Source organism: Phalacrocorax carbo, chromosome 26 (assembly GCF_963921805.1).
Source record: "Phalacrocorax carbo chromosome 26, bPhaCar2.1, whole genome shotgun sequence".
Taxonomy (NCBI): Eukaryota; Metazoa; Chordata; class Aves; order Suliformes; family Phalacrocoracidae; genus Phalacrocorax; species Phalacrocorax carbo.
The window spans coordinates 3288175-3397892 of record NC_087538.1 but is presented as its reverse complement, the minus strand read 5'-3'; the positions used below and the strand labels follow the sequence as shown (position 1 = coordinate 3397892).

At 48.2% G+C, this 109718-nt stretch overlaps 3 protein-coding genes across 3 annotated transcripts; all 3 read left to right on the top strand.

Moving 5' to 3' along the window:
* The first annotated feature begins 5231 nt into the window (after positions 1-5231).
* Positions 5232-29327, top strand: LOC135317499 (protein ELYS-like). The gene is made up of 24 exons (XM_064473792.1): positions 5232-5352; positions 6558-6811; positions 9379-9559; positions 10347-10554; positions 11825-11941; positions 12902-12986; positions 14967-15117; positions 17557-17689; positions 17777-17958; positions 18433-18488; positions 20317-20401; positions 20489-20578; positions 20741-20885; positions 21386-21390; positions 21656-21751; positions 22520-22613; positions 24101-24224; positions 24354-24410; positions 25624-25770; positions 26521-26708; positions 26880-27024; positions 27119-27232; positions 28880-29027; positions 29114-29327. The coding sequence occupies exons 1-24, from the start codon at positions 5232-5234 to the stop codon at positions 29248-29250; spliced, it is 3063 nt and encodes a 1020-aa protein (XP_064329862.1). The 3' UTR covers positions 29251-29327.
* Positions 29328-41285: 11958 nt separating this feature from the next.
* LOC135317498 (protein ELYS-like) lies at positions 41286-65701 on the top strand. Its single transcript, XM_064473791.1, has 24 exons — positions 41286-41406; positions 42613-42866; positions 45435-45615; positions 46403-46610; positions 47881-47997; positions 48957-49041; positions 51022-51172; positions 53613-53745; positions 53833-54014; positions 54489-54550; positions 56700-56784; positions 56872-56961; positions 57124-57268; positions 57768-57772; positions 58038-58133; positions 58900-58993; positions 60474-60597; positions 60727-60783; positions 61997-62143; positions 62895-63082; positions 63254-63398; positions 63493-63606; positions 65254-65401; positions 65488-65701. Exons 1-24 carry the CDS (start codon positions 41286-41288, stop codon positions 65622-65624), a joined length of 3069 nt encoding a protein of 1022 aa, XP_064329861.1. The 3' UTR covers positions 65625-65701.
* Positions 65702-84805: 19104 nt separating this feature from the next.
* On the top strand, positions 84806-109114 carry LOC135317497 (protein ELYS-like; the record flags this gene model as incomplete). Its single annotated transcript, XM_064473790.1, has 23 exons — positions 84806-84926; positions 86133-86386; positions 88955-89135; positions 89923-90130; positions 91401-91517; positions 92478-92562; positions 94543-94693; positions 97133-97265; positions 97353-97534; positions 98009-98070; positions 100214-100304; positions 100392-100481; positions 100644-100788; positions 101538-101653; positions 102421-102514; positions 103995-104118; positions 104245-104301; positions 105515-105661; positions 106413-106600; positions 106772-106916; positions 107011-107124; positions 108760-108907; positions 108993-109114. Coding segments are annotated over exons 1-23 (3075 nt in total), but the record flags the coding sequence as incomplete, so codon positions are not given.
* Positions 109115-109718: the final 604 nt, after the last annotated feature.

The window sequence follows — 109718 nt, the reverse complement described above, 5'->3', positions numbered from 1 at the left end:
TTTCCTAGCGTAAGCTTACCTGGGGCTTGGGGCATGATATAATTCAATAGGCTGGAAAAGGAGAAAGAGGACAGTTACCCTTTTTCCTTGTGGTAAAGCTGCACTTGAGCCTGAGCTCTCAAGAAACACTGCTGAGTTTATTTCAGTAAAACTGAAATTGAGGGGTTCTAAGGCAGTGTTGCAAAGCCCTTCAGAATTCAAGGGACACCTGGAATTATAAACGTGAATCGTTCTTTTCTCCAGGTCATAGACGTTAAATAAGTCCATCAATCGCTCTCTGAGAGCTTGCTTGCATCTTTTTCTATATTTCAATATTGCTGGAAATGTTTTCAGTTTTCAAGTCCTTTAATGACGGTTCACGGTTTTTAGTATTTCGTATAAAACCAAGATGTTGCTGCTGACCCCACCTATTGAATAGCTGCGTGTTTTAATTGCCCAAGCCTCTGGCTGAGTATTCATGCCATTGAACGTTACTCACTGAAGGTGTGTGCGTGAGGCGTGAATCCAACCTTCGTACCCAGGTGGCGAATAGGAGTTTCCCCAGGGACGGATCCAGAGCAGGGAATTAAGCTCTCACTCTGCACTGCGCTTTGGAGGAGGAGCGGGTTTGTGCCCCTTCTCCGAGTGGATGGTGAGCTGAGGGGTATTTCGCCCTTAGGGAACCTGAAGTTAAGCCAAAGAATGTCGAGTGAGTTCAAAACCCTGCCCAAGCCTTTGGAACATCCCGGCTCTATTCACTGAGGCAAAGGAGTATTTTAGTTGAGCAACACTTATGCTGGGTAAAATGAGAGGATGAGAGGCTTTTGCTGCTTCAAATACTCATGGAAATGTCATTTTAAACGTGGTTCTTCAGACGAGATAAGTCTGCACCTCTTTTCTTAGCAGGACAAAAGTTCTGAGCCTGTTCCCAGAGATAGAAAGAGCAGAGGAATTCCGTGGAGTTCCATGGTGGAGGGGAAAGATCCCAACCCAAAGGGTGCCGTGCTGACAAGCAGTGGGAAATACACCATGCCAGCTCTTCCTGCGTAAGTATGGAATGAATTGGACTGACCGAGCAGTGAACAAGAGAAACCACGCGCAGAAGCGTGAGTGGCAATGCAACCGCACTGGCCAGCGCCTGTAGTGACGGGGGAGGAAGCACTGTCATTGCGTCTTAATCTTAAAATCTGTGATACTGTCTCATGTTGCAGTAGGGTGGTCCCCGTGTTCATGCCCCTGGAAGCTGGTTAAACCTGTGCTGTGCTAAGAACGTGTATTTCTGCAGAGCATTTTGGTGGTGTTTGTAGCGGAGTCGTTCTCTTGGAGAGGTCGTTTTGGTTCTGTTTGATGTTGCAAAGGCTCCTTGCAAAACGTAAGAAATTGCCGCTGGGCTGAGATGTCCCCCCCCCTGACTTCTATGAACTCCCGTGTGTGGAAGAGACGGAACTTTTCCTGTTGCTGTAAATTAAGAAAACACTCCTGTGTGCTGAGAGGAGCGGCTGTTTTAAACTGCGCTTGGTAGCACTTCTCTTTTGCTGCCATGGATCTCCTTCTGGAGAAGCTGTAACACAGGCTCCTTCCCTTTCTAAAATGTAATCACTCAGAGACGAACTTGGTCGGAGACTAACTTGGTGCTGCGCCTGCAAGTTACATTTGCCGTCTGGCAAAGGAGAGGTGGGATTCATTTCACCTGATTTCTAGCTGTCCAAAAGTTATTTTTCTGGTCTGAGCTAATTTCTTGCTTGGTCAAAGGAAAGGGAGAGTTCTGCAGCAGGAAAATTGTTCCCCCCTCCCTCTTCTGGTCTTGTGGCTCTAGAAGAGTAGTTTAATCTGAAGGCCTATGTTTTAGAAGGCGAATGTGGAGTGAGAAGAATTCCACCTGTTCTCTTCCTTTGATAAAATCCAAAGCTTGGAAAAGTTTTCTTTGAGCCATCTTTAAACTTTTCTCTCCCACCAGGCCCTCTCCCCCTCCAGGGAAGCTCCTGTGCGAGGAAAGAAGGAAAAGCCTCCCTTTTTGCCAGAGGAGCCATCGCCCTCTTCTTCCTCCTCATCCTGCTCTGGTGATCCTAGTCCAGATGAGTTGTTGTGTCTCATTTGTGAAGATGCAATGTCCGATGCCGCTGTTAGTGCCTGCTGTGGAAACAGTTCCTGTGACGGATGTAAGTGCAGCTCCCATGGTTGTTACTTCAAAACATCACACCTGATCTTCTGAAAGCAGAAAGAGGAGATCAGGGAATTACTTTGTCACCAGCTCTATTTAAGACTGAAGCAGAGCCTGAACAGGAAAGGACTCTTCTCACTTAAAGGGAAAAAAGGCAGGAAGCTTTTTTCCCTTTTTACTTATGTAGTTAAATCCTCTTGACAGGCGGAAGGAGGAGTTTGAGAAGAGAGCCTAACTGCGCAGGTGATTACAGTATTAGATATCGAACGCGTTTGGTTTGTCCGCAGCCCTTTCCCTCACACAAAATTATAGAGCCATCTCTGGTGCCTTCCTGTGGTCTGCAGCCAACGGGGAGCTGGGCATTTAATCCACACTCCTCTCCACGGGAGAGGTGGTTAAAAACTTCAGAGCTGTGCCGGTTGTAGCTGGGATAGAGTTAATGTCCTTCAGCGTCGCTGGCAGAGTGCTGAGGGCACACTGATGTTTCAGCTGCTGTTAAGTAGCGGCTCCGTGTCGCTAAGTAGCGCCTCTGCTAGTCAGGGGCCTCTCCAGCTTCCCGAGCTCTGCCCGACAGGTATGAGTGGCCGCGCCAGGGACCCCTCTGCCCGCCCAGCTCCATCAGGGGTGATGCCCAGGTGCGAGGGCAGAAGGAGGCCCCGAGCCGTGCGTCAGTCGGCCAGAGTGAGTCGGCCAGCGTCAGTCGGCCAGCATCGCCTGCCCGCACTCAGCTGGCTGGCGTCAGTCAGCGTCAGCGTCTGTTGTCGGGAGTCAGTCAGGACTTAATCCTGTCGGCACCGCTGACCCCCCGTCTGGGGTGTGGGGCTGAGCGCGGTGGTTCAAGTGCCGCCTTAGGCCCGTCAGTCAGGGTGGCTGTGTCAGCCTTGGCTGGCAGCTGTCACCTGCGTTTGGGCACACGGTGCCGTGTCCTGCTCTGCTGAGGGCGGCTCCTCATTCCCTGCCTGCTTCAGCTCGTTTTCCTGCTTCCACGTGCCTGGGCTTTGCTGGTTTAAGGCAGTGAAACGAACTTAATCAGGCTTCCCTTAACTTTGTGTCTTCTGCCTAGTGAGCCGTCGGACAGAGCTTTGGAGGAAGAATGGTGACAAGCCCCTGCTGGTGGGGTGGTGTTTTACTGGTGTGGAGGAGAGGATACTTCAGTTGGTGGGAGCGAGTCCCCAAACCCCTGGGCCTGTCGCGTGGGCTGCCAACGTTTCCGCAGCTCCCCTCGTCGGGCGGCTGTTTGCAAGGGGTGTGTTTGAGCACTGGGGGTTCAGCAGCCGCCGGGCCCTGGCCCTGGGCAGCCTGCTCTGGGGGACCCTGCCTGCGCAGGGGCTGGACCAGCTGCCCCCAGGGATTCCGGAAGGCCTTTCTCTCCCTTGTGACTCCGTGACTCTGGAACTGGTGCTGCGAGGGGCCGGCGCTGTGGGAGCGCTGGGAACGTTGTCTTCCCTGGGCTCTGCCTCTGTCGGGACGGCTGCGTGTGCGCTCTGCCCTGAGACACTCGGCGCCTGCGCCCGCCTGTCCAGGTACGCCAAGCAGTGTGCAACAGAGCACACTTTCAGGAGTGACCTGAGGAGCTTTTGCTAGCTTGGCCGCGTTGGAGAGGGACTGCAGCTCCTGCATGCAGGAATAGTCGTGTTGGAGAATAACCCTAGGAGGCAGCTGGGTAAAGGGGCTCTAGTGTCAAACGCTGATGTGTCTCGGGTTTGGGTTTGTTCATGTAAAGGGAAATGAAATCTGTGGTCTGCATCAGATACGGGATCGGGGCTGTTGGGGGCTGTATTTCTGGGGAAAATGTCACTGAGCCAGTCATTAATAGTAATTCAAAAAGCTCTATAATTGTGATCTTTCCCTGCTGTTCAACAAAGCAGATGCTGTTTTTCTCAACAGAGCATAGTTTTTCTTCCATTTCTTCTTCTTTGGCTTCTTCCCACTCTTTGTCCTCTTTCCTTAGACAATGTGACCCGAGCAGTGTCAGGCAATGCTGTCCCTTCTCTGACCACCAAGTAATGCTTCCCTGAGATCACTTTAGCTTCCACATCTGGCTGAGTGAAAGAGTGACGCCCGTCAGCCTCAGCCTCCCTCCGTGCGAGAGTGAGCCTCTACGTGCACGAGGGAGTCCAGAGCTGACTGAGAGTGCCTTGGGTGCTGCCCTTTCTAAAAGCGAAGGGGTTTCTTGCAGCTCTCCTTGCAAAGTGAGTGTGTGGTTTCACACGTGCATGAGCTAGCAGGACGGCTTACGGCCACAGAATGGAGATGGGCAAATCCCCTCTCCTTCTCCCCGGTGCAGTGTCCTGCCTCCTTCCTTGTGCCGGCTTTTATGCTTGCTGGCTCTCTCTGCAACCCCGTTTCACTCTCTAAGCTGGTGGAAAGCTCTCTGCTCTTGTGGGTGCGTTCCCTGTCTGCCTGGGCAGTTAATGTGGCTCCTAAGGAGCTCTAAAACGTGTGCAGGTCAGGGCAAGGGAAGGCACAGGGATACAGGAGCAGAAGGAAGGAGCAGATGGAGAGATGGGGGCAGCAGCAAGGCCTCTCTTTTGGTGGCACTGAAGTGAACCTGGTTTGTGACATCACGTCTGCAGCTGCGACTGACCGTATCTGTAGCTTTTCCTTCAGTAAGCCCGTAACATTGTTGGCCTTTGAATCTGACTTTCATGTACTACATGTCAGTCAACGGTGACATCCCAGAACACTGACTTGGCTGGATGTGATTCTGCTCAAACATGTAATTTCTCAACTTGTTCTTTCTTATTTATTTTCTGGAGCTTTTTAATGCAAAGCTCACTCTCTGACTCGTGCCACCTTGCTTGACTTGACTCCAGTGTCTTGGGCTTTTTCCCCGTGTTGTTTATCCTGTCAGTACCCCTGCGTGCCTTTTTGTTGGTGATCTCGTAGGCATCAGAAAAGCAAAGGATTCTGCTTTTGCTCTGCTGTGAGATCCAAACCTGTCCTGAGTGCCCTTTTGTTAAGGAAAAGAGCCGCAGGAGGTGGACGGGAGATTATTCACGGCAAAGGGATGAAAGTTCTGTCAATCTGAAAAATGTCGATGGCTGTCAGGAGCCTCTTTTTGCATTTTCTTCTCTATTCACAGTGAAGAATGCGAGACCTCGCGGCTCAGGTAACGAGCAGCCTGCTGCAGTTTCCCGAGGTGACCATTCAGGCTCTTGGGGAAGATGAGCTCACCCGAGGGTCTGTGCTGCGCGGGCGGTTTTCCAGAGGTGAGCCTTTTCCTCGAAATTGGGTCTTGCTGTGAAGTTGTTACTGCCTGGAGGTGACCTGAGGCACGGGGTCACAGCATCAGCTGTGTCAGGTTGGTGCTGCTCAGGTGCGTCAGGTTTTGAGAGAACAGAAAGGATGAACTATGACAAAATGATGAAAAATGTTAACATTAAAACATTAGTAGAGTTAAACTTTGAAAGGACAACAGCCTGCGCCAGTCTTGAGCTATTAAAATAACACGGGCAAGTCAGTGAGCCCTCCTCAACTTCTAATGGAATGAAAGGCAGTTTTCAAAAAAGTCCTGGTGTGGTTTTGGGCTGTATTTATTGGTACCATCATAACATCCCGTGCAGAACTAGTTCTCCCACAGTGTTAGAGAGGCAGCCTCCCCTGCTTTTTCTTTCCTAGCCTGACTAAAAACAGAAGGAAGAGGAAAGCCCTGTTAGGCGCTGCAGCCAGGTTTGCAGATATTTAATGGGATGCAGAGGAGTGTCCCGGGAGAGCTGCTGAGAGCGGCTGAGCAGATGAGGTAGCTGACTTTGTCGGTGATCTGAAGGTAGCGCCGGGGGCCTGCCTGGGTGTCCGGGCTTCTGCTGAGACCATGTAGAATCTCTCTGTGTGACTGTAAGTGCAGTAGTTGAGTTAATACTCCCTTTGTGTTGGAAGTAGTTCAGTGAAACTAAATGTGCTAACTTCTCTCTGTGATCAGCGCGTGTAAAAGTTGAAATTGGCTCCCGCAGTGCCCATTTTAAGGTAATTCCTTGTTGAAGTCCAAATCCCTGCCCAAAGTGGGCGTGTGTCGAGCAAAGTTAGTAAACTAGAAAAGAATTGGCTGAGATTTTGCCATATTTGAAGTATGCTTTAGGAGTTGTATTCTCATATGTATTTAGATGATTTCTAGCAAAACCAAGCTGAATATGGTATAAAGACTAGAGACCAATCTATTGTAATCTTTATCCCAAACAAGCAGAATTCTTCAGTGCAGGAATGACAAGTCCAAATGCAAAATAATAAGGTGGTTCATTTTACGATGCATTGGTTGAGGATTCAGTGGGTGATTTTCAATAATCGACCCGAATTCGGTAAGCCTCTCTTGCTCTGTGAGCTACTTCTGTTGAAGCAAAGGGGCAGTGATTGTGATTTTCCCGTTGTTTTCAACCCTCTCCTGGGAGTTTGCTTTAGCCAGCCTTTTCTCTTCTTCCAGGGAGAGATGGGCTGGCCTGGCTGGCGTGTGGCCCTCAGCTGGAGGTCGTGAGCGCTGTGACGGGAGAGCGGCTCTCTGCACACCGTTTCAGTGGAGCCCGTGAGCAGCCTCCCACCATCCGCGTGGTGAAGGAGGTTTCCTGGCAGACGGGAACGGGGCTGCTGGTTGGCTTGAGAGAAGCAGAGGGAAGTGTTCTCTGCCTGTACGACCTTGGAACATCGAGCGTGGTTACAGCAGTAGTTCTGCCAGGAAGGGTAGGTGCTTTTTAATGGGGGAAACGTTGTCAGGTGCTGCATAACGCTGTTTCAGGAGCAGCTTTGGAGCGTCTCTTTGCTAGGACGTCCATTTCCTCTATTGTGTCATCATCCTGTCACTGCAGAGAGTCCAGTCGAGAGCACCTTGATGTGAAATTATGGGGTTAACGGTACCGTTATCCTTTGAGTTTGCTGAGAGAGTCAAACAAGTTTTCTGGTTTTACAGTAGAGCACGTAGTTACCTCATTCTCCACTTTGACAAAAAGGCCTTGAAAACTACCTTTTTTTTTTAGCCAGAGTGACAAAGAACTCGTCCTCACCCTGCCTTTCAAGTGTTGGTAACATACATGTCCTGAATGGTTCATTATGTCAGAAATACTGTCTTTAAAACATCTCAGACTTCCATGGCTGTGCTGTAGCTGACTTCGGCACATTCCCAGGAGTCTCGGACTAGCAAGCAGGTGACTTTAGAGCAAAGCACATTTTTCTGTTGACTTAGGATGGGAAAAAACAGGCTTCACTGCGTTACCTGGCAGGTGGTTACAGACTGACTTTCAGCCTGAAGCCCTTGAACCTCTGCTTATTGCATATGGTGCTTGTGCCGGTGGGATACTCTGGTGTAATGTTGCTAATTTTCCCTGCCTTCTCTAACCCATAAACTCAAATGACGTCCTTTCCCCTCGGCTCCTTATCTGAGTGTAGACAAGAGTCACCTTAAGGTAATGGAACATCAAGGTTCCCTCTGTCTTTACCACCTTAGAATCTGCGACAGATAAATACTTCCGTATTACTCAGCTTTCCAGAGCGTGGTTTGGTTTGACTTGCTAGAATCCAGGCGGGGTTTGTTTGTCTGTAGCGCTACAGTGTGACTGCTGGCAGTGAGCGTTTGTGTGGTGGTGATTTCTAACGAGCTGAGCTGGGTTGGTGCTCCGCTGTGTGGGTTTGCCGATCGTCCTGATAAATCTCAGCGTTTAAGATGGAAAGGCAAGCTGTGCGCTGACATAGACGTGCAGTCATTCAGACTTGTAAAAGCAAATCTGAATTGAAAACATTAACGGTATTAAATTGGTTTATAAGGGTTGCATGTTTCAGAGCTCTGGAATGGTATTTTCCCCACTCTTCCTGGTTTGTGTGAGGCAGAAGGGCAGCATGCAGAGTCAGGGAGCTGAGACAGGATTTCTGCGTTCGTTCCCAGAAGGAGCTGGCAGCAGTGTAGGAGAGCGTGCAAAGCCCAGCAACAGCCTAAGCATCTGTGTGTTATCTCAACAGGTTTTTTTCCATGCTAATTTCAAAGCACAGCACTATACCAGCTAGAGTGAAGAACATTAACTCTATCCCAGCTGAAACCATGACAGAAACAATATAAATTTGTCTCAAATACTGCGGGCACTTCTAGGAGTAGAATTCTTGTGGCCCAGGGGAAAGGTAAATTCTGTAGCAGATTGCCAGGCAGCGCAGTCACAGCAAGTGCTTGACACGGGAGAGGAGAGAACTTTGGGGCTTCGAGGTTTGGTCAATTTTTCCCCACCTCTGGGGAGAAAACCCAATATATTAAAAAAAAGGACTCCTTGTGGTGCTCACTGCTCTGTTCCATTGTCGTGTAACAGGTTGCTGTTGATGTAAAGCTCCCTGGTGTCACTGTGTGACATTATGCAAGGAGGCTGAAGGGCAGCCCGTGTTCTTTTGTTGTGGAGCCTTAGTGCAGGAGCCCTCACGTGCTGGTGTCTCTGCTGGAGCAGTCAGGGCTGTCCCGGGAGGGGCTGCAGGTGCGGAAAGGTCTGTCTCCATCAGGGCCTTGTACTAAAGCTGCTGGCAGGCGGCTCCGCGTGTTACAGAGCAGCGTGCGCTTCTCCTCAGCCGGAGCTGGCTTTTGGCGAACCAGCTGCTGGGCTTTTTGCCGCTGTTTCGGCACTGAAAACTTTTCTGCTTTCCCTGGTTGCTCTGTTGATTCTAAATGAGGACTGGTGTAGCTTTCCCTAAGCTGGTATCTCCCTTCCGCTCTCTGTAACAATACTCCCTTGCCGTGGCAGCGGTGTGTCTCCCCTGCAACTTGGCCGCTGCCGCGTCTGACTGAGAGCCGAGATTTGCCCTAGTACCTGTTTGGCAAAGAAGGCGTGGGCTGTATCCCAGTGCTGACGGGCTGGGGGCCGTGGGAGAGCGAGAGTGAGTTTGGCCTTTCTTACTCCAGTCCCTTAAATACGGTCAAGTTTCTTGCATTTAACGGATTTTCTGTGTTGTCTTTGAGTTAATGGTTTCTAAGTAGAAAATGGAACTTGGTAAGCTGTGATAATAGACTGCACCATTGCAGTTGGAGTGAGCTCAGCGAAATCCCTGCAGGAAACCCCGTAAACGGAAGGCAGTAACGGATGTTTGTACAGGACATTTTTGGGGGTTGGTTGGTTTGTTTGTTTTGTCTGGATATAATTGGGATCAATGCTGTGTTTTTAAGTCTGAGAACCCTGTATTTACTTTCTTGCTTCTGATGGGCTGATTCTGGCTTCACTTTTGAGTGATTTCTATCAAAGCTCGTCAAAGAGCTTAAATACTAACTTGTAGTTTTCCTGTAGGTAACTGCTGTAGAGCCCATAACTAACCCCGGAGGAGCCAGCGCGAGGCCTTGGCACCTGCACCGGGCTCTGCAAGGGTTTTGTGGCGTGGCAGCGGTGGCGACAGATGTTGGTCATCTGCTTGTGGTGGACCTTGGTTTGGATGATCTCTCTTGCAGTCAGAGGGAGAATGAACCATCGGGTGAGCTTGCGGTTTCTAAACTTGAACGGAAAAGTAAGAAAACTTGTGTCTTTTAAATCAACAACACGCATCCCACTTTGAAGCTACTGCTGTGCAGACGTTTATGACTGCTGATGACAGGTGGTGGTTTGACATCGTCTGGCCCTGAAAGGATTAAAAATGGGAGTGGCTTCATACTCCTCCTAAGGTTACAAATACCCCCTCCCACCAGGGTCCCTCTGTCACGGTGATTCTCACCAGTGAGGGGTAGGAATCTGACCATCTGAGTCGGTGCAGCTGCCTGACAGGAAGGTGTGTCGGACGTGCCCTGTTTCCTGGGAATGTTCTTCTGCTTCTGTTCATTGACTTGGGGCAAAGTTGAGGCTTGTTTTTTAAAGTAAATATGCCTTACCAAAATCCCTGCATTTCACCAAACGGAACCTGTACTTGGTGTACTCGGATTGCATACGCTGTTTTTGCTCTTACAAGAGTGGCCTCGGGAGCTGGTGTCACTTCAAGTAGCTTCACCATGAGGCCCAAACTGCTGATGTGCAGAGCCCAGGAAGAATTTGTCTATGGAGGTTACGCTTTCACCTGGTTTTGAAATAGGAGCGAGGATACCTGTCCAGTCAGAGAGTTCCTATGTGCTCTGAGTGCGTACAAAATGGGAAGAGCAGACAAAGTATTGCATCAATGGGTATTTTGCCGGGGACGGTAGCATTAGTTTATACATGTTGTCACGTCAGTGTTTCAAATGCAACCTGAATGGCATAACGCATTCCTTTATTGTGTGGTTTTGTGCGTGTAGCTCTAGTAGTTGTCACCAGAATTGCTGCTGGAGTTCCACTAAGAAGAGAAATGGTGACCGGGGAAGGGAGACATCTCTGCCTTCAGTTACAGTGTCCTTCAGGAACAGCAATATCGACCCTGTGCTACATCAGCAGAAGCAACCAGCTCGCCGTGGGTTTTTCCGACGGCTCCCTGTCACTGTGGAATATGAAAACTCTGCAGTGGGAGTAAGTCGGCCTTTGCACTTGGTCACGCCTGGAGGTGCAGGGCTCTCAAGGCTCTGCTTGAGGAGGAAGTCTGTTAATTTAAAGAGCCCTTTTTCAGGGAGGGAAATGTGGAGTGTAATCTTGGCCTGTTTAGGAATCCCCTTCTGAAGTAACCATTGAGCCATACCTGGATTCAGTGGGCCGCCTTCTGCCCAGCGGGCTGGGATTGTTCTCCTTATTGTGCCCGTGGGCTGAGGAACTGCGGAAAGCTCCCTTCTCTGGGTTCTGTCAAGCAGTCAGGGTGTGAGAGAGCTGCTTTCCATAAGGCAGTTTGTTCCACCAGCAGTATTCAGTGACAGCAGGAGTTGTGTGTGTTTCAATGAAAGAGACTGTAGACATTATTTCTCAGAACCAGCTCCTGCAATGAGGGCACCCATTGAAAGGCTGAAGTATGTTAATGATGGGATTGTGGTGATCATATTCTTCAAAGCGTCCCGGTTGAAAGGAGTGAGACATGAAGGATCAAGAGCTGATCTGTGGCTGAAAAGACATTCTCTCCCACATTTCAGCCTCGACCAAAAGAGGGGACTGACCCATGCCAAGGCAGCGATGCATGGGAATGAAAGTCTGCTTGGAACACTTGGAGGGGGAATAAGGGTCATGTCAAGGGATAAGCAACAGAGAAATGAGGGAGATGATTTCAGCTCTGCCAAAGAGCAATCCCCCCTGGAATATCTGACCCAATTCAGATCGGGATTCACTTAAGCAAATCTGCAGTGACTCACCGGGAACTATTGGCGGCATGAATAGAGAGTGGAGGGACAGTGAGGTGGCAAGAATAGATTGTGAAGGTGCAAGGAAGGTTCAGAAGTCTGGAGGAGAAAGGCTTTAGATAGTCCAAGTAAAGAAACAAGACACTACTGGTGTTTGGCGCTGTTTTCAGCTTGTGCAGAAGAGAGGCTGCATTTTCAGTTCAATATTGAAGCAGGCGACAAGAGTAGGAAGAATCTTTTGCCTGGCAGCTGAAGGAATCTTTCATGTTCCTGCTCCGCAGGCAGAGGAGGAGATAAAGCCAGGTTATTGCCCGTGATGGACAGTAATTTCCTCACCTCGTGGCTGTTGCATCAAAAGCAGTCGCTCCCGTGACTCCCTTGTTTGAGACGGGAGTGTGACCTTCTGTGCCTTGAGGAGAAGCACGTCAGGGGCTCTTTGCTCAGAAGATGCTTCTCCCCTTCTACAAACAGGCAGGGCCACCAGGCTCACCTGCTTTCTGTTTTTGTTAACCCTGCAGGCACCACTGTCAGCTTGAAGGAGGAAGGATTCCTGTCTGCGCCGTTACTTTTCAAGAGCCTGAGCACGATCCTCGCAACTGCTGCTACTTGTGGGCTGTTCAGTCGACGCAAGAAAGGTGAATAAAAGCTTACTATCGGCCACTGATTTTTTTTTTTTTTTGAGTATTTGTTCACCTAGAGTTGACCCACGTGTATTTGTTTTGTTGAATTAGCCGTGCAGGAGATTCTCTCCGGTATGGAAGGGGCTGACGGTGCGATTTGTACAGGATGTAACAGGGATGGAGAGGGACCTACTAGTTCCTCCCTGCTGAAAGGCAGCAAAGCGACAGTGGCTCTATTTCTGTGCTGGCATTCTTCAATGGCTTCCTTTGTTTCCTGATGACTGCTTCATGATTTGCCTGATATTCACACCGTGGTATGAAAATACCATGGAGCGCAGTGGAGGCTGCAGCTCCAGAGCACTAACGGTGCGGATCCACCAGCCTGCTGCCCCTAAAGGAGGAGGTGACAGCATGGCCGGTTCCCTGGTGCCAGCCTGAGCCTTGGTGAGCCAGCTCAGCTCGGCTGGCAGGGAAGGTGCTCAGCAGCCAAGTCGGTGGTTTCCTGCTGGGCTAATGACTGAAAGGAGGGTGTGGAAGGTGCCGTGTGTGCAGGAGAGGGACTGGAGCTTTGGTGGGAAGGGAAGGGGAGAAAGATCTGCCCCTCTCGGCATCAGCAAGCTATTTACTCAGCTCGGCTGCTCATGGAGTGGCAATCTTTTTCAGTTTGACTGTAAAGCAGTTTTGATTGCGAGCTCTTCAATGCCAAGAACTGTTCCCAACCATTTTTATTCCATAGAACATCTTGAAGCTTTCAGACTGCGTGGTTAGCCTTTGCCCCAGAAGCTGTTAGTGTCCAAATTTCCTCCTTTGTGGTTTAGCGGCTAAATGTGACCAATTCTTAGGTTTTGGGAAGGGCTGTTTTTCTTTTCAGTGAGACAGTGCTATTCAGGAAACCTCAGCCTAGATCTAAGGAAAGGGTAACGAGGACTATAAAGCAGCTTTGTAACCAAATGTCATCATTTGTACCTTTTCCAGTGAAGGCGATGCCGTGAGTTTACATCTGTTGCAGTTAGCGTTCGCAGACAGGAGGCGCTCGGCTTCAGGACAAGCCATGTACGAGGTAAGACGTGCACGTCCGTGAAAGGATGGAAAGAGTCCTTTTCCCTAAGGGAGTATCAGTGAAGTTGGCAGGGGGAATATTGACCATGACAATTCAGAGATGACTTAAAAAGAAAGAATCTTTTGCTGAGTCTTCCCGGGCACGGCCTTTGTCCATACTTTTTGAAAAGAAGTCGTACAATTTCATACCGCCGTGTCGTGTGTTCCAGCCAGGGCCGTCTGCAAAGAGCCCGTATAAATTCAGTTCCTGAAGAGGCAGCAGCTTTTACAAAGAAAATGATTCTTCATTTAAACACCAAGTGAATGGCCTGTAGGAAGAGAAGACAGGGCTTTGAGTAGCTCTGTTTAACCAAACTGCAGAGTTGAATAAGGTTCTGTCTGTCTCCCTTCCTTAAAACACGGGCGTACAGCTTTATTCTGTTCCGGTCTTCAGGTTTAAATTCTTGTTTTCCCTTTGAGCTCTGTCAGCAGGACTTCACATGACGCTCACCTGCAGGGTCTCTTCGGTGCTGGTCCTGAAACTTCGTAGCTCTAAAGAGAACTCTTTCTACTTTTTGGCTGCGTTACCTACGAACTCTGCTCTTGAAGCCAGCAAAATACGCAAATACAGTAAAGAGTGGTCTGATTTGGTCAAAAAAGTATATGTAAATTTTGAGAAGTGGCTCCAAAGAGGTTGTGTTTAAAATAGAGGTGAACTAGCCTTACCTCTCTGTTATCTAACAGATAGAAGACGCGTTTTTAGAACGTATAGTTTTATTCAGTGTTACGCCTGAAACCCTTGCAAAATCTTTTTGATGGGAAAGTAATCTTAATTCAGAGCATGTCTTTCCTGTTGAGGTGCGGTAGGAGAGGATCTGTGCTCTACAGCCTTGATATTTATTAGTAGTATTTCCTAGAATGGTTAAGAGAAAGCTTGCCTGTTCTCAGAGTAGGTGAGTTAAATGTAACATATCAGGTCATACGAGAATGGATTGTCTCATGCCAGTTCCTTCTAGAGCTGTGAAACTTTAGGAAACTTGGGTAGAATGAGGTACAAGCAATTTTTTTATTTTCTGGTAGGTTTTTGGAGATTTTTAGCTGCTTAGCTTTTGGTTTTGTTTGGTTGGTTTTTAATTGTAGAGCTGCTCTTTGTCCACAATCCACACACCCATGTGTTGTAGGGTAGAGCATTTGACCAAGTGCTGTATTTGGAAAGACAGTATTTCAGTCAATGCTTGCTTAGCAAATGGTGGTCTCAGAGGTTCCACACAATCCTGCTGGAGTTTCTGTAGGTCTCAAAGTAGTTGGCTGACTCTGTAGGAATTCGTGCCCCTAAACGCCTTGCCCACGTGCATGCCATGTCCGCCGGGTTGTTTTGCTGTTGGCTGCACTTGGTGAAGGCAGGGAGGCATATTTCACCCTTTAGTCCCTGAGGAGGTGAGAGGAGGAGCTGGCAGGAGCTGACGTGGTTTGAGAGAAGAGTGTGACTCAGTAAGACGTTCTCATGGCTACTCCCGAGGGATGGGCTTTCACTCTAGCGGTGTGTGCCTATAGATAATGCCTCGCAAGAGAGCTTTGGCTGCTGGAAGGCCGTGACTCCTCTAACTTCATCAGTTCTGTGATCAAGTCATGGAGCAAAGCGCTTTGCATGCCTATGTATGGCATTATTTCAGATCTCTCTTTCTAGATAAATACGTAGGTTTGTGAAGAAACCGGGATGGTGCAAGGAATTCTGCAAAACACATTTAGAACCAGTAATGCGAGGGAAATGCTCAGTTCTGAAAATGTGCAAAGCTTTTACGACCAAACTTACCCGTTACGGTTTGACACTCAGTTCTCTTGCTTGTCAGCTGTAGTTTCTCTTTGCCATCAGATTAAGCGCCTGGGAGAGATACAGTACAATATGCAGGTTCTATTAGACATAGACATTCTTTCCTACTGAGGTATAATGTCTGCTTTTCTCTCAGAATGACCTTTCTCTCGCCTGTGATTTTTTCCGCAGGGTTTGGCATCCTGTGTTGAAAAGTACAGTTTGGATCTGACGGGTGGAGCCTTTCCCTTGAGAGGGCAGGGCAGCAAGGCCAAACTACTCAGCTGTCAGGCTGTAGAAATCTTTCCCAACTGCATTGACAGAGAAGGCAGCGTTGATGAAGGTTTGTTCCTGATGCCCGTGTTTGGTTGTTCTAAACTAAATGGCTTTGGCATCCAAGCAGTGAATGCTGTTCCATACCCACAGCCTGAAAGTCTTCAGTATCTGTATAGACTAACTTCTTGGGCTTATTTCAAAGGAAAAACTGGGTGCTTAGGTTCTGTGGGACTTGTTAAAATAAACCCTATTTTTCCCTTCAATGCTTGCTGACATGCTGTAGCGATGTATGGTGGGGTCACCTCTATAACACCTGTCAGTCATTTTATTCCTCCAGCTCTCGTCTTTGAACAGTAGGATCATCCCCTCCATTGCTTAGGAATGTTCCCTCAACTTTCTTTTTTCCCCTCTTCCAACCTATGCCTGCACCTGCATCCAGCTGGCGGCCGGTCACGAGTGCTGTTCCCCAGGGCTCGGTCCTGGGGCCAGGTCTGTTTGATACCTTCCCCAAGCACCTGGATGAGCCGGCAGCGTGCCCGCGTGGCCAGGAAGGCCACCAGCATCCTGGCTTGTATGAGAGATAGTGTGGCCAGCAGGAGTAGGGCAGTGATCGTCCCCCCCTACTGGGCGGTGGGGAGGCTGCACCTCGAATCCTGTGTTCAGTTTTGGGCCCCTCACTACGAGAAAGATACTGAGGTGCTGAGTGTGTCCAAAGAAGGGCAGCGAAGCTGGTGAAGGGTCTAGAGCACAAGGTTTAGTTGGGATCTTAGGGAAAATTTCTTCACAGAAAGGGTTGCGAAGCAGTGGAACAGGCTGCCCAGGGAAGTGGTGGCGTCACCATCCCTGGAGGGAGTTAAAAGACGTGCAGACGTGGCGCTGTGGGACAGGGTTTAGTGGTGGACTTGGCAGTATCAGGTTTACAGTTGGGCTCGATGATCTTAAGGGCCTTTTCCTACCTAAATGATTCTACGAGTCTATGATCTGCCTGTGCACTTTGCCCTCTCTGTGTCTAATAGGTTCCTACACCTACAAGCTCTTAAAGCAATAGCTTCTGGCTTCCCTTGTCCGGATCGACAGTTAAAACTCCTCTGGTGTCTTTCATTACCTTGCAATAATGAGATGTGCATCTCTGGGTTTGCACATCCAGTGATGCTCTGAGCACATCTCTGAGCCGGCTGCAGTGATAACTTTCACAGCCTTTTGTTTGGGTGTGTGAATGCCCTTCCCTCTCTTCTTACTGGCCTTAACTTATGTCTGCTGTTACAAAGACGACACTGGCGTGACTTTCTAGGCTATTTGTGTTTATTAGCTTTGTCTTAGTCCTGAAGAGGCAGCTTCCACCTCTTTTGGGGTGCCATCCTCTAACAACAGCGTGTCAAAATCTAATGAAAACCCCTTTGGATTTTCTCCACCTGTGGCATGATTCTGAGGAGAGGGCCTTCTAAAACCTTGTCAAAAACAACCAACAGGCGCACCCACCAAAAAAACCAAACCCAAACCAACAAAAAAGGCCCTTTCGGTCCCCTTTTCATGAAGTCTGAGGCATGGAAAAATGCTTGTCATTTTTCTGATGGCTCCTCATTAGCTTTTATCCAGAAACTATTCAAGTTGTAGGCCCACATGAGCTTCTGTTGGATGTGGGTTGAGGTTAGAAAGGAAGCTGGCTTCTGATTTATGAAACTACTTGACATCTTCAAAGGCAGTTTCAGCGGCTCACACAAGTGAAAGGGCACAGAAGTTCACGATGACACACAGTAAAGCGTGGGAGGCTCCCTGAGCAGCCCTGATGAACTCAGCAGAGAACAGAGACCCATTTTGCCAAACGACCTGTCTCCTGGTTCCCTGCTCTGTCAGGGTAAAGGATGCACCCCCCACTTTGCTCACATCTGGAGAATGCCTTCTCCCCAGAGACGACAGACCATGCCACTTCTTGAGAGAACCCGAGTGTAACATGGTCAATGTTTGATGTTAAACTCTTTGTTCCAACCTCCTGTTTGTTGGGGTTGGGTTTTGGTGTTTGTTTTGTGTGATAATTGTGTTCTTTCATTCTGACTGTGCTGGAAAGGAGCTATTCGTAACACCTGTAATCGAGTCGAATCTGGAAATTAATAATGCCAGCTGAGTGATCAAGTGTATACGACAAGAATTTGTATGCTTTCTAAAAGCAGCAATGTATGTTTTCCTAGGGTGGTGGGTTGTTTTTTGGTTTTTGTTTTTTTCTAACCATCTTGATGCACTCTTACTGTATGGGAGACTTGATTACCTGACAATTGTGTATTGGATTTGTCTTAGGACGGATACAGGTTGAACTCGCAAAGGGGGGCAGCATGACTGAAACCTATCACAGAGGTGATGCTATGGTGTACATTTTTAAAATTCTTCTTAGTCAAGTGTTGTGTTTCATGAGTGACGTAACAGAATGAAGCCAAAATAGAAAGTGATGTTTTGAAAATGTCAGATAGATTGTATTTTCTCCCAATAAGAAACAATGTCTTGTCTTTTACAGTCATATCTCCTGACACCAGTGTCTCCGTCTTCAGCTGGCAAGTGAACACACGCGGCCAGGGAAAACCATCTACTTATTTGGGTGTATTTGACTTTGACTGCTGGTATGAGGCTCAAAAGCCAGGCTCACTAAGGTAGGTTTTTATGAAGCTGGTTTCAGTATCCCTCCCCATAATTCACTGGAAAGTCGGCGTTTAGCTTCTGCACTTGTTTTCTTTCAGGCCAGAAGAATCCCTTCAGGACTGCCCCTATTTTGCACTGTGGTCACTGGACGCTGTGACAAGCACGACTGCTCCAAACCTCCTTCTGGATGTTGTGGTGCAGGAGCGCAGCCTAAGCTGGAGAGTTCCTCCTTCTTACCCACAACCTGAGCTGTGTTTTCATCCAAGCACCTATAATTTTGGTAGGTATTACACGGCTTTGAGTAGTGATAAGCTTAAACCGAGCTCAAATGCCATTTATTGGTTCTCCTGGTCACTGTTTGTCACGCAAAAACCCAACCAAACCGAAACACCCCAACCCCGCACCCACCCAACTGTGATGACGTTGTACTGACCAAGTGTGTGCTGTTGTGACACCTGCCTGACAGGCGGCTGGGTCTGGGGGTTGGGTGCTTCTGTAACGCAGCCCGTGAGGTGGTGCTGGTGATCAAATGAAAGGACTCTGGGCTGAAGCTCAAAGCGCAGCACCTCGATAGCCCCGGAGGTAAAATTTCTACACTCAGCCATTATTTTTCTAAAAAAGGCTGTAAGTGATGCCATGAGGAAAACGGGTACTCAGTTGTACCTTTCCAGAGGTTGCTGTGACAAAAATGCAAACTGGTGCTACCATCACGGTGAGAGTATGGAATGTTGTCCAACGTTCGTTGTCTCTGCAGATGGCACGTGCCTGCTGAGCTCTGGAGTTGTTCATGTGACGTGCAGCGGCTTCCAGAAGGAGGTGAGCTTTTACTGTGTCTTTACGGAGAATGTCAAGAGATGGAGCTTTCCTAAGCTTTCCATGGCGCTGCTTTCGGTGTCAGGGACCATTTAATGCTCCTCCTGCCCATCCACACGCGTAACTGCAATTGTACCCTGCCAGTTTTATCAAATGTAATGTTTGAGGTCCCCTCTTGGGAGTATAAACCCACCGTTGCCTCCCGTTGAAGCACGATCAGGGACTGAATGTCTAGAAAGGAAGAGAGCGCTGCTGTAGGAGCAGGAAGAGAAAGTCGGGGAAAGGTGTTCCTTCTCTCTCATCAATGAGTGCAACTGCCTGCGTGGTCCTGAGTTCGGGTTTTGATCCCTGATGAGCTGGGAAAAGAGGACAGAATGGAGAAAAGGAAGCATCGTTCCCTCAGAGCAACCTTCAGGCAGAGGAGCACTTGGTAGGAAGGGGAGAGCAGTCTTTCCCTGCCCTCATCTTCCTCTCTACTGGATTCCTCACCAGATCTGTGGGGGTGCGTTGGGGCAAAGAGCCCTTGTGCACAGTGTGGTAGCTAACATGAACGTCTTGGCAGGTTGGCCTGGCCCATAGGCTGTTTCTTTTGTTTATTTAGAAGGGAAAGATACTTGTGAATGAGCTTAAAAAGCCAAAGAAAGAAGCAAACAAAAAGCAAAAGCCCTAAAAAGGACAATTTGATGAGGGCTCAGTCTTGGGCCCCTCGGGACAAGAAGGACATAGAGTTGCCGGTGCGTGTCCAAAGAAGGGCAACAAAGCTGGGGAAGGGTCTGGAGAACAGGTCTCATGAGGAGAGGTTGAGGGACCTGGGGTTGTTTGGCCTGGAGGAGAGGAGGCTGAGGGGAGACCTTATCGCTCCCTGCAGCTGCCTGACAGGAGGCTGTTGTGAGGTGGGGGTTGGCCTCTTCTCCCAGGTCACTAGCGATAGAACAAGAGGAAACGGCTTCAAGCTGCACCGGGGGAGGTTTAGGTTGGATATTAGGGAAAATGCCTTCACTGCAAGAGTGGTCAGGCCTTGGAAGAGGCTGCCCAGAGAGGTGGGGGACTCACCATCCCTGGAGGTATTGAAAAGACATGTAGACATGGCACTTGAGGCCTGATTTAGGAGACATGGTAGTGTTGGGTTGACAGTTGCACTCATTGATCCTGGAGGGCTTTTCCAACCTTAAGGGTTCTATGATTCTATGTTTCTATGTTCATTTCACCTGGTAGAAGTACCAGAACACCAGCTGCACTAAGCTACTCCTTAACAGTGCACGTCTGTGCCTGCCTGTGCTTTGCCCTTCTGAAGGATCGCCACGGCATTAGAACACAGTGTTTGAAGTGCCTAAAACTGAAACCTATTAGAACATCAATGTTTCACTTCTTTTCTGTCATTTTGGGAAATGACAACTTAATGTTTGGGGTGTCGTAACTGCTTCATGTCTTCATAGCCTGGAAAGCTGCTTGATCTTGGCTTCACTGCTTCCATGCAAACGTTGCAGAGTTCTGTTTGTTCTGTCCCCTTCGCGCATTCCTGATGGCAAACTTCTCTGCACCCCATGTGCCATGGGTATAAGCAGGGCACGTTGCTGGGAATAGTTAATTGGAACGCAGTAAATTGAGAGGATAATGCAGAGGCATGCAAATAAAGATTAGAATTAGCCTTTGGGAAGTTGATGTGTCAGGGGAAAAATTCCATGTGCTCCTCACAGCAACAAGCAGCCCAGCCTGTGATGCCTGAGTGAGTGTAGGGTTAGAAACAAGCACTTACTGTTGGTGGTTGGGATGTTGACAGCAGGTGGGATTCTCCTTTGATTTCGCCTGTTACTTTTAGGAGGAGCAGTTAGACGCGGTCTTGTCAGCTGCTGCCCAGACAGGTTCTGTAGGGCTTCTGACTGGCTGCATTAAGCTTTGGACATCTAAAGGTAAGACTTGTTATGTTTTTTTTATGTTGCATGGTTTCTTCGTTTGGAATTCTTGATTCATTTCTTTTTTGTTCTCTCTTTTTAAAGAGCAGCCAAGTTCTGCTGCTAATTTACAGTTTGCCCTTGACTGGACATGGAGCAGAGTGATCTATACACAACACGAATTTGATGACATATGTGAGTACTAGTGCAGCCATGCTGCAAACCTAGAATCAGTCTTTCCAGTTGAGCTCATTCAGTGATCTGCTGGTAGATGGTCTTGCCCGCAGATCTGGAAGTGCACTTTGAAACTCTGCAATGGCTCTGTAGGCTAACGATTTCATACCTGTTCTTGAAAAGGTGTTGCGCTGTTTGACGGCTCCTGCAGCTCCACTGACCCGCAGAGGTTACAGGCTCTGCAGCACCGCCAGTTGCTTTTGAGCAACCTTAGCACAGTCTTGAACTGTTTTCTAACAGAGGCACAAGAGCTCGCCGGAGAAGGTTTGTCACAGTATTTCTAACTCTCTGGTATGTCTTATGAAGATTTGGAACGATGCTGGGGCTGTAATTGTGGAAAGAGGAGCTTCTGTTGGTTTTGCTGATTGGCAGAAAGTCAGATGTAGCGGGGAGAAGGGGCTTAAATGGGAGGGGTTGGGGCTGCCACTTACCGCGCGTTGAGTTCAGGGCAAGAGTTTGTTGGGGAGCTGGTGCGAGTGGGTGGGGAGGCTGCGGTCAGCAAGGAGCTGTGCAAGCACCCGGCTTGAAATTACAGCAACGGGATGTGGCACTGTGACAAATACTCCCTTTGATTGTCAGCCAGCAGTGCGTGATTGCATGCAAATATTGGATTGGAAATGACTAAAATCAGAGAGGAAGCCTAAATGAGTAACATGTAAAGTGAGTTGCATGAGTTTCTGTAGCTGTTTCTATTAGAACTTGTTCCTGGCATATTGAGGAGAAAAGAGAAAATCCCTTTGCTAGAGTAAACGTCTCTGCTACGTGAAGAACAGGTGCCTTATCCATGAGTGGATTTAGTAGTTCCAACTTCACTTTTTTTTATTAAACCTTTAGTGAATCTTCTTCTTTGTAAGGGTTGCTTGTGATTGTGGGCTTTTACTTCAGAGAAGGACGTGATACGGAGTGAAAAATGCACAGGCAAAGATTTCTACCGTGTTATTTTTCTACTTTCTCTTTAGTGCAATGAGGGGAGCTTTATAAAAAACAAAAGAAATTGCACACCAACAGTCCTCTTAAGCTTCTTTTCATGTTTTGCAGACTTGACAAATAAGCTGGCGGTGACCAGCCTCGCAGCTTTGTATGCACGAGTGGTCCTCTGGTTCTGTGGGTCCCGCCTCCTGCCCGAGGGCTCAGGTAAGCCTAAACTGTCACGCGTCTGTAGCAGTCAGTGCTTCCTATGAACACGTGCTTCCCCATGGTTTTGTCAAGGCTTCATCAATACCAAGTCGTGCCCGTTCAGTGACAGCAGATGCTGAAGTTCTGCTGCTGAAATTGAGATTTCACTGTTTTTTCAACTGCGTCGTGTAGAATGATGGAAGCAGTTTCTTTCCGGGGTGTTTCTCAGAACCAGCACTAAGCCTCTGAGGGAGGGAGTTGTTCGTGCCCACAGCTTGAAATCTTTGGGATTGTAAACAAGTAACTCCTAAAGCACCAACACGGGAATGCTTGATTTTACAGTAAAAGCCTGACGTGCGTGTTTTGAACTTTTTAGGGATTGTTTGAGGAAAAAATACACCTTGGAAATAGTTCATCATTTGGATGGGTTATAAATCCTATTGTCAGCCTTAACTGTCTTACGCATGTTCACATGACATGTTTAAAAACCCATTCCCTTTGAGAACTGGGGTTTTTTTTTTTAGAGTGAACTTCAGCTGACACTACATGTTCTGGATGCTACATCACCTGTAAGCTTGAAATGGCACTTAGGACAAGGAGGAATTGAGTCCTGTGTCGTAGGTCTCTTTTAGCAAAGGCAGAAGGAGGCTGGGCTTCTTTCAAAGTCGGAGGCTGGCCTGTGCTTTTGATGCTTAGCTTGTGTGTTCTTCTGTCTTTTTAGTCAAAAACTGTAGGTTGAAAATGGGATATGACTGCTTTAACTTACTTCTTATTTATTGCCTGTAGGTGATGAGATGCGTTTCTCTAGACCTTTCTACAATTATCCTCTGATTCGGAGCTACTACGCTGGTCATCGACAGCAACTGGAGCGTTTATCAAGGTAGGATGTGCAGGAAAGCTCTAGAGCAGTTCCACTGCAAATTCAGAAGCGGCAGCAAGTGGCTTTTCCATCAGCAGCTGTATTTGCTACGCTTCATGCATTTGCTGGCAACACTCTTGTCTGGAGTGATGCGTGTGTCCTGCTGAACAGAGAGGTTCCTCTCCCGTGTTGAAATGTTGATATATACCTCTGCTTAGTGCCCTTTGTTGGTATCATCATTGTTTTGAGGCGCACGTAATTCATTGGCAATTCTGTGTCATTTGTTACCACTGGAAAAGGTCGTGTGGTGAGGACAGGATCCGTCACGGCCAGGTCAGCAAGGCACGGCCTTTGCAGAACAATTGTTCTGGGCACAGAAGAAAGCGTGTTTTAGGAAAAAAAAACAAAAAAAACAAAACCAAAAAACAAAGCAAAAATAATCTCTCTCAATGACCAGTGATAGATGGCGATAAGGGGATTGGCCCAAATCTCCCACTCCCAAGCACCGCGGTGTCGTTGAAGGAGATGGGCAGAGTCACATGCAGCTGGCACGGCCAGCGCTCTCCTGGCTACTGGATAAAAGCCCCTTCCTCACAGGAACTCCCTTTCCTGGGCTGGCTCACGAGCATAATGGTGATGCGCCTTGGGTTAGGTGAGAACAGATTTTTCTTTGGCAACTGTTCTGTAACCTAAAGAAAGTCCTCAAGTAGCCGTGGCTGTGGCACCGTGAGCAAGGTGCAGCAGGAGGAGTCCAGGTGGAAGCTGCTCTATGTCAGGCGCTGGCTTTCAAGCTCCTCTTCCTGCGCGTCCTTCTCAGGTAACTCTCGTACAGGCTCACGGGCTCCTTAGAAGCACCACCTCCAGCGTGCTGCTTCTGCTCGTCCTCCTCGGGAAATGAAAGGCTGGCATCGCAGCCCGCAGGAGCCTGCGATGGGCTTCTGAGGAATGCAGTGTTTCACAGGCCAGCCCTCCGTCACTGTGATGGCACGTGCAGAGGCGCAAACGTGCTGCTTCAGGTGATACCAGAATTCAGCTGCGGGCTCAGCTTTCTGACCGTGACTGTTTTTCAGTAACAGAAGCGAGGTGCTGAGACCAAAGCCTGACATTGCCGTGCTGTGGTCTCACCGCTGTGTGTGGGAACACTCCCGCTGGGGGCGTGAGGTTTGGGGTAGCTTTGCTCACACTGCCCTTGTATTACAAGTAATGCGGCACAAAAGAAAAACTGAAAACTAAAAGGTCGCTGCAACTTTCCCCTTAATAAGGGAGCTTTTTGGATTCCTATTTGGAGCTCCTTTAATAATTCACTAGGATCTAATGAGCACCTTTCACCTGACTCCGAAATTTCTTTCCAGTCTACTTCAAGTCATGATCATGCCTTTGTCTGTTTGTTCCTTTCTTGGAGTCGTGGGAGCTTTAGCTGGGTTTGTTCTGGCTGGAGGAAATCTGTGACACCGAGAGGCTGCAATTAGTGTTTTCCTCTGTCAAATCCTCGCTACGTTTTGTTCCAGAGGCAAATGGGACTCTGACTGCCTGATGATCGATGGGATGGTTTCCCAGTTGGGAGACCAAGTTGAGGAGATGTGGCAGAGAGAGGAAGGAGGAACTGGGAAATACCCACCTCCTAGTTTACAGGTGAGTGTTGTGTTCCCTGAAAACAACCACCACCACCACCACAAACCCCAGCCCCAGCCCAGCCCTCCCCCAAAGCCAATGATTTCTCAAAAAGAGGACTTTTAAAAAGCTTCTACCTTTTCATTCCAGGCACTGCTGGAGCTCTATTTGCTAGAAGGCGTTGAAGAAAGCCACAAACATGCAATCGTATCCCTTGGAGTTATTTCTGTCACACCTCCAGTATACGCGCATCAGGGGTCTGAAATGTCTGTCACCTACGCGTTCGATGCATTTTCTAATTTGTGCTTCAAACACACTGCGGATGAACACGTGTAGTTAAGAATTAAGTCGCAGACAGAAGCATTGTTTGATTTCTTTGTACTGTGGATTGTTTAGGAATTTTTAAAATGTTTTGTTGCAAAGTCTTTTCTGATGTGAGAAAACAGGTTTACTAAGCAATGTTAAAGGTAGAAAGCTCCCCTAGATTGTCTCAAAATGTAAACTGTTTTTCATTTTTGAAGCACCCACAGCTGTAGCAAACAGCTGCTTCCTCGAGCGATGCACTAGAATGTGCTGCTTCAGAGCAAAAGGATTTCTGACAGCGGTGTACCAGGACCTGATGTTGCTGAAATCATCCATTTTCCAGCACAGCTAAGAGGGCTTGCTTTTGTGCTGTTACAAGTGCGGGCACACAGAATAATAGAGAGAGAGAAGGGAAAAGTCATTGGGCAGAAACTGAACTTTTAAGCTGCCGAAATACACTGTGTTGCTTTGGTTGTGTGTTGCCTGACCCGAGAGGGGAGCCTAGAGAGCAGGGGCTTTAAAGCTGTTGCACCCCGGAGCTCTCTGATGAGAACAGACCCCCCAAAACAGCTGTCAGAAAGAGAGAGTGACACTGCCAATGAGTGATCCACATACTGGTTTAAATCCAGTTTTAATCATGCAGAGCTAAGCTGTGCTGTAAGGACACCCTAATTTCAGTTGTTTTATATACGCTGGAAAGGAGGGAAGAAACCAGCTGTAGAATTTGTTTGCTTTAATAATCAAGCATTGGCCGTTCTCGTGTTTTGAATGTCCAGCTGGTGGCTCCAGTGACTAAAGAGGGAGCCTGTGTTTCCAACGGAACTGTTTAAATATCGAAAGGCAACCTTTCTGAATGCCTTAGAGAAATCAAAGAGTCTGTCTTTCTGGTTATTTATTCAGAATGCAATTTTGTTGTTAGGGCCTGACTATCTTCAGGTTGCAACAGCATGAAATGGCAAGACTAATACATGAGTATTTTCTGCGTCCTACCACTATGATATTCTTATTTCATTTTATTATCTATTAATATTCTATTAACAATAGTAATAATGTTATTTCATGTGATAAATTGTTGGTCTTGCAAATCTATTAGCCTTAATTAGATACTTGATATCAGACAATTTACTTGCTGCTAGACATCACGCATCCCTTTCCGAACAAAACAGAACCTTCCGTCGACTCCTTCGCAGCTGCCTTTGCCATCCCTTCGGGCCTTGTTAAGCTTATTCGAGGTTTTTGGCTTCTAGACCACAAGGACTATGATGTAAGTATGTGACAGTTTAGTTGGGCACACATTGCAATACAATGCTATGATCTATCAAATGATGTAAAAACCCTGGTGCTTAGCTGATACCAGGTGATAAAACATGGGAAGCTTCTTTTTTGTAATGCTGCTTCAGCAGCACCTTCAGCAATACGTGATGGTCTGCAGTTTGGTTTTAATTACGTTGAGAGGAAATGGATTAAGACAATGAAGAAGTCAGCGTTAATGCTTGACGTGTGACTTGCCAAAGCCGTCTGTTCAGGTTGTTCTCAGCAGAGCAGTCGAGCGCTTTCTCAAAAGCAGTGGTTTGGGGACTTTAACTATTCAAACTGCCATCCTGGCAGCAAGACTTGAGACAGAAGACCGCAAAAGTGACTTTTCAATCTAATTCATGTTCCCTCTGATGCTGAAGGTTGTTCTTTGCCTGTCACAATGTTAATATAACCTGTTTGCCTGGGAGAATGACTTGTCTTTACGAGAGGTGATGTTTGCCTACGGAGATTTGGTTATCCTGGCCAGGTGTGAATCACTCCTGTCAAAGGACTCCCTTTGTTCTGTACGGCTCACGGAATATTTTTTTCTGCAGACACTTCAGCATTTATATTTACCTGTCCGGTACCAAGCCCTTCATTAGTCACCATCTAAGTTTATTCAACAGAGATTCACCCTCACTGAAGACACTTTTGAATCGTTTTGTTGTGCGCGTGTGTGTCTCTATATCTTAAGAAACCTGATCTCTACCTTCTGCAGAGCTCCCTGGCCCTGCTGCTTGAACCAACTGCAACCAAACCTGTGTCGTGGCAAGACGTGCGAATTCTTCAGTCCCTCATGTGCCAAGGAGAGCATAGGCGAGCCCTCAGATACACGCAGGTGATGAAGCTCTCGGCCTCCAGCTGTAGCGAAGTGCGGCTTTTCCTCACTGTGCTGTTGTCCAATAGGTAAAGAAATATCTGCCACCGTTTTGGCACTCAAATACTGTGAGAGGTGGAGAACAAACACTAGAAATCACAATCCCCTACACTTCCTTTGAACTTTGAGCACAATATCTGGGGGGCATCTTTTTGGTGATACCATTAATACGCCTTTACGTCTCACAAAATTAACTACAGGTGCATGGTGGAGGCTTGGGCTCTGCTGCAGGAGCACACCACTCAGTTAAAGGAGGAAGAGCTATTAAAAGACATGTATGACATCTGTCGGGAGATGGGACTAGTGGAAGACTTCCTGAGGCTGCCTTTCACAGACTCTGAACAAGTAAGTGTGGGCAAGAGGAAAATCTGAACCCCCTCTTTGCCAAGAGAAGAGGCAGGGTCATCATATATGTTTTAAAATGTGTTATTTCTCATAGAAGTGTTTGGAGAAATTTTTACGGACTCATGAGATTCTTTTAGTCCGGCACCTGCAGCGTGCCAACTGTACGGCAGCCCCACAGCTGAACCAGGCGATGAACGTTCATCTCATGGTAAGCGTAAAAGTTCTGCCAAGTGTGCAAGGTTCTCTTAGGGGTTACTAACTAGATTTAACAGTGCTCAATAAGAATCCTGCTTTCTTTATCACACCCTTCTTTGAAATACTTGCAATAAGCATCTGCACCTTTCGTTACAGCTGAACCTAAAAGTTGAACAAAAAATTTCACTTCTCCAAAGCGACCCTGTGAAGTTGGAAATTCTGTGTTCCAGGCTGTTGTTGGCTCCACGTCAAATAGTTTGTTTGTGTCTGAGGATTAAATAAGTGTCGTGGTTTAGCCGGCAGCTCAGCCCCACACAGTCGCTCGCTCACTGCCCCACTGTTAGATGGGGGAGAGAATCAGAAGGGTAACACTCGTGGGGTGGGATAAGAACAGTTTAATAATTAAAATTAAAAGAAACAACAGTAGAAATGCAATGTAAAGGAGAACAACGAGAGGCGCAAAGCCCCGCGGGAGGGGGGAAGGGAGGGGAGAGGGGGAACGAACCGCCGAAACAAACCACACGCGCCGCAGCCGCCCACCGACCCGACGCCGCGCCGCCTCTGCGCTGCCACTGCCCACCCTCAATATACTGGTCATGGTGTCACATGGTATGGAATGAACCTGCCATTGGCCAGTCAGGGTCAGCCGCCCCACCATGGCCCCGCCCCTCCCAGCCCCGCCCCCCCGCCACGCGGCAGAGCGCGGGAAGCCGGAAAGGCAGCCGCCCCCCACGGTGAGGAGAATTAACCCCTTCTCATCCAAAACCAGCACAATAAGTATCTTTCCTGTCAGCCACTCTTACCATTCAGATATTCAGGCACGTACGTTATGTAGGAACGTTCGGATGATTGGAAGTTGTTTGGGTCACTGTGGAAGGAAGAGTGTGTTGTCTGTCATCTTCTGTATCTCACACGCAGCTCTGGGTGCCAACCCACAGGCAACATTTGCATCACGGGTTGTTCTTTTTATTATTTCCTCAAGCTATAGCGTGAGGTCTGCAATTCCACAGCTTTCGTTTTACCACTTTTTGGACAGAAATTCTTACCTAACTTCTGAGTCTCAAAATAGGCAGGTCAAATTCTGTGTTATGGGAACTTCTGTTGTGGTTCTGTGATCCATCTGCTGCTTTCCAGAACCATAGTTTCCCAGGGAAGCAAACTTGTGGGGTGGTTCTGGAAGGCTGAGGTCCTGCGTTTGAAAGCTTTCATCCAGGGGGAAGGGGTGTGTAGGCAGCTTTCTCTTCCTCATTTTAATCCTCACTTCCTCTTGTCCAACGTAACCCACCGCTGCCCTGGAGATTCAGTCACCTCGGGCAGTGGCGTTTCAGGAAAAACAAGGGAAAGGCACTATTTTGTCAGCCATGTGAAGCTTGTGGGTGCTGACAAGCGTGTCAGAATGAGGTTCTGCAGGGTGCCGGCATGGTTTTAACTTAAAGTTGTAGGTTCTGCTATTATTCTAGTCTTCCTTCCGCTTGGCTAAAAATTCCGGGTGAAGCTGGTGTGCGCTGATGGGCAGAACTGGCTGCCGCTCTGTGCAGGGGGTGTATTTTACTGCACCTGTAGAGGAAACATATTCCCTAATTCGAAATAGCACCAACAGCTCCGTGCTATGAACTTCTTGTAACATTTAACTTCTTGCTTTACGCTTCTCGTTCATCAGAACGACTGTGCTCCTCGCTGGAGACAGAGAGCAGTTGCCAGAAATTCTCTCTCAGCCCAGCACGGCAAGACCCTTCCTAGAGGTCAGAGGCAGCTGGCTGTAGAGAGAGCCAAGCCTTACCATCTGCCTTCGTCCGGACCAAGAGAAGGTAATTTTTAAGGGGGGGAATATAACGCACAACTAACCATCGCTTTGATTGCACAAGGCTGATCGTTTTTCCCTCGTGCTTTACAGCTGCAAGACCAAAGCCAATCTCGACAGTAACAAAACCAGCTAATGCAGGAAATGTGCATCCAAGGGCACCTTTCAGCAGTCGTGTGTTGGCCAAAGTTAGAGAGTTATGGGTAGGAAACGAGCAGAAACCCAGTTGAGAGAGAGTTTTTCTGTTATGATAATGTTTGCTATGCAAAATACATGTGTTTATATTATGGTAAATGTGTTCAGAGAATTTAAGATGGCTAAAACTAAAACCCTGATTACCATCAAGCTATTGGTGTACACATCTTGCTAGACTTGATTGTGTGATCAAATAGTGATCTCTTCCCACTTGCTGACACATTTCTGCTTTGTTTCTGCCTCTTTTACTTAAAAATAGGCAGAACGATAAAGAGCAGGAAAGAGGCCTGTAGCTGTCAGATGAGTTTCCTACAGGTGGTGTGGCCAAATCAACCCCAGTTCTGGTATATTTGGCCTTGAGGGCAATGAAGGTCAGTTACTGCCCTTCTCTGCTGTCCTTTTGCCATGAGAAAAGACCAAGACCTTGGGCAGATCGTACTATAAGGACATGCCCGGCGTGCAAATAAGGCTGCAGATAACTAAGTAGTTTAATCCCCCATCAGAACCCCTTCTCATGGAAGATGACTCTCAGGGTTGTCAGCGCACTCCATTTATTTGCTGCAATTCATCCCTTCCCATGTAACCAACCATAAATAGCTTCTGGTGGGGAAGAAGCAAGCTCCAGGCAGAAGCCAGCCCATAGCCTCTTGTGAGTTGTTAGGCAATGCTTGTAACGTCTGAGCCTAGGCCAGTCGGAAAATGCTATGAAATAATAGAATTTCTCGTAGTAAGTTTGCATTTGTTTCTTATGTTGTTGGTACTTTTGTCTTCTGTGCAAAACTTGCAGGTTTCCATCGCAGGAATGCTGTTCTCACCAAAGCAGTCGCGATAATGAGTGCCTTTGAGATGCTCAGAGAGAAATGTTCTGTGGTTCCTTCTGAATTACAGCTGTTCCTCAAATAAAAAGCGTTTTCCAATGCACTGAGCTGTGTGGGTGACCCATACGTGAGGCAGAGGGAAAAATGCAGGTGACGGTGCCTGATGTGCCTGTTGGTTCAGGTCACTCACTCCTGGGCCGTGCATCACCCGGCGTGGTTCAAGAGCAGACTCACCCCACAGCAGCCATCGGTGTGGTGTGCCTTGCTCTTGAACTTGGTTTAAACCCAGACTAGACCATGAGTTATTAGCGAAAGCCTGATTGCTGGTAGTTTGACGCTGCAATTGTAATGTTAATGGACAGAGAGAGAAGGATGCAGGAGGGAGGTGTGTGATTTCTGTGAACACCGACAGCACAAGCGTAGATGACCCTAGGAATCCAGGGCACAGGAAAAGCTTTGCTTCTGATCTAGCCTATTGGTCTCATAGCAGCTTCCTGAAGGACGAGAACGGCACGCTCATCTCCGCAGGATCCAACAGTGATGTGGGCCAGGTAAGCCTTGAGTCAAAGAACCAACTGGAAGCAGCTGTCAGTAATACACAGTTGTGGGTCAGTCAGTTAGTTTATCTCCCATTATTAACATTCATGTAAATGTAACAAACAGGGGATGATTCCTCCAAGCGTGCACACCTGCCATAGTTCCTTTCTGACATTCACACATGGAAGTTAACACACCGCACCTCTCTAATACATAATCATTGACCTGGCTGGGCACCCCCTTCTTCCATGGGTCTCTATCTCCGCCGCTTAAGTTTAAAGGTACAGTGTGATTTTAATTCACTGCGCATGCTCAAGAGGAGTGGGATGGGGGTCAGCCCTTTCATCCCTCAGTTGAGTCGGGGGTCACTATCTCCCGCTGTTGGAATTACCTTTCCCCCAGTGACTCTGCGTGGGCAAATGTGCAGTTTTTCAGGGCCTTCTGGGGCCAGAAGTTCCCTTTGATCACTGCTGACTGAGTTGGGGCCTTCCCTTCACACCCTTCTTTGTAGCAGGATGTTCCCACTGTCAGTCCTTGAAGTTCTACTGATTTGTATTCTTTTAGGAGGTTCCTGTCAATGGGGCAGTCATTGCTAATAGCCTCCTCTCTGGCCCAAGCATTGTTTATTATCTTGTTAAAATTCTCAGGTGTTACCTTCTCCTCCTGACTCACTCGCTCTCACTGCTATTCTCACTTGAATAGCAAAGGCTATTAAAGACCAAGGGAACAAGCTCAGCCAAGACCTGCTGAGCAGACGCCCAAGCTGCCCACTTCTCGGAGGTCTCCTCTTGTGCCCGCAGTGGTTGTGTCTGCTGGCGCTCGCAAGGTTCCTGCCAAGACAATGCTGCCTGTAAAACCTTCAGGCTTTACCTGTTGCTCCTCTGATCTGGAAGACTGACTCAGCAAACAACACAACCATCCAGGACATCAGTATATGCAGCGCCTGGTCCCTCCTGCCTCTCTTTCTGCAAAAAACAGTCACAGGAGAAAGTGCTGGAAAGCAGGCTCACATTCAACCTGTGCAGCAGCAAATCCCCCGCGGGCTAGAGGGGAACTTCTTCCTCGACGTACCCGTTTTCTTTTGGCTAAGTCTGAAAAGCAAGTCTCTTGTGACTGGCCAGACTAAGCCTTTCCTGCTGCCTTAGCACGCCCTGATCTCCAAACACAGTAACAACGGATAATAAAAGCTTGCCTTTTCTCCTTACTGCCGGTTGGGACCATCCACTGCCTGCTTGGAAATCAGGGGTGCACGTGTGCTACTGCTTCGGTTATAAGGTAGGAAGATGCTTGTTTGTATTTCAGAGCCTTGCAAGTATTCATTTAGGGAGTTGTCACCATGAGCATGGCTAAGCTGGCTGCTTGGCTTACAGCTGTACGGGGCACAGACAAAAATTGCTCTCAGGCTTGTCCTCTTGCTCAGACATCTAATGAGGCAAAGTCACCGCAGCATGACTGCTTCTAGGGCAGCAGTCTTCTGCCTTGCTTTTGCCTCAGAAACTGGCTGCAGATAGGGGTGGGGTTGTTTTGCCACAGGGTTTGTGAGCCCAGCTTTGCCTCATCCCCCTCCTTCTTCAGCTTGCCTGGCTGTGGCTCCTCCTCCCCCTGCCAGGCTGGAGAGCAACGAGGGTGGTAACATCTGAAATGCGGGCACTTGTTCTCAATTGTACCTGTCTCCTACGGGAGAGCTGAGAGACCTTGCTCACAGAAGACGGGCTAGGGAGAACACAAGGCAATCTACATTAGTCAGGTGGTAAGGGGCCAAAATTTCCACCACAGACCACCTCCTCCTGGGTGAAATGCTATTGCCAATGGCGAAAAGCCTCAGGTTTTTTTAAAGGCAAAACCAACAAGGAGACCAACAAAAAAAAAGCTGGATGATTTTTTTCCCCCTCAGCTGGGCTTGTTTTCCCCAGCCCTGGCCACTCTGCAAGGCGATGCTTGTCACCAATATGAGGGTGCAGGAGAGGGCCCAGAACAGGGATGTTGCAGGCAGCACATTTCTTGAGGCTCCCAGTAATGCAGTCGCTGGGGATTGATCAAGAAATCGGGCAGTCGCCCAGAATTTCTATTTTTGCTCTCTCCCCAATTCCCATGACTCTTTTTTCCCTTTCTCTTTCTTCTCTGCCTGACTCCCCGCCTGTATTTCCTGACTCCTGTCTGTCTGTCCTGCAGCCTGTTGCTATGTTTTCCTTTCCCCACACCTCTCTCCCCCGCTCCCTGGCCTTCTCCTTCCTCTGTCACCGCGTCCTGGCCGCCTGTTTCCCCTCTGTGCTGCCGCCTGTCCCCTCTCTCCCGCCTGTATCCCCCGCTCGGCCGGCCCTGCTGCTCTCGGGGCCTGCGGGGGGGCGGTTCCCGCCCAGGGTCGGGAGGCAGGAGGGCGCGCCCCGGGGCATGCTGGGAGCTGTAGGCCTGGGGCAGGGGCTGGGGCCGGGGCAACATGGCCGCCCGGCAAGCTCACAAGCTGTGAGGCACCCGTGGATTCCCTGAGGTGGAAGGCAGTCGAGTGAGCGGGGCTGCAGCAGAGGGAGGGAGGCAGCGAGGGAGGGAGGGATGGACAGACCGAGAGAGACAGAAGTGCCTGAGCTGTGCCATGTGCGTGGCAGTGCAGAGAGCAGGAACTGCGGTGAGTCCTGGGCCCCTGGGGTCATGTCACCCCTCTTCCGCACCCCAGTCCCTCCTGACACCCCTCTTCCCTTTCCCTCTGTGGATTCTGTGGTGGGATATGTAGGTACATATGTATTTATGTGTATGTATGTAATTTATATTATACATAGACATAATACAAATCTTATAACATGAAATACTTGTTTATACATACTTTAATATTTATAAGTATAGAATAGTAGTATTTTACAGAAAAAATACACTGTTCTGTATGTAAGCTATGCCCGGCCCAGCTCAGCCACCCACGGGGTGGGCAGGGGCTGCATTAACAACCCCACACTCCCTCCCGCTGAGCAAATGCCCGCAGGCAGAGAGAGGTGCTGCAAAGGCAACACCCAACTCTTTTAATGAATTTTAATTAGTATTTTCTCCCCCGGAGTGCCCCAGGTCCTCTGCACAAGCTTCTAACAGGGTCACTTGGTCCTGCAGTCTGTGTCTTCCCAGTCAGTGTGAAAACTGTCAGCGTGGCACGGAAGCAGAGTGGAAAAGGTGCCTGCAGAGGTCCAGGGCGTGAGGTCGCGGGGGCCCTTAGGGAGCACAAGAACCTGAGGAGCAGGGAACGCTCCTGGGACAGTTCAATTTCTGGGCAGTGCTGAATCACAGTCAGACCTTCCAGGTGTAGGTACATGGATATAGAGGGAGGGGAATTGTAGGAGAGGAGAAGAAATGTGCTTAGCTGGGGAGCAGCTTCCCTGCCAAAGGGCTATAGGCAGCCCTGTCCTTGAGCGCGTGCCACGCCGGCCTTTCTTCTGCTTTAACTTCCAAACAGCATATGCCTGGGCAGCTGTTCTTTTTCTCCTTCCTTTTGGATTTAAGTTTCAGCGGCTACAACCGCCGCAGTTGAAGCTAAAACCAGCTTGAGTGTCTGGACTGCAAGTGCATACAATGGCCACATCCTGTAGTAGGCACTACTCCTGGCCTGCTGGTGAAAGACTCGAAATCCTGGTCCGTCTGAGGACTCTGTTGTTGCTGGTAGCGAGTAGTGACAGGGAGGCCGTTCTGTTTCAGTGGCTTTCTAGAGAAGGCAACAAGACGTAATACCAACACAACTGGGTCTTGTGACTGTGGAAGCAGGCTAGAAGACCTGGCCCAACTCTTTGCTGAAGCTTCTGGTAGCTGATTCTTCCTTTCCTTTACTTGCAGCCAAATGAGGTAGAGCAGGGTAAGACTGTCTTGACCACGATAGGTCTAAAGACCTCGCAGGGCAGCCAGAAGGAAGCTGTTGAATGAGGCCTTCGCTGTGGCACTACTCTGTCAGTAGTCAAATGCTAGAGAGGAGAAGGCAGCTCACAAGCAGGGGATGGTGCTGGGCCGGTGGGTCATGGGCAGCCGTAGTCGTTGGCTATGTCCATGTTGGCCTCCCTCTGCACAAAAACCTGCAGCTGGCCCAGTGACCCCTGCAGGGCCGCCCACTCCCGCTCCTCCTGGGCCCCACCCAGGGGCCCCCCAAAAAAGCAAAAATCCTGTAGTGGGAGGGAAGACTTAGTTTTAGTTAGAAGGAATTAAAGTCAATGAAAGGCAAAGCAAACGCATCCCCTTCTCGTTTGCTCTGCGTGTACCTGCTTTGGGCTGTGGGTAGGCGTAGGGAGGGTGGAAGCCTTGCCTCTCTCTTGACAAGCCCCTCTCTCCCCCTGGAAAAGCACTGCAGCCTCAGGTGCTTCTGGTGTTGGAGGCACCATTAGCTTTCTTCTGAAAGCCAACTCAGCTCTTGGTCTTAAGTGTGGGGTTTGTGTTTTGGCTTTTGTTTTGTTTTTGAAGACAGATATTTCTGTATGCTTTTCAAAGCAGAACGTGGGTCATGGTGTGGTAGGAATAAATCACTGGAAAGCTTGCCAATTATTGTTGAGCCGTAAAGCAGCAAAACCAAATTTAATTAAGGGTTTTTGTAAAAAGGATGCACAAAAGCTTCCCTTTGAATATTTCTTCATTGTCTTGCTCTCATGTTAGCTGTCAAGTTAGACTCTTGCCTGCAGGCCATATAATAACTGCTTCCTGAGAAAATACAAGAAGTAATTAATAGTTCATGAACGGTTGTGCCTCAGTACTGGTCGATGCTAGACTGTATAATGCCAGACTCCAAGAGGGAGCTTCCCTAGTTTCTTGATTGCTTCTGAAAAACCACAAAATGAGAGTGGCTGTGCCTGCCGTGAGAGAACATAGGCCTGTTTTGCCATGTGCCAGAAAGGGTGGCATATGGAGCATGAAGCTTCCAAATACTTGATCAGGCTTCCTTTTTAACAGAACTAGGTACAAAAAGTACCTAGGGAAGGGAAGCTGAATCTTCTGGTAAGACTTGCAATGGAACGAAGGTGTCTTTCTCAGCTCTGGGTGTTCCTCTCCAAAGGCACATTTTCAAGAGCTTTTGAGTCAGTAATGCGGTCATGTTGTATGTGCTTTCCTAAACATATAGAGCAGGAACGATTCACTGGCGTGAGGAATCAGCTTCTGCATGTAGATGGTTTTTCCTCAGCATCTGATACAACTGCGCCTTTGAATTCTTCGACTACGTTAGGGCCTAAAGCACAAGAGCATTTTGCAAGGAAGAGTTTTAATCTCCCTTCTGAGCAATTTAGTGACGTCTTGCGGAGAGCTGTTCCGCTGACATTGTGAAATTTGGTTCTACGCTTTTGAACAACTGAAGACATAATAGGCAGTGAGTCGCGTGTCTCTCTGAGAATGTTTTCCTAGTGTAAGCTTAACTGGGGCTTGGGGCATAATATCATTCAATCGGCTGGAAAAGGAACAAGGTGAGAGTTACCCTTTCTCCTTGTGGAACAACTGCCCTTGAGTCTGCATCCTCAATAAACACTGCTGAGTGTATTTCAGTACATCTGAAATCGAGAGTGTATTTCAGTACATCTGAAATCGAGAGTGTATTTCAGTACATCTGAAATCGAGAGTGTATTTTAGTACATCTGAAATCGAGAGGTTTTAAGGCAATGTTGCAAAGCCCTTCAAAATTCAAGGGACACCTGGAATAATAAATGGGAAATGTTCTTTTTTTCCAGGTCATAGACATTAAATATGTTCATCAATCTTTCTCTGTGAACTTGCATGCATATTTTTATATATTTCAATACTACTGGAAATTTTTCCGTTTTCAACTCTTTTTAATGGCAGTTCACAGTTATTTTGTATAAAACCAAGATGTTTCTGTTGACCCCACCTATTGAATATTTGCGTGATGTAATTATCACAGAATCACAGAATCACAGCTTGGAAGGGACCTCAGGGATCACCTAGTCCAGCCTTTCTAGGAAGAGCGTTACACAAGCCTCTGGTTGACTATTCATGCCATTTAACGTCACTCGTTGAAAGTGTGTGCGTGAGGTCTGAATTCAACCTTCGTACACAGGTGGTGAATAGAAGTTTCCCCAGTGACTGATTCAGAGCACGGAATTAAGCTCTCACTCTGCACTGCGCTTTGGAGGAGGAGCGGGTTTGTGCCCCTTCTCTGAGTGGAAGGTGCGCTGAGGGATATTTCGCCCTTAGGGAACCTGAAGTTAAGCCAAAGAATGTCGAGCGAGTCCAAAACACTGCTTAAGCCTTTGGAACATCCCGGCTATAGTCACTGAGGCAAATGAGTACTTTAGTTGAGAAACACTTATGCTGGGTAAAATGAGAGGGTGAGAGGCTTTTGCTGCTTCAAATAATCATGGAAATGTAATTTTAAATGTGGTTCTTAAGATGAGCTAAGTCTGCATTTCTTTTCTTAACAGGACCAAAATTTTGAGCCTGTTCCCAGAGTGAAAAAGAGCACAGGAATTCCATGGAGTTTCATGGTGGAGGTGAAAGATCCCAGCACAAAGGGTGCTGTGCTGACAAGCAGTGGGAAATATGCAATGCCAGCTCTTGCTGCGTGAGTATGGAATGAATTGGACCGATCAAGAAGTGAACAAGAGAAACCATGCGCAGAAGCGTGAGTGGCAATGCAACCGAACTGGCCAGTGTCTGTAGTTACAGGGGAGGAAGCATTGTCATTGCGGCTTAACCTGAAAATCTGTGATGCTTTCTAATGCTACAGTAGGGTGGTCCTCCTGTTCGTGCCCCTGGAAGTTGGTGAAACTTGTGCTGTGCTAAGAAGCTGTATTTCTGCAAAAGATTTCAGTGGTGTTTGCAGTGGAGTTGCTCTCTTGGAAAGGCTGTTTTGGTTCTGTTTGATGTTGCAAAGGCTCCTTGCAAAATTTAACAGATTGCCACTGGACTGAGATTTCCTCCCTCTGACTTTTATGAAATCCCATGTGTGGAACACACAGAAGTTTTCCCGTGGCTGTAAATTAAGAAAATACTACTGTGTGCTGAGAGGAGTGGCTGTTTTAAAATGCACTTGGTAGCACTTCTGTTGTGCTGCCATGGATCCCCTTTTGTAGAAGGTGTAACATAGACTTCTTCCATTTCTAAAATGTAATTACTCAGCGACTAACTTGATTGGAGACTAACTTGGTGCTGAGCCTGCCATTTACATTTACCGTCTGGTGAAGGAGAGGTGGGATTAATTTCACCTCATTTCTAGCTGTCAAAAAATTATTTTTCTAGTTTGAGCTGGTTTCTTGGTTGATCGAACGAATGCAGAAGGAAAATTCTTCCCCCCTCCCTCTTCTAGGGTTGTGGCTGTAGACAAGTAGTTTAAACCAAAGGCTTACGTTGCAGAAGGCTAATGTGGAGTGAGAGAATTCCATCTGTTCTCTTCCTTTGATAAAATCCAAAGCTTGGAAAAGTTTTCTTTGAGCCATCTTTAAACTTTTCTCTCCCACCAGGCCCTCTCCCCCTCCAGGGAAGCTCCTGTGCGAGGAAAGAAGGAAAAGCCTCCCTTTTTGCCAGAGGAGCCATCGCCCTCTTCTTCCTCCTCATCCTGCTCTGGTGATCCTAGTCCAGATGAGTTGTTGTGTCTCATTTGTGAAGATGCAATGTCCGATGCCGCTGTTAGTGCCTGCTGTGGAAACAGTTCCTGTGACGGATGTAAGTGCAGCTCCCACGGTTGTTACTTCAAAACATCACACCTGATCTTCTGAAAGCAGAAAGAGGAGATCAGGGAATTACTTTGTCACCAGTTCTATTTAAGACTGAAGCAGAGCCTGAACAGGAAAGGACTCTTCTCACTTAAAGGAAAAGAAGGTAGGAAGCTTTTTTCCCTTTTTACTTATGTAGTTAAATCCTCTTGACAGGCGGAAGGAGGAGTTTGAGAAGAGAGCCTAACTGCGCAGGTGATTACAGTATTAGATATCGAACGCGTTTGGTTTGTCCGCAGCCCTTTCCCTCACACAAAATTATAGAGCCATCTCTGGTGCCTTCCTGTGGTCTGCAGCCAACGGGGAGCTGGGCATTTAATCCACACTCCTCTCCACGGGAGAGGTGGTTAAAAACTTCAGAGCTGTGCCGGTTGTAGCTGGGATAGAGTTAATGTCCTTCAGCGTCGCTGGCAGAGTGCTGAGGGCACACTGATGTTTCAGCTGCTGTTAAGTAGCGGCTCCGTGTCGCTAAGTAGCGCCTCTGCTAGTCAGGGGCCTCTCCAGCTTCCCGAGCTCTGCCCGACAGGTATGAGTGGCCGCGCCAGGGACCCCTCTGCCCGCCCAGCTCCATCAGGGGTGATGCCCAGGTGCGAGGGCAGAAGGAGGCCCCGAGCTGTGCGTCAGTCGGCCAGAGTGAGTCGGCCAGCGTCAGTCGGCCAGCATCGCCTGCCCGCACTCAGCTGGCTGGCGTCAGTCAGCGTCAGCGTCTGTTGTCGGGAGTCAGTCAGGACTTAATCCTGTCGGCACCGCTGACCCCCCGTCTGGGGTGTGGGGCTGAGCGCGGTGGTTCAAGTGCCGCCTTAGGCCCGTCAGTCAGGGTGGCTGTGTCAGCCTTGGCTGGCAGCTGTCACCTGCGTTTGGGCACACGGTGCCGTGTCCTGCTCTGCTGAGGGCGGCTCCTCATTCCCTGCCTGCTTCAGCTCGTTTTCCTGCTTCCACGTGCCTGGGCTTTGCTGGTTTAAGGCAGTGAAACGAACTTAATCAGGCTTCCCTTAACTTTGTGTCTTCTGCCTAGTGAGCCGTCGGACAGAGCTTTGGAGGAAGAATGGTGACAAGCCCCTGCTGGTGGGGTGGTGTTTTACTGGTGTGGAGGAGAGGATACTTCAGTTGGTGGGAGCGAGTGCCCAAACCCCGGGGCCTGTCGCGTGGGCTGCCAACGTTTCCGCAGCTCCCCTCGTCGGGCGGCTGTTTGCAAGGGGTGTGTTTGAGCACTGGGGGTTCAGCAGCCGCCGGGCCCTGGCCCTGGGCAGCCTGCTCTGGGGGACCCTGCCTGCGCAGGGGCTGGACCAGCTGCCCCCAGGGATTCCGGAAGGCCTTTCTCTCCCTTGTGACTCCGTGATTCTGGAACTGGTGCTGCGAGGGGCCAGCGCTGTGGGAGCGCTGGGAACGTTGTCTTCCCTGGGCTCTGCCTCTGTCGGGACGGCTGCGTGCGCGCTCTGCCCTGAGACACTCGGCGCCTGCGCCCGCCTGTCCAGGTACGCCAAGCAGTGTGCAACAGAGCACACTTTCAGGAGTGACCTGAGGAGCTTTTGCTAGCTTGGCCGCGTTGGAGAGGGACTGCAGCTCCTGCATGCAGGAATAGTCGTGTTGGAGAATAACCCTAGGAGGCAGCTGGGTAAAGGGGCTCTAGTGTCAAACGCTGATGTGCCTCGGGTTTGGGTTTTTTCATGTAAAGGGAAATGAAATCTGTGGTCTGCATCAGATACGGGATCGGGGCTGTTGGGGGCTGTATTTCTGGGGAAAATGTCACTGAGCCAGTCATTAATAGTAATTCAAAAAGCTCTATAATTGTGATCTTTCCCTGCTGTTGAACAAAGCGGATGCTGTTTTTCTCAACAGAGCATAGTTTTTCTTCCATTTCTTCTTCTTTGGCTTCTTCCCACTCTTTGTCCTCTTTCCTTAGACAATGTGACCCGAGCAGTGTCAGGCAATGGTGTCCCTTCTCTGACCACCAAGTAACGCTTCCCCGAGATCACTTTAGCTTCCACATCTGGCTGAGTGAAAGAGTGACACCCGTCAGCCTCAGCCTCCCTCCGTGCGAGAGTGAGCCTCTACGTGCACGAGGGAGTCCAGAGCTGACTGAGAGTGCCTTGGGTGCTGCCCTTTCTAAAAGCGAAGGGGTTTCTTGCAGCTCTCCTTGCAAAGTGAGTGTGTGGTTTCACACGTGCATGAGCTAGCAGGACGGCTTACGGCCACAGAATGGAGATGGGCAAATCCCCTCTCCTTCTCCCCGGTGCAGTGTCCTGCCTCCTTCCTTGTGCCAGCTTTTATGCTTGCTGGCTCTCTCTGCAACCCCGTTTCACTCTCTAAGCTGGTGGAAAGCTCTCTGCTCTTGTGGGTGCGTTCCCTGTCTGCCTGGGCAGTTAATGTGGCTCCTAAGGAGCTCTAAAACGTGTGCAGGTCAGGGCAAGCGAAGGCACAGGGATACAGGAGCAGAAGGAAGGAGCAGATGGAGAGATGGGGGCAGCAGCAAGGCCTCTCTTTTGGTGGCACTGAAGTGAACCTGGTTTGTGACATCACGTCTGCAGCTGCGACTGACCGTATCTGTAGCTTTTCCTTCAGTAAGCCCGTAACATTGTTGGCCTTTGAATCTGACTTTCATGTACTACATGTCAGTCAACGGTGACATCCCAGAACACTGACTTGGCTGGATGTGATTCTGCTCAAACATGTAATTTCTCAACTTGTTCTTTCTTATTTATTTTCTGGAGCTTTTTAATGCAAAACTCACTCTCTGACTCGTGCCGCCTTGCTTGACTTGACTCCAGTGTCTTGGGCTTTTTCCCGTGTTGTTTATCCTGTCAGTACCCCTGCGTCCCTTTTTGTTGGTGATCTCGTAGGCATCAGAAAAGCAAAGGATTCTGCTTTTGCTCTGCTGTGAGATCCAAACCTGTCCTGAGTGCCCTTTTGTTAAGGAAAAGAGCCGCAGGAGGTGGCCGGGAGATTATTCACGGCAAAGGGATGAAAGTTCTGTCAATCTGAAAAATGTCGATGGCTGTCAGGAGCCTCTTTTTGCATTTTCTTCTCTATTCACAGTGAAGAATGCGAGACCTCGCGGCTCAGGTAACGAGCAGCCTGCTGCAGTTTCCCGAGGTGACCATTCAGGCTCTTGGGGAAGATGAGCTCACCCGAGGGTCTGTGCTGCGCGGGCGGTTTTCCAGAGGTGAGCCTTTTCCTTGAAATTGGGTCTTGCTGTGAAGTTGTTACTGCCTGGAGGTGACCTGAGGCACGGGGTCACAGTATCAGCTGTGTCAGGTTGGTGCTGCTCAGGTGCGTCAGGTTTTGAGAGAACAGAAAGGATGAACTATGACAAAATGATGAAAAATGTTAACATTAAAACATTAGTAGAGTTAAACTTTGAAAGGACAACAGCCTGCGCCAGTCTTGAGCTATTAAAATAACACGGGCAAGTCAGTGAGCCCTCCTCAACTTCTAATGGAATGAAAGGCAGTTTTCAAAAAAGTCCTGGTGTGGTTTTGGGCTGTATTTATTGGTACCATCATAACATCCCGTGCAGAACTAGTTTTTCCACAGTGTTAGAGAGGCAGCCTCCCCTGCTTTTTCTTTCCTAGCCTGACTAAAAACAGAAGGAAGAGGAAAGCCCTGTTAGGCGCTGCAGCCAGCTTTGCAGAGCATTTAATGGGACGCAGAGGAGTGTCCCGGGAGAGCTGCTGAGAGCGGCTGAGCAGATGAGGTAGCTGACTTTGTCGGTGATCTGAAGGTAGAGCCGGGGGCCTGCCTGGGTGTCCGGGCTTCTGCTGAGACCATGTAGAATCTCTCTGTGTGACTGTAAGTGCAGTAGTTGAGTTAATACTCCCTTTGTGTTGGAAGTAGTTCAGTGAAACTAAATGTGCTAACTTCTCTCTGTGATCAGCGCGTGTAAAAGTTGAAATTGGCTCCCGCAGTGCCCATTTTGAGGTAATTCCTTGTTGAAGTCCAAATCCCTGCCCAAAGTGGGCGTGTGTCGAGCAAAGTTAGTCAACTAGAAAAGAATTGGCTGAGATTTTGCCATATTTGAATTATGCTTTAGGAGTTGTATTCTCATATGTATTTAGATGATTTCTAGCAAAACCAAGCTGAATATGGTATAAAGACTAGAGACCAATCTATTGTAATCTTTATCCCAAACAAGCAGAATTCTTCAGTGCAGGAATGCCAAGTCCAAATGCAAAATAATAAGGTGGTTCATTTTACGATGCATTGGTTGAGGATTCAGTGGGTGATTTTCAATAATCGACCCGAATTCGGTAAGCCTCTCTTGCTCTGTGAGCTACTTCTGTTGAAGCAAAGGGGCAGTGATTGTGATTTTCCCGTTGTTTTCAACCCTCTCCTGGGAGTTTGCTTTAGCCAGCCTTTTCTCTTCTTCCAGGGAGAGATGGGCTGGCCTGGCTGGCGTGTGGCCCTCAGCTGGAGGTCGTGAGCGCTGTGACGGGAGAGCGGCTCTCTGCACACCGTTTCAGTGGAGCCCGTGAGCAGCCTCCCACCATCCGCGTGGTGAAGGAGGTTTCCTGGCAGACGGGAACGGGGCTGCTGGTTGGCTTGAGAGAAGCAGAGGGAAGTGTTCTCTGCCTGTACGACCTTGGAACATCGAGCGTGGTTACAGCAGTAGTTCTGCCAGGAAGGGTAGGTGCTTTTTAATGGGGGAAACGTTGTCAGGTGCTGCATAACGCTGTTTCAGGAGCAGCTTTGGAGCGTCTCTTTGCTAGGACGTCCATTTTCTCTATTGTGTCATCATACTGTCACTGCAGAGTGTCCAGTCGAGAGCACCTTGATGTGAAATCGTGGGGTTAACGGTACCGTTATCCTTTGAGTTTGCTGAGAGAGTCAAACAAGTTTTCTGGTTTTACAGTAGAGCACGTAGTTACCTCATTCTCCACTTTGACAAAAAGGCCTTGAAAACTACCTTTTTTTTTTAGCCAGAGTGACAAAGAACTCGTCCTCACCCTGCCTTTCAAGTGTTGGTAACATACATGTCCTGAATGGTTCATTATGTCAGAAATACTGTCTTTAAAACATCTCAGACTTCCATGGCTGTGCTGTAGCTGACTTCGGCACATTCCCAGGAGTCTCGGACTAGCAAGCAGGTGACTTCAGAGCAAAGCACATTTTTCTGTTGACTTAGGATGGGAAAAAACAGGCTTCACTGCGTTACCTGGCAGGTGGTTACAGACTGACTTTCAGCCTGAAGCCCTTGAACCTCTGCTTATTGCATATGGTGCTTGTGCCGGTGGGATACTCTGGTGTAACGTTGCTAATTTTCCCTGCCTTCTCTAACCCATAAACTCAAATGACGTCCTTTCCCCTCGGCTCCTTATCTGAGTGTAGACAAGAGTCACCTTAAGGTAATGGAACATCAAGGTTCCCTCTGTCTTTACCACCTTAGAATCTGCGACAGATAAATACTTCCGTATTACTCAGCTTTCCAGAGCGTGGTTTGGTTTGACTTGCTAGAATCCAGGCGGGGTTTGTTTGTCTGTAGCGCTACAGTGTGACTGCTGGCAGTGAGCGTTTGTGTGGTGGTGATTTCTAACGAGCTGAGCTGGGTTGGTGCTCCACTGTGTGGGTTTGCCGATCGTCCTGATAAATCTCAGCGTTTGAGATGGAAAGGCAAGCTGTGCGCTGACATAGACGTGCAGTCATTCAGACTTGTAAAAGCAAATCTGAATTGAAAACATTAATGGTATTAAATTGGTTTATAAGGGTTGCATGTTTCAGAGCTCTGGAATGGTATTTTCCCCACTCTTGCTGGTTTGTGTGAGGCAGAAGGGCAGCATGCAGAGTCAGGGAGCTGAGACAGGATTTCTGCGTTCCTTCCCAGAAGGAGCTGGCAGCAGTGTAGGAGAGCGTGCAAAGCCCAGCAACAGCCTAAGCATCTGTGTGTTATCTCAACAGGTTTTTTTCCATGCTAATTTCAAAGCACAGCACTATACCAGCTAGAGTGAAGAACATTAACTCTATCCCAGCTGAAACCATGACAGAAACAATATAAATTTGTCTCAAATACTGCGGGCACTTCTAGGAGTAGAATTCTTGTGGCCCAGGGGAAAGGTAAATTCTGTAGCAGATTGCCAGGCAGCGCAGTCACAGCAAGTGCTTGACACGGGAGAGGAGAGAACTTTGGGGCTTCGAGGTTTGGTCAATTTTTCCCCACCTCTGGGGAGAAAAACCCAATATATTAAAAAAAAGGACTCCTTGTGGTGCTCACTGCTCTGTTCCGTTGTCGTGTAACAGGTTGCTGTTGATGTAAAGCTCCCTGGTGTCACTGTGTGACATTATGCAAGGAGGCTGAAGGGCAGCCCGTGTTCTTTTGTTGTGGAGCCTTAGTGCAGGAGCCCTCACGTGCTGGTGTCTCTGCTGGAGCAGTCAGGGCTGTCCCGGGAGGGGCTGCAGGTGCGGAAAGGTCTGTCTTCATCAGGGCCTTGTACTAAAGCTGCTGGCAGGCGGCTCCGCGTGTTACAGAGCAGCGTGCGCGTCTCCTCAGCCGGAGCTGGCTTTTGGCGAACCAGCTGCTGGGCTTTTTGCCGCTGTTTCGGCACTGAAAACTTTTCTGCTTTCCCTGGTTGCTCTGTTGATTCTAAATGAGGACTGGTGTAACTTTCCCTAAGCTGGTATCTCCCTTCCGCTCTCTGTAACAAGACTCCCTTGCCGTGGCAGCGGTGTGTCTCCCCTGCAACTTGGCCACTGCCGCGTCTGACTGAGAGCCGAGATTTGCCCTAGTACCTGTTTGGCAAAGAAGGCGTGGGCTGTATCCCAGTGCTGACGGGCTGGGGGCCGTGGGAGAGCGAGAGTGAGTTTGGCCTTTCTTACTCCAGTCCCTTAAATACGGTCAAGTTTCTTGCATTTAACGGATTTTCTGTGTTGTCTTTGAGTTAATGGTTTCTAAGTAGAAAATGGAACTTGGTAAGCTGTGATAATAGACTGCACCATTGCAGTTGGAGTGAGCTCAGCGAAATCCCTGCAGGAAACCCCGTAAACGGAAGGCAGTAACGGATGTTTGTACAGGACATTTTTGGGGGTTGGTTGGTTTGTTTGTTTTGTCTGGATATAATTGGGATCAATGCTGTGTTTTTAAGTCTGAGAACCCTGTATTTACTTTCTTGCTTCTGATGGGCTGATTCTGGCTTCACTTTTGAGTGATTTCTATCAAAGCTCGTCAAAGAGCTTAAATACTAACTTGTAGTTTTCCTGTAGGTAACTGCTGTAGAGCCCATAACTAACCCCGGAGGAGCCAGCGCGAGGCCTTGGCACCTGCACCGGGCTCTGCAAGGGTTTTGTGGCGTGGCAGCGGTGGCGACAGATGTTGGTCATCTGCTTGTGGTGGACCTTGGTTTGGATGATCTCTCTTGCAGTCAGAGGGAGAATGAACCATCAGGTGAGCTTGCGGTTTCTAAACTTGAACGGAAAAGTAAGAAAACTTGTGTCTTTTAAATCAACAACACGCATCCCACTTTGAAGCTACTGCTGTGCAGACGTTTATGGCTGCTGATGACAGGTGGCGGTTTGACATCGTCTGGCCCTGAAAGGATTAAAAATGGGAGTGGCTTCATACTCCTCCTAAGGTTACAAATACCCCCTCCCACCAGGGTCCCTCTGTCACGGTGATTCTCACCAGCGAGGGGTAGGAATCTGACCATCCGAGGCGGTGCAGCTGCCTGACAGGAAGGTGTGTCGGACGTGCCCTGTTTCCTGGGAATGTTCTTCTGCTTCTGTTCATTGACTTGGGGCAAAGTTGAGGCTTGTTTTTTAAAGTAAATATGCCTTACCAAAATCCCTGCATTTCACCAAACGGAACCTGTACTTGGTGTACTCGGATTGCATATGCTGTTTTTGCTCTTACAAGAGTGGCCTCGGGAGCTGGTGTCACTTCAAGTAGCTTCACCATGAGGCCCAAACTGCTGATGTGCAGAGCCCAGGAAGAATTTGTCTATGGAGGTTACGCTTTCACCTGGTTTTGAAATAGGAGCGAGGATACCTGTCCAGTCAGAGAGTTCCTATGTGCTCTGAATGCGTACAAAATGGGAAGAGCAGACAAAGTATTGCATCAATGGGTATTTTGCCGGGGACGGTAGCATTAGTTTATACATGTTGTCACATCAGTGTTTCAAATGCAACCTGAATGGCATAACGCATTCCTTTATTGTGTGGTTTTGTGCGTGTAGCTCTAGTAGTTGTCACCAGAATTGCTGCTGGAGTTCCACTAAGAAGAGAAATGGTGACCGGGGAAGGGAGACATCTCTGCCTTCAGTTACAGTGTCCTTCAGGAACAGCAATATCGACCCTGTGCTACATCAGCAGAAGCAACCAGCTCGCCGTGGGTTTTTCCGACGGCTCCCTGTCACTGTGGAATATGAAAACTCTTCAGTGGGAGTAAGTCGGCCTTTGCACTTGGTCACGCCTGGAGGTGCAGGGCTCTCAAGGCTCTGCTTGAGGAGGAAGTCTGTTAATTTAAAGAGCCCTTTTTCAGGGAGGGAAATGTGGAGTGTAATCTTGGCCTGTTTAGGAATCCCCTTCTGAAGTAACCATTGAGCCATACCTGGATTCAGTGGGCCGCCTTCTGCCCAGCGGGCTGGGATTGTTCTCCTTATTGTGCCCGTGGGCTGAGGAACTGCGGAAAGCTCCCTTCTCTGGGTTCTGTCAAGCAGTCAGGGTGTGAGAGAGCTGCTTTCCATAAGGCAGTTTGTTCCACCAGCAGTATTCAGTGACAGCAGGAGTTGTGTGTGTTTCAATGAAAGAGACTGTAGACATTATTTCTCAGAACCAGCTCCTGCAATGAGGGCACCCATTGAAAGGCTGAAGTATGTTAATGATGGGATTGTGGTGATCATATTCTTCAAAGCGTCCCGGTTGAAAGGAGTGAGACGTGAAGGATCAAGAGCTGATCTGTGGCTGAAAAGACATTCTCTCCCACATTTCAGCCTCGACCAAAAGAGGGGACTGACCCATGCCAAGGCAGCGATGCATGGGAATGAAAGTCTGCTTGGAACACTTGGAGGGGGAATAAGGGTCATGTCAAGGGATAAGCAACAGAGAAATGAGGGAGATGATTTCAGCTCTGCCAAAGAGCAATCCCCCCTGGAATATCTGACCCAATTCAGATCGGGATTCACTTAAGCAAATCTGCAGTGACTCACCGGGAACTATTGGCGGCATGAATAGAGAGTGGAGGGATAGTGAGGTGGCAAGAATAGATTGTGAAGGTGCAAAGAAGGTTCAGAAGTCTGGAGGAGAAAGGCTTTAGATAGTCCAAGTAAAGAAACAAGACACTACTGGTGTTTGGCGCTGTTTTCAGCTTGTGCAGAAGAGAGGCTGCATTTTCAGTTCAATATTGAAGCAGGCGACAAGAGTAGGAAGAATCTTTTGCCTGGCAGCTGAAGGAATCTTTCATGTTCCTGCTCCGCAGGCAGAGGAGGAGATAAAGCCAGGTTATTGCCCGTGATGGACAGTAATTTCCTCACCTCGTGGCTGTTGCATCAAAAGCAGTCGCTCCCGTGACGCCCTTGTTTGAGACGGGAGCGTGACCTTCTGTGCCTTGAGGAGAAGCACGTCAGGGGCTCTTTGCTCAGAAGATGCTTCTCCCCTTCTACAAACAGGCAGGGCCACCAGGCTCACCTGCTTTCTGTTTTTGTTAACCCTGCAGGCACCACTGTCAGCTTGAAGGAGGAAGGATTCCTGTCTGCGCCGTTACTTTTCAAGAGCCTGAGCACGATCCTCGCAACTGCTGCTACTTGTGGGCTGTTCAGTCGACGCAAGAAAGGTGAATAAAAGCTTACTATCGGCCACTGATTTTTTTTTTTTTTGAGTATTTGTTCACCTAGAGTTGACCCACGTGTATTTGTTTTGTTGAATTAGCCGTGCAGGAGATTCTCTCCGGTATGGAAGGGGCTGACGGTGCGATTTGTACAGGATGTAACAGGGATGGAGAGGGACCTACTAGTTCCTCCCTGCTGAAAGGCAGCAAAGCGACAGTGGCTCTATTTCTGTGCTGGCATTCTTCAATGGCTTCCTTTGTTTCCTGATGACTGCTTCATGATTTGCCTGATATTCACACCGTGGTATGAAAATACCATGGAGCGCAGTGGAGGCTGCAGCTCCAGAGCACTAACGGTGCGGATCCACCAGCCTGCTGCCCCTAAAGGAGGAGGTGACAGCATGGCCGGTTCCCTGGTGCCAGCCTGAGCCTTGGTGAGCCAGCTCAGCTCGGCTGGCAGGGAAGGTGCTCAGCAGCCAAGTCGGTGGTTTCCTGCTGGGCTAATGACTGAAAGGAGGGTGTGGAAGGTGCCGTGTGTGCAGGGGAGGGACTGGAGCTTTGGTGGGAAGGGAAGGGGAGAAAGATCTGCCCCTTTCAGCATCAGCAAGCTATTTACTCAGCTCGGCTGCTCATGGAGTGGCAATCTTTTTCAGTTTGACTGTAAAGCAGTTTTGATTGCGAGCTCTTCAATGCCAAGAACTGTTCCCAACCATTTTTACTCCATAGAACATCTTGAAGCTTCCAGATTGTATGGGTAGCCTTTGCCCCAGAAGCTGTTAGTGTCCAAATTTCCTCCTTTGTGGTTTAGCAGCTAAATGTGACCAATTCTTAGGTTTTGGGAAGGGCTGTTTTTCTTTTCAGCAAGACAGTGCTATTCAGGAAACCTCAGCCTAGACCTAAGGAAAGGGTAACGAGGACTATAAAGCAGCTTTGTAACCAAATGTCACCATTTGTACCTTTTCCAGTGAAGGCGATGCCGTGAGTTTACATCTGTTGCAGTTAGCGTTCGCAGACAGGAGGCGCTTGGCTTCAGGACAAGCCATGTACGAGGTAAGACGTGCACGTCTGTGAAAGGATGGAAAGAGTCCTTTTCCCTAAGGGAGTATCAGTGAAGTTGGCAGGGGGAATATTGACCATGACAATTCAGAGATGACTTAAAAAGAAAGAATCTTTTGCTGAGTCTTCCCGGGCACGGCCTTTGTCCATACTTTTTGAAAAGAAGTCGTACAATTTCATACCGCCGTGTCGTGTGTTCCAGCCAGGGCCGTCTGCAAAGAGCCCGTATAAATTCAGTTCCTGAAGAGGCAGCAGCTTTTACAAAGAAAATGATTCTTCATTTAAACACCAAGTGAATGGCCTGTAGGAAGAGAAGACAGGGCTTTGAGTAGCTCTGTTTAACCAAACTGCAGAGTTGAATAAGGTTCTGTCTGTCTCCCTTCCTTAAAACACGGGCGTACAGCTTTATTCTGTTCCGGTCTTCAGGTTTAAATTCTTGTTTTCCCTTTGAGCTCTGTCAGCAGGACTTCACAGGACGCTCACCTGCAGGGTCTCTTCGGTGCTGGTCCTGAAACTTCGTAGCTCTAAAGAGAACTCTTTCTACTTTTTGGCTGCGTTACCTACGAACTCTGCTCTTGAAGCCAGCAAAATACGCAAATACAGTAAAGAGTGGTCTGATTTGGTCAAAAAAGTATATGTAAATTTTTAGAAGTGGCTCCAAAGAGGTTGTGTTTAAAATAGAGATGAACTAGCCTTACCTCTCTGTTATCTAACAGATAGAAGACGCGTTTTTAGAACGTATAATTTTATTCAGTGTTACGCCTGAAACCCTTGCAAAATCTTTTTGATGGGAAAGTAATCTTAATTCAGAGCATGTCTTTCCTGTTGAGGTGCGGTAGGAGAGGATCTGTGCTCTACAGCCTTGATATTTATTAGTAGTATTTCCTAGAATGGTTAAGAGAAAGCTTGCCTGTTCTCAGAGTAGGTGAGTTAAATGTAACATATCAGGTCATACGAGAATGGATTGTCTCATGCCAGTTCCTTCTAGAGCTCTGAAACTTTAGGAAACTTGGGTAGAATGAGGTACAAGCAATTTTTTTATTTTCTGGTAGGTTTTTGGAGATTTTTAGCTGCTTAGCTTTTGGTTTTGTTTGGTTGGTTTTTAATTGTAGAGCTGCTCTTTGTCCACAATCCACACACCCATGTGTTGTAGGGTAGAGCATTTGACCAAGTGCTGTATTTGGAAAGACAGTATTTCAGTCAATGCTTGCTTAGCAATTGGTGGTCTCAGAGGTTCCACACAATCCTGCTGGAGTTTCTGTAGGTCTCAAAGTAGTTGGCTGACTCTGTAGGAATTCGTGCCCCTAAACGCCTTGCCCACGTGCATGCCATGTCCGCCGGGTTGTTTTGCTGTTGGCTGCACTTGGTGAAGGCAGGGAGGCATATTTCACCCTTTAGTCCCTGAGGAGGTGAGAGGAGGAGCTGGCAGGAGCTGACGTGGTTTGAGAGAAGAGTGTGACTCAGTAAGAAGTTCTCATGGCTACTCCCGAGGGATGGGCTTTCACTCTAGCGGTGTGTGCCTATAGATAATGCCTCGCAAGAGAGCTTTGGCTGCTGGAAGGCCGTGACTCCTCTAACTTCATCAGTTCTGTGATCAAGTCATGGAGCAAAGCGCTTTGCATGCCTATGTATGGCATTATTTCAGATCTCTCTTTCTAGATAAATACGTAGGTTTGTGAAGAAACCGGGATGGTGCAAGGAATTCTGCAAAACACATTTAGAACCAGTAATGCGAGGGAAATGCTCAGTTCTGAAAATGTGCAAAGCTTTTACGACCAAACTTACCCGTTACGGTTTGACACTCAGTTCTCTTGCTTGTCAGCTGTAGTTTCTCTTTGCCATCAGATTAAGCGCCTGGGAGAGATACAGTACAATATGCAGGTTCTATTAGACATAGACATTCTTTCCTACTGAGGTGTAATGTCTGCTTTTCTCTCAGAATGACCTTTCTCTCGCCTGTGATTTTTTCCGCAGGGTTTGGCATCCTGTGTTGAAAAGTACAGTTTGGATCTGACGGGTGGAGCCTTTCCCTTGAGAGGGCAGGGCAGCAAGGCCAAACTACTCAGCTGTCAGGCTGTAGAAATCTTTCCCAACTGCATTGACAGAGAAGGCAGCGTTGATGAAGGTTTGTTCCTGATGCCCGTGTTTGGTTGTTCTAAACTAAATGGCTTTGGCATCCAAGCAGTGAATGCTGTTCCATACCCACAGCCTGAAAGTCTTCAGTATCTGTATAGACTAACTTCTTGGGCTTATTTCAAAGGAAAAACTGGGTGCTTAGGTTCTGTGGGACTTGTTAAAATAAACCCTATTTTTCCCTTCAATGCTTGCTGACATGCTGTAGCGATGTATGGTGGGGTCACCTCTATAACACCTGTCAGTCATTTTATTCCTCCAGCTCTCGTCTTTGAACAGTAGGATCATCCCCTCCATTGCTTAGGAATGTTCCCTCAACTTTCTTTTTTCCCCTCTTCCAACCTATGCCTGCACCTGCATCCAGCTGGCGGCCGGTCACGAGTGCTGTTCCCCAGGGCTCGGTCCTGGGGCCAGGTCTGTTTGATACCTTCCCCAAGCACCTGGATGAGCCGGCAGCGTGCCCGCGTGGCCAGGAAGGCCACCAGCATCCTGGCTTGTATGAGAGATAGTGTGGCCAGCAGGAGTAGGGCAGTGATCGTCCCCCCCTACTCGGCAGTGGTGAGGCTGCACCTCGAATCCTGTGTTCAGTTTTGGGCCCCTCACTACGAGAAAGATACTGAGGTGCTGAGTGTGTCCAAAGAAGGGCAGCGAAGCTGGTGAAGGGTCTAGAGCACAAGGTTTAGTTGGGATCTTAGGGAAAATTTCTTCACAGAAAGGGTTGCGAAGCAGTGGAACAGGCTGCCCAGGGAAGTGGTGGCGTCACCATCCCTGGAGGGAGTTAAAAGACGTGCAGACGTGGCGCTGTGGGACAGGGTTTAGTGGTGGGCTTGGCAGTATGAGGTTTACAGTTGGGCTTGATGATCTTAAGGGCCTTTCCCAACCTAAATGATTCTACGAGTCTATGATCTGCCTGTGCACTTTGCCCTCTCTGTGTCTAATAGGTTCCTACACCTACAAGCTCTTAAAGCAATAGCTTCTGGCTTCCCTTGTCCGGATCGACAGTTAAAACTCCTCTGGTGTCTTTCATTACCTTGCAATAATGAGATGTGCATCTCTGGGTTTGCACATCCAGTGATGCTCTGAGCACATCTCTGAGCCGGCTGCAGTGATAACTTTCACAGCCTTTTGTTTGGGTGTGTGAATGCCCTTCCCTCTCTTCTTACTGGCCTTAACTTATGTCTGCTGTTACAAAGACGACACTGGCGTGACTTTCTAGGCTATTTGTGTTTATTAGCTTTGTCTTAGTCCTGAAGAGGCAGCTTCCACCTCTTTTGGGGTGCCATCCTCTAACAACAGCGTGTCAAAATCTAATGAAAACCCCTTTGGATTTTCTCCACCTGTGGCATGATTCTGAGGAGAGGGCCTTCTAAAACCTTGTCAAAAACAACCAACAGGCGCACCCACCAAAAAACCCAAACCAAAACCAACAAAAAAAGCCCTTTCGGTCCCCTTTTCATGAAGTCTGAGGCATGGAAAAATGCCTGTCATTTTTCTGATGGCTCCTCATTAGCTTTTATCCAGAAACTATTCAAGTTGTATGCCCACATGAGCTTCTGTTGGATGTGGGTTGAGGTTAGAAAGGAAGCTGGCTTCTGATTTATGAAACTACTTGACATCTTCAAAGGCAGTTTCAGCGGCTCACACAAGTGAAAGGGCACAGAAGTTCACGATGACACGCAGTAAAGCGTGGGAGGCTCCCTGAGCAGCCCTGATGAACTCAGCAGAGAACAGAGACCCATTTTGCCAAATGACCTGTCTCCTGGTTCCCTGCTCTGTCAGGGTAAAGGATGCACCCCCCACTTTGCTCACATCTGGAGAATGCCTTCTCCCCAGAGACGACAGACCATGCCACTTCTTGAGAGAACCCGAGTGTAACATGGTCAATGTTTGATGTTAAACTCTTTGTTCCAACCTCCTGTTTGTTGGGGTTGGGTTTTGGTGTTTGTTTTGTGTGATAATTGTGTTCTTTCATTCTGACTGTGCTGGAAAGGAGCTATTCGTAACACCTGTAATCGAGTCGAATCTGGAAATTAATAATGCCAGCTGAGTGATCAAGTGTATACGACAAGAATTTGTATGCTTTCTAAAAGCAGCAATGTATGTTTTCCTAGGGTGGTGGGTTGTTTTTTGGTTTTTGTTTTTTTTCTAACCATCTTGATGCACTCTTACTGTATGGGAAACTTGATTACCTGACAATTGTGTATTGGGTTTGTCTTAGGACGGATACAGGTTGAACTTGCAAAGAGGGGCAGCATGACTGAAACCTATCACAGAGGTGATGCTATGGTGTACATTTTTAAAATTCTTCTTAGTCAAGTGTTGTGTTTCATGAGTGACGTAACAGAATGAAGCCAAACTAGAAAGTGATGTTTTGAAAATGTCAGATAGATTGTATTTTCTCCCAATAAGAAACAATGTCTTGTCTTTTCCAGTCATATCTCCTGACACCAGTGTCTCCGTCTTCAGCTGGCAAGTGAACACACGCGGCCAGGGAAAACCATCTACTTATTTGGGTGTATTTGACTTTGACTGCTGGTATGAGGCTCAAAAGCCAGGCTCACTAAGGTAGGTTTTTATGAAGCTGGTTTCAGTATCCCTCCCCATAATTCACTGGAAACTCGGCGTTTAGCTTCTGCACTTGTTTTCTTTCAGGCCAGAAGAATCCCTTCAGGACTGCCCCTATTTTGCACTGTGGTCACTGGACGCTGTGACAAGCACGACTGCTCCAAACCTCCTTCTGGATGTTGTGGTGCAGGAGCGCAGCCTAAGCTGGAGAGTTCCTCCTTCTTACCCACAACCTGAGCTGTGTTTTCATCCAAGCACCTATAATTTTGGTAGGTATTACACGGCTTTGAGTAGTGATAAGCTTAAACCGAGCTCAAATGCCATTTATTGGTTCTCCTGGTCACTGTTTGTCACGCAAAAACCCAACCAAACCGAAACACCCCAACCCCCCACCCACCCAACTGTGATGACGTTGTACTGACCAAGTGTGTGCTGTTGTGACACCTGCCTGACAGGCGGCTGGGTCTGGGGGTTGGGTGCTTCTGTAACGCAGCCCGTGAGGTGGTGCTGGAGATCAAATGAAATGACTCTGGGCTGAAGCTCAAAGCGCAGCACCTCGATAGCCCCGGAGGTAAAATTTCTACACTCAGCCATTATTTTTCTAAAAAAGGCTGTAAGTGATGTCATGAGGAAAACGGGTACTCAGTTGTACCTTTCCAGAGGTTGCTGTGACAAAAATGTAAACTGGTGCTACCATCACGGTGAGAGTATGGAATGTTGTCCAACGTTCGTTGTCTCTGCAGATGGCACGTGCCTGCTGAGCTCTGGAGTTGTTCATGTGACGTGCAGCGGCTTCCAGAAGGAGGTGAGCTTTTACTGTGTCTTTATGGAGAATGTCAAGGGATGGAGCTTTCCTAAGCTTTCCATGGCGCTGCTTTCGGTGTCAGGGACCATTTAATGCTCCTCCTGCCCATCCACACGCGTAACTGCAATTGTACCCTGCCAGTTTTATCAAATGTAATGTTTGAGGTCCCCTCTTGGGAGTGTAAACCCACCGTTGCCTCCCGTTGAAGCACGATCAGGGACTGAATGTCTAGAAAGGAAGAGAGCGCTGCTGTAGGAGCAGGAAGAGAAAGTCGGGGAAAGGTGTTCCTTCTCTCTCATCAATGAGTGCAACTGCCTGCGTGGTCCTGAGTTCGGGTTTTGATCCCTGATGAGCTGGGAAAAGAGGACAGAATGGAGAAAAGGAAGCATCGTTCCCTCAGAACAACCTTCAGGCAGAGGAGCACTTGGTAGGAAGGGGAGAGCAGTCTTTCCCTGCCCTCATCTTCCTCTCTACTGGATTCCTCACCAGATCTGTGGGGGTGCGTTGGGGCAAAGAGCACTTGTGCACAGTGTGGTAGCTAACATGAACGTCTTGGCAGGTTGGCCTGGCCCATAGGCTGTTTCTTTTGCAAGCCTGATGTAGGCTCTTCCATTCAGATTGGGTGATCTGATGTCAGCTCCACGTTGGAAATAATTGGGAAATGCAGAAATTTGTCATACCCTTTGCTGAATTGAGACTAGATCATTCAGAGGCTTGTTAGGGATTTGAGCAGGAATTGCTTGTGAATGTGAGTAAGACAAATCTCAGAATTAGGGGCAAGAAGCTTGGTTTGGGGTTTTGTTTGCCACCGTAAGTCGTACTCGGTGTGTTTCCTTGTCTGAGACTGGTTTTCAGAAAAAGATGGAAATCTGATGTGTGTATTCGAACGTGTAGAAATGGCTTTGAATGTGATGATTTTATTTAGAAGGGAAAGATACTTGTGAATGTGCTTAAAAAGCCAAAGAAAGAAGCAAACAAAAAGCAAAAGCCCTAAAAAGGACAATTTGATGAGGGCTCAGTCTTGGGCCCCTCGGGACAAGAAGGACATAGAGTTGCCGGTGCGTGTCCAAAGAAGGACAACAAAGCTGGGGAAGGGTCTGGAGAACAGGTCTCATGAGGAGAGGTTGAGGGACCTGGGGTTGTTTGGCCTGGAGGAGAGGAGGCTGAGGGGAGACCTTATCGCTCCCTGCAGCTGCCTGACAGGAGGCTGTTGTGAGGTGGGGGTTGGTCTCTTCTCCCAGGTCACTAGCGATAGAACAAGAGGAAACGGCTTCAAGCTGCACCGGGGGAGGTTTAGGTTGGATATTAGGGAAAATGCCTTCACTGCAAGAGTGGTCAGGCCTTGGAAGAGGCTGCCCAGAGAGGTGGGGGACTCACCATCCCTGGAGGTATTGAAAAGACATGTAGACGTGGCACTTGAGGCCTGATTTAGGAGACATGGTAGTGTTGGGTTGACAGTTGCACTCATTGATCCTGGAGGGCTTTTCCAACCTTAAGGATTCTATGATTCTATGTTTCTATGTTCATTTCACCTGGAAGAAGTACCAGAACACCAGCTGCACTAAGCTGCTCCTTAACAGTGCACGTCTGTGCCTGCCTGTGCTTTGCCCTTCTGAAGGATCGCCACGGCATTAGAACACAGTGTTTGAAGCGCCTAAAACTGAAACCTATTAGAACATCAATGTTTCACTTCTTTTCTGTCATTTTGGGAAATGACAACTTAATGTTTGGGGTGTCGTAACTGCTTCATGTCTTCATAGCCTGGAAAGCTGCTTGATCTTGGCTTCACTGCTTCCATGCAAACGTTGCAGAGTTCTGTTTGTTCTGTCCCCTTCGCGCATTCCTGATGGCAAACTTCTCTGCACCCCATGTGCCATGGGTATAAGCAGGGCACGTTGCTGGGAATAGTTAATTGGAACGCAGTAAATTGAGAGGATAATGCAGAGGCATGCAAATAAAGATTAGAATTAGCCTTTGGGAAGTTGATGTGTCAGGGGAAAAATTCCATGTGCTCCTCACAGCAACAAGCAGCCCAGCCTGTGATGCCTGAGTGAGTGTAGGGTTAGAAACAAGCACTTACTGTTGGTGGTTGGGATGTTGACAGCAGGTGGGATTCTCCTTTGATTTCGCCTGTTACTTTTAGGAGGAGCAGTTAGACGCGGTCTTGTCAGCTGCTGCCCAGACAGGTTCTGTAGGGCTTCTGACTGGCTGCATTAAGCTTTGGACATCTAAAGGTAAGACTTGTTATGTTTTTTTTATGTTGCATGGTTTCTTCGTTTGGAATTCTTGATTCATTTCTTTTTTGTTCTCTCTTTTTAAAGAGCAGCCAAGTTCTGCTGCTAATTTACAGTTTGCCCTTGACTGGACATGGAGCAGGGTGATCTATACACAACACGAATTTGATGACATATGTGAGTACTAGTGCAGCCATGCTGCAAACCTAGAATCAGTCTTTCCAGCTGAGCTCATTCAGTGATCTGCTGGTAGATGGTCTTGCCCGCAGATCTGGAAGTGCACTTTGAAACTCTGCAATGGCTCTGTAGGCTAACGATTTCATACCTGTTCTTGAAAAGGTGTTGCGCTGTTTGACGGCTCCTGCAGCTCCACTGACCCGCAGAGGTTACAGGCTCTGCAGCACCGCCAGTTGCTTTTGAGCAACCTTAGCACAGTCTTGAACTGTTTTCTAACAGAGGCACAAGAGCTCGCCGGAGAAGGTTTGTCACAGTATTTCTAACTCTCTGGTATGTCTTATGAAGATTTGGAACGATGCTGGGGCTGTAATTGTGGAAAGAGGAGCTTCTGTTGGTTTTGCTGATTGGCAGAAAGTCAAATGTAGCGGGGAGAAGGGGCTTAAATGGAGGGGTTGGGGCTGCCACTTACCGCGCGTTGAGTTCAGGGCAAGAGTTTGTTGGGGAGCTGGTGCGAGTGGGTGGGGAGGCTGCGGTCAGCAAGGAGCTGTGCAAGCACCCGGCTTGAAATTACAGCAACGGGATGTGGCACTGTGACAAATACTCCCTTTGATTGTCAGCTAGCAGTGCGTGATTGCATGCAAATATTGGATTGGAAATGACTAAAATCAGAGAGGAAGCCTAAATGAGTAACATGTAAAGTGAGTTGCCTGAGTTTCTGTAGCTGTTTCTATTAGAACTTGTTCCTGGCATATTGAGGAGAAAAGAGAAAATCCCTTTGCTAGAGTAAACGTCTCTGCTACGTGAAGAACAGGTGCCTTATCCATGAGTGGATTTAGTAGTTCCAACTTCACTTTTTTTTATTAAACCTTTAGTGAATCTTCTTCTTTGTAAGGGTTGCTTGTGATTGTGGGCTTTTACTTCAGAGAAGGACGTGATACGGAGTGAAAAATGCACAGGCAAAGATTTCTACCGTGTTATTTTTCTACTTTCTCTTTAGTGCAATGAGGGGAGCTTTATAAAAAACAAAAGAAATTGCACACCAACAGTCCTCTTAAGCTTCTTTTCATGTTTTGCAGACTTGACAAATAAGCTGGCGGTGACCAGCCTCGCAGCTTTGTATGCACGAGTGGTCCTCTGGTTCTGTGGGTCCCGCCTCCTGCCCGAGGGCTCAGGTAAGCCTAAACTGTCACGCGGCTGTAGCAGTCAGTGCTTCCTATGAACACGTGCTTCCCCATGGTTTTGTCAAGGCTTCATCAATACCAAGTCGTGCCCGTTCAGTGACAGCAGATGCTGAAGTTCTGCTGCTGAAATTGAGATTTCACTGTTTTTTCAACTGCGTCGTGTAGAATGATGGAAGCAGTTTCTTTCCGGGGTGTTTCTCAGAACCAGCACTAAGCCTCTGAGGGAGGGAGTTGCTCGTGCCCACAGCTTGAAATCTTTGGATTGTAAACAAGTAACTCCTAAAGCACCAACACGGGAATGCTTGATTTTACAGTAAAAGCCTGACGTGCGTGTTTTGAACTTTTTAGGGATTGTTTGAGGAAAAAATACACCTTGGAAATAGTTCATCATTTGGATGGGTTATAAATCCTATTGTCAGCCTTAACTGTCTTACGCATGTTCACATGACATGTTTAAAAACCCATTCCCTTTGAGAACTGGGGGTTTTTTTTTAGAGTGAACTTCAGCTGACACTACATGTTCTGGATGCTACATCACCTGTAAGCTTGAAATGGCACTTAGGACAAGGAGGAATTGACTCCTGTGTCGTAGGTCTCTTTTAGCAAAGGCAGAAGGAGGCTGGGCTTCTTTCAAAGTCGGAGGCTGGCCTGTGCTTTTGATGCTTAGCTTGTGTGTTCTTCTGTCTTTTTAGTCAAAAACTGTAGGTTGAAAATGTGATATGACTTCTTTAACTTACTTCTTATTTATTGCCTGTAGGTGATGAGATGCGTTTCTCTAGACCTTTCTACAATTATCCTCTGATTCGGAGCTACTACGCTGGTCATCGACAGCAACTGGAGCGTTTATCAAGGTAGGACGTGCAGGAAAGCTCTAGAGCAGTTCCACTGCAAATTCAGAAGCGGCAGCGAGTGGCTTTTCCATCAGCAGCTGTATTTGCTACGCTTCATGCATTTGCTGGCAACACTCTTGACTGGAGTGATGCGTGTGTCCTGCTGAACAGAGAGGTTCCTTTCCCGTGTTGAAATGTTGATATATACCTCTGCTTAGTGCCCTTTGTTGGTACCATCATTGTTTTGACGTGCACGTAATTCATTGGCAATTCTGTGTCATTTGTTACCACTGGAAAAGGTCGTGTGGTGAGGACAGGATCAGTCACGGCCAGGTCAGCAAGGCACGGCCTTTGCAGAGCAATTGTTCTGGGCACAGAAGAAAGCGTGTTTTAGGAAAAAAATAAAACAAAACAAAAAACAAAGCAAAAATAATCTCTCTCAATGACCAGTGATAGATGGCGATAAGGGGATTGGCCCAAATCTCCTACTCCCAAGCACCGCGGTGTCGTTGAAGGAGATGGGCAGAGTCACATGCAGCTGGCACGGCCAGCGCTCTCCTGGCTACTGGATAAAAGCCCCTTCCTCACGGGAACTCCCTTTCCTGGGCTGGCTCACGAGCATAATGGTGATGCGCCTTGGGTTAGGTGAGAACAGATTTTTCTTTGGCAACTGTTCTGTAACCTAAAGAAAGTCCTCAAGTAGCCGTGGCTGTGGCACCGTGAGCAAGGTGCAGCAGGAGGAGTCCAGGTGGAAGCTGCTCTATGTCAGGCGCTGGCTTTCAAGCTCCTCTTCCTGCGCGTCCTTCTCAGGTAACTCTCGTACAGGCTCACGGGCTCCTTAGAAGCACCACCTCCAGCGTGCTGCTTCTGCTCGTCCTCCTCGGGAAATGAAAGGCTGGCGTCGCAGCCCGCAGGAGCCTGCGATGGGCTTCTGAGGAATGCAGTGTTTCACAGGCCAGCCCTCCGTCACTGTGATGGCACGTGCAGAGGCGCAAACGTGCTGCTTCAGGTGATACCAGAATTCAGCTGCGGGCTCAGCTTTCTGACCGTGACTGTTTTTCAGTAACAGAAGCGAGGTGCTGAGACCAAAGCCTGACATTGCCGTGCTGTGGTCTCACCGCTGTGCGTGGGAACACTCCCGCTGGGGGCATGAGGTTTGGGGTAGCTTTGCTCACACTGCCCTTGTATTACAAGTAATGCGGCACAAAAGAAAAACTGAAAACTAAAAGGTCGCTGCAACTTTCCCCTTAATAAGGGAGCTTTTTGGATTCCTATTTGGAGCTCCTTTAATAATTCACTAGGATCTAATGAGCACCTTTCACCTGACTCCGAAATTTCTTTCCAGTCTACTTCAAGTCATGATCATGCCTTTGTCTGTTTGTTCCTTTCCTGGAGTCGTGGGAGCTTTAGCTGGTTTTGTTTTGGCTGGAGGAAATCTGTGACACCGAGAGGCTGCAATTAGTGTTTTCCTCTGTCAAATCCTCGCTACGTTTTGTTCCAGAGGCAAATGGGACTCTGACTGCCTGATGATCGATGGGATGGTTTCCCAGTTGGGAGACCAAGTTGAGGAGATGTGGCAGAGAGAGGAAGGAGGAACTGGGAAATACCCACCTCCTAGTTTACAGGTGAGTGTTGTGTTCCCTGAAAACAACCACCACCACCACCACAAACCCCAGCCCCAGCCCAGCCCTCCCCCAAAGCCAATGATTTCTCAAAGAGAGGAGTTTTAAAAAGCTTCTACCTTTTCATTCCAGGCACTGCTGGAGCTCTATTTGCTAGAAGGCGTTGAAGAAAGCCACAAACATGCAATCGTATCCCTTGGAGTTATTTCTGTCACACCTCCAGTATACGCGCATCAGGGGTCTGAAATGTCTGTCACCTACGCGTTCGATGCATTTTCTAATTTGTGCTTCAAACGCACTGCGGATGAACACGTGTAGTTGAGAATTAAGTCGCAGACAGAAGCATTGTTTGATTTCTTTGTACTGTGGATTGTTTAGGAATTTTTAAAATGTTTTGTTGCAAAGTCTTTTCTGATGTGAGAAAACAGGTTTACTAAGCAATGTTAAAGGTAGAAAGCTCCCCTAGATTGTCTCAAAATGTAAACTGTTTTTCATTTTTGAAGCACCCACAGCTGTAGCAAACAGCTGCTTCCTCGAGCGATGCACTAGAATGTGCTGCTTCAGAGCAAAAGGATTTCTGACAGCGGTGTACCAGGACCTGATGTTGCTGAAATCATCCATTTTCCAGCACAGCTAAGAGGGCTTGCTTTTGTGCTGTTACAAGTGCGGGCACACAGAATAATAGAGAGAGAGAAGGGAAAAGTCATTGGGCAGAAACTGAACTTTTAAGCTGCCGAAATACACTGTGTTGCTTTGGCTGTGTGTTGCCTGACCCGAGAGGGGAGCCTAGAGAGCAGGGGCTTTAAAGCTGTTGCACCCCGGAGCTCTCTGATGAGAACAGACCCCCCAAAACAGCTGTCAGAAAGAGAGAGTGACACTGCCGATGAGTGATCCACATACTGGTTTAAATCCAGTTTTAATCATGCAGAGCTAAGCTGTGCTGTAAGGACACCCTAATTTCAGTTGTTTCATATACGCTGGAAAGGAGGGAAGAAACCAGCTGTAGAATTTGTTTGCTTTAATAATCAAGCATTGGCCGTTCTCGTGTTTTGAATGTCCAGCTGGTGGCTCCAGTGACTAAAGAGGGAGCCTGTGTTTCCAACGGAACTGTTTAAATATCGAAAGGCAACCTTTCTGAATGCCTTAGAGAAATCAGAGAGTCTGTCTTTCTGGTTATTTATTCAGAATGCAATTTTGTTGTTAGGGCCTGACTATCTTCAGGTTGCAACAGCATAAAATGGCAAGACTAATACATGAGTATTTTCTGCGTCCTACCACTATGATATTCTTATTTCCTTTTATTATCTATTAATATTCTATTAACAATAGTAATAATGTTATTTCATGTGATAAATTGTTGGTCTTGCAAATCTATTAGCCTTAATTAGATACTTGATATCAGACAATTTACTTGCTGCTAGACATCACGCATCCCTTTCCGAACAAAACAGAACCTTCCGTCAACTCCTTCGCAGCTGCCTTTGCCATCCCTTCGGGCCTTGTTAAGCTTATTCGAGGTTTTTGGCTTCTAGACCACAAGGACTATGAAGTAAGCATGTGACAGTTTAGTTGGGCACACATTGCAATACAATGCTATGATCTATCAAATGATGTAAAAACCCTGGTGCTTAGCTGATACCAGGTGATAAAACATGGGAAGCTTCTTTTTTGTAATGCTGCTTCAGCAGCACCTTCAGCAATACGTGATGGTCTGCAGTTTGGTTTTAATTACGTTGAGAGGAAATGGATTAAGACAATGAAGAAGTCAGCGTTAATGCTTGACGTGTGACTTGCCAAAGCCGTCTGTTCAGGTTGTTCTCAGCAGAGCAGTCGAGCGCTTTCTCAAAAGCAGTGGTTTGGGGACTTTAACTATTCAAACTGCCATCCTGGCAGCAAGACTTGAGACAGAAGACCGCAAAAGTGACTTTTCAATCTAATTCATGTTCCCTCTGATGCTGAAGGTTGTTCTTTGCCCGTCACAATGTTAATATAACCTGTTTGCCTGGGAGAATGACTTGTCTTTACGAGAGGTGATGTTTGCCTACGGAGATTTGGTTATCCTGGCCAGGTGTGAATCACTCCTGTCAAAGGACTCCCTTTGTTCTGTACGGCTCACGGAATATCTTTTTTCTGCAGACACTTCAGCATTTATATTTACCTGTCCGGTACCAAGCCCTTCATTAGTCACCATCTAAGTTTATTCAACAGAGATTCACCCTCACTGAAGACACTTTTGAATCGTTTTGTTGTGCGCGTGTGTGTCTCTATATCTTAAGAAACCTGATCTCTACCTTCTGCAGAGCTCCCTGGCCCTGCTGCTTGAACCAACTGCAACCAAACCTGTGTCGTGGCAAGACGTGCGAATTCTTCAGTCCCTCATGTGCCAAGGAGAGCATAGGCGAGCCCTCAGATACACGCAGGTGATGAAGCTCTCGGCCTCCAGCTGTAGCGAAGTGCGGCTTTTCCTCACTGTGCTGTTGTCCAATAGGTAAAGAAATATCTGCCACCATTTTGGCACTCAAATACTGTGAGAGGTGGAGAACAAACACTAGAAATCACAATCCCCTACACTTCCTTTGAACTTTGAGCACAATATCTGGGGGGCATCTTTTTGGTGATACCATTAATATGCCTTTACGTCTCACAAAATTAACTACAGGTGCATGGCGGAGGCTTGGGCTCTGCTGCAGGAGCACACCACTCAGTTAAAGGAGGAAGAGCTATTAAAAGACATGTATGACATCTGTCGGGAGATGGGACTAGTGGAAGACTTCCTGAGGCTGCCTTTCACAGACTCTGAACAAGTAAGTGTGGGCAAGAGGAAAATCTGAACCCCGTCTTTGCCAAGAGAAGAGGCAGGGTCATCATATATGTTTTCAAATGTGTTATTTCTCATAGAAGTGTTTGGAGAAATTTTTACGGACTCATGAGATTCTTTTAGTCCGGCACCTGCAGCGTGCCAACTGTACGGCAGCCCCACAGCTGAACCAGGCGATGAACGTTCATCTCATGGTAAGCGTAAAAGTTCTGCCAAGTGTGCAAGGTTCTCTTAGGGGTTACTAACTAGATTTAACAGTGCTCAATAAGAATCCTGCTTTCTTTATCACACCCTTCTTTGAAATACTTGCAATAAGCATCTGCACCTTTCGTTACAGCTGAACCTAAAAGTTGAACAAAAAATTTCACTTCTCCAAAGCGACCCTGTGAAGTTGGAAATTCTGTGTTCCAGGCTGTTGTTGACTCCACGTCAAATAGTTTGTTTGTGTCTGAGGATTAAATAAGTGTCGTGGTTTAGCCGGCAGCTCAGCCCCACACAGTCGCTCGCTCACTGCCCCACTGTTAGATGGGGGAGAGAATCAGAAGGGTAACGCTCGTGGGGTGGGATAAGAACAGTTTAATAATTAAAATTAAAAGAAACAACAGTAGAAATGCAATGTAAAGGAGAACAACGAGAGGCGCAAAGCCCCGCGGGAGGGGGGAAGGGAGGGGAGAGGGGGAACGAACCGCCGAAACAAACCACACGCGCCGCAGCCGCCCACCGACCCGACGCCGCGCCGCCTCTGCGCTGCCACTGCCCACCCTCAATATACTGGTCATGGTGTCACATGGTATGGAATGAACGTGCCATTGGCCAGTCGGGGTCAGCCGCCCCACCATGGCCCCGCCCCTCCCAGACCCGCCCCCCCGCCACGCGGCAGAGCGCGGGAAGCCGGAAAGGCAGCCGCCCCCCACGGTGAGGAGAATTAACCCCTTCTCATCCAAAACCAGCACAATAAGTATCTTTCCTGTCAGCCACTCTTACCATTCAGATATTCAGGGACGTACGTTATGTAGGAACGTTCGGATGATTGGAGGTTGTTTGGGTCACTGTGGAATGAAGAGTGTGTTGTATGTCATCTCTGGTATCTCGCAGGCAACTCTGGGTGCCAACCCACAGGCAACGTTTGCATCATGGGTTGTTCTTTTTATTATTTCCTCAAGCTATAGCGTGAGGTCTGAAATTCCACAGCTTTCGTTTTACCACTTTTTGGACAGAAAGTCTTACCTAACTTCTGAGTCTCAAAATAGGCAGGTCAAATTCTGTGTTATGGGAACTTCTGTTGTGGTTCTGTGATCCATCTGCTGCTTTCCAGAACCATAGTTTCCCAGGGAAGCAAACTTGTGGGGTGGTTCTGGAAGGCTGAGGTCCTGCGTTTGAAAGCTTTCATCCCGGGGGAAGGGGTGTGTAGGCAGCTTTCTCTTCCTCATTTTAATCCTCACTTCCTCTTGTCCAACGTAACCCACCGCTGCCCTGGAGATTCAGTCACCTGGGGCAGCGGCGTTTCAGGAAAAACAAGGGAAAGGCACTATTTTGTCAGCCATGTGAAGCTTGTGGGTGCTGACAAGCGTGTCAGAATGAGGTTCTGCAGGGTGCCGGCATGGTTTTAACTTAAAGTTGTAGGTTCTGCTATTATTCTAGTCTTCCTTCCGCTTGGCTAAAAATTCCGGGTGAAGCTGGTGTGCGCTGATGGGCAGAACTGGCTGCCGCTCTGTGCAGGGGGTGTATTTTACTGCACCTGTAGAGGAAACATATTCCCTAATTCGAAATAGCACCGACAGCTCCGTGCAATGAACTTCTTGTAACATTTAACTTCTTGCTTTACGCTTCTCGTTCATCAGAACGACTGTGCTCCTCGCTGGAGACAGAGAGCAGTTGCCAGAAATTCTCTCTCAGCCCAGCACGGCAAGACCCTTCCTAGAGGTCAGAGGCAGCTGGCTGTAGAGAGAGCCAAGCCTTACCACCTGCCTTCGTCCGGACCAAGAGAAGGTAATTTTTAAGGGGGGGAATATAACGCACAACTAACCATCGCTTTGATTGCACAAGGCTGATCGTTTTTCCCTCGTGCTTTACAGCTGCAAGACCAAAGCCAATCTCGACAGTAACAAAACCAGCTAATGCAGGAAATGTGCATCCAAGGGCACCTTTCAGCAGTCGTGTGTTGGCCAAAGTTAGAGAGTTATGGGTAGGAAACGAGCAGAAACCCAGTTGAGAGAGAGTTTTTCTGTTATGATAATGTTTGCTATGCAAAATACATGTGTTTATATTATGGTAAATGTGTTCAGAGAATTTAAGATGGCTAAAACTAAAACCCTGATTACCATCAAGCTATTGGTGTACACATCTTGCTAGACTTGATTGTGTGATCAAATAGTGATCTCTTCCCACTTGCTGACACATTTCTGCTTTGTTTCTGCCTCTTTTACTTAAAAATAGGCAGAACGATAAAGAGCAGGAGAGAGGCCAGTAGCTGTCAGATGAGTTTCCTACAGGTGCTGTGGCCAAATCAACCCCAGTTCTGGTATGTTTGGCCGTGAGGGCAATGAAGGTCAACTACTGCCCTTCTCTGCTGTCCTTTTGCCATGAGAAAAGACCAAGGCCTTGGGCAGATCGTACTATAAGGACATGCCCGGCGTGCAAATAAGGCCGCAGATAACTAAGTAGTTTAATCCCCCATCAGAACCCCTTCTCATGGAAGATGACTCTCAGGGTTGTCAGCGCACTCCATTTATTTGCTGCAATTCATCCCTTCCCATGTAACCAACCATAAATAGCTTCTGGTGGGGAAGAAGCAAGCTCCAGGCAGAAGCCAGCCCATAGCCTCTTGTGAGTTGTTAGGCAATGCTTGTAACGTCTTAGCCTAGGCCAGTCGGAAAATGCTATGAAATAATAGAATTTCTCGTAGTAAGATTGCATTTGTTTCTTATGTTGTTGGTACTTTTGTCTTCTGTGCAAAACTTGCAGGTTTCCATCGCAGGAATGCTGTTCTCACCAAAGCAGTCACGATAATGAGTGCCTTTGAGATGCTCGGAGAGAAATGTTCTGCGGTTCCTTCTGAATTACAGCTGTTCCTCAAATAAAAAGCGTTTTCCAATGCACTGAGCTGTGTGGGTGACCCATACGTGAGGCAGAGGGAAAAATGCAGGTGACGGTTCCTGATGTGCCTGTTGGTTCAGGTCACTCACTCCTGGGCCGTGCATCACCCGGCATGGCTCAAGAGCAGGCTTATCCCACAGCAGCCATGGGTGTGGTGTGCCTTGAGTTGAACTTGGTTTAAACCCAGACTAGACCACGACTTATTAGTGAAAGCCCGATCGCTGGTAGTTTGATACTACAATTGTAATGTTAATACACAGAGAGAGAGGGATGCAGGAAGTAGGTGTGTGATTTCTGTGAACACCGACAGCACAAGCGTAGATGACCCTAGGAATCCAGGGCACAGGAAAAGCTTTGCTTCTGATCTAGCCTATTGGTCTCATAGCAGCTTCCTGAAGGACGAGAACGGCACGCTCATCTCCGCAGGATCCAACAGTGATGTGGGCCAGGTAAGCCTTGAGTCAAAGAACCAACTGGAAGCAGCTGTCAGTAATACACAGTTGTGGGTCAGTCAGTTAGTTTATCTCCCATTATTAACATTCATGTAAATGTAACGAACAGGGGATGATTCCTCCAAGCGTGCACACCTGCCATAGTTCCTTTCTGACATTCATACATGGAAGTTAACACACCGCACCTCTCTAATACATAATCATTGACCTGGCTGGGCACCCCCTTCTTCCATGGGTCTCTATCTCCGCCGCTTAAGTTTAAAGGTACAGTGTGATTTTAATTCACTGCGCATGCTCAAGAGGAGTGGGATGGGGGTCAGCCCTTTCATCCCTCAGTTGAGTCGGGGGTCACTATCTCCCGCTGTTGGAATTACCTTTCCCCCAGTGACTCTGCGTGGGCAAATGTGCAGTTTTTCAGGGCCTTCTGGGGCCAGAAGTTCCCTTTGATCACTGCTGACTGAGTTGGGGCCTTCCCTTCACACCCTTCTTTGTAGCAGGATGTTCCCACTGTCAGTCCTTGAAGTTCTACTGATTTGTATTCTTTTAGGAGGTTCCTGTCAATGGGGCAGTCATTGCTAATAGCCTCCTCTCTGGCCCAAGCATTGTTTATTATCTTGTTAAAATTCTCAGGTGTTACCTTCTCCTCCTGACTCACTCGCTCTCACTGCTATTCTCACTTGAATAGCAAAGGCTATTAAAGACCAAGGGAACAAGCTCAGCCAAGACCTGCTGAGCAGACGCCCAAGCTGCCCACTTCTCGGAGGTCTCCTCTTGTGCCTGCAGTGGTTGTGTCTGCTGGCGCTCGCAAGGTTCCTGCCAAGACAATGCTGCCTGTAAAACCTTCAGGCTTTACCTGTTGCTCCTCTGATCTGGAAGACTGACTCAGCAAACAACACAACCATCCAGGACATCAGTATATGCAGCGCCTGGTCCCTCCTGCCTCTCTTTCTGCAAAAAACAGTCACAGGAGAAAGTGCTGGAAAGCAGGCTCACATTCAACCTGTGCAGCAGCAAATCCCCCGCGGGCTAGAGGGGAACTTCTTCCTCGACGTACCCGTTTTCTTTTGGCTAAGTCTGAAAAGCAAGTCTCTTGTGACTGGCCAGACTAAGCCTTTCCTGCTGCCTTAGCACGCCCTGATCTCCAAACACAGTAACAACGGATAATAAAAGCTTGCCTTTTCTCCTTACTGCCGGTTGGGACCATCCACTGCCTGCTTGGAAATCAGGGGTGCACGTGTGCTACTGCTTCGGTTATAAGGTAGGAAGATGCTTGTTTGTATTTCAGAGCCTTGCAAGTATTCATTTAGGGAGTTATCACCATGAGCATGGCTAAGCTGGCTGCTTGGCTTACAGCTGTACGGGGCACAGACAAAAATTGCTCTCAGGCTTGTCCTCTTGCTCAGACATCTAATGAGGCAAAGTCACCGCAGCATGACTGCTTCTAGGGCAGCAGTCTTCTGCCTTGCTTTTGCCTCAGAAACTGGCTGCAGATAGGGGTGGGGTTGTTTTGCCACAGGGTTTGTGAGCCCAGCTTTGCCTCATCCCCCTCCTTCTTCAGCTTGCCTGGCTGTGGCTCCTCCTCCCCCTGCCAGGCTGGAGAGCAACGAGGGTGGTAACATCTGAAATGCGGGCACTTGTTCTCAATTGTACCTGTCTCCTACGGGAGAGCTGAGAGACGTTGCTCACAGAAGACGGGCTAGGGAGAACACAAGGCAATCTACATTAGTCAGGTGGTAAGGGGCCAAAATTTCCACCACAGACCACCTCCTCCTGGGTGAAATGCTATTGCCAATGGCGAAAAGCCTCAGGTTTTTTTAAAGGCAAAACCAACAAGGAGACCAACAAAAAAAAAGCTGGATGATTTTTTTCCCCCTCAGCTGGGCTTGTTTTCCCCAGCCCTGGCCACTCTGCAAGGCGATGCTTGTCACCAATATGAGGGTGCAGGAGAGGGCCCAGAACAGGGATGTTGCAGGCAGCACATTTCTTGAGGCTCCCAGTAATGCAGTCGCTGGGGATTGATCAAGAAATCGGGCAGTCGCCCAGAATTTCTATTTTTGCTCTCTCCCCAATTCCCATGACTCTTTTTTCCCTTTCTCTTTCTCCTCTGCCTGACTCCCCGCCTGTATTTCCTGACTCCTGTCTGTCTGTCCTGCAGCCTGTTGCTATGTTTTCCTTTCCCCACACCTCTCTCCCCCGCTCCCTGGCCTTCTCCTTCCTCTGTCGCCGCGTCCTGGCCGCCTGGTTCCCCTCTGTGCTGCCGCCTGTCCCCTCTCTCCCGCCTGTATCCCCCGCTCGGCCGGCCCTGCTGCTCTCGGGGCCTGCGGGGGGGCGGTTCCCGCCCAGGGTCGGGCGGCAGGAGGGCGCGCCCCGGGGCGTGCTGGGAGCTGTAGGCCTGGGGCAGGGGCTGGGGCCGGGGCAACATGGCCGCCCGGCAAGCTCACAAGCTGTGAGGCACCCGTGGATTCCCTGAGGTGGAAGGCAGTCGAGTGAGCGGGGCTGCAGCAGAGGGAGGGAGGCAGCGAGGGAGGGAGGGATGGACAGACCGAGAGAGACAGAAGTGCCTGAGCTGTGCCATGTGCGTGGCAGTGCAGAGAGCAGGAACTGCGGTGAGTCCTGGGCCCCTGGGATCCTGTCACCCCTCTCCCGCACCCCAGTCCCTCCTGACACCCCTCTTCCCTTTCCCTCTGTGGATTCTGTGGTGGGATATGTAGGTACATATGTATTTATGTGTATGTACGTAATTTATATTATACATAGACATAATACAAATCTTATAACATGAAATACTTGTTTATACATACTTTAATATTTATAAGTATAGAATAGTAGTATTTTACAGAAAAAATACACTGTTCTGTATGTAAGCTATGCCCGGCCCAGCTCAGCCACCCACGGGGTGGGCAGGGGCTGCATTAACAACCCCACACTCCCTCCCGCTGAGCAAATGCCCGCAGGCAGAGAGAGGTGCTGCAAAGGCAACACCCAACTCTTTTAATGAATTTTAATTAGTATTTTCTCCCCCGGAGTGCCCCAGGTCCTCTGCACAAGCTTCTAACAGGGTCACTTGGTCCTGCAGTCTGTGTCTTCCCAGTCAGTGTGAAAACTGTCAGCGTGGCACGGAAGCAGAGTGGAAAAGGTGCCTGCAGAGGTCCAGGGCGTGAGGTCGCGGGGGCCCTTAGGGAGCACAAGAACCTGAGGAGCAGGGAACGCTCCTGGGACAGTTCAATTTCTGGGCAGTGCTGAATCACAGTCAGACCTTCCAGGTGTAGGTACATGGATATAGAGGGAGGGGAATTGTAGGAGAGGAGAAGAAATGTGCTTAGCTGGGGAGCAGCTTCCCTGCCAAAGGGCTATAGGCAGCCCTGTCCTTGAGCGCGTGCCACGCCGGCCTTTCTTCTGCTTTAACTTCCAAACAGCATATGCCTGGGCAGCTGTTCTTTTTCTCCTTCCTTTTGGATTTAAGTTTCAGCGGCTACAACCGCCGCAGTTGAAGCTAAAACCAGCTTGAGTGTCTGGACTGCAAGTGCATACAATGGCCACATCCTGTAGTAGGCACTACTCCTGGCCTGCTGGTGAAAGACTCGAAATCCTGGTCCGTCTGAGGACTCTGTTGTTGCTGGTAGCGAGTAGTGACAGGGAGGCCGTTCTGTTTCAGTGGCTTTCTAGAGAAGGCAACAAGACGTAATACCAACACAACTGGGTCTTGTGACTGTGGAAGCAGGCTAGAAGACCTGGCCCAACTCTTTGCTGAAGCTTCTGGTAGCTGATTCTTCCTTTCCTTTACTTGCAGCCAAATGAGGTAGAGCAGGGTAAGACTGTCTTGACCACGATAGGTCTAAAGACCTCGCAGGGCAGCCAGAAGGAAGCTGTTGAATGAGGCCTTCGCTGTGGCACTACTCTGTCAGTAGTCAAATGCTAGAGAGGAGAAGGCAGCTCACAAGCAGGGGATGGTGCTGGGCCGGTGGGTCATGGGCAGCCGTAGTCGTTGGCTATGTCCATGTTGGCCTCCCTCTGCACAAAAACCTGCAGCTGGCCCAGTGACCCCTGCAGGGCCGCCCACTCCCGCTCCTCCTGGGCCCCACCCAGGGGCCCCCCAAAAAAGCAAAAATCCTGGAGTGGGAGGGAAGACTTAGTTTTAGTTAGAAGGAATTAAAGTCAATGAAAGGCAAAGCAAACGCATCCCCTTCTCGTTTGCTCTGCGTGTACCTGCTTTGGGCTGTGGGTAGGCGTAGGGAGGGTGGAAGCCTTGCCTCTCTCTTGACAAGCCCCTCTCTCCCCCTGGAAAAGCACTGCAGCCTCAGGTGCTTCTGGTGTTGGAGGCACCATTAGCTTTCTTCTGAAAGCCAACTCAGCTCTTGGTCTTAAGTGTGGGGTTTGTGTTTTGGCTTTTGTTTTGTTTTTGAAGACAGATATTTCTGTATGCTTTTCAAAGCAGAACGTGGGTCATGGTGTGGTAGGAATAAATCACTGGAAAGCTTGCCAATTATTGTTGAGCCGTAAAGCAGCAAAACCAAATTTAATTAAGGGTTTTTGTAAAAAGGATGCACAAAAGCTTCCCTTTGAATATTTCTTCATTGTCTTGCTCTCATGTTAGCTGTCAAGTTAGACTCTTGCCTGCAGGCCATATAATAACTGCTTCCTGAGAAAATACAAGAAGTAATTAATAGTTCATGAACGGTTGTGCCTCAGTACTGGTCGATGCTAGACTGTATAATGCCAGACTCCAAGAGGGAGCTTCCCTAGTTTCTTGATTGCTTCTGAAAAACCACAAAATGAGAGTGGCTGTGCCTGCCGTGAGAGAACATAGGCCTGTTTTGCCATGTGCCAGAAAGGGTGGCATATGGAGCATGAAGCTTCCAAATACTTGATCAGGCTTCCTTTTTAACAGAACTAGGTACAAAAAGTACCTAGGGAAGGGAAGCTGAATCTTCTGGTAAGACTTGCAATGGAACGAAGGTGTCTTTCTCAGCTCTGGGTGTTCCTCTCCAAAGGCACATTTTCAAGAGCTTTTGAGTCAGTAATGCGGTCATGTTGTATGTGCTTTCCTAAACATATAGAGCAGGAACGATTCACTGGCGTGAGGAATCAGCTTCTGCATGTAGATGGTTTTTCCTCAGCATCTGATACAACTGCGCCTTTGAATTCTTCGACTACGTTAGGGCCTAAAGCACAAGAGCATTTTGCAAGGAAGAGTTTTAATCTCCCTTCTGAGCAATTTAGTGACGTCTTGCGGAGAGCTGTTCCGCTGACATTGTGAAATTTGGTTCTACGCTTTTGAACAACTGAAGACATAATAGGCAGTGAGTCGCGTGTCTCTCTGAGAATGTTTTCCTAGTGTAAGCTTAACTGGGGCTTGGGGCATAATATCATTCAATCGGCTGGAAAAGGAACAAGGTGAGAGTTACCCTTTCTCCTTGTGGAACAACTGCCCTTGAGTCTGCATCCTCAATAAACACTGCTGAGTGTATTTCAGTACATCTGAAATCGAGAGTGTATTTTAGTACATCTGAAATCGAGAGTGTATTTTAGTACATCTGAAATCGAGAGGTTTTAAGGCAATGTTGCAAAGCCCTTCAAAATTCAAGGGACACCTGGAATAATAAATGAGAAATGTTCTTTTTTTCCAGGTCATAGACATTAAATATGTTCATCAATCTTTCTCTGTGAACTTGCATGCATATTTTTATATATTTCAATACTACTGGAAATTTTTCCGTTTTCAACTCTTTTTAATGGCAGTTCACAGTTATTTTGTATAAAACCAAGATGTTTCTGTTGACCCCACCTATTGAATATTTGCGTGATGTAATTATCACAGAATCACAGAATCACAGCTTGGAAGGGACCTCAGGGATCACCTAGTCCAGCCTTTCTAGGAAGAGCGTTACACAAGCCTCTGGTTGACTATTCATGCCATTTAACGTCACTCGTTGAAAGTGTGTGCGTGAGGTCTGAATTCAACCTTCGTACACAGGTGGTGAATAGAAGTTTCCCCAGTGACTGATTCAGAGCACGGAATTAAGCTCTCACTCTGCACTGCGCTTTGGAGGAGGAGCGGGTTTGTGCCCCTTCTCTGAGTGGAAGGTGCGCTGAGGGATATTTCGCCCTTAGGGAACCTGAAGTTAAGCCAAAGAATGTCGAGCGAGTCCAAAACACTGCTTAAGCCTTTGGAACATCCCGGCTATAGTCACTGAGGCAAATGAGTACTTTAGTTGAGAAACACTTATGCTGGGTAAAATGAGAGGGTGAGAGGCTTTTGCTGCTTCAAATAATCATGGAAATGTAATTTTAAATGTGGTTCTTAAGATGAGCTAAGTCTGCATTTCTTTTCTTAACAGGACCAAAATTTTGAGCCTGTTCCCAGAGTGAAAAAGAGCACAGGAATTCCATGGAGTTTCATGGTGGAGGTGAAAGATCCCAGCACAAAGGGTGCTGTGCTGACAAGCAGTGGGAAATATGCAATGCCAACTCTTGCTGCGTGAGTATGGAATGAATTGGACCGATCAAGAAGTGAACAAGAGAAACCATGCGCAGAAGCGTGAGTGGCAATGCAACCGAACTGGCCAGTGTCTGTAGTTACAGGGGAGGAAGCATTGTCATTGCGGCTTAACCTGAAAATCTGTGATGCTTTCTAATGCTACAGTAGGGTGGTCCTCCTGTTCGTGCCCCTGGAAGTTGGTGAAACTTGTGCTGTGCTAAGAAGCTGTATTTCTGCAAAAGATTTCAGTGGTGTTTGCAGTGGAGTTGTTCTCTTGGAAAGGCTGTTTTGGTTCTGTTTGATGTTGCAAAGGCTCCTTGCAAAATTTAACAGATTGCCACTGGACTGAGATTTCCTCCCTCTGACTTTTATGAAATCCCATGTGTGGAACACACAGAAGTTTTCCCGTGGCTGTAAATTAAGAAAATACTACTGTGTGCTGAGAGGAGTGGCTGTTTTAAAATGCACTTGATAGCACTTCTGTTGTGCTGCCATGGATCCCCTTTTGTAGAAGGTGTAACATAGACTTCTTCCATTTCTAAAATGTAATTACTCAGTGTCGTGGTTCAGCCTCAGCTGGCACCTGAACACCACGCAGCCGCTCGCTCACCCCCCCCCCACCCCTGTGGGATGGGGAAGAGAATCGGACGAGCAAAAGAACTTGTGGGTTGAGATAAGCACAGTTTAATAACTACAATAGAATAATGATGATAATGATGATAAATGATTATGATAATAATGACAGTAAGGTTAATATAATAAAAGGGAAAAGGGAGGAAAGGGAAAACAGGGAACAAAAACGCAGAAACACGAACGATACAACCGCTCACCTCCCGCCGACCGACGCTGCCCGTCCCCGAGCCGCGATTGCTCCCTCCCTCCCCCGGCCAGCCCCTCCCAGGTAGCATACTGGGCATGACGTTACATGATATGGAATATCCCTTTGGTCAGTTTGAATCCACTCTCTTAGCTGTGCCCCCTCCCCTCCCGGCTTCTTGTGCACCCAGCAGAGCATGGGAAGCTAGACATGTCCTTGACTAGTATCAGCGCTGCCCAGCAACAGCCTAAACATCTGTGTGTTATCTCAACAGGTTTTTTTTCCATGCTAATTTCAAAGTACAGCACTATACCAGCTAGAGTGAAGAAAATTAACTCTATTGCAGCTGAAACCATGACAGTATCCACCCCTTATTCCATATCATTGACATCATGCTCAGGTCCCATACTATTCAGTACAACTTCAATAATCCTTATCCATCTTCTTACCCTTTAACAATATATATATATACAGATTTTCATTTATCATTCCACTAGTTTATGGAACACCCCTGTAGAATGCCTGTAAAATGTCCATTGAGTTCATTTAGTCCATGACTTTGGATTTCATCTCTTGTAAGGGTCCTTCGGTGCGGCGGTGTGCGTGGGGTCAGGTTGTTGCATGTCAGTCCTTGTTCCATCACCGCTGCACTGGTAGTTCGTGTTCTCTCACTGCTGCACTTTGCTCGGTTCCATTGAAAGTTCATTTGCTATTATCATTAATTGGGAGATTCCCACCATGATAACAGTCCACTGATGCAACCATAGTAGTGATGACATACAACATCATATTACAATTAACAGCATATTATTCAGTTCATTGGCTGTTTTCACCCAGAATTAAATCCCCCTGGGGTACACACCGAACTCCTCCATCCTCCCGCATCACCCACCAAGTGCACCCAGGTCCTCGAGCAAACGCAATCCCACGAGTGGGTTTGCCTCTGCTGGAAGCAGGAATAACCCAGACTGTCTTGCCCAGCATATTTTTTATGTGCACTACAGGGACTCTATCCCCTTCCACAGTACGTAAGGATTCTGATTGGGCCGGGCCAGCTCGCCTGGCAGATCCCCTTGTGTTGACTAACCAGGTGGCTTTTGCTAAATGTGTATCCCAGTGTTTAAATGTTCCACCCCCCATTGCTCTCAGTGTCATCTTTAATAGTCCATTGTATCTTTCGATTTTCCCAGAGGCTGGTGCGTCATAGGGGATGTGATACACCCACTCAATGCCGTGCTCTTTGGCCCAGGTGTCTATAAGGTTGTTTCGGAAATGAGTCCCATTATCTGACTCAATTCTCTCTGGGGTGCCATGTCGCCACAGGACTTGTTTTTCGAGACCCAGGATAGTGTTCCGGGCAGTGGCGTGGGGGACAGGATATGTTTCCAGCCAGCCGGTGGTTGCTTCTACCATGGTGAGAACATGGCGCTTGCCTTGGCGGGTCTGTGGGAGTGTGATATAGTCAATTTGCCAGGCCTCCCCATATTTATATTTCAGCCATCGTCCCCCATACCACAGAGGCTTTACCCACTTCGCTTGCTTGATTGCAGCACATGTTTCACATTCGTGGATAACCTGCGCAATAACGTCCATGGTCAAGTCCACCCCTCGATCACGAGCCCACCTGTATGTTGCATCTCTCCCTTGATGGCCTGAGGTGTCATGGGCCCACCGAGCTAGAAATAGTTCACCCTTATGCTGCCAGTCCAGATCCACCTCAGCCACTTCAATCTTGGCAGCCTGATCCACCTGCTGGTTGTTTCGATGTTCTTCAGTGGCCCGACTCTTGGGGACGTGAGCATCCACATGCCTTACCTTTACAACCAGGTTCTCTACCCGGGCAGCAATATCTTGCCACAGTGCGGCAGCCCAGATGGGTTTGCCTCTGCGCTGCCAGTTGCTTTGCTTCCACTGCTGTAGCCAGCCCCACAGGGCATTTGCCACCATCCAGGAATCAGTATAGAGATAGAGCACTGGCCACTTTTCCCGTTCAGCGATGTCTAAGGCCAGCTGGATGGCCTTTACTTCTGCAAACTGGCTCGATTCACCTTCTCCTTCAGCAGTTTCTGCTACTTGTCGTGTAGGACTCCATACAGCAGCCTTCCATCTCCGGTGCTTTCCCACAAGGCGACAGGACCCATCAGTAAACAGGGCATATTGCTTCTCATCTTCTGGCAGTGTGTTATAGAGTGGGGCTTCTTCAGCACGTGCCACCTCCTCCTCTGGTGATATTCCAAAATCTTTGCCTTCTGGCCAGTCCATAATCACTTCCAAGATTCCTGGGCGACTGGGGTTTCCTACTCGAGCCCGCTGGGTGATCAGTGCAACCCATTTACTCCACGTAGCATCAGTTGCATGGTGTGTAGAGGGGACATTTCCTTTGAACATCCAGCCCAGCACTGGCAGTCGGGGTGCCAGGAGCAACTGTGCTTCAGTACCAACCACTTCTGAAGCAGCTCGAACCCCTTCATATGCTGCCAATATCTCTTTTTCAGTTGGAGTATAGCGGGCTTCGGACCCTCTGTATCCCCGACTCCAAAACCCTAGGGGTCGACCTCGGGTCTCCCCTGGTGCTTTCTGCCAGAGGCTCCAGGTAGGGCCATTCTCCCCGGCTGCGGTGTAGAGCACATTTTTAATATCTTGTCCTGCCCGGACTGGCCCAAGAGCTACTGCATGAACTATTTCCCGTTTAATCTGTTCAAAGGCTTGTTGTTGTTCAGGGCCCCATTTGAAATCATTCTTTTTCCGGGTCACTTGATGGAGGGGGCTTACGATCAGGCTGTAGTGTGGAATATGCATTCTCCAAAAACCCACAACGCCCAAGAAAGCTTGTGTTTCCTTTTTGCTGGTTGGTGGAGACATGGCTGTTATTTTGTTGATCACATCCATGGGGATCTGACGACGACCATCTTGCCATTTGATTCCTAAGAACTGGATTTCTCGTGCAGGTCCCTTAACTTTACTTTGTTTTATGGCGAAACCAGCTTTCAGGAGGATTTGAACTATTTCCTTCCCTTTCTCAAAAACTTCTTCTGCTGTATTGCCCCACACGATGATGTCATCAATGTATTGTAGGTGTTCGGGAGCTCCACCTTGTTCCAAAGCATTATGGATCAGTCCATGGCAAATGGTAGGGCTGTGTTTCCACCCCTGGGGCAGTCGATTCCAGGTGTACTGGACCCCCCTCCAAGTAAAAGCAAACTGTGGCCTGCACTCTGCTGCCAGAGGGATTGAGAAGAATGCATTAGCGATATCGATTGTGGCATACCACTTGGCTGCCTTGGACTCCAGTTCATATTGAAGTTCTAGCATGTCTGGCACAGCAGCACTCAACGGTGGAGTGACTTCATTCAGGCCACGATAGTCTACCGTTAGCCTCCACTCTCCATTAGACTTCCGGACTGGCCATATGGGACTGTTAAAGGGTGAGTGGGTTTTACTGATGACTCCTTGGCTCTCCAGTCGACGAATGAGCCCGTGGATAGGGATCAGAGAGTCTCTGTTGGTGCGATATTGCCGTCGGTGCACTGTTGTGGTGGCGATCGGCACCTGTTGTTCTTTGACCTTCAGCAACCCCACCACAGAAGGGTCCTTCGAGAGGCCAGGCAAAGTAGACAGCTGTTTAATTTCCGCCGTCTCCAAGGCAGCTACACCAAAAGCCCACTTGTAACCTTTTGGGTCCTTGAAATACCCTCTCCTGAGATAGTCTATGCCAAGGATGCACGGAGCCTCGGGGCCAGTCACAATGGGGTGCTTCTGCCACTCATTGCCAGTTAGGCTCACTTCGGCCTCCAATACAGTTAGCTCTTGGGATCCCCCTGTCACTCCAGCAATGCTGATGGGTTCCGCCCCTATATAGTTTGATGGCATTAAGGTACACTGTGCACCGGTGTCCACTAAAGCTCTATATTCCTGTGGGTCAGATGTGCCAGGCCATCGGATCCACACAGTCCAGTAAACCCGGTTATCCCTTTCCTCCACCTGGCTGGAGGCAGGGCCCCCCTAGTCCTGATCATAGTATTCATCACTCACTTCCGGTAGATATGAATCACGGGTGTCTCTGTTAAGATCAGTCAGGCCATCAGCACTTCTGCTCCTCTGCCTAGAGAATTGCTCACGGGAAACTGGGGCAGCAGCTCTCCTGGAGAAACTTCCCTGAGTAATTGTTCTCCCTTGCAGCTCACGTACCCGTGCCTCTAAGGCTGAGGTAGGTTTTCCATCCCACTTCTTCATGTCCTCTCCGTGATCACGCAGGTAAAACCATAGGGTGCCCCGTCGTGTGTATCCCTTCTCTTGAGCCAAGGGACGATTACTCCTAATGGCTGAGATACTGGTCCGTACTGGTGGGGAGTAGGACATATCTTCTTTGAGTTGCTGGAACTCTCGGGACAGTTTCTCAACAGCAGAGACGAGCGAGGAAGAGAGATTCGCTTCATATTCCCGGAGTCTATCAATCAACTCAGCCACCGTTGGTGTCTCGTCATCTTTCCAGGACATCACTGCCAATGAGTTTGCATACGAGGATGGTGCGCTCCGTACAAACTTCCGCCACATGGGTCGTGTGCACTCGGCTTCATCTGGATCTTTGGAGGACCGTTGATCGTCCAGGTCACCATAAACCACCTCAAGCACGGCTAATTCCCTTAGATGCTGAACGCCTTTCTCCATGGTCGTCCATTTTCCTAGGCGAAATACAATATCTTCTTTGAAGGGATACCTCTCTCTCACCGCGGCCAGGAGCCGCCTCCAGAGGCTGAGGGCTTGTGTTCCTTTTCCAATTGCTTTATCAATGCCCCCTTCCCTAGAGAGGGATCCCAGTTGTTTGGCTTCCTTCCCCTCTAATTCCAAACTACTGGCCCCATTATCCCAGCATCGGAGCAGCCAGGTGATAACGTGCTCACCTGAATGACGCCCGAAATCTTTCCGTATATCCCGCAACTCACTCAAGGATAGAGATCGGGTAGTTTCCGTTTCTTGTACACATGGTTCCTCCTCCTCCTCCTCTTCTCGTGATGGCCCTGGTTCATCGTAATCTCTTTCTAAACGAGTTGACTTTCTCTTCCATGATTTCTTCTTGCGTATAGGGGCGACTGATACTGGCACAGGTTGGTCCTCTGGTTCAGCTGCAACGCTTGGCACTGGGGTTTGAGTAGCTGCAGTGCCTGTCGTGGGGGTTTGAGTGGCCGCCGTGCTCATCACCGGGGTTGGAGCAGCTGCAGTATCTGTCGCAATGGGTTGGGTGGCCGCCGTGCTCATCACCGGGGTTGGAGCAGCTGCAGTATCTGTCGCAACGGGTTGGGTGGCCGCCGTGCTCGTCACCGGGGTTGGAGTAACTGCATTCTCTGTTGCGGCGGGTTGGGTGGCCGCCGTGCTCATCACCGGGGTTGGAGTAGCTGCAGTCTCTGTCGCGGCAGGTTGGGTGGCCACAGTGCTCATCACCGGGGTTGGAGTAACTGCAGTCTCTGTCACGGCGGTTTGGGTGGCCGCAGTGCTTGTCACGGGGGTCGGAGTAGTTCCTTTCTCTTTCCCTTGGGGGTACTGAATAGTGTTAAATAGGGCTCGATAGGCATAAGCCAGACCCCAGCACATGGCAGTGATCTGTATGTCTCTGGAATTGCCAGGGTGACAACATATTTCCTCCAAATGTTCTACTAATTTTTCAGGATTCTGCACTTGTTCAGGGGTGAAGTCCCACACCATGGGGGGTGCCCACCGTCTTAGGCATTTGCCCATACTTTCCCACATACCCTGCCACGCATAGCTATCAAGCCTTGGGACAGATCTCTGGATTATATTCTTAACTTGCTTACTAACCTTAGACAGATCTGATACCACTTGCCAAAGCAATATCAACAGATGTATCTTAACTACACAAGGATGTTCAAGATACTGAAAAGTTGTTGTAAGGAGGGAGGAGACATTACATAAGATATTAGCTACGGTGCCATTCTGTATTTCCTCCATAAAAAACTCCTCAGAGGAGGAGGTATAATTGCTAATTGCCTCCATGAGGTGGTAGCTGTAGTACAGTAACGGCTTCCATGCAAAACCTAAATAACTGATAACAGTCAAGGCCAGTGTTTTAATAACAAGTCTCCTAGGCAAAATATCTCTAATCACTGCAGAGCACAGCCAGCTGACAGAACCAACAGCAAGTTTTAACATGTACTTTACAATCAGCATGGTAAAGACTGGACAAGCTAATACTGCGAGCAGATTAATCAATGCTGTGACCAGCAACTGTTATTATCTCAAACCCTTCTCGCCCCACGTTGGGCGCCAAAAATAGACTGTCGTGGTTCAGCCTCAGCTGGCACCTGAACACCACGCAGCCGCTCGCTCACCCCCCCCCCACCCCTGTGGGATGGGGAAGAGAATCGGACGAGCAAAAGAACTTGTGGGTTGAGATAAGCACAGTTTAATAACTACAATAGAATAATGATGATAATGATGATAAATGATTATGATAATAATGACAGTAAGGTTAATATAATAAAAGGGAAAAGGGAGGAAAGGGAAAACAGGGAACAAAAACGCAGAAACACGAACGATACAACCGCTCACCACCCGCCGACCGACGCTGCCCGTCCCCGAGCCGCGATTGCTCCCTCCCTCCCCCGGCCAGCCCCTCCCAGGTAGCATACTGGGCATGACGTTACATGATATGGAATATCCCTTTGGTCAGTTTGAATCCACTCTCTTAGCTGTGCCCCCTCCCCTCCCGGCTTCTTGTGCACCCAGCAGAGCATGGGAAGCTAGACATGTCCTTGACTAGTATCAGCGCTGCCCAGCAACAGCCTAAACATCTGTGTGTTATCTCAACAGGTTTTTTTTCCATGCTAATTTCAAAGTACAGCACTATACCAGCTAGAGTGAAGAAAATTAACTCTATTGCAGCTGAAACCATGACACTCAGCGACTAACTTGATTGGAGACTAACTTGGTGCTGAGCCTGCCATTTACATTTACTGTCTGGTGAAGGAGAGGTGGGATTAATTTCACCTCATTTCTAGCTGTCAAAAAATTATTTTTCTAGTTTGAGCTGGTTTCTTGGTTGATCGAACGAATGCAGAAGGAAAATTCTTCCCCCCTCCCTCTTCTAGGGTTGTGGCTGTAGACAAGTAGTTTAAACCAAAGGCTTACGTTGCAGAAGGCTAATGTGGAGTGAGAGAATTCCATCTGTTCTCTTCCTTTGATAAAATCCAAAGCTTGGAAAAGTTTTCTTTGAGCCATCTTTAAACTTTTCTCTCCCACCAGGCCCTCTCCCCCTCCAGGGAAGCTCCTGTGCGAGGAAAGAAGGAAAAGCCTCCCTTTTTGCCAGAGGAGCCATCGCCCTCTTCTTCCTCCTCATCCTGCTCTGGTGATCCTAGTCCAGATGAGTTGTTGTGTCTCATTTGTGAAGATGCAATGTCCGATGCCGCTGTTAGTGCCTGCTGTGGAAACAGTTCCTGTGACGGATGTAAGTGCAGCTCCCACGGTTGTTACTTCAAAACATCACACCTGATCTTCTGAAAGCAGAAAGAGGAGATCAGGGAATTACTTTGTCACCAGTTCTATTTAAGACTTAAGCAGAGCCTGAACAGGAAAGGACTCTTCTCACTTAAAGGGAAAAAAGGCAGGAAGCTTTTTTCCCTTTTTACTTATGTAGTTAAATCCTCTTGACAGGCGGAAGGAGGAGTTTGAGAAGAGAGCCTAACTGCGCAGGTGATTACAGTATTAGATATCGAACGCGTTTGGTTTGTCCCCAGCCCTTTCCCTCACACAAAATTATAGAGCCATCTCTGGTGCCTTCCTGTGGTCTGCAGCCAACGGGGAGCTGGGCATTTAATCCACACTCCTCTCCACGGGAGAGGTGGTTAAAAACTTCAGAGCTGTGCCGGTTGTAGCTGGGATAGAGTTAATGTCCTTCAGCGTCGCTGGCAGAGTGCTGAGGGCACACTGATGTTTCAGCTGCTGTTAAGTAGCGGCTCCGTGTCGCTAAGTAGCGCCTCTGCTAGTCAGGGGCCTCTCCAGCTTCCCGAGCTCTGCCCGACAGGTATGAGTGGCCGCGCCAGGGACCCCTCTGCCCGCCCAGCTCCATCAGGGGTGATGCCCAGGTGCGAGGGCAGAAGGAGGCCCCGAGCTGTGCGTCAGTCGGCCAGAGTGAGTCGGCCAGCGTCAGTCGGCCAGATCGCCTGCCCGCACTCAGCTGGCTGGCGTCAGTCAGCGTCAGCGTCTGTTGTCGGGAGTCAGTCAGGACTTAATCCTGTCGGCACCGCTGACCCCCCGTCTGGGGTGTGGGGCTGAGCGCGGTGGTTCAAGTGCCGCCTTAGGCCCGTCAGTCAGGGTGGCTGTGTCAGCCTTGGCTGGCAGCTGTCACCTGCCTTTGGGCACACGGTGCCGTGTCCTGCTCTGCTGAGGGCGGCTCCTCATTCCCTGCCTGCTTCAGCTCGTTTTCCTGCTTCCAAATGCCTGGGGTTTGCTGGTTTAAGGCAGTGAAACGAACTTAATCAGGCTTCCCTTAACTTTGTGTCTTCTGCCTAGTGAGCCGTCGGACAGAGCTTTGGAGGAAGAATGGTGACAAGCCCCTGCTGGTGGGGTGGTGTTTTACTGGTGTGGAGGAGAGGATACTTCAGTTGGTGGGAGCGAGTCCCCAGACCCCTGGGCCTGTCGCGTGGGCTGCCAACGTTTCCGCAGCTCCCCTCGTCGGGCGGCTGTTTGCAAGGGGTGTGTTTGAGCACTGGGGGTTCAGCAGCCGCCGGGCCCTGGCCCTGGGCAGCCTGCTCTGGGGGACCCTGCCTGCGCAGGGGCTGGACCAGCTGCCCCCAGGGATTCCGGAAGGCCTTTCTCTCCCTTGTGACTCCGTGACTCTGGAACTGGTGCTGCGAGGGGCCAGCGCTGTGGGAGCGCTGGGAACGTTGTCTTCCCTGGGCTCTGCCTCTGTCGGGACGGCTGCGTGTGCGCTCTGCCCTGAGACACTCGGCGCCTGCGCCCGCCTGTCCAGGTACGCCAAGCAGTGTGCAACAGAGCACACTTTCAGGAGTGACCTGAGGAGCTTTTGCTAGCTTGGCCGCGTTGGAGAGGGACTGCAGCTCCTGCATGCAGGAATAGTCGTGTTGGAGAATAACCCTGGGAGGCAGCTGGGTAAAGGGGCTCTAGTGTCAAACGCTGATGTGCCTCGGGTTTGGGTTTTTTCATGTAAAGGGAAATGAAATCTGTGGTCTGCATCAGATACGGGATCGGGGCTGTTGGGGGCTGTATTTCTGGGGAAAATGTCACTGAGCCAGTCATTAATAGTAATTCAAAAAGCTCTATAATTGTGATCTTTCCCTGCTGTTGAACAAAGCGGATGCTGTTTTTCTCAACAGAGCATAGTTTTTCTTCCATTTCTTCTTCTTTGGCTTCTTCCCACTCTTTGTCCTCTTTCCTTAGACAATGTAACCCAAGCAGTGTCAGGCAATGCTGTCCCTTCTCTGACCACCAAGTAACGCTTCCCTGAGATCACTTTAGCTTCCACATCTGGCTGAGTGAAAGAGTGACGCCCGTCAGCCTCAGCCTCCCTCCGTGCGAGAGTGAGCCTCTACGTGCACGAGGGAGTCCAGAGCTGACTGAGAGTGCCTTGGGTGCTGCCCTTTCTAAAAGCGAAGGGGTTTCTTGCAGCTCTCCTTGCAAAGTGAGTGTGTGGTTTCACACGTGCATGAGCTAGCAGGACGGCTTACGGCCACAGAATGGAGATGGGCAAATCCCCTCTCCTTCTCCCCGGTGCAGTGTCCTGCCTCCTTCCTTGTGCCGGCTTTTATGCTTGCTGGCTCTCTCTGCAACCCCGTTTCACTCTCTAAGCTGGTGGAAAGCTCTCTGCTCTTGTGGGTGCGTTCCCTGTCTGCCTGGGCAGTTAATGTGGCTCCTAAGGAGCTCTAAAACGTGTGCAGGTCAGGGCAAGGGAAGGCACAGGGATACAGGAGCAGAAGGAAGGAGCAGATGGAGAGATGGGGGCAGCAGCAAGGCCTCTCTTTTGGTGGCACTGAAGTGAACCTGGTTTGTGACATCACGTCTGCAGCTGCGACTGACCGTATCTGTAGCTTTTCCTTCAGTAAGCCCGTAACATTGTTGGCCTTTGAATCTGACTTTCATGTACTACATGTCAGTCAACGGTGACATCCCAGAACACTGACTTGGCTGGATGTGATTCTGCTCAAACATGTAATTTCTCAACTTGTTCTTTCTTATTTATTTTCTGGAGCTTTTTAATGCAAAACTCACTCTCTGACTCGTGCCGCCTTGCTTGACTTGACTCCAGTGTCTTGGGCTTTTTCCCGTGTTGTTTATCCTGTCAGTACCCCTGCGTCCCTTTTTGTTGGTGATCTCGTAGGCATCAGAAAAGCAAAGGATTCTGCTTTTGCTCTGCTGTGAGATCCAAACCTGTCCTGAGTGCCCTTTTGTTAAGGAAAAGAGCCGCAGGAGGTGGACGGGAGATTATTCACGGCAAAGGGATGAAAGTTCTGTCAATCTGAAAAATGTCGATGGCTGTCAGGAGCCTCTTTTTGCATTTTCTTCTCTATTCACAGTGAAGAATGCGAGACCTCGCGGCTCAGGTAACGAGCAGCCTGCTGCAGTTTCCCCAGGTGACCATTCAGGCTCTTGGGGAAGATGAGCTCACCCGAGGGTCTGTGCTGCGTGGGCGGTTTTCCAGAGGTGAGCCTTTTCCTTGAAATTGGGTCTTGCTGTGAAGTTGTTACTGCCTGGAGGTGACCTGAGGCACGGGGTCACAGCATCAGCTGTGTCAGGTTGGTGCTGCTCAGGTGCGTCAGGTTTTGAGAGAACAGAAAGGATGAACTATGACAAAATGATGAAAAATGTTAACATTAAAACATTAGTAGAGTTAAACTTTGAAAGGACAACAGCCTGCGCCAGTCTTGAGCTATTAAAATAACACGGGCAAGTCAGTGAGCCCTCCTCAACTTCTAATGGAATGAAAGGCAGTTTTCAAAAAAGTCCTGGTGTGGTTTTGGGCTGTATTTATTGGTACCATCATAACATCCCGTGCAGAACTAGTTCTCCCACAGTGTTAGAGAGGCAGCCTCCCCTGCTTTTTCTTTCCTAGCCTGACTAAAAACAGAAGGAAGAGGAAAGCCCTGTTAGGCGCTGCAGCCAGGTTTGCAGAGCATTTAATGGGACGCAGAGGAGTGTCCCGGGAGAGCTGCTGAGAGCGGCTGAGCAGATGAGGTAGCTGACTTTGTCGGTGATCTGAAGGTAGAGCCGGGGGCCTGCCTGGGTGTCCGGGCTTCTGCTGAGACCATGTAGAATCTCTCTGTGTGACTGTAAGTGCAGTAGTTGAGTTAATACTCCCTTTGTGTTGGAAGTAGTTCAGTGAAACTAAATGTGCTAACTTCTCTCTGTGATCAGCGCGTGTAAAAGTTGAAATTGGCTCCCGCAGTGCCCATTTTGAGGTAATTCCTTGTTGAAGTCCAAATCCCTGCCCAAAGTAGGCGTGTGTCGAGCAAAGTTAGTCAACTAGAAAAGAATTGGCTGAGATTTTGCCATATTTGAATTATGCTTTAGGAGTTGTATTCTCATATGTATTTAGATGATTTCTAGCAAAACCAAGCTGAATATGGTATAAAGACTAGAGACCAATCTATTGTAATCTTTATCCCAAACAAGCAGAATTCTTCAGTGCAGGAATGACAAGTCCAAATGCAAAATAATAAGGTGGTTCATTTTACGATGCATTGGTTGAGGATTCAGTGGGTGATTTTCAATAATCGACCCGAATTCGGTAAGCCTCTCTTGCTCTGTGAGGTACTTCTGTTGAAGCAAAGGGGCAGTGATTGTGATTTTCCCGTTGTTTTCAACCCTCTCCTGGGAGTTTGCTTTAGCCAGCCTTTTCTCTTCTTCCAGGGAGAGATGGGCTGGCCTGGCTGGCGTGTGGCCCTCAGCTGGAGGTCGTGAGCGCTGTGACGGGAGAGCGGCTCTCTGCACACCGTTTCAGTGGAGCCCGTGAGCAGCCTCCCACCATCCGCGTGGTGAAGGAGGTTTCCTGGCAGACGGGAACGGGGCTGCTGGTTGGCTTGAGAGAAGCAGAGGGAAGTGTTCTCTGCCTGTACGACCTTGGAACATCGAGCGTGGTTACAGCAGTAGTTCTGCCAGGAAGGGTAGGTGCTTTTTAATGGGGGAAACGTTGTCAGGTGCTGCATAACGCTGTTTCAGGAGCAGCTTTGGAGCGTCTCTTTGCTAGGACGTCCATTTTCTCTATTGTGTCATCATCCTGTCACTGCAGAGTGTCCAGTCGAGAGCACCTTGATGTGAAATTATGGGGTTAACGGTACCGTTATCCTTTGAGTTTGCTGAGAGAGTCAAACAAGTTTTCTGGTTTTACAGTAGAGCACGTAGTTACCTCATTCTCCACTTTGACAAAAAGGCCTTGAAAACTACCTTTTTTTTTTAGCCAGAGTGACAAAGAACTCGTCCTCACCCTGCCTTTCAAGTGTTGGTAACATACATGTCCTGAATGGTTCATTATGTCAGAAATACTGTCTTTAAAACATCTCAGACTTCCATGGCTGTGCTGTAGCTGACTTCGGCACATTCCCAGGAGTCTCGGACTAGCAAGCAGGTGACTTCAGAGCAAAGCACATTTTTCTGTTGACTTAGGATGGGAAAAAACAGGCTTCACTGCGTTACCTGGCAGGTGGTTACAGACTGACTTTCAGCCTGAAGCCCTTGAACCTCTGCTTATTGCATATGGTGCTTGTGCCGGTGGGATACTCTGGTGTAACGTTGCTAATTTTCCCTGCCTTCTCTAACCCATAAACTCAAATGACGTCCTTTCCCCTCGGCTCCTTATCTGAGTGTAGACAAGAGTCACCTTAAGGTAATGGAACATCAAGGTTCCCTCTGTCTTTACCACCTTAGAATCTGCGACAGATAAATACTTCCGTATTACTCAGCTTTCCAGAGCGTGGTTTGGTTTGACTTGCTAGAATCCAGGCGGGGTTTGTTTGTCTGTAGCGCTACAGTGTGACTGCTGGCAGTGAGCGTTTGTGTGGTGGTGATTTCTAACGAGCTGAGCTGGGTTGGTGCTCCGCTGTGTGGGTTTGCCGATCGTCCTGATAAATCTCAGCGTTTGAGATGGAAAGGCAAGCTGTGTGCTGACATAGACGTGCAGTCATTCAGACTTGTAAAAGCAAATCTGAATTGAAAACATTAATGGTATTAAATTGGTTTATAAGGGTTGCATGTTTCAGAGCTCTGGAATGGTATTTTCCCCACTCTTGCTGGTTTGTGTGAGGCAGAAGGGCAGCATGCAGAGTCAGGGAGCTGAGACAGGATTTCTGCGTTCCTTCCCAGAAGGAGCTGGCAGCAGTGTAGGAGAGCGTGCAAAGCCCAGCAACAGCCTAAGCATCTGTGTGTTATCTCAACAGGTTTTTTTCCATGCTAATTTCAAAGCACAGCACTATACCAGCTAGAGTGAAGAACATTAACTCTATCCCAGCTGAAACCATGACAGAAACAATATAAAGTTGTCTCAAATACTGCGGGCACTTCTAGGAGTAGAATTCTTGTGGCCCAGGGGAAAGGTAAATTCTGTAGCAGATTGCCAGGCAGCGCAGTCACAGCAAGTGCTTGACACGGGAGAGGAGAGAACTTTGGGGCTTCGAGGTTTGGTCAATTTTTCCCCACCTCTGGGGAGAAAAACCCAATATATTAAAAAAAAGGACTCCTTGTGGTGCTCACTGCTCTGTTCCGTTGTCGTGTAACAGGTTGCTGTTGATGTAAAGCTCCCTGGTGTCACTGTGTGACATTATGCAAGGAGGCTGAAGGGCAGCCCGTGTTCTTTTGTTGTGGAGCCTTAGTGCAGGAGCCCTCACGTGCTGGTGTCTCTGCTGGAGCCGTCAGGGCTGTCCCGGGAGGGGCTGCAGGTGCGGAAAGGTCTGTCTTCATCAGGGCCTTGTACTAAAGCTGCTGGCAGGCGGCTCCGCGTGTTACAGAGCAGCGTGCGCGTCTCCTCAGCCGGAGCTGGCTTTTGGCGAACCAGCTGCTGGGCTTTTTGCCGCTGTTTCGGCACTGAAAACTTTTCTGCTTTCCCTGGTTGCTCTGTTGATTCTAAATGAGGACTGGTGTAACTTTCCCTAAGCTGGTATCTCCCTTCCGCTCTCTGTAACAAGACTCCCTTGCCGTGGCAGCGGTGTGTCTCCCCTGCAACTTGGCCGCTGCCGCGTCTGACTGAGAGCCGAGATTTGCCCTAGTACCTGTTTGGCAAAGAAGGCGTGGGCTGTATCCCAGTGCTGACGGGCTGGGGGCCGTGGGAGAGCGAGAGTGAGTTTGGCCTTTCTTACTCCAGTCCCTTAAATACGGTCAAGTTTCTTGCATTTAACGCATTTTCTGTGTTGTCTTTGAGTTAATGGTTTCTAAGTAGAAAATGGAACTTGGTAAGCTGTGATAATAGACTGCACCATTGCAGTTGGAGTGAGCTCAGCGAAATCCCTGCAGGAAACCCCGTAAACGGAAGGCAGTAACGGATTTTTGTACAGGACATTTTTGGGGGTTGGTTGGTTTGTTTGTTTTGTCTGGATATAATTGGGATCAATGCTGTGTTTTTAAGTCTGAGAACCCTGTATTTACTTTCTTGCTTCTGATGGGCTGATTCTGGCTTCACTTTTGAGTGATTTCTATCAAAGCTCGTCAAAGAGCTTAAATACTAACTTGTAGTTTTCCTGTAGGTAACTGCTGTAGAGCCCATAACTAACCCCGGAGGAGCCAGCGCGAGGCCTTGGCACCTGCACCGGGCTCTGCAAGGGTTTTGTGGCGTGGCAGCGGTGGCGACAGATGTTGGTCATCTGCTTGTGGTGGACCTTGGTTTGGATGATCTCTCTTGCAGTCAGAGGGAGAATGAACCATCGGGTGAGCTTGCGGTTTCTAAACTTGAACGGAAAAGTAAGAAAACTTGTGTCTTTTAAATCAACAACACGCATCCCACTTTGAAGCTACTGCTGTGCAGACGTTTATGGCTGCTGATGACAGGTGGCGGTTTGACATCGTCTGGCCCTGAAAGGATTAAAAATGGGAGTGGCTTCATACTCCTCCTAAGGTTACAAATACCCCCTCCCACCAGGGTCCCTCTGTCACGGTGATTCTCACCAGTGAGGGGTAGGAATCTGACCATCCGAGGCGGTGCAGCTGCCTGACAGGAAGGTGTGTCGGACGTGCCCTGTTTCCTGGGAATGTTCTTCTGCTTCTGTTCATTGACTTGGGGCAAAGTTGAGGCTTGTTTTTTAAAGTAAATATGCCTTACCAAAATCCCTGCATTTCACCAAACGGAACCTGTACTTGGTGTACTCGGATTGCATATGCTGTTTTTGCTCTTACAAGAGTGGCCTCGGGAGCTGGTGTCACTTCAAGTAGCTTCACCATGAGGCCCAAACTGCTGATGTGCAGAGCCCAGGAAGAATTTGTCTATGGAGGTTACGCTTTCACCTGGTTTTGAAATAGGAGCGAGGATACCTGTCCAGTCAGAGAGTTCCTGTGTGCTCTGAGTGCGTACAAAATGGGAAGAGCAGACAAAGTATTGCATCAATGGGTATTTTGCCGGGGACGGTAGCATTAGTTTATACATGTTGTCACGTCAGTGTTTCAAATGCAACCTGAATGGCATAACGCATTCCTTTATTGTGTGGTTTTGTGCGTGTAGCTCTAGTAGTTGTCACCAGAATTGCTGCTGGAGTTCCACTAAGAAGAGAAATGGTGACCGGGGAAGGGAGACATCTCTGCCTTCAGTTACAGTGTCCTTCAGGAACAGCAATATCGACCCTGTGCTACATCAGCAGAAGCAACCAGCTCGCCGTGGGTTTTTCCGACGGCTCCCTGTCACTGTGGAATATGAAAACTCTGCAGTGGGAGTAAGTCGGCCTTTGCACTTGGTCACGCCTGGAGGTGCAGGGCTCTCAAGGCTCTGCTTGAGGAGGAAGTCTGTTAATTTAAAGAGCCCTTTTTCAGGGAGGGAAATGTGGAGTGTAATCTTGGCCTGTTTAGGAATCCCCTTCTGAAGTAACCATTGAGCCATACCTGGATTCAGTGGGCCGCCTTCTGCCCAGCGGGCTGGGATTGTTCTCCTTATTGTGCCCGTGGGCTGAGGAACTGCGGAAAGCTCCCTTCTCTGGGTTCTGTCAAGCAGTTAGGGTGTGAGAGAGCTGCTTTCCATAAGGCAGTTTGTTCCACCAGCAGTATTCAGTGACAGCAGGAGTTGTGTGTGTTTCAATGAAAGAGATTGTAGACATTATTTCTCAGAACCAGCTCCTGCAATGAGGGCACCCATTGAAAGGCTGAAGTATGTTAATGATGGGATTGTGGTGATCATATTCTTCAAAGCGTCCCGGTTGAAAGGAGTGAGACGTGAAGGATCAAGAGCTGATCTGTGGCTGAAAAGACATTCTCTCCCACATTTCAGTCTCGACCAAAAGAGGGGACTGACCCATGCCAAGGCAGCGATGCATGGGAATGAAAGTCTGCTTGGAACACTTGGAGGGGGAATAAGGGTCATGTCAAGGGATAAGCAACAGAGAAATGAGGGAGATGATTTCAGCTCTGCCAAAGAGCAATCCCCCCTGGAATATCTGACCCAGTTCAGATCGGGATTCACTTAAGCAAATCTGCAGTGACTCACCGGGAACTATTGGCGGCATGAATAGAGAGTGGAGGGATAGTGAGGTGGCAAGAATAGATTGTGAAGGTGCAAAGAAGGTTCAGAAGTCTGGAGGAGAAAGGCTTTAGATAGTCCAAGTAAAGAAACAAGACACTACTGGTGTTTGGCGCTGTTTTCAGCTTGTGCAGAAGAGAGGCTGCATTTTCAGTTCAATATTGAAGCAGGCGACAAGAGTAGGAAGAATCTTTTGCCTGGCAGCTGAAGGAATCTTTCATGTTCCTGCTCCGCAGGCAGAGGAGGAGATAAAGCCAGGTTATTGCCCGTGATGGACAGTAATTTCCTCACCTCGTGGCTGTTGCATCAAAAGCAGTCGCTCCCGTGACTCCCTTGTTTGAGACGGGAGTGTGACCTTCTGTGCCTTGAGGAGAAGCACGTCAGGGGCTCTTTGCTCAGAAGATGCTTCTCCCCTTCTACAAACAGGCAGGGCCACCAGGCTCACCTGCTTTCTGTTTTTGTTAACCCTGCAGGCACCACTGTCAGCTTGAAGGAGGAAGGATTCCTGTCTGCGCCGTTACTTTTCAAGAGCCTGAGCACGATCCTCGCAACTGTTGCTACTTGTGGGCTGTTCAGTCGACGCAAGAAAGGTGAATAAAAGCTTACTATCGGCCACTGATTTTTTTTTTTTTTTGAGTATTTGTTCACCTAGAGTTGACCCACGTGTATTTGTTTTGTTGAATTAGCCGTGCAGGAGATTCTCTCCGGTATGGAAGGGGCTGACGGTGCGATTTGTACAGGATGTAACAGGGATGGAGAGGGACCTACTAGTTCCTCCCTGCTGAAAGGCAGCAAAGCGACAGTGGCTCTATTTCTGTGCTGGCATTCTTCAATGGCTTCCTTTGTTTCCTGATGACTGCTTCATGATTTGCCTGATATTCACACCGTGGTATGAAAATACCATGGAGCGCAGTGGAGGCTGCAGCTCCAGAGCACTAACGGTGCGGATCCACCAGCCTGCTGCCCCTAAAGGAGGAGGTGACAGCATGGCCGGTTCCCTGGTGCCAGCCTGAGCCTTGGTGAGCCAGCTCAGCTCGGCTGGCAGGGAAGGTGCTCAGCAGCCAAGTCGGTGGTTTCCTGCTGGGCTAATGACTGAAAGGAGGGTGTGGAAGGTGCCGTGTGTGCAGGAGAGGGACTGGAGCTTTGGTGGGAAGGGAAGGGGAGAAAGATCTGCCCCTCTCGGCATCAGCAAGCTATTTACTCAGCTCGGCTGCTCATGGAGTGGCAATCTTTTTCAGTTTGACTGTAAAGCAGTTTTGATTGCGAGCTCTTCAATGCCAAGAACTGTTCCCAACCATTTTTATTCCATAGAACATCTTGAAGCTTCCAGATTGTATGGGTAGCCTTTGCCCCAGAAGCTGTTAGTGTCCAAATTTCCTCCTTTGTGTTTTAGCGGCTAAATGTGACCAATTCTTAGGTTTTGGGAAGGGCTGTTTTTCTTTTCAGCGAGACAGTGCTATTCAGGAAACCTCAGCCTAGACCTAAGGAAAGGGTAACGAGGACTATAAAGCAGCTTTGTAACCAAATGTCACCATTTGTACCTTTTCCAGTGAAGGCGATGCTGTGAGTTTACATCTGTTGCAGTTAGCGTTCGCAGACAGGAGGCGCTTGGCTTCAGGACAAGCCATGTACGAGGTAAGACGTGCACGTCTGTGAAAGGATGGAAAGAGTCCTTTTCCCTAAGGGAGTATCAGTGAAGTTGGCAGGGGGAATATTGACCATGACAATTCAGAGATGACTTAAAAAGAAAGAATCTTTTGCTGAGTCTTCCCGGGCACGGCCTTTGTCCATACTTTTTGAAAAGAAGTCGTACAATTTCATACCGCCGTGTCGTGTGTTCCAGCCAGGGCCGTCTGCAAAGAGCCCGTATAAATTCAGTTCCTGAAGAGGCAGCAGCTTTTACAAAGAAAATGATTCTTCATTTAAACACCAAGTGAATGGCCTGTAGGAAGAGAAGACAGGGCTTTGAGTAGCTCTGTTTAACCAAACTGCAGAGTTGAATAAGGTTCTGTCTGTCTCCCTTCCTTAAAACACGGGCGTACAGCTTTATTCTGTTCCGGTCTTCAGGTTTAAATTCTTGTTTTCCCTTTGAGCTCTGTCAGCAGGACTTCACAGGACGCTCACCTGCAGGGTCTCTTCGGTGCTGGTCCTGAAACTTCGTAGCTCTAAAGAGAACTCTTTCTACTTTTTGGCTGCGTTACCTACGAACTCTGCTCTTGAAGCCAGCAAAATACGCAAATACAGTAAAGAGTGGTCTGATTTGGTCAAAAAAGTATATGTAAATTTTTAGAAGTGGCTCCAAAGAGGTTGTGTTTAAAATAGAGATGAACTAGCCTTACCTCTCTGTTATCTAACAGATAGAAGACGCGTTTTTAGAACGTATAATTTTATTCAGTGTTACGCCTGAAACCCTTGCAAAATCTTTTTGATGGGAAAGTAATCTTAATTCAGAGCATGTCTTTCCTGTTGAGGTGCGGTAGGAGAGGATCTGTGCTCTACAGCCTTGATATTTATTAGTAGTATTTCCTAGAATGGTTAAGAGAAAGCTTGCCTGTTCTCAGAGTAGGTGAGTTAAATGTAACATATCAGGTCATACGAGAATGGATTGTCTCATGCCAGTTCCTTCTAGAGCTCTGAAACTTTAGGAAACTTGGGTAGAATGAGGTACAAGCAATTTTTTTATTTTCTGGTAGGTTTTTGGAGATTTTTAGCTGCTTAGCTTTTGGTTTTGTTTGGTTGGTTTTTAATTGTAGAGCTGCTCTTTGTCCACAATCCACACACCCATGTGTTGTAGGGTAGAGCATTTGACCAAGTGCTGTATTTGGAAAGACAGTATTTCAGTCAATGCTTGCTTAGCAATTGGTGGTCTCAGAGGTTCCACACAATCCTGCTGGAGTTTCTGTAGGTCTCAAAGTAGTTGGCTGACTCTGTAGGAATTCGTGCCCCTAAACGCCTTGCCCACGTGCATGCCATGTCCGCCGGGTTGTTTTGCTGTTGGCTGCACTTGGTGAAGGCAGGGAGGCATATTTCACCCTTTAGTCCCTGAGGAGGTGAGAGGAGGAGCTGGCAGGAGCTGACGTGGTTTGAGAGAAGAGTGTGACTCAGTAAGACGTTCTCATGGCTACTCCCGAGGGATGGGCTTTCACTCTAGCGGTGTGTGCCTATAGATAATGCCTCGCAAGAGAGCTTTGGCTGCTGGAAGGCCGTGACTCCTCTAACTTCATCAGTTCTGTGATCAAGTCATGGAGCAAAGCGCTTTGCATGCCTATGTATGGCATTATTTCAGATCTCTCTTTCTAGATAAATACGTAGGTTTGTGAAGAAACCGGGATGGTGCAAGGAATTCTGCAAAACACATTTAGAACCAGTAATGCGAGGGAAATGCTCAGTTCTGAAAATGTGCAAAGCTTTTACGACCAAACTTACCCGTTACGGTTTGACACTCAGTTCTCTTGCTTGTCAGCTGTAGTTTCTCTTTGCCATCAGATTAAGCGCCTGGGAGAGATACAGTACAATATGCAGGTTCTATTAGACATAGACATTCTTTCCTACTGAGGTATAATGTCTGCTTTTCTCTCAGAATGACCTTTCTCTCGCCTGTGATTTTTTCCGCAGGGTTTGGCATCCTGTGTTGAAAAGTACAGTTTGGATCTGACGGGTGGAGCCTTTCCCTTGAGAGGGCAGGGCAGCAAGGCCAAACTACTCAGCTGTCAGGCTGTAGAAATCTTTCCCAACTGCATTGACAGAGAAGGCAGCGTTGATGAAGGTTTGTTCCTGATGCCCGTGTTTGGTTGTTCTAAACTAAATGGCTTTGGCATCCAAGCAGTGAATGCTGTTCCATACCCACAGCCTGAAAGTCTTCAGTATCTGTATAGACTAACTTCTTGGGCTTATTTCAAAGGAAAAACTGGGTGCTTAGGTTCTGTGGGACTTGTTAAAATAAACCCTATTTTTCCCTTCAATGCTTGCTGACATGCTGTAGCGATGTATGGTGGGGTCACCTCTATAACACCTGTCAGTCATTTTATTCCTCCAGCTCTCGTCTTTGAACAGTAGGATCATCCCCTCCATTGCTTAGGAATGTTCCCTCAACTTTCTTTTTTCCCCTCTTCCAACCTATGCCTGCACCTGCATCCAGCTGGCGGCCGGTCACGAGTGCTGTTCCCCAGGGCTCGGTCCTGGGGCCAGGTCTGTTTGATACCTTCCCCAAGCACCTGGATGAGCCGGCAGCGTGCCCGCGTGGCCAGGAAGGCCACCAGCATCCTGGCTTGTATGAGAGATAGTGTGGCCAGCAGGAGTAGGGCAGTGATCGTCCCCCCCTACTCGGCAGTGGTGAGGCTGCACCTCGAATCCTGTGTTCAGTTTTGGGCCCCTCACTACGAGAAAGATACTGAGGTGCTGAGTGTGTCCAAAGAAGGGCAGCGAAGCTGGTGAAGGGTCTAGAGCACAAGGTTTAGTTGGGATCTTAGGGAAAATTTCTTCACAGAAAGGGTTGCGAAGCATTGGAACAGGCTGCCCAGGGAAGTGGTGGCGTCACCATCCCTGGAGGCAGTTAAAAGACGTGCAGACGTGGCGCTTTGGGACAGGGTTTAGTGGTGGGCTTGGCAGTATGAGGTTTACAGTTGGGCTTGATGATCTTAAGGGCCTTTCCCAACCTAAATGATTCTACGAGTCTATGATCTGCCTGTGCACTTTGCCCTCTCTGTGTCTAATAGGTTCCTACACCTACAAGCTCTTAAAGCAATAGCTTCTGGCTTCCCTTGTCCGGATCGACAGTTAAAACTCCTCTGGTGTCTTTCATTACCTTGCAATAATGAGATGTGCATCTCTGGGTTTGCACATCCAGTGATGCTCTGAGCACATCTCTGAGCCGGCTGCAGTGATAACTTTCACAGCCTTTTGTTTGGGTGTGTGAATGCCCTTCCCTCTCTTCTTACTGGCCTTAACTTATGTCTGCTGTTACAAAGACGACACTGGCGTGACTTTCTAGGCTATTTGTGTTTATTAGCTTTGTCTTAGTCCTGAAGAGGCAGCTTCCACCTCTTTTGGGGTGCCATCCTCTAACAACAGCGTGTCAAAATCTAATGAAAACCCCTTTGGATTTTCTCCACCTGTGGCATGATTCTGAGGAGAGGGCCTTCTAAAACCTTGTCAAAAACAACCAACAGGCACACCCACCAAAAAACCCAAACCAAAACCAACAAAAAAAGCCCTTTCGGTCCCCTTTTCATGAAGTCTGAGGCATGGAAAAATGCCTGTCATTTTTCTGATGGCTCCTCATTAGCTTTTATCCAGAAACTATTCAAGTTGTATGCCCACATGAGCTTCTGTTGGATGTGGGTTGAGGTTAGAAAGGAAGCTGGCTTCTGATTTATGAAACTACTTGACATCTTCAAAGGCAGTTTCAGCGGCTCACACAAGTGAAAGGGCACAGAAGTTCACGATGACACGCAGTAAAGCGTGGGAGGCTCCCTGAGCAGCCCTGATGAACTCAGCAGAGAACAGAGACCCATTTTGCCAAATGACCTGTCTCCTGGTTCCCTGCTCTGTCAGGGTAAAGGATGCACCCCCCACTTTGCTCACATCTGGAGAATGCCTTCTCCCCAGAGACGACAGACCATGCCACTTCTTGAGAGAACCCGAGTGTAACATGGTCAATGTTTGATGTTAAACTCTTTGTTCCAACCTCCTGTTTGTTGGGGTTGGGTTTTGGTGTTTGTTTTGTGTGATAATTGTGTTCTTTCATTCTGACTGTGCTGGAAAGGAGCTATTCGTAACACCCGTAATCGAGTCGAATCTGGAAATTAATAATGCCAGCTGAGTGATCAAGTGTATACGACAAGAATTTGTATGCTTTCTAAAAGCAGCAATGTATGTTTTCCTAGGGTGGTGGGTTGTTTTTTGGTTTTTGTTTTTTTCTAACCATCTTGATGCACTCTTACTGTATGGGAAACTTGATTACCTGACAATTGTGTATTGGGTTTGTCTTAGGACGGATACAGGTTGAACTTGCAAAGAGGGGCAGCATGACTGAAACCTATCACAGAGGTGATGCTATGGTGTACATTTTTAAAATTCTTCTTAGTCAAGTGTTGTGTTTCATGAGTGACGTAACAGAATGAAGCCAAACTAGAAAGTGATGTTTTGAAAATGTCAGATAGATTGTATTTTCTCCCAATAAGAAACAATGTCTTGTCTTTTCCAGTCATATCTCCTGACACCAGTGTCTCCGTCTTCAGCTGGCAAGTGAACACACGCGGCCAGGGAAAACCATCTACTTATTTGGGTGTATTTGACTTTGACTGCTGGTATGAGGCTCAAAAGCCAGGCTCACTAAGGTAGGTTTTTATGAAGCTGGTTTCAGTATCCCTCCCCATAATTCACTGGAAACTCGGCGTTTAGCTTCTGCACTTGTTTTCTTTCAGGCCAGAAGAATCCCTTCAGGACTGCCCCTATTTTGCACTGTGGTCACTGGACGCTGTGACAAGCACGACTGCTCCAAACCTCCTTCTGGATGTTGTGGTGCAGGAGCGCAGCCTAAGCTGGAGAGTTCCTCCTTCTTACCCACAACCTGAGCTGTGTTTTCATCCAAGCACCTATAATTTTGGTAGGTATTACACGGCTTTGAGTAGTGATAAGCTTAAACCGAGCTCAAATGCCATTTATTGGTTCTCCTGGTCACTGTTTGTCACGCAAAAACCCAACCAAACCGAAACACCCCAACCCCCCACCCACCCAACTGTGATGACGTTGTACTGACCAAGTGTGTGCTGTTGTGACACCTGCCTGACAGGCGGCTGGGTCTGGGGGTTGGGTGCTTCTGTAACGCAGCCCGTGAGGTGGTGCTGGAGATCAAATGAAATGACTCTGGGCTGAAGCTCAAAGCGCAGCACCTCGATAGCCCCGGAGGTAAAATTTCTACACTCAGCCATTATTTTTCTAAAAAAGGCTGTAAGTGATGTCATGAGGAAAACGGGTACTCAGTTGTACCTTTCCAGAGGTTGCTGTGACAAAAATGTAAACTGGTGCTACCATCACGGTGAGAGTATGGAATGTTGTCCAACGTTCGTTGTCTCTGCAGATGGCACGTGCCTGCTGAGCTCTGGAGTTGTTCATGTGACGTGCAGCGGCTTCCAGAAGGAGGTGAGCTTTTACTGTGTCTTTATGGAGAATGTCAAGGGATGGAGCTTTCCTAAGCTTTCCATGGCGCTGCTTTCGGTGTCAGGGACCATTTAATGCTCCTCCTGCCCATCCACACGCGTAACTGCAATTGTACCCTGCCAGTTTTATCAAATGTAATGTTTGAGGTCCCCTCTTGGGAGTGTAAACCCACCGTTGCCTCCCGTTGAAGCACGATCAGGGACTGAATGTCTAGAAAGGAAGAGAGCGCTGCTGTAGGAGCAGGAAGAGAAAGTCGGGGAAAGCTGTTCCTTCTCTCTCATCAATGAGTGCAACTGCCTGCGTGGTCCTGAGTTCGGGTTTTGATCCCTGATGAGCTGGGAAAAGAGGACAGAATGGAGAAAAGGAAGCATCGTTCCCTCAGAACAACCTTCAGGCAGAGGAGCACTTGGTAGGAAGGGGAGAGCAGTCTTTCCCTGCCCTCATCTTCCTCTCTACTGGATTCCTCACCAGATCTGTGGGGGTGCGTTGGGGCAAAGAGCACTTGTGCACAGTGTGGTAGCTAACATGAACGTCTTCGCAGGTTGGCCTGGCCCATAGGCTGTTTCTTTTGCAAGCCTGATGTAGGCTCTTCCATTCAGATTGGGTGATCTGATGTCAGCTCCACGTTGGAAATAATTGGGAAATGCAGAAATTTGTCATACCCTTTGCTGAATTGAGACTAGATCATTCAGAGGCTTGTTAGGGATTTGAGCAAGAATTGCTTGTGAATGTGAGTAAGACAAATCTCAGAATTAGGGGCAAGAAGCTTGGTTTGGGGTTTTGTTTGCCACCGTAAGTCGTACTCGGTGTGTTTCCTTGTCTGAGACTGGTTTTCAGAAAAAGATGGAAATCTGATGTGTGTATTCGAACGTGTAGAAATGGCTTTGAATGTGATGATTTTATTTAGAAGGGAAAGATACTTGTGAATGTGCTTAAAAAGCCAAAGAAAGAAGCAAACAAAAAGCAAAAGCCCTAAAAAGGACAATTTGATGAGGGCTCAGTCTTGGGCCCCTCGGGACAAGAAGGACATAGAGTTGCCGGTGCGTGTCCAAAGAAGGACAACAAAGCTGGGGAAGGGTCTGGAGAACAGGTCTCATGAGGAGAGGTTGAGGGACCTGGGGTTGTTTGGCCTGGAGGAGAGGAGGCTGAGGGGAGACCTTATCGCTCCCTGCAGCTGCCTGACAGGAGGCTGTTGTGAGGTGGGGGTTGGTCTCTTCTCCCAGGTCACTAGCGATAGAACGAGAGGAAACGGCTTCAAGCTGCACCGGGGGAGGTTTAGGTTGGATATTAGGGAAAATGCCTTCACTGCAAGAGTGGTCAGGCCTTGGAAGAGGCTGCCCAGAGAGGTGGGGGACTCACCATCCCTGGAGGTATTGAAAAGACATGTAGACGTGGCACTTGAGGCCTGATTTAGGAGACATGGTAGTGTTGGGTTGACAGTTGCACTCATTGATCCTGGAGGGCTTTTCCAACCTTAAGGGTTCTATGATTCTATGTTTCTATGTTCATTTCACCTGGAAGAAGTACCAGAACACCAGCTGCACTAAGCTACTCCTTAACAGTGCACGTCTGTGCCTGCCTGTGCTTTGCCCTTCTGAAGGATCGCCACGGCATTAGAACACAGTGTTTGAAGTGCCTAAAACTGAAACCTATTAGAACATCAATGTTTCACTTCTTTTCTGTCATTTTGGGAAATGACAACTTAATGTTTGGGGTGTCGTAACTGCTTCATGTCTTCATAGCCTGGAAAGCTGCTTGATCTTGGCTTCACTGCTTCCATGCAAACGTTGCAGAGTTCTGTTTGTTCTGTCCCCTTCGCGCATTCCTGATGGCAAACTTCTCTGCACCCCATGTGCCATGGGTATAAGCAGGGCACGTTGCTGGGAATAGTTAATTGGAACGCAGTAAATTGAGAGGATAATGCAGAGGCATGCAAATAAAGATTAGAATTAGCCTTTGGGAAGTTGATGTGTCAGGGGAAAAATTCCATGTGCTCCTCACAGCAACAAGCAGCCCAGCCTGTGATGCCTGAGTGAGTGTAGGGTTAGAAACAAGCACTTACTGTTGGTGGTTGGGATGTTGACAGCAGGTGGGATTCTCCTTTGATTTCGCCTGTTACTTTTAGGAGGAGCAGTTAGACGCGATCTTGTCAGCTGCTGCCCAGACAGGTTCTGTAGGGCTTCTGACTGGCTGCATTAAGCTTTGGACATCTAAAGGTAAGACTTGTTATGTTTTTTTTATGTTGCATGGTTTCTTCGTTTGGAATTCTTGATTCATTTCTTTTTTGTTCTCTCTTTTTAAAGAGCAGCCAAGTTCTGCTGCTAATTTACAGTTTGCCCTTGACTGGACATGGAGCAGGGTGATCTATACACAACACGAATTTGATGACATATGTGAGTACTAGTGCAGCCATGCTGCAAACCTAGAATCAGTCTTTCCAGCTGAGCTCATTCAGTGATCTGCTGGTAGATGGTCTTGCCCGCAGATCTGGAAGTGCACTTTGAAACTCTGCAATGGCTCTGTAGGCTAACGATTTCATACCTGTTCTTGAAAAGGTGTTGCGCTGTTTGACGGCTCCTGCAGCTCCACTGACCCGCAGAGGTTACAGGCTCTGCAGCACCGCCAGTTGCTTTTGAGCAACCTTAGCACAGTCTTGAACTGTTTTCTAACAGAGGCACAAGAGCTCGCCGGAGAAGGTTTGTCACAGTATTTCTAACTCTCTGGTATGTCTTATGAAGATTTGGAACGATGCTGGGGCTGTAATTGTGGAAAGAGGAGCTTCTGTTGGTTTTGCTGATTGGCAGAAAGTCAAATGTAGCGGGGAGAAGGGGCTTAAATGGAGGGGTTGGGGCTGCCACTTACCGCGCGTTGAGCTCAGGGCAAGAGTTTGTTGGGGAGCTGGTGCGAGTGGGTGGGGAGGCTGCGGTCAGCAAGGAGCTGTGCAAGCACCCGGCTTGAAATTACAGCAACGGGATGTGGCACTGTGACAAATACTCCCTTTGATTGTCAGCTAGCAGTGCGTGATTGCATGCAAATATTGGATTGGAAATGACTAAAATCAGAGAGGAAGCCTAAATGAGTAACATGTAAAGTGAGTTGCCTGAGTTTCTGTAGCTGTTTCTATTAGAACTTGTTCCTGGCATATTGAGGAGAAAAGAGAAAATCCCTTTGCTAGAGTAAACGTCTCTGCTACGTGAAGAACAGGTGCCTTATCCATGAGTGGATTTAGTAGTTCCAACTTCACTTTTTTTTATTAAACCTTTAGTGAATCTTCTTCTTTGTAAGGGTTGCTTGTGATTGTGGGCTTTTACTTCAGAGAAGGACGTGATACGGAGTGAAAAATGCACAGGCAAAGATTTCTACCGTGTTATTTTTCTACTTTCTCTTTAGTGCAATGAGGGGAGCTTTATAAAAAACAAAAGAAATTGCACACCAACAGTCCTCTTAAGCTTCTTTTCATGTTTTGCAGACTTGACAAATAAGCTGGCGGTGACCAGCCTCGCAGCTTTGTATGCACGAGTGGTCCTCTGGTTCTGTGGGTCCCGCCTCCTGCCCGAGGGCTCAGGTAAGCCTAAACTGTCACGCGTCTGTAGCAGTCAGTGCTTCCTATGAACACGTGCTTCCCCATGGTTTTGTCAAGGCTTCATCAATACCAAGTCGTGCCCGTTCAGTGACAGCAGATGCTGAAGTTCTGCTGCTGAAATTGAGATTTCACTGTTTTTTCAACTGCGTCGTGTAGAATGATGGAAGCAGTTTCTTTCCGGGGTGTTTCTCAGAACCAGCACTAAGCCTCTGAGGGAGGGAGTTGCTCGTGCCCACAGCTTGAAATCTTTGGGATTGTAAACAAGTAACTCCTAAAGCACCAACACGGGAATGCTTGATTTTACAGTAAAAGCCTGACGTGCGTGTTTTGAACTTTTTAGGGATTGTTTGAGGAAAAAATACACCTTGGAAATAGTTCATCATTTGGATGGGTTATAAATCCTATTGTCAGCCTTAACTGTCTTACGCATGTTCACATGACATGTTTAAAAACCCATTCCCTTTGAGAACTGGGGGTTTTTTTTTAGAGTGAACTTCAGCTGACACTACATGTTCTGGATGCTACATCACCTGTAAGCTTGAAATGGCACTTAGGACAAGGAGGAATTGACTCCTGTGTCGTAGGTCTCTTTTAGCAAAGGCAGAAGGAGGCTGGGCTTCTTTCAAAGTCGGAGGCTGGCCTGTGCTTTTGATGCTTAGCTTGTGTGTTCTTCTGTCTTTTTAGTCAAAAACTGTAGGTTGAAAATGTGATATGACTTCTTTAACTTACTTCTTATTTATTGCCTGTAGGTGATGAGATGCGTTTCTCTAGACCTTTCTACAATTATCCTCTGATTCGGAGCTACTACGCTGGTCATCGACAGCAACTGGAGCGTTTATCAAGGTAGGACGTGCAGGAAAGCTCTAGAGCAGTTCCACTGCAAATTCAGAAGCGGCAGCGAGTGGCTTTTCCATCAGCAGCTGTATTTGCTACGCTTCATGCATTTGCTGGCAACACTCTTGACTGGAGTGATGCGTGTGTCCTGCTGAACAGAGAGGTTCCTTTCCCGTGTTGAAATGTTGATATATACCTCTGCTTAGTGCCCTTTGTTGGTACCATCATTGTTTTGACGTGCACGTAATTCATTGGCAATTCTGTGTCATTTGTTACCACTGGAAAAGGTCGTGTGGTGAGGACAGGATCAGTCACGGCCAGGTCAGCAAGGCACGGCCTTTGCAGAGCAATTGTTCTGGGCACAGAAGAAAGCGTGTTTTAGGAAAAAAATAAAACAAAACAAAAAACAAAGCAAAAATAATCTCTCTCAATGACCAGTGATAGATGGCGATAAGGGGATTGGCCCAAATCTCCTACTCCCAAGCACCGCGGTGTCGTTGAAGGAGATGGGCAGAGTCACATGCAGCTGGCACGGCCAGCGCTCTCCTGGCTACTGGATAAAAGCCCCTTCCTCACGGGAACTCCCTTTCCTGGGCTGGCTCACGAGCATAATGGTGATGCGCCTTGGGTTAGGTGAGAACAGATTTTTCTTTGGCAACTGTTCTGTAACCTAAAGAAAGTCCTCAAGTAGCCGTGGCTGTGGCACCGTGAGCAAGGTGCAGCAGGAGGAGTCCAGGTGGAAGCTGCTCTATGTCAGGCGCTGGCTTTCAAGCTCCTCTTCCTGCGCGTCCTTCTCAGGTAACTCTCGTACAGGCTCACGGGCTCCTTAGAAGCACCACCTCCAGCGTGCTGCTTCTGCTCGTCCTCCTCGGGAAATGAAAGGCTGGCGTCGCAGCCCGCAGGAGCCTGCGATGGGCTTCTGAGGAATGCAGTGTTTCACAGGCCAGCCCTCCGTCACTGTGATGGCACGTGCAGAGGCGCAAACGTGCTGCTTCAGGTGATACCAGAATTCAGCTGCGGGCTCAGCTTTCTGACCGTGACTGTTTTTCAGTAACAGAAGCGAGGTGCTGAGACCAAAGCCTGACATTGCCGTGCTGTGGTCTCACCGCTGTGTGTGGGAACACTCCCGCTGGGGGCATGAGGTTTGGGGTAGCTTTGCTCACACTGCCCTTGTATTACAAGTAATGCGGCACAAAAGAAAAACTGAAAACTAAAAGGTCGCTGCAACTTTCCCCTTAATAAGGGAGCTTTTTGGATTCCTATTTGGAGCTCCTTTAATAATTCACTAGGATCTAATGAGCACCTTTCACCTGACTCCGAAATTTCTTTGCAGTCTACTTCAAGTCATGATCATGCCTTTGTCTGTTTGTTCCTTTCCTGGAGTCGTGGGAGCTTTAGCTGGGTTTGTTTTGGCTGGAGGAAATCTGTGACACCGAGAGGCTGCAATTAGTGTTTTCCTCTGTCAAATCCTCGCTACGTTTTGTTCCAGAGGCAAATGGGACTCTGACTGCCTGATGATCGATGGGATGGTTTCCCAGTTGGGAGACCAAGTTGAGGAGATGTGGCAGAGAGAGGAAGGAGGAACTGGGAAATACCCACCTCCTAGTTTACAGGTGAGTGTTGTGTTCCCTGAAAACAACCACCACCACCACAAACCCCAGCCCCAGCCCAGCCCTCCCCCAAAGCCAATGATTTCTCAAAGAGAGGAGTTTTAAAAAGCTTCTACCTTTTCATTCCAGGCACTGCTGGAGCTCTATTTGCTAGAAGGCGTTGAAGAAAGCCACAAACATGCAATCGTATCCCTTGGAGTTATTTCTGTCACACCTCCAGTATACGCGCATCAGGGGTCTGAAATGTCTGTCACCTACGCGTTCGATGCATTTTCTAATTTGTGCCTCAAACACACGGCGGATGAACACGTGTAGTTGAGAATTAAGTCGCAGACAGAAGCATTGTTTGATTTCTTTGTACTGTGGATTGTTTAGGAATTTTTAAAATGTTTTGTTGCAAAGTCTTTTCTGATGTGAGAAAACAGGTTTACTAAGCAATGTTAAAGGTAGAAAGCTCCCCTAGATTGTCTCAAAATGTAAACTGTTTTTCATTTCTGAAGCACCCACAGCTGTAGCAAACAGCTGCTTCCTCGAGCGATGCACTAGAATGTGCTGCTTCAGAGCAAAAGGATTTCTGACAGCGGTGTACCAGGACCTGATGTTGCTGAAATCATCCATTTTCCAGCACAGCTAAGAGGGCTTGCTTTTGTGCTGTTACAAGTGCGGGCACACAGAATAATAGAGAGAGAGAAGGGAAAAGTCATTGGGCAGAAACTGAACTTTTAAGCTGCCGAAATACACTGTGTTGCTTTGGCTGTGTGTTGCCTGACCCGAGAGGGGAGCCTAGAGAGCAGGGGCTTTAAAGCTGTTGCACCCCGGAGCTCTCTGATGAGAACAGACCCCCCAAAACAGCTGTCAGAAAGAGAGAGTGACACTGCCGATGAGTGATCCACATACTGGTTTAAATCCAGTTTTAATCATGCAGAGCTAAGCTGTGCTGTAAGGACACCCTAATTTCAGTTGTTTCATATATGCTGGAAAGGAGGGAAGAAACCAGCTGTAGAATTTGTTTGCTTTAATAATCAAGCATTGGCCGTTCTCGTGTTTTGAATGTCCAGCTGGTGGCTCCAGTGACTAAAGAGGGAGCCTGTGTTTCCAACGGAACTGTTTAAATATCGAAAGGCAACCTTTCTGAATGCCTTAGAGAAATCAGAGAGTCTGTCTTTCTGGTTATTTATTCAGAATGCAATTTTGTTGTTAGGGCCTGACTATCTTCAGGTTGCAACAGCATAAAATGGCAAGACTAATACATGAGTATTTTCTGCGTCCTACCACTATGATATTCTTATTTCCTTTTATTATCTATTAATATTCTATTAACAATAGTAATAATGTTATTTCATGTGATAAATTGTTGGTCTTGCAAATCTATTAGCCTTAATTAGATACTTGATATCAGACAATTTACTTGCTGCTAGACATCACGCATCCCTTTCCGAACAAAACAGAACCTTCCGTCGACTCCTTCGCAGCTGCCTTTGCCATCCCTTCGGGCCTTGTTAAGCTTATTCGAGGTTTTTGGCTTCTAGACCACAAGGACTATGAAGTAAGCATGTGACAGTTTAGTTGGGCACACATTGCAATACAATGCTATGATCTATCAAATGATGTAAAAACCCTGGTGCTTAGCTGATACCAGGTGATAAAACATGGGAAGCTTCTTTTTTGTAATGCTGCTTCAGCAGCACCTTCAGCAATACGTGATGGTCTGCAGTTTGGTTTTAATTACGTTGAGAGGAAATGGATTAAGACAATGAAGAAGTCAGCGTTAATGCTTGACGTGTGACTTGCCAAAGCCGTCTGTTCAGGTTGTTCTCAGCAGAGCAGTCGAGCGCTTTCTCAAAAGCAGTGGTTTGGGGACTTTAACTATTCAAACTGCCATCCTGGCAGCAAGACTTGAGACAGAAGACCGCAAAAGTGACTCTTCAATCTAATTCATGTTCCCTCTGATGCTGAAGGTTGTTCTTTGCCTGTCACAATGTTAATATAACCTGTTTGCCTGGGAGAATGACTTGTCTTTATGAGAGGTGATGTTTGCCTACGGAGATTTGGTTATCCTGGCCAGGTGTGAATCACTCCTGTCAAAGGACTCCCTTTGTTCTGTACGGCTCACGGAATATCTTTTTTCTGCAGACACTTCAGCATTTATATTTACCTGTCCGGTACCAAGCCCTTCATTAGTCACCATCTAAGTTTATTCAACAGAGATTCACCCTCACTGAAGACACTTTTGAATCGTTTTGTTGTGCGCGTGTGTGTCTCTATATCTTAAGAAACCTGATCTCTACCTTCTGCAGAGCTCCCTGGCCCTGCTGCTTGAGCCAACTGCAACCAAACCTGTGTCGTGGCAAGACGTGCGAATTCTTCAGTCCCTCATGTGCCAAGGAGAGCATAGGCGAGCCCTCAGATACACGCAGGTGATGAAGCTCTCGGCCTCCAGCTGTAGCGAAGTGCGGCTTTTCCTCACTGTGCTGTTGTCCAATAGGTAAAGAAATATCTGCCACCATTTTGGCACTCAAATACTGTGAGAGGTGGAGAACAAACACTAGAAATCACAATCCCCTACACTTCCTTTGAACTTTGAGCACAATATCTGGGGGGCATCTTTTTGGTGATACCATTAATATGCCTTTACGTCTCACAAAATTAACTACAGGTGCATAGTGGAGGCTTGGGCTCTGCTGCAGGAGCACACCACTCAGTTAAAGGAGGAAGAGCTATTAAAAGACATGTATGACATCTGTCGGGAGATGGGACTAGTGGAAGACTTCCTGAGGCTGCCTTTCACAGACTCTGAACAAGTAAGTGTGGGCAAGAGGAAAATCTGAACCCCGTCTTTGCCAAGAGAAGAGGCAGGGTCATCATATATGTTTTAAAATGTGTTATTTCTCATAGAAGTGTTTGGAGAAATTTTTACGGACTCATGAGATTCTTTTAGTCCGGCACCTGCAGCGTGCCAACTGTACGGCAGCCCCACAGCTGAACCAGGCGATGAACGTTCATCTCATGGTAAGCGTAAAAGTTCTGCCAAGTGTGCAAGGTTCTCTTAGGGGTTACTAACTAGATTTAACAGTGCTCAATAAGAATCCTGCTTTCTTTATCACACCCTTCTTTGAAATACTTGCAATAAGCATCTGCACCTTTCGTTACAGCTGAACCTAAAAGTTGAACAAAAAATTTCACTTCTCCAAAGCGACCCTGTGAAGTTGGAAATTCTGTGTTCCAGGCTGTTGTTGGCTCCACGTCAAATAGTTTGTTTGTGTCTGAGGATTAAATAAGTGTCGTGGTTTAGCCGGCAGCTCAGCCCCACACAGTCGCTCGCTCACTGCCCCACTGTTAGATGGGGGAGGGAATCAGAAGGGTAACGCTCGTGGGGTGGGATAAGAACAGTTTAATAATTAAAATTAAAAGAAACAACAGTAGAAATGCAATGTAAAGGAGAACAACGAGAGGCGCAAAGCCCCGCGGGAGGGGGGAAGGGAGGGGAGAGGGGGAACGAACCGCCGAAACAAACCACACGCGCCGCAGCCGCCCACCGACCCGACGCCGCGCCGCCTCTGCGCTGCCACTGCCCGCCCTCAATATACTGGTCATGGTGTCACATGGTATGGAATGAACCTGCCATTGGCCAGTCGGGGTCAGCCGCCCCACCATGGCCCCGCCCCTCCCAGCCCCGCCCCCCCGCCACGCGGCAGAGCGCGGGAAGCCGGAAAGGCAGCCGCCCCCCACGGTGAGGAGAATTAACCCCTTCTCATCCAAAACCAGCACAATAAGTATCTTTCCTGTCAGCCACTCTTACCATTCAGATATTCAGGGACGTACGTTATGTAGGAACGTTTGGATGATTGGAGGTTGTTTGGGTCACTGTGGAATGAAGAGTGTGTTGTATGTCATCTCTGGTATCTTGCAGGCAACTCTGGGTGCCAACCCACAGGCAACGTTTGCATCATGGGTTGTTCTTTTTATTATTTCCTCAAGCTATAGCGTGAGGTCTGAAATTCCACAGCTTTCGTTTTACCACTTTTTGGACAGAAAGTCTTACCTAACTTCTGAGTCTCAACATAGGCAGGTCAAATTCTGTGTTATGGGAACTTCTGTTGTGGTTCTGTGATCCATCTGCTGCTTTCCAGAACCATAGTTTCCCAGGGAAGCAAACTTGTGGGGTGGTTCTGGAAGGTTGAGGTCCTGCGTTTGAAAGCTTTCATCCCGGGGGAAGGGGTGTGTAGGCAGCTTTCTCTTCCTCATTTTAATCCTCACTTCCTCTTGTCCAACGTAACCCACCGCTGCCCTGGAGATTCAGTCACCTGGGGCAGCGGCGTTTCAGGAAAAACAAGGGAAAGGCACTATTTTGTCAGCCATGTGAAGCTTGTGGGTGCTGACAAGCGTGTCAGAATGAGGTTCTGCAGGGTGCCGGCATGGTTTTAACTTAAAGTTGTAGGTTCTGCTATTATTCTAGTCTTCCTTCCGCTTGGCTAAAAATTCCGGGTGAAGCTGGTGTGCGCTGATGGGCAGAACTGGCTGCCGCTCTGTGCAGGGGGTGTATTTTACTGCACCTGTAGAGGAAACATATTCCCTAATTCATAGCTCCGTGCTATGAACTTCTTGTAACATTTAACTTCTTGCTTTACGCTTCTCGTTCATCAGAACGACTGTGCTCCTCGCTGGAGACAGAGAGCAGTTGCCAGACATTCTCTCTCAGCCCAGCACGGCAAGACCCTTCCTAGAGGTCAGAGGCAGCTGGCTGTAGAGAGAGCCAAGCCTTACCATCTGCCTTCGTCCGGACCAAGAGAAGGTAATTTTTAGGGGGGGAATATAACGCACAACTAACCATCGCTTTGATTGCACAAGGCTGATCGTTTTTCCCTCGTGCTTTACAGCTGCAAGACCAAAGCCAATCTCGACAGTAACAAAACCAGCTAATGCAGGAAATGTGGATCCAAGGGCACCTTTCAGCAGTCGTGTGTTGGCCAAAGTTAGAGAGTTATGGGTAGGAAACGAGCAGAAACCCAGTTGAGAGAGACTTTTTCTGTTATGATAATGTTTGCTATGCAAAATACATGTGTTTATATTATGGTAAATGTGTTTAGAGAATTTAAGATGGCTAAAACTAAAACCCTGTTTACCATCAAGCTATTGGTGTACACATCTTGCTAGACTTGATTGTGTGATCAAATAGTGATCTCTTCCCACTTGCTGACACATTTCTGCTTTGTTTCTGCCTCTTTTACTTAAAAATAGGCAGAACGATAAAGAGCAGGAGAGAGGCCAGTAGCTGTCAGATGAGTTTCCTACAGGTGGTGTGGCCAAATCAACCCCAGTTCTGGTATATTTGGCCGTGAGGGCAATGAAGGTCAACTACTGCCCTTCTCTGCTGTCCTTTTGCCATGAGAAAAGACCAAGGCCTTGGGCAGATCGTACTATAAGGACATGCCCGGCGTGCAAATAAGGCCGCAGATAACTAAGTAGTTTAATCCCCCATCAGAACCCCTTCTCATGGAAGATGACTCTCAGGGTTGTCAGCGCACTCCATTTATTTGCTGCAATTCATCCCTTCCCATGTAACCAACCATAAATAGCTTCTGGTGGGGAAGAAGCAAGCTCCA

What these genes read in the sequence shown, in the direction of transcription:
- LOC135317499 (XM_064473792.1), top strand. Translation starts at nt 5,232, where the DNA reads ATGCGAGACCTCGCGGCTCAGGTAACGAGCAGCCTGCTGCAGTTTCCC. An exon ending in GAGGGAGAATGAACCATCGG is followed by an intron (nt 9,560 to 10,346) that starts GTGAGCTTGCGG and finishes TTGTGCGTGTAG; the next exon opens with CTCTAGTAGTTGTCACCAGA. An exon ending in TGACGTGCAGCGGCTTCCAG is followed by an intron (nt 18,489 to 20,316) that starts AAGGAGGTGAGC and finishes TTTTAGGAGGAG; the next exon opens with CAGTTAGACGCGGTCTTGTC.
- LOC135317498 (XM_064473791.1), top strand. Translation starts at nt 41,286, where the DNA reads ATGCGAGACCTCGCGGCTCAGGTAACGAGCAGCCTGCTGCAGTTTCCC. An exon ending in CAAAAGCCAGGCTCACTAAG is followed by an intron (nt 53,746 to 53,832) that starts GTAGGTTTTTAT and finishes GTTTTCTTTCAG; the next exon opens with GCCAGAAGAATCCCTTCAGG. An exon ending in ACACGAATTTGATGACATAT is followed by an intron (nt 56,962 to 57,123) that starts GTGAGTACTAGT and finishes GTTCTTGAAAAG; the next exon opens with GTGTTGCGCTGTTTGACGGC.